Genomic DNA, 129,035 nt, shown 5'->3' on the forward strand with positions numbered 1-129,035 from the left:
ATCCATAATAAACCCCAGGAAGAGTAGCTGCTGCCTTGGCAGGAACTAATGGGGATCCATAATAAACCCCAGGAAGAGTAGCTGCTGCCTTGGCAGGAACTAATGGGGATCCATAATAAACCCCAGGAAGAGTAGCTGCTGCCTTGGCAGGAACTAATGGGGATCCATAATAAACCCCAGGAAGAGTAGCTGCTGCCTTGGCAGGAACTAATGGGGATCCATAATAAACCCCAGGAAGAGTAGCTGCTGCCTTGGCAGGAACTAATGGGGATCCATAATAAACCCCAGGAAGAGTAGCTGCTGCCTTGGCAGGAACTAATGGGGAGCCATAATAAACCCCAGGAAGAGTAGCTGCTGCCTTGGCAGGAACTAATGGGGATCCATAATAAACCCCAGGAAGAGTAGCTGCTGCCTTGGCAGGAGCTAATGGGGATCCATAATAAACCCCAGGAAGAGTAGCTGCTGCCTTGGCAGGAACTAATGGGGATCCATAATAAACCCCAGGAAGAGTAGCTGCTGCCTTGGCAGGAACTAATGGAGATCCATAATAAACCCCAGGAAGAGTAGCTGCTGCCTTGGCAGGGACTAATGGGGATCCATAATAAACCCCAGGAAGAGTAGCTGCTGCCTTGGCAGGAACTAATGGAGATCCATAATAAATACAATACAAACTACCAGTCTGGTTAAATAGCTAAGGGATAACACAGGAGTGAATGACAGACAAGTCACTGTGTGGAGGGAGGGAGGGAGGGAGGGAGGGAGGAAGGAGTGTGGTCCCTACCATCGTTGGCTGACTTCGTGATGAGCTGACCACAGTCCATAACCCTAACATCAGCATATGGCCTGCTGGCTCCATCCGTCTTCAGACCCTCAATCCTCTTGATCACCTCAAAGCCTGAGATGACCAGGCCAAACACCACATGGACCCTGCAGGGGGGAGGAGTCAGAGGGGTGGAGAGGCTAATGACCACAGTACCACAGAGACCCTGACAATAACAGGGAGAGGTTAGGGCCAACCAGTGGAGGCTTGTCCAGGGAGGAAGATTTGATATGTACTGCCAGTAAACCTTATCTTGAGCTGTAAGGTAGTGAGACTAGACGTACCCATCGAGATGAGGTGCTGTCTTGGTGGTTCTGTTGGAGGGTTCCAGTCCAGCATGGCCCGGGCAGAGTTATGGAAAACAGTGAGGAGGAGGAAGAGAATGAGAGAACAGATCACAGCAACCAAACAGGTAGCAACCATGACCATTATTACATTATTAATGACCAATTATACTGGGCTTAAAGGAAGAGCTATAGTGGTTGAGGTATTCTGTTATGAGGTGAGGACAGGTGTGTTGAGGTATTCTGTTATGAGGTGAGGACAGGTGTGTGTTGAGGTATTCTGGAGCCATGAACAACAGAACCTTTTATAACAACATAGTCCAAACTGCACTGTCATTTTCATGCTATACCATCATGACCAAATGTCAAATGACTCACTGTGCTCAATGTAGACAATACATGTTCGCACTACAATAAATATCTAATCTAGATGATGTTGAAATGACTGCTGGCTCTGTTGTGTTGCTGCCCTGGTGCTTAGAAGATAGGCTGTGTTCATAGTGTACATTAAGTTATGGCCCTAGAAAATCCCTTTTATTTCTTTGCCTGATTCCATCTAGTTTTTTCCCAAATTCTGTTTTCTTCGTTTCGTTTTTCCAGGTTAACGTTTTTCAATAGAAAAATAACCAAATTGGATGTTAAGTCCATAACCATGCTTAAACCACATCAGGAGACCACTTTTGAGGTCTGGGAATAATCCTTTAACTCAACTGCGCACCAGCCAGAGTAAAAAAAAAAAAAGGCCACTGGATTGATGCAAATAGGCATGATATCATTCTGCCAAATAGGCAGAGGTTACGTTGTAGTTAACATTTAATTGAGAAGGTTTTTGGGAAAGCCTTTCCATCTACCAGAAGACGGTTGTCATTAAATTAGCATAATCGCTAACGGCTACACAAAGTGGTAGACGAACACGCACATAGACATTCCTGTGCTGTTGACTCTTCAAAAAGTTGAAGGTCAATATGAATCACTGATGCATTTTCTTCATGTTTTATAATAATCTGGAGTAAATTAATGATTTTGCTAATAAGTTCAATATATTTAGTTGATGCATTTTTTTGAATATTGTTGGAAATTCCGTCTGGATTCCGTGATTGCATCCACATTCTCCACAGTGTGGATTTGATAGTTTAGTAAGTTTAAAACAGACTACTGAATGAGAGATAGAAAGACAGACAGACAGTCAGGAGAGGAGAGAAACAGAAACACAACCCTGGAGACACATTACCTTGGAAGAGCACGATGACTTTCTGAAAAATTTTACACAAAAATGGCAAGAGAAACATTGTAACTTATTTGTGGGCAAAATAAGGAATCCATGTTTGTTTATTTCTGTGCATTGAAGCACATCGACTGACTGAAGGGGAGAAAGAAGGGTTGTAAAATTCACACAACATTATGTTATTCTGCAGTGCTTAGCCCTGACATAATACATAGACAGGCAGGCCTCTATTCTGCAGTGCTTAGCCCTGACATAATACATAGACAGGCCTCTATTCTGCAGTGCTTAGGCCTGACATAATACATAGACAGGCAGGCCTCTATTCTGCAGTGCTTAGCCCTGACATAATACATAGACAGGCAGGCCTCTATTCTGCAGTGCTTAGGCCTGACATAATACATAGACAGGCAGGCCTCTATTCTGCAGTGCTTAGGCCTGACATAATACATAGACAGGCCTCTATTCTGCAGTGCTTAGCCCTGACATAATACATAGACAGGCAGGCCTCTATTCTGCAGTGCTTAGGCCTGACATAATACATAGACAGGCAGGCCTCTATTCTGCAGTGCTTAGGCCTGACATAATACATAGACAGGCATCAGATAAACAGCTAAACAAATTAGCTGAACCTGAAATGAACCTCAGCTACAGAGGGACTGACCATCTCATGTGGAAACCTGTCAACCAGAAAGCTTAGCCTGTATAAACCAGACACTTTTCTGAGATTGAGGAGTTTAAAGACTATATATGAGATGCCTTAAGTTATTAAATGTTATGACACCTTTATGAATTTCTACTCACATGAAGAACTGGGACCCGTTGGTGTGTTTGCCGCGGTTGGCCATGGACAGCAGGAAAGCTCTGTCGTGTTTGAGAATAAAGTTCTCGTCTGTTTGAGAGAGAGAGAGACATGGACAATCTGTGAGATTCACACCTCTCACTGTTTATGGTGGAGGTGGTGAGAGGGGGAGAGAGAGAGAGGGATAGAGAGAGGGGTAGAGGAAGGGATAGAGAGAGGGGTAGAGGAAGAGAGTGAGGGATGGGGAGGGAGCGAGGGATGGGGGAGGGAGCGAGGGATGGAGAGAGAGGGGGAGGGAGCAAAAGAGGGAGGAATAGAGGGAAAAGGAGAGAGAGAGGGGGATGGAGAGAGAGAGAGGGATAGAGCGAGAGATAGAGAGAGAGATCACCTGTTCTCCCAGTATAGGACTGACAGATTCAGTCAATAACCTGAGATAGAATAGAGCTTCTAATAACGTGATCAATAAAACAATCATCCCTCACCTCCAGACGGCTACATCCCTCACCTTCAGACTGCTATATCCCTCACCTTCAGACGGCTACATCCCTCACCTCCAGACGGCTACATCCCTCACCTTCAGACGGCTACATCCCTCACCTTCAGACGGCTACATCCCTCACCTTCAGACTGCTATATCCCTCACCTTCAGACAGGTACATCCCTCACCTTCAGACGGCTACATCCCTCACCTTCAGACTGCTATATCCCTCACCTTCAGACGGCTACATCCCTCACCTTCAGACGGCTACATCCCTCACCTTCAGACGGCTACATCCCTCACCTTCAGACTGCTATATCCCTCACCTTCAGACGGCTACATCCCTCACCTTCAGACTGCTATATCCCTCACCTTCAGACGGCTACATCCCTCACCTTCAGACTGCTATATCCCTCACCTTCAGACTGCTATATCCCTCACCTTCAGACGGCTACATCCCTCACCTTCAGACTGCTATATCCCTCACCTTCAGACGGCTACATCCCTCACCTCCAGACGGCTACATCCCTCACCTTCAGACTGCTATATCCCTCACCTTCAGACGGCTACATCCCTCACCTCCAGACGGCTACATCCCTCACCTTCAGACGGCTACATCCCTCACCTTCAGACGGCTACACCCCTCACCTTCAGACGGCTACACCCCTCACCTTTTCACAATCTGAGTTACCAAATCTTTGTTAACAGATAACACCCCCCTACCACCGCTCTGCTCACCACCCTGTGCTGCTCAACACCCTCCCTGGAAAAGATATTAACAGGGACACGGCTTGAGTGGCTACAGCTAACAGGAATTGAAAGGTAGTGTAGGAACCCCTGAAGACTGCCACCAACTGGCTGGCTGACTGGCTAGCTCAGGGGTTCCCAAACCGTTTCCGCTGGACCAGAAAAACTCAGACCAAGTTTTTAAAAAGTAGTTATAAAAACATTTATATTCTCATCAACATGTGATAAGCTCTTTTGACACATTTTAAGTAAATTACTAGAAAAAAGCAATTTATTAATGGACAACACATTTTGTTGAAAATAATTCAAATTCATTGTATTAGCCTATAGCTATCATTGATAGGGCTATAGTAATTATTGCTATACACTAGCGGTCAAAGGTTTTAGAACACCTACTCTTTAAGGGTTTTTCTTTATTTTTTAAACTATTTTCTACATTGTAGAATAATAGTGAAGACATCAAAACTATGATATAACATATGGAATCATGTAGTAACCAAAACAGTGCTAAATAGCCACCCTTTGCCTTGATGACAGCTTTGCACACTTGACATTCTCTCAACCAGCTTCACCTGGAATGCTTTTCCAACAGTCTTGATGTGCCATCCTGGATCAGCTGCACTACCTGAGCCACTTGTGTGGGTTGTAGACTCAGTCTCATGCTACCACTAGAGTGAAAGCACCGCCAGCATTCAAAAGTGACCAAAACATCAGCCAGGAAGCATAGGAACTGAGAAGTGGACTGTGGTCACCACCTGCAGAACCACTTCTTTATTGGGGGTGTCTTGCTAATTGCCTATAATTTCCACCTGTTGTCTATTCCATTTGCACAACAGCATGTGACATTTATTGTCAATCAGTGTTGCTTCCTAAGTGGACAGTTTGATTTCACAGAAGTGTGATTGACTTGGAGTTACATTGTGTTGTTTAAGTGTTCCCTTTATTTTTTTGAGCAGTGTATATTCACATACATATATGGTTTACGACGAGTCAGACCGCAGAGTGAAGGAAAAGCAGCCAACAAGTGCTCAGCATATGTGGGAACTCCTTCAAGACCATTGGAAAAGCATTCATGGTGAAGCTGGTTGAGAGAATGCCAAGAGTGTGCAAAGCTGTTATCAAGGCAAAGGGTGGCTATTTCAAGAATCTCAAATATATTTTGATTTGTTTAACACTTTTTTGGTTACTAGATGATTCCATATGTGTTATTTCATACACTGCTCAAAAAAATAAAAGGGAACACTTAAACAACACAATGTAACTCCAAGTCAATCACACTTCTGTGAAATCAAACTGTCCACTTAGGAAGCAACACTGATTGACAATACATTTCACATGCTGTTGTGCAAATGGAATAGACAACAGGTGGAAATTATAGGCAATTAGCAAGACACCCCCAATAAAGGACTGGTTTTGCAGGTGGTGACCACAGACCACTTCTCAGTTCCTATGCTTCCTGGCTGATGTTTTGGTCACTTTTGAATGCTGGCGGTGCTTTCACTCTAGTGGTAGCATGAGATTGAGTCTACAACCCACACAAGTGGCTCAGGTAGTGCAGCTCATCCAGGATGGCACATCAATGCGAGCTGTGGCAAGAAGGTTTGCTGTGTCTGTCAGCGTAGTGTCCAGAGCATGGAGGCGCTACCAGGAGACAGGCCAGTACATCAGGAGACGTGGAAGAGGCCGTAGGAGGGCAACAACCCAGCAGCAGGACTGCTACCTCCGCCTTTGTGCAAGGAGGAGCAGGAGGAGCACTGCCAGAGCCCTGCAAAATGACCTCCAGCAGGCCACAAATGTGCATGTGTCTGCTCAAACGGTCAGAAACAGACTCCATGAGGGTGGTATGAGGGCCCGACGTCCACAGGTGGGGGTTGTGCTTACAGCCCAACACCGTGCAGGACGTTTGGCATTTGCCAGAGAACACCAAGATTGGCAAATTCACCGCTGGCGCCCTGTGCTCTTCACAGATGAAAGCAGGTTCACACTGAGCACGTGACAGACGTGACAGAGTCTGGAGACGCCGTGGAGAACGTTCTGCTGCCTGCAACATCCTCCAGCATGACCGGTTTGGCGGTGGGTCAGTCATGGTGTGGGGTGGCATTTCTTTGGGGGGCCGCACAGCCCTCCATGTGCTCGCCAGAGGTAGCCTGACTGCCATTAGGTACCGAGATGAGATCCTCAGACCCCTTGTGAGACCATATGCTGGTGCGGTTGGCCCTGGGTTCCTCCTAATGCAAGACAATGCTAGACCTCATGTGACTGGAGTGTGTCAGCAGTTCCTGCAAGAGGAAGGCATTGATGCTATGGACTGGCCCTCCCGTTCCCCAGACCTGAATCCAATTGAGCACATCTGGGACATCATGTCTCGCTCCATCCACCAACACCACGTTGCACCACAGACTGTCCAGGAGTTGGCGGATGCTTTAGTCCAGGTCTGGGAGGAGATCCCTCAGGAGACCATCCGCCACCTCATCAGGAGCATGCCCAGGCGTTGTAGGGAGGTCATACAGGCACGTGGAGGCCACACACACTACTGAGCCTCATTTTGACTTGTTTTAAGGACATTACATCAAAGTTGGATCAGCCTGTAGTGTGGTTTTCCACTTTAATTTTGAGGGTGACTCCAAATCCAGACCTCCATGGGTTGATAAATTTGATTTCCATTGATAATTTGTGTGATTTTGTTGTCAGCACATTCAACTATGTAAAGAAAAAAGTATTTAATAAGATTATTTCATTCATTCAGATCTAGGATGTTATTTTAGTGTTCCCTTTATTTTTTTGAGCAGTGTAGTTTTGATGTCTTCACTATTATTCTACAATGTAGAACATTTTAAAAATAAAGAACAACCCTTGAATGAGCAGGTGTCCTACCTTTTGACTGGTACTGTAATATATATATATATATATATATATATATATATATATATATATATATATATATATATATATATATATATATATATATATATATATATATATATATATATATATATATATATATATATATATATAAATAAATCTTCTCTCCAAATCAAATCCCGCAACCCACCTGGACCCTCGTTGGGGGTTTGGGAACCACTGGGATAGCTGGCCGACTTACTGACAGACTGATTGATTGGCTGATTGGCTGATTGGCTGGCCGACTTACTGACAGACTGATTGATTGGCTGATTGGCTGATTGGCTGGCCGACTTACTGACAGACTGGGTGACTGATTGATTGGCTGATTGGCTGGCCGACTTACTGACAGACTGGGTGACTGATTGATTGGCTGATTGGCTGGCCGACTTACTGACAGACTGGGTGACTGATTGATTGGCTGATTGGCTGGCCGACTTACTGACAGACTGGGTGACTGATTGATTGGCTGATTGGCTGGCCGACTTACTGACAGACTGGGTGACTGATTGATTGGCTGATTGGCTGGCCGACTTACTGACAGACTGGGTGACTGATTGATTGGCTGGCTGACTGACCGAACTAGGCAGACATCTTGTATTGAGCTGGGGGAGGTGGAGTGGTACAGGTTGACATCGTGTTACTAGGCAGACATCTTGTATTGAGCTGGGGGAGGTGGAGTGGTACAGGTTGACATTGTGTTACTAGGCAGACATCTTGTATTGAGCTGGGGGAGGTGGAGTGGTACAGGTTGACATTGTGTTACTAGGCAGACATCTTGTATTGAGCTGGGGGAGGTGGAGTGGTACAGGTTGACATTGTGTTACTAGACAGTCTCTTACCTTCTCATTTTGCAAAAGACCACACTCTATAAATAAAAGAATATGTTGAACATTTTAGGCAGGAAGATTGGAGCTTTATATAAAGAAAATAGATTAGCGTCTCCATGCTGAATCACAAAGCCCACTACTAGCTACGTTGACTAGATGGAAGGCAGTACAACATAGAGTATAAAACTGGTAGCCATGTTGTCTATCTGTCTGGACATGCAACTAGAGGCATGCAGTAGTAGTCTCTAAGATGGAGGTGCACAGCAGCATATTATGTTTAGATATGAATTAAAAAGGGACATTATGGTATTATCAGATAATAGATCATACTCCTTACCTTCAAAGTAGCCTCCATATATGGATTCACCTCCTCTTCCATTGCCTGCCAGGAGCACAGGTGAAAGAGTCAGTAATGCTTCCAACATGACACAACAGTAAGAATGTATGATATCACTAGGGCATCAGTTTGATTATATATACACACACAAATACATTCAGTACCAGTCAAAAGGTTGGACACCTACTCATTCAAGGGTTGTTCTTTATTTTTTTTAAATGTTCTATATTGTAGAATAATAGTGACATCGAAACTATGAAATAACACATATGGAATCATCTAGTAACCAAAAAAAGTGTTAAACAAATCAAAATATATTTTATATTTGAGATTCTTCAAAGTAGCCACCCTTTGCCTTGACAGCTTTGCACACTCTTGACATTCTCTCAACCAGCTTCATGAGGTAGTCACCTGGAAAGCATTTCAATTAACAGGTGTGCCTTGTTAAAAGTTAATTTGTGGAATTTCTTTCCTTCTTAATGCGTTTGAGCCAATCAGTTGTGTTGTGACAAGGTAGGGGTGGTATACAGATGATAGCCCTATTTGGTAAAATACCAAGTCCATATTATGGCAAGAACAGCTCAAATAAGCAAAGAGAAACAACAGTCCATCATTACTTTAAGACATGAACGACAGTCAATACGGAACATTTCAAGAATTTTTAAAGTTTCTTCCAGTGCAGTCGCAAAAACCATCAAACGCTATGATGAACCTGGCTCTCATGAGGACCGCCACGGGAATGGAAGACCCAGAGTTACCTCTGCTGCAAAGGATAAGTTCATTAGAGTTACCAGCCTCAGAAATTGCAGCCCAAATAAATGCTTCACAGAGTTCAAGTAACAGACACATCTCAACATGAACTGTTCAGAGGAGACTGTGTGAATCAGGCCTTCATGGTCAAATTGCTGCAAAGAAACCACTTTTTAACCAGCATGGCTACCACAGCATTCTGCAGCGATACACCACCCCATCTGGTTTGGGCTTAGTGGGACTATAATTTGTTTTTCAACAGGACAATGACCCAACACACCTCCAGGCTGTGTAAGGGCTATTTGACCATGAGGGAGAGTGATAGAGTGCTGCATCAGATGACCTGGCCTCCACAATCACCCGACCTCAACCCAATTGAGATGGTTTGGGATGAGTTGGACCGCAGAGTGAAGGAAAAGCAGCCAACAAGTGCTCAGCAAATGTGGGAACTCCTTCAAGACTGTTGGAAAAGCATTCCAGGTGAAGCTGGTTGAGAGAATGCCAAGAGTGTGCAAAGCTGTCATCAAGGCAAAGGGTGGCTATTTGAAGAATCTCAAATATAAAATATATTTTGATTTGTTTAACACTTTTTTGGTTACTACATGATTCCATGTGTTATTTCATAGTTTTGATGTCTTCACTATTATTCTACAATGTAGAAAATAGTAAAAATAAAGAACAGCCCTTGAATGAGTAGGTGTCCAAACTTTTGACTGGTAGTGTGTGTGTGTGTATATATATATATATATATATATTAGATAGTGTAGGTTTACCCTCTGTGAAGTCTCCTCCCTGTATCATGAAGTTCTTTACAACTCTGTGAAACGTGGAGCCTTTAAAACACAGCTTTTTCCCTGTGCTTTTCCCAGTTCCTCTCTCACCTGCAAAACAGAGTTACAGAATAAACTAAATTAGAACGTTTCAAGTTGTACATACAGCATACACATGGTAGACACCGTCCTGCTTCCTGGCAGGTTCCTTCTCCACATACACATGGTAGACACCGTCCAACTAAATGCTTCCTGGCAGGTTCCTTCTCCACATACACATGGTAGACACCGTCCAACTAAATGCTTCCTGGCAGGTTCCTTCTCCACATACACATGGTAGACACCGTCCAACTAAATGCTTCCTGGCAGGTTCCTTCTCCACATACACATGGTAGACACCGTCCAACTAAATGCTTCCTGGCAGGTTCCTTCTCCACATACACATGTTAGACACCGTCCAACTAAATGCTTCCTGGCAGGTTCCTTCTCCACATACACATGGTAGACACCGTCCAACTAAATGCTTCCTGGCAGGTTCCTTCTCCACATACACATGGTAGACACCGTCCAACTAAATGCTTCCTGGCAGGTTCCTTCTCCACATACACATGGTAGACACCGTCCAACTAAATGCTTCCTGGCAGGTTCCTTCTCCACATACACATGGTAGACACCGTCCAACTAAATGCTTCCTGGCAGGTTCCTTCTCCACATACACATGGTAGACACCGTCCAACTAAATGCTTCCTGGCAGGTTCCTTCTCCACATACACATGGTAGACACCGTCCAACTAAATGCTTCCTGGCAGGTTCCTTCTCCACATACACATGGTAGACACCGTCCAACTAAATGCTTCCTGGCAGGTTCCTTCTCCACATACACATGGTAGACACCGTCCAACTAAATGCTTCCTGGCAGGTTCCTTCTCCACAATTCAACAACAATAAGAAATAATACAATAGAAGAATAGGAACATAAAGTAAATGGATCAGTAGAACAGAATAAACATTAGCATCAGTATAATACAGGAAGGAACAACTTATACTCCAATATTTACAGGTGTTTTGGGGAAGGAGGGATGGGGACAGGGTATAAACTGAGGGGAAGGGGGGATGGGGACAGGGTATAAACTGAGGGGAAGGGGGGATGGGGACAGGGTATAAACTGAGGGGAAGGGAGGATGGGGACAGGGTATAAACTGAGGGGAAGGGGGGATGGGGACAGGGTATAATCTGAGGGGAAGGGGGGATGGGGACAGGGTATAAACTGAGGGGAAGGGGGGATGGGGACAGGGTATAAACTGAGGGGAAGGGGGATGGGGACAGGGTATAAACTGAGGGGAAGGAGGGATGGGGACAGGGTATAAACTGAGGGGAAGGGGGATGGGGACAGGGTATAAACTGAGGGGAAGGGGGGATGGGGACAGGGTATAAACTGAGGGGAAGGGGGATGGGGACAAGTTTAAATTGTGCAGTATTTAGCAATCATAATAAGAGTCAGGTAGCAGCAGTTGAGAGGTGTGTGTAGCATAACTGTATATGTGTGTAGCATGAATGTGTGTGTGTGGATCAAGGTTATTATATTAAACTAAAACGGAAACTAAAAACAAAAACTAACCACGAAAAAATGTTTTAGTAAACTGAAATAAAACAATCTTAAAACCCTAACCATTATCTTAAAACCCTAACCATTATCTTAAAAACCCTAACCATTATCTTAAAACCCCTAACCATTATCTTAAAACCCTAACCATTAGCTTTGACTCCAAAACTAACTCAAATAAAAACCATCATGAATTACGTTACGTTTTAGTTGCTTTTCCTATCAACTTTGGGGAAAATCAAATTGTTTTTTTAATGAGGTTAAAGTTTTTTTTCCTAATAGGGTTTTCAAGCCTCAATCTGGGGGGTCACATTGAAATTGACTTTAATTTAAAAGGTAGACTCAGCAAGATTACGTTTCCACGAGCAGCACCGCAGATATTGGTCATGTTCCTCTGCTCAGACGTTGCTGACTGGATCTTACAACGTTTGGATAGGTATCAGCTAACCACAACATATTGGTCATGTTCCTCTGCTCAGACGTTGCTGACTGGATCTTACAACGTCTGGATAGGTATCAGCTAACCACAACATATTGGTCATGTTCCTCTGCTCAGACGTTGCTGACTGGATCTTACAACGTCTGGATAGGTATCAGCTAACCACAACATATTGTATAGCAGTCTGGTGCAGGACTGCACAGTCGATGACATGGCACGCAACGTCTGAGTAGGGCAACGCGACCATGTGGTTAGCTGATACATAAAATACCTATCCAGGTGTTGTACGATCTGGTAGGCGTCAGCAACGTCTGAGTAGGGGAATGCGACCATGATGTGGTTAGCTGATACATAAAATACCTATCCAGGTGTTGTACGATCTGGTAGGCGTCAGCAACGTCTGAGTAGGGCAACGCAACCATGTGGTTAGCTGATACATAAAATACCTATCCAGGTGTTGTACGATCTGGTAGGCGTCAGCAACGTCTGAGTAGCAACGTCCATGATGTGGTTAGCTGATACATAAAATACCTATCCAGGTGTTGTACGATCTGGTAGGCGTCAGCAACGTCTGAGCAGTGGAACACAAGACTCTCACACAGTATCTTCACATGTGAACGGGGGCGCTTCATGCTGTTACATGGTAGCTATGGGACCAAAACAGCAGAGAAGTTAGTACCTCCCCCGAACAGTTATGTCTGTGACTGTGTACATTGGCCTGGCCAGTTACCGTAACCTCAAATTCCAAGACCGTCACAGACCTACACCATACAGATGGATTTACCTGTAGTACGTGACCGTCACAGACCTACACCATACAGATGGATTTACCTGTAGTACGTGACCGTCACAGACCTACACCATACAGATGGATTTACCTGTAGTACGTGACCGTCACAGACCTACACCATACAGATGGATTTACCTGTAGTCCGTGACCGTCACAGACCTACACCATACAGATGGATTTACCTGTAGTACGTGACCGTCACAGACCTACACCATACAGATGGATTTACCTGTAGTACGTGACCGTCACAGACCTACACCATACAGGTGGATTTACCTGTAGTACGTGACCGTCACAGACCTACACCATACAGATGGATTTACCTGTAGTACGTGACCGTCACAGACCTACACCATACAGATGGATTTACCTGTAGTACGTGACCGTCACAGACCTACACCATACAGATGGATTTACCTGTAGTACGTGACCGTCACAGACCTACACCATACAGGTGGATTTACCTGTAGTACGTGACCGTCACAGACCTACACCATACAGGTGGATTTACCTGTAGTACGTGACCGTCACAGACCTACACCATACAGGTGGATTTACCTGTAGTACGTGACCGTCACAGACCTACACCATACAGATGGATTTACCTGTAGTACGTGACCGTCACAGACCTACACCATACAGGTGGATTTACCTGTAGTACGTGACCGTCACAGACCTACACCATACAGATGGATTTACCTGTAGTACGTGACCGTCACAGACCTACACCATACAGATGGATTTACCTGTAGTCCGTGACCGTCACAGACCTACACCATACAGATGGATTTACCTGTAGTACGTGACCGTCACAGACCTACACCATACAGATGGATTTACCTGTAGTACGTGACCGTCACAGACCTACACCATACAGGTGGATTTACCTGTAGTACGTGACCGTCACAGACCTACACCATACAGATGGATTTACCTGTAGTACGTGACCGTCACAGACCTACACCATACAGGTGGATTTACCTGTAGTACGTGATAGTCTGTAGTTCTTGCCACATGCATCGCAAGTCGGAGTTTTCTAACATCAATTCAAGTTTGAGTGTGTATTGTCTTTTTGCATCCGTAATGGCTGAGGAGCTCGTACCTTCTTGCCTTGTACGCGTTGCGCACTACCGAGTCATTGGGGTTTGTCCTGCCGACATTTAATGCTGCAGTACAGGCTCTCAGAATGGTACGGATATCTCCGTTCATCCAGGGTTTTTGGTTGGGGCATGTCCGGATTGTTATTGTGGGTACAACATCAACACATTTCCTAATGAAGCCTGTGACTGACAATGTATATTCCTCAATGTTGTTGGATGACTCCTGGGTGGATGAATCTTTGAACATATGCCTTGGTGTTAGCGTCAGGCGGTATGTACACAGCTGTGGTAATAAGCAGGGGTTGGAACTGAAATTCAATACCCAAAAATGTCTGCAGCATTGAAGGTCCCCAAGAACACAGTGGACTCCATCATTCTTCAATAGAAGAAGTTTAGAACCACCAAGACTCTTCCTAGAGCTGTCCGCCCGGCCAAACTGAGCAATCGGGGGAGAAGGGCCTTGGTCAGGGAGGTAACCAAGAACCAGATGGTCACTCTGACAGAGCTCCAGAGTTCCTCTGTGGAGATGGGAAAACCTTCCTGAAGGACAACCATCTCTGCAACACTCCACCAAGCAGGCCTTTATGGCCAGATGGAAGCCACTCCTCAGTAAAAGGCCCATGACAGCCCGCTTGGAGTAAAAGGCACCTAAAGACTCTCAGACCATGAGAAACAAGATTCTCTGGTCTGATGAAACCAAGATTTAACTATTTGAATGCCAAGCGTCACGTCTGGAGGAAACCTGGCACCATCCCTACGGTGAAGCACGGTGGTTGCAGCATCATGATGTGGGAATGTTTTTCAGCTGCAGGGACTGGGAGACTAGTCAGGATCGAGGGAAAGATGAACGGAGCAAAGTACAGCGAGATCCTTGATGAAAACCTGCTCCAGAGCGCTCAGGACCTCAGACTGGGGTGAAGGTTCACCTTCCAACAGGACAACGACCCTAAGCACACATCCAAGACAACGCAGGATTGGCTTCGGGTCAAGTCTCTGAATGTCCTTGAGTGGCCCAGCCAGAGCCCGGAATTGAACCCGATAGAACATCTCTGGAGAGACCTGAAAATAGCTGTGCAGCGACGCTCCCCATCCAACCTGACAGAGCTTGAGAGGATCTGCAGAGAAGAATGGGAGAAACTCCCTAAATACAGGTGTGCCAAGCTTGTAGCGTCATACCCAAGAAGACTCGAGGCTGTAATCACTGCCAAAAGGTGCTTCAACAAAGTACTGAGTAAAGGGTCTGAATACTTATGTAAAAGTGTAATTTCAACAAAAAAATAGTTAATAAATGTATATAAATAAATTGATATACACCAGTTTTTTAATCAGTTTTAGAATAAGGCTGTAACGTAACAAAACGTAGAAAAAGTCAAGGGGTCTGAATACTTTCCCAATACACTGTATATATATATATATATATATATCGTGAATCACCCATAAGTTTGAAAAAAATAAGAGATGATTTTTAGACCATATCGCCCAGACGTAATCGCCCAACATCAGTGCCCGACCTCACTAAGGCTTGTGACTGAATGGAAGCAAGTCCCCTGTGGCAATGTTACAACATCTAGAAGAAATCCTTCCCTTAAGAGTGGAGGCTGTTATAGCAGCAAAGGGGGGAGGCTGTTATAGCAGCAAAGAGTGGAGGCTGTTATAGCAGCAAAGGGGGGAGGCTGTTATAGCAGCAAAGGGGGGAGGCTGTTATAGCAGCAAAGGGGGGAGGCTGTTATAGCAGCAAAGGGGGGAGGCTGTTATAGCAGCAAAGGGGGGAGGCTGTTATAGCAGCAAAGGGGGGACCAACTTCATATTAATGCCCATGATTTTGGAATGAGATGATCGGCGAGCAGGTGTCCACATACTTTTGGCCATGTGTACATTCCTTGCCAAATCATGACAGCTTTATCACAAATTCAAAATGGCTGGTTGATTAAAGTAGGTAAAATGTGTTCCAACCACGAGCGGCAGTTTTGGAATAATAAATGTTGCTCGTCAATTTTAGGCTTTTTTGCAAACTGCTATAGTTTATATAGTTATTATATAGTTATTTATAATATAGTTTATTATATTGGATTACCATTTAGAATAGGTTACAACCTCCCCTAAACCTAGACAGGCTCCAACACCCCCGTCCCCCTCCCCTAAACCTAGACAGGCTCCAACCCCCCCGTCCCCCTCCCCTAGACAGGCTCCAACACCCCCGTCCCCCTCCCCTAGACAGGCTCCAACACCCCCGTCCCCCTCCCCTAGACAGGCTCCAACCCCCCCGTCCCCCTCCACTAGACAGGCTCCAACACCCCCGTCCCCCTCCCCTAACCCTAGACAGGCTCCAACCCCCCCGTCCCCCTCCCTAACCCTAGACAGGCTCCAACACCCCCGTCCCCCTCCCCTAACCCTAGACAGGCTCCAACACCCCCGTCCCCCTCCCTAGACAGGCTCCAACCCCCCCGTCCCCCTCCCCTAGACAGGCTCCAACACCCCCGTCCCCCTCCCCTAACCCTAGACAGGCTCCAACACCCCCGTCCCCCTCCCCTAGACAGGCTCCAACAACCCCGCCCCCCTCCCCTAGACAGGCTCCAACACCCCCGTCCCCCTCCCCTAACCCTAGACAGGCTCCAACACCCCCGTCCCCCTCCCTAGACAGGCTCCAACACCCCCGTCCCCCTCCCCTAAACCTAGACAGGCTCCAACCCCCCGTCCCCCTCCCCTAGACAGGCTCCAACACCCCCGTCCCCCTCCCCTAGACAGGCTCCAACCCCCCCGTCCCCCTCCCTAACCCTAGACAGGCTCCAACCCCCCCGTCCCCCTCCCTAACCCTAGACAGGCTCCAACCCCCCCGTCCCCCTCCCTAACCCTAGACAGGCTCCAACCCCCCCGTCCCCCTCCCCTAAACCTAGACAGGCTCCAACCCCCCCGTCCCCCTCCCCTAGACAGGCTCCAACCCCCCCGTCCCCCTCCCCTAAACCTAGACAGGCTCCAACCCCCCCGTCCCCCTCCCCTAGACAGGCTCCAACACCCCCGTCCCCCTCCCCTAACCCTAGACAGGCTCCAACCCACCCGTCCCCCTCCCTAACCCTAGACAGGCTCCAACCCCCCCGTCCCCCTCCCTAACCCTAGACAGGCTCCAACCCCCCCCGTCCCCCTCCCCTAAACCTAGACAGGCTCCAACCCCCCCGTCCCCCTCCCCTAGACAGGCTCCAACCCCCCCGCCCCCCTCCCCTAAACCTAGACAGGCTCCAACACCCCCGTCCCCCTCCCCCTCCCCTAGACAGGCTCCAACACCCCCGTCCCCCTCCCCTAGACAGGCTCCAACCCCCCCGTCCCCCTCCCCTAGACAGGCTCCAACCCCCCCGCCCCCCTCCCCTAAACCTAGACAGGCTCCAACACCCCCGTCCCCCTCCCCCTCCCCTAGACAGGCTCCAACACCCCCGTCCCCCTCCCCTAGACAGGCTCCAACACCCCCGTCCCCCTCCCCCTCCCCTAGACAGGCTCCAACACCCCCGTCCCCCTCCCCCTCCCCTAGACAGGCTCCAACACCCCCGTCCCCCTCCCCTAGACAGGCTCCAACACCCCCGTCCCCCTCCCCTAGACAGGCTCCAACACCCCCGTCCCCCTCCCCTAGACAGGCTCCAACACCCCCGTCCCCCTCCCCTAGACAGGCTCCAACACCCCCGTCCCCCTCCCCTAGACAGGCTCCAACACCCCCGTCCCCCTCCCCTAAACCTAGACAGGCTCCAACACCCCCGTCCCCCTCCCCCTCCCCTAGACAGGCTCCAACACCCCCGTCCCCCTCCCCTAAACCTAGACAGGCTCCAACACCCCCGTCCCCCTCCCCTAGACAGGCTCCAACACCCCCGCCCCCCTCCCCTAGACAGGCTCCAACACCCCCGTCCCCCTCCCCTAGACAGGCTCCAACACCCCCGTCCCCCTCCCCTAGACAGGCTCCAACACCCCCGTCCCCCTCCCCTAAACCTAGACAGGCTCCAACACCCCCGTCCCCCTCCCCTAAACCTAGACAGGCTCCAACACCCCCGCCCCCCTCCCCTAGACAGGCTCCAACACCCCCGTCCCCCTCCCCTAAACCTAGACAGGCTCCAACCCCCCCGTCCCCCTCCCCTAGACAGGCTCCAACACCCCCGTCCCCCTCCCCTAGACAGGCTCCAACAACCCCGTCCCCCTCCCCTAGACAGGCTCCAACACCCCCGTCCCCCTCCCCTAGACAGGCTCCAACACCCCCGTCCCCCTCCCCTAACCCTAGACAGGCTCCAACACCCCCGTCCCCCTCCCCTAGACAGGCTCCAACACCCCCGTCCCCCTCCCCTAAACCTAGACAGGCTCCAACACCCCCGTCCCCCTCCCCTAGACAGGCTCCAACCCCCCCGTCCCCCTCCCCTAACCCTAGACAGGCTCCAACACCCCCGTCCCCCTCCCCTAGACAGGCTCCAACACCCCCGTCCCCCTCCCCTAAACCTAGACAGGCTCCAACACCCCCGTCCCCCTCCCCTAGACAGGCTCCAACCCCCCCGTCCCCCGTCCCCCTCCCCTAGACAGGCTCCAACACCCCCGTCCCCCTCCCCTAAACCTAGACAGGCTCCAACCCCCCCCAAACATGATCAGGATCTGTTAGTGGTCGTATGATCAGGATCTGTTAGTGGTCGTATGATCAGGATCTGTTAGTGGTCGTATGATCAGGATCTGTTAGTGGTCGTATGATCAGGATCTGTTAGTGGTCGTTTTGTGAATATTGCACAGAGGGGGTACGACAACACTGTTTTTCGTTTAGGGATTTTTTTCTTAACATGAACATTTACTTTTTGTTTAAACGTTCACACCACTACTGTACATGCCATGCCTGGTACATAAGTGAAACATACATCATACACGTAACTGCGTGTTTCGGGTGAAGGCATACCAGTCCATCTCAGATAGGGACAGACTTTCACCAGATCATGCAGCTGGAGAGATGTCTTCATGGTATTGAAGGTCATGTCTAACTGGATCTTCATTATAGACTGGGTATATTTTTGTTAGATTTAAAAAATAATAATAATCCCAGGGACATTTCATATAACATCTCAAACATGGAGGACAAGATAGACTTAATGTAATATTCTCTGTGGGGGGTACACAGAGACAGGATGAAACATCAAGACCTGCTGTGTCCGGTCAATACTCACCAGTGCACAAACTGAGGAAGTTTTTGCTAGTCTTGGGACAGACATCGGAGAACAGTTGATAGACTATGCGTCCAACTGAAACAGACAGAACAATGTTAGGCCTGACTGAGGAATCAATCTGAAACATATCCTGGGCTGACAGGTCTCTCTGGCCAATGAATATTTCTAATGGCAGTATGGCACCTGACCAATCATGTCAACACCGCAGTGTTCACTAGGGCTGGGACGATCCCAGTATCACAAGATTTTTCCATGGCAAAAATGAATACACAAAACAGCTAAATGGTCCTTTAAAAACCTGCTGTAAGTAAAATATTGTATACTATAGCTTGTAAAATAAATACATTTGACTGTGGATGACAACATGATGTTTGTTTCTAACATTGGGTCTGCTTTCGTAAAGAAGTTCAATCCGCTTCGAGTTTTGTTTTCTTACTATGATACTAATGATTATGGTCCCGGCCCTAGGTATCACTGGCATTCAAAACATCTAGGACCATTTATACCCATCAGTATTATTCTGATCTCAACACCTTGTACCATATCTCAACACCTTGGACCATGGATCATATCTCAACACCTTGGACCATATCTCAACACCTTGGACCATGGATCATATCTCAACACCTTGGACCATATCTCAATACCTTGGACCATATCTCAACACCTTGGACCATATCTCAACACCTTGGACCAGGGATCATATCTCCACACCTTGGACCATGGATCATATCTCAACACCTTGGACCATATCTCAATACCTTGGACCATATCTCAACACCTTGGACGATATCTCAACACCTTGGACCATATCTCAACACCCTGGACAATATCTCAACACCCTGGACCATATCTCAACACCCTGGACCATATCTCAACACCCTGGACCATATCTCAACACCCTGGACCATATCTCAACACCCTGGACCATATCTCAACACCCTGGACCATATCTCAACACCCTGGACCATATTTCAACACCCTGGACCATATTTCAACACCCTGGACCATATCTCAACACCCTGGACCATATCTCAACACCTTGGACCATGAATCGTATCTCAACCACTTGGACCGGGGATCATATCTCCACACCTTGGACCATGGATTATATCTCCACCACTTGGAGCAGGGATCATATCTCAACACCTTGAACCATGGATCATATCTCAACACCTTGGACCATGGACCATATCTCAACACCTTGGACCATAGCTCAACACCCTGGACCATATCTCAACACCCTGGACCATATCTCAACACCATGGATCATATCTCAACACCTAGGACCTTGGACCATGGATAATAAATATCTCAACACCTTGGACCATGGAACATATCTCAACACCTTGGACCATGGAACATATCTCAACACCTTGAACCATGGATCATATCTCAACACCATGGACCATGGATCATATCTCAACACCTTGGACAATAAATATCTCAACACCTTGGACCATATCTCAACACCTTGGACCATGGATCATATCTCAACACCTTGGACCATGGATCATATCTCAACACCTTGGACCATGGATAATAAATATCTCAACACCTTGGACCATGGATAATAAATATCTCAACACCTTCGACCATATCTCAACACCTTGGACCATGGATCATATCTCAACACCTTGGACCATGGATCATAGCTCAACACCTTGGACCATATCTCAACACCTTGGATCATATCTCCACACCATGGACCATATCTCCACACCTTGGACCATATCTCAACACCTTGGATCATGGATTATATCTCAACCACTTGGACCATGGATCATATCTCAACACATTGGACCATGGATCATATCTCAACACATTGGACCATATCTCAACACCTTGGACAATATCTCAACACCTTGGACCATATCGCAACACCTTGGACCATATCTCAACACCTTGGACCATATCGCAACACCTTGGACCATATCGCAACACCTTGGACCATATCGCAACACCTTGGACCATATCTCAACACCCTGGACCATATCTCAACACCTTGGACCATGGATCGTATCTCAACCACTTGGACCAGGGATCATATCTCCACACCTTGGACCATGGATTATATCTCAACCACTTGGACCAGGGATCATATCTCAACCACTTGGACCATGGATCATATTTCAACACCTTGAACCATGGACCATATCTCAACACCTTGGACCATATCTCAACACCCTGGACCATATCTCAACACCCTGGACCATATCTCAACACCCTGGACCATATCTCAACAGCCTGGACCATATCTCAACACCCTGGACCATATCTCAACACCTTGGACCATGGATCGTATCTCAACCACTTGGACCATGGATCATATCTCAACACCTTGGACCATATCTCAACACCTTGGACCATGGATCATATCTCAACACCTAGGACCATGGATCATATCTCAACACCTTGGACCATATCTCAACACCCTGGACCAATTCTCAACACCCTGGACCATATTTCAACACCCTGGACCATATCTCCACACCTTGGACCATGGATCATATCTCCACACCTTGGACCATATCTCAACACCCTGGACAATATCTCAACACCCTGGACCATATCTCAACACCCTGGACCATATCTCAACACCCTGGACCATATCTCAACACCCTGGACCATATCTCAACACCCTGGACCATATATCAACACCCTGGACCATATTTCAACACCCTGGACCATATTTCAACACCCTGGACCATATCTCAACACCCTGGACCATATCTCAACACCCTGGACCATATCTCAACACCTTGGACCATGAATCGTATCTCAACCACTTGGACCGGGGATCATATCTCCACACCTTGGACCATGGATTATATCTCCACCACTTGGACCAGGGATCATATCTCAACACCTTGAACCATGGATCATATCTCAACACCTTGGACCATGGACCATATCTCAACACCTTGGACCATAGCTCAACACCCTGGACCATATCTCAACACCCTGGACCATATCTCAACACCATGGATCATATCTCAACACCTAGGACCTTGGACCATGGATAATAAATATCTCAACACCTTGGACCATGGAACATATCTCAACACCTTGGACCATGGAACATATCTCAACACCTTGAACCATGGATCATATCTCAACACCATGGACCATGGATCATATCTCAACACCTTGGACAATAAATATCTCAACACCTTGGACCATATCTCAACACCTTGGACCATGGATCATATCTCAACACCTTGGACCATGGATCATATCTCAACACCTTGGACCATGGATAATAAATATCTCAACACCTTGGACCATGGATAATAAATATCTCAACACCTTCGACCATGGATCATATCTCAACACCTTGGACCATGGATCATAGCTCAACACCTTGGACCATATCTCAACACCTTGGATCATATCTCCACACCATGGACCATATCTCAACACCTTGGACCATATCTCAACACCTTGGATCATGGATTATATCTCAACCACTTGGACCATGGATCATATCGCAACACATTGGACCATGGATCATATCTCAACACATTGGACCATATCTCAACACCTTGGACAATATCTCAACACCTTGGACCATATCGCAACACCTTGGACCATATCTCAACACCTTGGACCATATCGCAACACCTTGGACCATATCGCAACACCTTGGACCATATCGCAACACCTTGGACCATATCTCAACACCCTGGACCATATCTCAACACCTTGGACCATGGATCGTATCTCAACCACTTGGACCAGGGATCATATCTCCACACCTTGGACCATGGATTATATCTCAACCACTTGGACCAGGGATCATATCTCAACCACTTGGACCATGGATCATATTTCAACACCTTGAACCATGGACCATATCTCAACACCTTGGACCATATCTCAACACCCTGGACCATATCTCAACACCCTGGACCATATCTCAACACCCTGGACCATATCTCAACAGCCTGGACCATATCTCAACACCCTGGACCATATCTCAACACCCTGGACCATATCTCAACACCCTGGAACATATTTCAACACCCTGGACCATATTTCAACACCCTGGACCATATCTCAACACCTTGGACCATGGATCGTATCTCAACCACTTGGACCATGGATCATATCTCAACACCTTGGACCATATCTCAACACCTTGGACCATGGATCATATCTCAACACCTAGGACCATGGATCATATCTCAACACCTTGGACCATATCTCAACACCCTGGACCATATCTCAACACCCTGGACCATATTTCAACACCCTGGACCATATCTCCACACCTTGGACCATGGATCATATCTCAACACCTTGGACCATATCTCAATACCTTGGACCATATCTCAACACCTTGGACCATGGATCATATCTCCACACCTTGGACCATATCTCAACACCCTGGACAATATCTCAACACCCTGGACAATATCTCAACACCCTGGACCATATCTCAACACCCTGGACCATATCTCAACACCCTGGACCATATCTCAACACCCTGGACCATATTTCAACACCCTGGACCATATTTCAACACCCTGGACCATATTTCAACACACTGGACCATATTTCAACACCCTGGACCATATCTCAACACCTTGGACCATGAATCGTATCTCAACCACTTGGACCGGGGATCATATCTCCACACCTTGGACCATGGATTATATCTCCACCACTTGGACCAGGGATCATATCTCAACACCTTGAACCATGGATTATATCTCAACACCTTGGACCATGGACCATATCTCAACACCTTGGACCATAGCTCAACACCCTGGACCATATCTCAACACCCTGGACCATATCTCAACACCATGGATCATATCTCAACACCTAGGACCTTGGACCATGAATAATAAATATCTCAACACCTTGGACCATGGAACATATCTCAACACCTTGGACCATGGAACATATCTCAACACCTTGAACCATGGATCATATCTCAACACCATGGACCATATCTCAACACCTTGGACAATAAATATCTCAACACCTTGGACCATATCTCAACACCTTGGACCATGGATCATATCTCAACACCTTGGACCATGGATCATATCTCAACACCTTGGACCATGGATAATAAATATCTCAACACCTTGGACCATGGATAATAAATATCTCAACACCTTCGACCATATCTCAACACCTTGAACCATGGATCATATCTCAACACCTTGGACCATGGATCATAGCTCAACACCTTGGACCATATCTCAACACCTTGGACCATATCTCAACACCTTGGATCATGGATTATATCTCAACCACTTGGACCATGGATCATATCTCAACACATTGGACCATATCTCAACACCTTGGACAATATCTCAACACCTTGGACCATATCGCAACACCTTGGACCATATCTCAACACCTTGGACCATATCTCAACACCTTGGACCATATCGCAACACCTTGGACCATATCGCAACACCTTGGACCATATCGCAACACCTTGGACCATATCTCAACACCCTGGACCATATCTCAACACATTGGACCATGGATCGTATCTCAACCACTTGGACCAGGGATCATATCTCCACACCTTGGACCATGGATTATATCTCAACCACTTGGACCAGGGATCATATCTCAACCACTTGGACCATGGATCATATCTCAACACCTTGAACCATGGACCATATCTCAACACCTTGGACCATATCTCAACACCCTGGACCATATCTCAACACCCTGGACCATATCTCAACACCCTGGACCATATCTCAACACCCTGGACCATATCTCAACACCCTGGACCATATCTCAACAGCCTGGACCATATCTCAACACCCTGGACCATATCTCAACACCCTGGACCATATCTCAACACCCTGGAACATATTTCAACACCCTGGACCATATTTCAACACCCTGGACCATATCTCAACACCTTGGACCATGGATCGTATCTCAACCACTTGGACCATGGATCATATCTCAACACCTTGGACCATGGATCATATCTCAACACCTAGGACCATGGATCATATCTCAACACCTTGGACCATATCTCAACACCCTGGACCATATCTCAACACCCTGGACCATATTTCAACACCCTGGACCATATTTCAACACCCTGGACCATATCTCAACACCTTGGACCATGGATCGTATCTCAACCACTTGGACCATGGATCATATCTCAACACCTTGGACCATATCTCAACACCTTGGACCATGGATCATATCTCAACACCTTGGACCATGGATCATATCTCAACACCTAGGACCATGGATCATATCTCAACACCTAGGACCATGGATCATATCTCAACACCTTGGACCATATCTCAACACCTTGGACCATGGATAATATCTCACCCACTTGGACCATATCTAAACACATTGGACCATGGATCACATCTCAACACCTAGGACCATGGATCATATCTCAACACCTTGGACAATAAATATCTCAACACCTTGGACCATATCTCAACACCTTGGACCATGGATCATATCTCAACACCTTGGACCATGGATAATAAATATCTCAACACCTTGGACCATGGATAATAAATATCTCAACACCTTCAACCATATCTCAACACCTTGGACCATGGATCATATCTCAACACCTTGGACCATGGATCATAGCTCAACACCTTGGACCATGAATCATATCTCCACACCATGGATCATATCTCCACACCATGGACCATATCTCAACACCTTGGATCATGGATTATATCTCAACCACTTGGACCATGGATTATATCTCAACCACTTGGACCATGGATCATATCTCAACACCTTGGACCATATCTCAACACCTTGGACCATATCTCAACACCCTGGACCATATCTCAACACCCTGGACCATATCTCAACACCCTGGACCATATCTCAACACCCTGGACCATATCTCAACACCCTGGACCATATCTCAACACCCTGGACCATATCTCAACACCCTGGACCATATCTCAACACCTTGGACCATGGACCGTATCTCAACCACTTGGACCATGGATCATATCTCAACACCTTGGACCATGGATCATATCTCAACACCTAGGACCATATCTCAACACCTAGGACCATGGACCATATCTCAACACCTTAGACCATGGATAATAAATATCTCAACACCTTGGACCATGGATCATATCTCAACACCTTGGACCATGGATCATATCTCAACACCTTGGACCATGGATCATATCTCAACACCTTGGACCATGGATCATATCTCAACACCTTGGACCATGGATCATATCTCAACACCTTGGACCATGGATCATATCTCAACACCTTGGACCATATCTCAACACCTTGGACCATGGATAATAAATATCTCAACACCTTGGACCATATCTCAACACCTTGGAACATGGATAATATCTCACCCACTTGGACCATATCTCAACACATTAGACCATATCTCAACACCTAGGACCATGGACCATATCTCAACACCTTAGACCATGGATAATAAATATCTCAACACCTTGGACCATGGATAATAAATATCTCAACACCTTGGACCATGGATAATAAATATCTCAACACCTTGGACCATGGATCATAAATATCTCAACACCTTGGACCATGGATCATATCTCAACACCTTGGACCATGGATCATATCTCAACACCTTGAACCATGGATCATATCTCAAAACCTAGGACCATATCTCAACACCTTGGACCATGGATAATAAATATCTCAACACCTTGGACCATATCTCAACACCTTGGACCATGGATCATATCTCAACACCTTGGACCATATCTCAACACCTAGGACCATATCTCAACACCTTGGACCATGGATAATATCTCAACACCTTGGACCATGGAACATATCTCAACACCTTGGACCATGGATCATATCTCAACACCTTGGACCATGGATCATATCTCAACACCTTGGACCATGGATCATATCTCAACACCTTGGACCATGGATCAACACCTAGGACCATGGACCATATCTCAACACCTTGGACCATGGATAATAAATATATCAACACCTTGGACCATGGAACATATCTCAACACCTTGCACCATGGATCATATCTCAACACCTTGAACCATGGATAATAAATATCTCAACACCTTGGACCATGGATAATATCTCACCCACTTGGACCATATCTCAACACATTGGACTATGGATCATATCTCAACACCTAGGACCATGGATCATATCTCAACACCTTGGACCATGGAACATATCTCAACACCTTGCACCATGGATCATATCTCAACACCTTGAACCATGGATAATAAATATCTCAACACCTTGGACCATGGATAATATCTCACCCACTTGGACCATATCTCAACACATTGGACTATGGATCATATCTCAACACCTAGGACCATGGATCATATCTCAACACCTTGGACCATGGATCATATCTCAACACCTTGCACCATGGATCATATCTCAACACCTTGACCCATGGATCATATCTCAACACCTTGGACCATGGATAATATCTCACCCACTTGGACCATATCTCAACACCTTGGACCATGGATCATATCTCAACACCTTGGACCATGGATCATATCTCAACACCTTGGACCATGGATCATATCTCAACACCTTGGACCATGGATCATATCTCAACACCTTGGACCATATCTCAACACCTAGGACCATGGATAATAAATATCTCAACACCTTGGACCATGGAACATATCTCCACACCTTGGACCATGGATTATATCTCAACCACTTGGACCATATCTCAACACCTTGAACAATGGATCATATCTCCACACCTTGGACCATATCTCAACACCTTGGACCAGGGATCATACCTCCACACCTTAGACCATGGATCATATCTCAACACCTTGGACCATATCTCAACACCTTGGACCAGGGATCATATCTCCACACCTTGGACCATGGATTATATCTCAACCACTTAGACCAGGGATCATATCTCAACACCCTGGACCATATCTCAACACCCTGGACCATATCTCAACACCCTGGACCATATCTCAACACCCTGGACCATATCTCAACACCCTGGACCATATCTCAACACCTTGGACCATGGATCATATCTCAACACCAAGGACCATGGATCATATCTCAACACCTTGGACCATGGATAATAAATATCTCAACACCTTGGACCATGGATAATATCTCACCCACTTGGACCATGGATCATATCTCAACACCTAGGACCATGGATCATATCTCAACACCTTGGACCATGGATAATAAATATCTCAACACCTTGGACCATATCTCAACACCTTGGACCATGGATCATATCTTAACCACTTGGACCATGGATCATATCTCAACACCTAGGACCATGGATCATATCTCAACACCTTGGACCATGGATAATAAATATCTCAACACCTTGGACCATATCTCAACACCTTGGACCATGGATCATATCTTAACCACTTGGACCATGGATCATATCTCAACACCTAGGACCATGGATCATATCTCAACACCTTGGACCATGGATAATAAATATCTCAACACCTTGGACCATATCTCAACACCTTGGACCATGGATCATATCTTAACCACTTGGACCATGGATCATGTTCATGTCAACAGCTGCCTAGCATGCTCCCCTATGGAAACAGCCACCATGGTGCTACTGTAGGCAGTAGGTTGTACAGTATTCTACAGTAAAACGGTAAATTGGACAGCATCCAATCTGGAGCACAATAAAACTATTACTGTTGATATCAGCAGTCTAGCTCTGGCTTTATGATTTATATCCTGTTGTGTTTCTAATAACTCAGATCACCCTCAGTGGGTGGCAGGTAGCTTAGTGGTGAAGAGCGTTGGGCCAGTAACCGAAAGATTGTTGGTTGGAATCCCAGAGCCGACTAGGTGAGAAATCTGGTCTCAGCTTTGAATAGTGCAACAAGCCTAGCCAAGGTTACATGTAAAACGTGAATGAGAATGACAGAGCAGAGCAGCATAGTCCTGTCCCAGTGTTATCTAACTGTCTGGCAGTGAGCCATCACCGGGTGGTTGTTGATGAGACTTACCTGGTTCTCTGTTGATCTCCACATCAAAGTAGCACTGGGGACGCTCCTTCACCCCCATCCTGACCACAGAGCAGACTTGGACACCTGCAGAGAAGAGCGAGAGAAGGGGGGAGCGAGAGGGAGAGAGATGGGGGGGGAGAGAGAGCTTTCAGTAAGGGGAAATGCCTTCGATTTGCCTCTCTCTGACAGACAAGCACAGTCCCTCTCTCCTATCTTATCTAGCCTCCTGCTGGGTCTCTGGGTTGGTATGTCATAGCCTCCTGCTGGGTCTCTGGGTTGGTATGTCATAGCCTCCTGCTGAGTCTCTGGGTTGGTATGTCATAGCCTCCTGCTGAGTCTCTGGGTTGGTATGTCAGCCTCCTGCTGAGTCTCTGGGTTGGTATGTCATAGCCTCCTGCTGAGTCTCTGGGTTGGTATGTCATAGCCTCCTGCTGGGTCTCTGGGTTGGTATGTTACAGCCTCCTGCTGGGTCTCTGGGTTGGTATGTCATAGCCTCCTGCTGGGTCTCTGGGTTGGTATGTCATAGCCTCCTGCTGGGTCTCTGGGTTGGTATGTCATAGCCTCCTGCTGGGTCTCTGGGTTGGTATGCCATAGCCTCCTGCTGGGTCTCTGGGTTGGTATGCCATAGCCTCCTGCTGGGTCTCTGGGTTGGTATGCCATAGCCTCCTGCTGGGTCTCTGGGTTGGTATGTCATAGCCTCCTGCTGGGTCTCTGGGTTGGTATGTCATAGCCTCCTGCTGGGTCTCTGGGTTGGTATGTTACAGCCTCCTGCTGGGTCTCTGGGTTGGTATGCCATAGCCTCCTGCTGAGTCTCTGGGTTGGTATGCCATAGCCTCCTGCTGGGTCTCTGGGTTGGTATGTTACAGCCTCCTGCTGGGTCTCTGGGTTGGTATGTCAGCCTCCTGCTGGGTCTCTGGGTTGGTATGTCAGCCTCCTGCTGGGTCTCTGGGTTGGTATGTCAGCCTCCTGCTGGGTCTCTGGGTTGGTATGCCATAGCCTCCTGCTGAGTCTCTGGGTTGGTATGTCAGCCTCCTGCTGGGTCTCTGGGTTGGTATGTCTCTGGGTATGACCAGAGAAACCAGACAACAGAGAGACCAGACAGAAGCTATGGGGGCCTTCAGTGTGTTGGGACCTCCGGCTGCGTTCTCTAGTGAGAGGATGAACACCTTTAACCTTTAACCTGACCCTCCTCTCCAGGCACCAGAGGCTGCTGTACTGCAAGAGAGGCCCTCTTCCAAGCAACATGCTAGTTGGAGCATTCAAGGTATGGTATGAGTGTGACAATCTTTAGAAGAGAAAATGTTAGGCCAGTGTTGCCCAACCCTTTTTCCTGTTGAACTACCACTATGTTGGCTCCTTTAACGTTGTACATCTTTCTGCTATTTCAGGTGTTGGACCAGCTGACGGCAATGACAAAGCTGGCCTCTCAGTTTGATGAGTGGGGGCAGTCTACCCCTGCCTTAGCCAGCTGGCAGCAATCACACTGACTATACCAGTGTCTTCTGTTAATTGTGAGAGGGACTTCTCTGCAATGAAATGAGTAAGAACATTTAAATGTGAAAGTAGATCCTCTTTGACCATCTCCCTTCTCTTATTATTATCTCTGTTACTGCAGGTCAGAACAGACTGCAGGGAGTTGGGACTCTGGAGCAGCAGAAACGCCTTCTCTGGAGTGATGAATCACGCTTCACATTCGTACATTTTAGTAATTTAGCAGATGCTCTTATCCAGAGTGACTTACAGTTAGTGCATTCATCTTAAGATAGCTAGGTGGGACAACCACATATCACAGGCATAGAAAGTACATTTTTCTTCAATAACGTAGCTGTCAGTAATCAGAGCTAGACGGGGGGGGGGTCAAGTGTAAGTGATGGTTAAGTGGTCTTTTTTATTTCCATTTATATTGGGGGGGGAGCACACCTCCCTGTTCTAATTGCCTTGCCCCTTGATCCTGGTTGATGTGTCAATAGTCTCCCGAGTGGCGCAGTGGTGTAAGGCCCTGCATCGCAGTGCTAGCTGTGCCACTAGAGATCCTGGTTCGAATCCAGACTCTGTCGTAGCCGGCCGCGACCAGGAGACCCATGGGGCGGCGCACAATTAGCCAGCATCGTCCAGGGTAGGGAATGGCCGGCAGGGATGTAGCTCAGTTGGTAGAGCATGGCGTTTGCAACGCCAGGGTTGTGGGTTCAATTCCCACGGGGGGCCAGTATGAAAATGTAGCTATAGAATGAAGCACACCATCTGGCAGTCCGACTGACAAATCTAGGTTTGGCGGACGCCAGGAGAACACTACCTATCCAATGCATAATGCCAACTGTAAAGTTTGGTGGAGGAAGAATAATGGTCTGGGGCAGTTTTTCATGGTTCGGGCTAGGCCCCTTAGTTCCAGTGAAGGGACATTTTTACGTTGCAGCATACAATGACATTCTAGACAATTCTGTGCTTCCAACTTTGTGGCAGAGCCCTGACCTCAATCCCATCGAACACCTTTGGGATGAATTGGAACGCCGACTGCGAGCCAGGCCTAATCGCCCAACATCAGTGCCCGACCTCACTAATGCTCTTGCGGCTAAATGGAAGCAAGTCCTCTCAGTAATGTTCCAACATCTAGTGGAAAGCCTTCCCAGAAGAGTGGAGGCTGTTATAGCAGCAAAGTGGGGGACCAACTCCATATTAATGCCCCTGATTTTGGAATGAGATGTTCGACGAGCAGATGTCCACATACTTTTGGCTAAGTAGTGTAGCTCGACATAGGCTCAGAGGCGGCTCGTCCATAAGGCTAGGGGAAGCTAAGCTTTCCCTAAGTGAATGGAATTGCCTAATTAGCCTACTCCTGTCTATACAGAAATAAATTCAATCATTCAAAATAGGCTACTAAAGCATGATTTGGCCCCAGAGCATCATTAGCTTCCCCTAGCCTTAACAAAAACATATGTTTTGGATTGTTTTCCATTAGCTTCCCCTAGCCTTAACAAAAACATATGTTTTGGATTGTTTTCCATTAGCTTCCCCTAGCCTTAACAAAAACATATGTTTTGGATTGTTTTCCATTAGCTTCCCCTAGCCTTAACAAAAACATATGTTTTGGATTGTTTTCCATTAGCTTCCCCTAGCCTTAACAAAAACATATGTTTTGGATTGTTTTCCATTAGCTTCCCCTAGCCTTAACAAAAACATATGTTTTGGATTGTTTTCCATTAGCTTCCCCTAGCCTTAACAAAAACATATGTTTTGGATTGTTTTCCATTAGCTTCCCCTAGCCTTAACAAAAACATATGTTTTGGATTGTTTTCCATTAGCTTCCCCTAGCCTTAACAAAAACATATGTTTTGGATTGTTTTAAATCGCATTGCCTACAGTCGGAAGGAAAGGCAGCGCACAATTTCGCACGAGTTGCGACTGTCAGTGAAAAGTATAGAGGCCCAGCTAGGCATATCGCAATATTTCAAAATTCAAATCGCGGGAAAGAATGGTTTGGAAAGCAAATAGCTATTGCTGTAAAGAGAAGACAATGAAAATACTAATGTCTTTTAGTTATCAAAATGCTCAACTTAATTGAACGAACAACAGTTGGGCTATAGCCTGTCTTAATGGCATCAGCGTAGAGCATCGGCCAGATCCCCGCTGAGTACACACTGGGATATTCACTCTTTATCATTGTTGGGTCAGTGTCACTTAAAAGTTAGTTTTTGGACAGTAATTTCCTCCTCCAGTTTATATGGATGTCATATTCTATTTGTCTCTCCTCTTCTCGTAAACCTATTATGTGGACAACATCATTTTTATTGATCTGTTTGTCAGTGTCAGAGTAGGCTACCCTGTAATTTGGCCTATTAAAAAAGATCCTGCTAATGTCTCCAGTCATATAAAGTCTAGTAGAATTGCATGAAATGTGTTTTTTCCCGTGCAAAGAAAGAAACGTATCTGATATAGCCAATAGCCAGGCCTCTAAGCTACATGAGCTCAGACATGCATTGAACGGTCTTTTTTGCAAACAGTGATTGAGTTACATTATTAGCCTAAAATGATGACTATCCAATCTACTCCTCACATTCCGAATAGTAGGCTCTCTTACATAAATCTGCAAATGCGATGATGCATGGACTACTTTATTATAAAGGTGCATTTTTATGGTGAAAATGTGCTTCCCCAAACTTGAAACTCACACACTGCCTATGCATAGGCTAGTGATTTAGCCAACAAGACAAGTAACAAATGGCAAAGGAAAATTAAATGTGGGGGACCCCCACTGCAGGGACCGATGACTGATGAAGACAGCTTGTCTGTCGAAACGTTGGTTGTTAGGTTATTAAATTATTGCATCTGCGCTCCTAGAGTGTCCTTTTCTTTTTCAAGTGTTCTACTCCGTTAGCCAGCACCTCGCCTAAATATTATTTTTTGTATTTTTTTGTGTGTGATCCAATTGATATTTTAGTCATTTAGCAGACGCTCTTATCCAGAGCGACTTACAATTAGTGAGTGCATATATTTTTCATACTGGCCCCCCGTGGGAACCCTGGCGATGCAAGCGCCATGCTCTACCAACTGAGCTACAGGGGGGGAAATAAATAGGTGCGTGTTTCTTTCGCCTCCAACTGACCAGACAGACTGAACACAAAGCCAGCTTGGCTGTTTAGCTCACATTTTGTGACATGCTTGACTGGGACACAGTGACAACACCCCACCCAAAATACATGACCCACATGATGAGGACCCACAAAGTATTTAACTAGTCCATAGCCTATTGAATGTGTGCTAGATTGGTAGCTTAGACACTTTGCCAAGTTACAGGACACCAAATGCCCTTTTTGAACTGGACAAATGTTTTTGATCACATTGTCATTGTTGACCCGAGCCCAATAATGGACTAACGTTACTCCTTATAGTCCAAGGACCTTACATGTTCTGTTTAGAGGCGAATTGGCTCCGGCAGCCAAAAACTTAATCTAAACATAAATTGATTCTAAATTGCGGTCAGGAACACCACTTTCATATTGCATCAAAAATAATTTCCCAAATGCAAAATACACACTTACTGTACACGGTTTTAACATTTGCAGCCGACAGTATTTCAGTGACAACGCATTTGTGGTATCCATCTTCCGTTTCCACACAGGTGTTCGGAGATGCAGAACGCTAATTACCACAGGTAGTCACCACAGGTAGTCAACGGTTCCCGTGTGGGAACCCTTACCCTATAAAAAGCTGTAGTAATTTAACCTTATTTTTATTATTATTACTCGCTGATATTAAAAGACACGTTCCTTATGTTTCCAAACCGTACCGCAAGCGATGCGGGTTAACGTCAAGATTTAGAGCAAGCGTCGGGCCACTCAACTAAACTCCACCGCCGGAAAATACTATCGTCAATAGGCGCTAAAGGTAGTTAGCATCTATTAATGAGCTGTTGACCTAGTAGCTATGATGTATTTTCTACTTTCACTTTCACTTAGGATATTGTCTGTAGCTTCTGCTAAGTATACTTTCACTTAGGATATTGTCTGTAGCTTCTGCTAAGTATACTTTCACTTAGGATATTGTCTGTAGCTTCTGCTAAGTATACTTTCACTTAGGATATTGTCTGTAGCTTCTGCTAAGTATACTTTCACTTAGGATATTGTCTGTAGCTTCTGCTATGTTTGCATGGTTCATTTGTGTTGGGGTGTGAACACATAGCATGCTGCTAAATGGAGATATCCGCCGTGACATGATGTACAATGTTTCCTTCGCTGTTGTTGACTGACCTGGTTCTGACTCCATGGCGTTCCTCCCAGTTTGTTACCTAACTAGCAAAATAATACATATGATACGAATGTTTTATCAAGCTGGTTTATACGCCAACTAGCTAGAGAAAGACACCCGTAGGCTACTAGTACACGTTCATTAGCTAACTAACAAGCTAGCTATCTCAATTTAAAACGTTAGTTAGCAAACTAGCTAGCTAACCTTGCGATTTCCAGGCCGTTTGGTGAGCTAAAATAATAATAATATGCCATTTAGCAGACGCTTTTATCCAAAGCGACTTACAGTCATGCGTGCATACATTTTTTTTTTTTGTGTGTATGGGTGGTCCCGGGGATCGAACCCACTACCTTGGCGTTACAAGCGCCGTGCTCTACCAGCTGAGCTACAGAGGACCACAACATCGGTTGTTTATCGATTCCCAGAGATTTACTACATGCCACCGTTAATAAAATATAACACAATATAGTTTAGAATAAGCAACATACGTAGGACTTACCTACCTGTGATCTGCGCACCGTAGCTGAGCGCTGTATGAATGTAATGGCCGAGTTGGAGAGGTTCAACCCCGCAGTGTATCATGGGAGAGGTTCAACCCCGCAGTGTATCATGGGAGAGGATCAACACCGCAGTGTATCATGGGAGAGGATCAACACCGCAGTGTATCATGGGAGAGGATCAACCCCGCAGTGTCTCATGGGTGAACTGTTTAACTGATCTACAAATAATGAGTTCTTTATGATGCAAGGTGATTTGTAGATCAGTCAATCGGCAGTCGCCTGTGTCATGTTAAAAGGTCAAATCGGTTCGGTGCCTTCGGACAGCGACTTTATGGTTGAATGCAGCTAAAAGGTGATGAACTTCACTTTCGAGTTCGTTAGTGATGGGCCTTTCGAGTCTTTTCTGTGAGCCGCTCATTTGGTTCCTTTCACATTAAAGAGCCGGCTCATTTGGTTCCTTTCACATTAAAGAGCCGGCTCATTTGGTTCCTTTCACATTAAAGAGCCGGCTCATTTGGTTCCTTTCACATTAAAGAGCCGGCTCATTTGGTTCCTTTCACATTAAAGAGCCGGCTCATTTGGTTCCTTTCACATTAAAGAGCCGGCTCATTTGGTTCCTTTCACATTAAAGAGCCGGCTCATTTTGCTCCCAAACGGCTATTCGTTCAAAATGCTTCAATATCGAACTAGAACCAGGAACAAAATTGCAAATATCCAATGTTAAGCACAGAAGGTAGGCTACCATTATGTCAGATCGTGAAATGCGCGTTCAAATACATTTACCTGGCCAAATTAATATTCAATAATAATACAAAAACGCACCCAAAAAAAATAATCAGCGTGGACCAGATTGAGGCGCTCTCCACCATTTATACGTATTTTGTAACTTATCTGCAGAAAAACGTTCTCAGCTACAAAAAAATAAAATAAAAATACTAGCAGTATGCAAATCAGGGTGCCAAATGAACGGCTCTTTCACCGATGCGATTCGGTTACCGACGTTCACCAAAAAGATCTGTTTATAAAGAGCCGTTCGTTCGCGAACGACCCATCACTACATCCCGTCGGAACACAACTCTTCAGAGTACAAAATAACAAATCAATCAAAGCAGCTGCTAACTTCTCACTTGCTGTTTGGAGATTCAGCTCTGTGTTTGGCAGATGACAACACGAACAACTAGCTACAGTAGGCCCATCTAACTTTGGAAAGGCATTAATACTATAACATTTATGGGCATTTTGTACTGCTGAGATAAACATGCCTGACAAAGATGCTCAGCTGTCTGAAATTATTCAGCACAATGACAAGGCATGAAGCAGCTTTGTTTGATGTGTCTAAACTATATTGCAATAAGGTAGTCACAGATATCATGTTTTGGATGAATATAAAATGTTAATATCCTCAGCTGTGAGGCATGAAAGAAAAAGAAATCGGCCTCAGTAACAATTATTTGAATAATTAAATTTATGTTTTGTGCACAAAGGTGATGACTAAAGTGTCTTATTAGCAATTTTCAAAATCTGATTAAATCTATGTGGTTGTCTATGGAAATTGTCTTTCTGGGCAGGGCATCAGTTAAACTGCAGTACCAAAGCAAAACTGTAGGATCAGTGGAAACCTTGCTTCTCGACAGGAACCCTGGCCCCTGATTTATAAACACTAGATTACTATTTGTGGTCGCTGTCTTCAAGCCACAGCACCTCCATCTTGCCACTCTCACCATTGTAAAAAATATTTTGGAAGCTCCAGAAATGCATTTATTAATGTCTACTCTATTATAGACACCTTAATGCATACTTTTAAATTATATTATGTGCGATAAACATACAAATAAAATACATGAAAACATTTTCCTTAAAGTATAATTGTTTTGAGATTACTAATGTTACTGCCCCACTACAACAACAAAAAAATACTTAAATACATGTAATTTTGTCCTTGAAACATTTAATTGAAATACTGTAGAATTCCATTAATTCCTATGGAGGACTGCTCCTACTGGGGAGGGCCAATACGGCCAATATGTGGCTTCAAAGCCTCTCAATGGCCAATACATAGCATCAGCAATCCAGGGTTTATATACTGTCAGTGGTGGAAAAAGTACCCAATTGTCATACTTGAGAAGAAGTATAGATACAGGAAAATGGCGAAATTCACACACTTATTAAGAGAACACGTGGTCATCCCTACTACCTATGGTCTGGCGGACTCACTAAACACAAATGCATATTTTGTAAATAATGTCTGAGTGTTGGAGTGTGACCCTGGCTATCCGTAAATTTTAAAAACAAGAAATGGTGCCGTCTGCTTTGCTTAATATAATATAATTTGATTTATACTTTTACTTCTACTTTTGATACTTACGTTTATTTGAGCAATTACATTTACTTTTGATATTTAAGTATATTTAAAACCAAATACTTTTAGACTTTTATTCAAGTAGTATTTTACTGGGTGACTTTCACTTTTACAAGTAAAAGTACTTTGGGTTGTCAGGGAAAATATATGGAGTAAAAAGTACAATATTTTCTTTAGGAATGTAGTGAAGTAAAAGTAAAAGTTGTCAAATATAAATTGTAAAGTACAGATACCCATAAAACTACTTTTAATTTAATTTAATTTTTTATTTCACCTTTATTTAACCAGGTAAGCCAGTTGAGAACAAGTTCTCATTTACAACTGCGACCTGGCCAAGATAAAGCAAAGCAGTGCGATAAAAACAACAACAACACAGAGTTACATATGGGGTAAACAAAACAAAGTCAAAAATACAACAGAAAATATATATACAGTGTGTGCAAATGTAGTAAGTTATGGAGGTAAGGCAATAAATAGGCCATAGTGCAAAATAATTACAATTTAGTATTAACACTGGAGTGATAGATGATGTGCAAATAGAGATACTGGGGTGCAAATGAGCAAAATAAATAACAATATGGGGATGAGGTAGTTGGGTGGGCTAATTACAGATGGGCTGTGTACAGGTGCAGTGATCGGTAAGGTGCTCTGACAACTGATGCTTAAAGTTAGTGAGGGAGATAAGTGTCTCCAGCTTCAGAGATTTTTGCAGTTCGTTCCAGTCATTTGCAGCAGAGAACTGGAAGGAATGGCGGCCAAAGGAGGTGTTGGCTTTGGGGATGACCAGTGAGATATACCTGCTGGAACGCATACTACGGGTGGGTGTTGCTATATTGACCAATGATCTAAGATAAGGCGGGGATTTGCCTAGAAGTGATTTATAGATGACCTGGAGCCAGTGGGTTTGGCGACGAATATGTAGTGAGGGCCAGCCAACGAGAGCGTACAGGTCACAATGGTGGGTAGTATATGGGGCTTTGGTGACAAAACGGATGGCACTGTGATAGACTACATCCAATTTGCTGAGTAGAGTGTTGGAAGCTATTTTGTAAACGACATTGCCGAAGTCAAGGATCGGTAGGATAGTCAGTTTTACGAGGGCAGCATGAGTGAAGGAGGCTTTGTTGTGAAATCGGAAGCCGATTCTAGATTTAACTTTGGATTGGAGATGCTTAATGTGAGTCTGGAAGGAGAGTTTACAGTCTAACCAGACACCTAGGTATTTGTGGTTGTCCACATACTCTAGGTCAGACCCGTCAAGAGTGGTGATTCTAGTCGGGTGGGCGGGTGCCAGCAGCGTTCGATTGAAGAGCATGCATTTAGTTTTACTAGCGTTTAAGAGCAGTTGGAGGCCACGGAAGGAGTGTTGTATGGCATTGAAGCTCATTTGGAGGTTTGTTAACACAGCGTCCAGTAAGGGCCAGATGTATAAAAAATGGTGTCATCTGCATAGAGGTGGATCTGAGAGTCACCAGCAGCAAGAGTGACATCATTGATATACACAGAGAATAGAGTCGGCCCGAGAATTGAACCCTTTGGCACCCCCATAGAGACTGCCAGAGGTCCAGACAACAGGCCCTCTGATTTGACACATTGAACTCTGAGAAGTAGTTGGTGAACCAGGCGAGGCAGTCATTTGAGAAACCAAGGCTATTTAGTCTGCCAATAAGAATGCGGTGATTGTCAGAGTCAAAAGCCTTGGCCAGGTCGATGAAGACGGCTGCACAGTACTGTCTTTTATCGATCGCGGTTATTATATCATTTAGGACCTTGAGCGTGGCTGAGGTGCACCCATGACCAGCTCGGAAACCAGATTGCATAGCGGAGAAGGTACGGTGGGATTCGAAATGGTTGGTGATCGGTTTGTTAACTTGGCTTTCAAATACTTTTGAATGGCAGGGCAGGATGGATATAGGTCTGTAACAGTTTGGATCTAGAGTGTAACCCCCTTTGAAGAGGGGGATGACCGCGGAAGCTTTCCAATCTCTGGGGATCTCAGACGATACGAAAGAGAGGTTGAACAGGCTAGTAATAGGGGTTGCGACAATTTCGGCTGCTAATTTTAGTAAGAAAGGGTCCAGATTGTCTAGCCCAGCTGATTTGTAGGGGTCCAGATTTAGCAGCTCTTTCAGTACATCATCTATCTGAATTTGGGTGAAGGAGAAGCGGGGGGGGGGGGGGGGGGGGGGGGGGGGGGGGGGGCATGGGCAAGTTGCAGCGAAGGGTGCAGAGCTGGTGGCCGGGGGTAGGGGTATCCAGGTGGAAAGCATGGCCAGCCGTAGCAAAATGCTTGTTGAAATTCTCGATTATCGTAGATTTATCGGTGGTGACAGTGTTTCCTAGCCTCAGTGCAGTGGGCAGCTGGGAGGAGGTGTTCTTATTCTCCATGGACTTTACAGTGTCCTAAAACTTTTTGGAGTTAGTGCTACAGGATGCACATTTCTGTTTGAAAAAGCTAGCCTTTGCTTTCCTAACTGATTGTGTATATTGGTTCCTGACTTCCCTGAAAAGTTGCATATCGCGGGGGTTGTTCGATGCTAATGCAGTACGCCACAGGATGTTTTTGTGCTGGTCAAGGGCAGTCAAGTCTGGGGTGAACCAGGGGCTATATCTGTTCTTAGTTCTGAATTTTTTGAATGGGGCATGCTTATTTAAGATGGAGAGGAAAGCACTTTTGAAGAACATCCAGGCATCCTCTTCTGACGGAATGAGGTCAATATTCATCCAGGATACCCAGGCCAGGTCAATTAGAAAGTCCTGCTTGCTGAAGTGTTTTAGGGAGCGTTTGACAGTGATGAGTGGTGGTCGTTTGACCGTGGACCCATTACGGACGCAGGCAATGAGGCAGTGATCGCTGAGATCCTGGTTGAAGACCGCGGAGGTATATTTAGAGGGTAAATTAGTCAGGATATCATCTATGAGGTTGCCCATGTTTATGGATTTAGGGTTGTACCTGGTAGGTTCCTTGATAATTTGTGTGAGATTGAGGGCATCTAGTTTAGATTGTAGGACGGCCGGGGTGTTAAGCATATCCCAGTTTAGGTCACCAAGCAGTACGAACTCTGAGGATAGATGGGGGGGCAAGCAATTCACATATGGTGTCCAGGGCACAACTGGGGGCTGAGGGGGGTCTGTAGCAAGTGGCAACAGTGAGAGACTTATTTCTGGAAAGGTGGATTCTTAGAAGTAGAAGCTCAAACTGTTTGGGCACAGACCTGGATAGTACGATAGAGCTCTGCAGGCTATCTCTACAGTAGATTGCAACCCCACCCCCGGAGACGGAAAATGTTGTAGTTGGGGATGGACATTTCTGAATTTTTGGTGGCCTTCCTAAGCCAGGATTCAGACACTGCTAGAACACCACTGTATACTGTATCATTGATATAAACATTGAAGCATTGAGTTTATAAAAGAAGAGAAGTAGCTGCAGCCAGAGTATGGGTGAGTGGGAAATAGTGGGCGTGTGAAAAGGGGTGGGTGTATCGAAAGTGCTCTAGCAGTCAAACAAGGAAATGGTTCCAATCGTTTTTCCACCATTCATTTTTCCCATAGGGGATGTTAGAAACACAAAATAAAAGCTGTGTTTCGTGTAGGCTTACCCTGGCGTGACATTCAATATATTCACCTGTATTTACCCCCCAAAAATGAAACGCTAATTAGCTGCTAATGTGCCTATCATACTACAAATGCCATGATGATCTGGACGAGACTGCCGAATCAAGGCAAAGGTCATCTCTGGATGAACTATCTAATGTTAGCTAAATTTAGTAATTAATAAATTGACTAAATGTCTTTAAATTGATAATTCTGTGAACTGTCTTGTGCATGTTTTAAATTGACACAATACCTGTTAGCAAAGGTGTCAGCTAGAGATGACCTGCAGGGTTTTATGGGTATTAAAGGTGTCAGCTAGAGATGACGTGCAGGGTTTTATGGGTATTAAAGGTGTCAGCTAGAGATGACGTGCAGGGTTTTATGGGTATTAAAGGTGTCAGCTAGAGATGACGTGCAGGGTTTTATGGGTATTAAAGGTGTCAGCTAGAGATGACGTGCAGGGTTTTATGGGTATTAAAGGTGTCAGCTAGAGATGACGTGCAGGGTTTTATGGGTATTAAAGGTGTCAGCTAGAGATGACGTGCAGGGTTTTATGGGTATTAAAGGTGTCAGCTAGAGATGACGTGCAGGGTTTTATGGGTATTAAAGGTGTCAGCTAGAGATGACCTGCAGGGTTTTATGGGTATTAAAGGTGTCAGCTAGAGATGACGTGCAGGGTTTTATGGGTATTAAAGGTGTCAGCTAGAGATGACGTGCAGGGTTTTATGGGTATTAAAGGTGTCAGCTAGAGATGACGTGCAGGGTTTTATGGGTATTAAAGGTGTCAGCTAGAGATGACCTGCAGGGTTTTATGGGTATTAAAGGTGTCAGCTAGAGATGACCTGCAGGGTTTTATGGGTATTAAAGGTGTCAGCTAGAGATGACCTGCAGGGTTTTATGGGTATTAAAGGTGTCAGCTAGAGATGACCTGCAGGGTTTTATGGGTATTAAAGGTGTCAGCTAGAGATGACGTGCAGGGTTTTATGGGTATTAAAGGTGTCAGCTAGAGATGACCTGCAGGGTTTTATGGGTATTAAAGGTGTCAGCTAGAGATGACGTGCAGGGTTTTATGGGTATTAAAGGTGTCAGCTAGAGATGACGTGCAGGGTTTTATGGGTATTAAAGGTGTCAGCTAGAGATGACGTGCAGGGTTTTATGGGTATTAAAGGTGTCAGCTAGAGATGACCTGCAGGGTTTTATGGGTATTAAAGGTGTCAGCTAGAGATGACGTGCAGGGTTTTATGGGTATTAAAGGTGTCAGCTAGAGATGACGTGCAGGGTTTTATGGGTATTAAAGGTGTCAGCTAGAGATGACCTGCAGGGTTTTATGGGTATTAAAGGTGTCAGCTAGAGATGACGTGCAGGGTTTTATGGGTATTAAAGGTGTCAGCTAGAGATGACGTGCAGGGTTTTATGGGTATTAAAGGTGTCAGCTAGAGATGACCTGCAGGGTTTTATGGGTATTAAAGGTGTCAGCTAGAGATGACCTGCAGGGTTTTATGGGTATTAAAGGTGTCAGCTAGAGATGACCTGCAGGGTTTTATGGGTATTAAAGGTGTCAGCTAGAGATGACGTGCAGGGTTTTATGGGTATTAAAGGTGTCAGCTAGAGATGACCTGCAGGGTTTTATGGGTATTAAAGGTGTCAGCTAGAGATGACCTGCAGGGTTTTATGGGTATTAAAGGTGTCAGCTAGAGATGACCTGCAGGGTTTTATGGGTATTAAAGGTGTCAGCTAGAGATGACATGCAGGGTTTTATGGGTATTAAAGGTGTCAGCTAGAGATGACGTGCAGGGTTTTATGGGTATTAAAGGTGTCAGCTAGAGATGACCTGCAGGGTTTTATGGGTATTAAAGGTGTCAGCTAGAGATGACGTGCAGGGTTTTATGGGTATTAAAGGTGTCAGCTAGAGATGACGTGCAGGGTTTTATGGGTATTAAAGGTGTCAGCTAGAGATGACCTGCAGGGTTTTATGGGTATTAAAGGTGTCAGCTAGAGATGACCTGCAGGGTTTTATGGGTATTAAAGGTGTCAGCTAGAGATGACGTGCAGGGTTTTATGGGTATTAAAGGTGTCAGCTAGAGATGACCTGCAGGGTTTTATGGGTATTAAAGGTGTCAGCTAGAGATGACCTGCAGGGTTTTATGGGTATTAAAGGTGTCAGCTAGAGATGACGTGCAGGGTTTTATGGGTATTAAAGGTGTCAGCTAGAGATGACCTGCAGGGTTTTATGGGTATTAAAGGTGTCAGCTAGAGATGACGTGCAGGGTTTTATGGGTATTATGTATATATGAAGTTGAAGTCGGAAGTTTACATACACCTTAGCCAAATACATTTAAACTCAGTTTTTCACAATTCCTGACATTTAATCCTAGTAAGAATTCCCTGTCTTAGGTCAGTTAGCGTCACCACTTTATTTTAAGAATGTGAAATGTCAGAATAATCGTAGAAAGAATTATTTATTTAAGCTTTTATTTCTTTCATCACATTCCCAGTGTGTCAAAAGTTTACATACACTCAATTAGTATTTGGTAGCATTGCGTTTAAATTGTTTAACTTGGGTCAAACGTTTCAGGTAGCCTTCCACAAGCTTCCCACAATAAGTCGGGTGAATTTTGGCCCATTCCTCCTGACAGAGCTGGTGTAACTGAGTCAGGTTTGTAGGCCTCCTTGCTCGCACACGCTTTTTCAGTTCTGCCCACACATTTTCTATAGGATTGAGGTCAGGGCTTTGTGATGGCCACTCCAATACCTTGACTTTGTTGTCCTTAAGCCATTTGCCACAACTTTGGAAGTATGCTTGGGGTCATTGTCCATTTGGAAGACCCATTTGCGACCAAGCTTTAACTTCCTGACTGATGTCTTGAGATGTTTCTTCAATATATCCACCTAATACACACTGCACCCCGTCAGTCATCTAGGAAATACACACTGCACCCCGTCAGTCATCTAGGAAATACACTGCACCCCGTCAGTCATCTAGGAAATACACACTGCACCCCGTCAGTCATCTAGGAAATACACACTGCACCCCGTCAGTCATCTAGGAAATACACACTGCACCCCGTCAGTCATCTAGGAAATACACACTGCACCCCGTCAGTCATCTAGGAAATACACACTGCACCCCGTCAGTCATCTAGGAAATACACACTGCACCCCGTCAGTCATCTAGGAAATACACACTGCACCCCGTCAGTCATCTAGGAAATACACACTGCACCCCGTCAGTCATCTAGGAAATACACTGCACCCCGTCAGTCATCTAGGAAATACACTGCACCCCGTCAGTCATCTAGGAAATACACACTGCACCCCGTCAGTCATCTAGGAAATACACACTGCACCCCGTCAGTCATCTAGGAAATACACTGCACCCCGTCAGTCATCTAGGAAATACACACTGCACCCCGTCAGTCATCTAGGAAATACACTGCACCCCGTCAGTCATCTAGGAAATACACACTGCACCCCGTCAGTCATCTAGGAAATACACACTGCACCCTGTCAGTCATCTAGGAAATACACACTGCACCCCGTCAGTCATCTAGGAAATACACACTGCACCCCGTCAGTCATCTAGGAAATACACACTGCACCCCGTCAGTCATCTAGGAAATACACACTGCACCCCGTCAGTCATCTAGGAAATACACACTGCACCCCGTCAGTCATCTAGGAAATACACTGCACCCCGTCAGTCATCTAGGAAATACACACTGCACCCCGTCAGTCATCTAGGAAATACACACTGCACCCCGTCAGTCATCTAGGAAATACACACTGCACCCCGTCAGTCATCTAGGAAATACACACTGCACCCCGTCAGTCATCTAGGAAATACACACTGCACCCCGTCAGTCATCTAGGAAATACACACTGCACCCCGTCAGTCATCTAGGAAATACACACTGCACCCCGTCAGTCATCTAGGAAATACACACTGCACCCCGTCAGTCATCTAGGAAATACACACTGCACCCCGTCAGTCATCTAGGAAATACACACTGCACCCCGTCAGTCATCTAGGAAATACACACTGCACCCCGTCAGTCATCTAGGAAATACACACTGCACCCCGTCAGTCATCTAGGAAATACACACTGCACCCCGTCAGTCATCTAGGAAAAACACACTGCACCCCGTCAGTCATCTAGGAAATACACACTGCACCCCGTCAGTCATCTAGGAAATACACTGCACCCCGTCAGTCATCTAGGAAATACACACTGCACCCCGTCAGTCATCTAGGAAATACACACTGCACCCCGTCAGTCATCTAGGAAATACACACTGCACCCCGTCAGTCATCTAGGAAATACACACTGCACCCCGTCAGTCATCTAGGAAATACACTGCACCCCGTCAGTCATCTAGGAAATACACTGCACCCCGTCAGTCATCTAGGAAATACACTGCACCCCGTCAGTCATCTAGGAAATACACACTGCACCCCGTCAGTCATCTAGGAAATACACTGCACCCCGTCAGTCATCTAGGAAATACACACTGCACCCCGTCAGTCATCTAGGAAATACACACTGCACCCCGTCAGTCATCTAGGAAATACACACTGCACCCCGTCAGTCATCTAGGAAATACACACTGCACCCCGTCAGTCATCTAGGAAATACACTGCACCGCGTCAGTCATCTAGGAAATACACTGGCCTTTGTGCAAACTGGAAAACGCATATCCTGAGGCCGCATTTATTGTACCTGGGGACTTTAATAAAGGAGATCTGAGGAAAACGCTACTGAAGTTCTATCAACACATCTCCTGTGCTACTCCCCCTTCCGGGATGGCTACAAGGCCCTCCCCCACCCTCGCTTCGGCAAATCAGATCATGCCTAGGGCTGTTGCGATGCCCATATTACCACCACACCCGCAGTCATAACTGCAGTAAAATTCCACGTGACCATTGAGTCACGGAAATCTCCTTTTATGCCCTCTGGACAACCAAACTTGCTAACGACCATCAGGTCCTAATGGCCTGGTACTCAGGGCTCGATTGTCCCTCAACACTCTGACATCAATGCAATCAAAAGTCAAACATTTATCAAAACAGTAGGACTATCGTACTTTTAAAACTCACCTCACTGTGAAGATCAATTTGAAGAAAGTTCAACAGCAGGTTGAAACAGTGTAAAACATGGTCAACAAAATGGACAGCGCTTTCTAAGGTGATGATTCATTCAAAATCCCCATAAACCTATGACTAAACTATATGTGTATCAGCTCAAGGCCGAAAACCCCCCAAATTAAAATATTGATTGTGCCGTTACACAATACCCAGCCTATCACATATTACACATGGCAGAAAAACAACTAAACTGATTGAAGAGGTCTTTGGTACATCATTGGTCTAGCCTATACGCCAAAATTAAACATATTCTAGTAATCACCTTTGTTTGTGGACTGTGTTATTATACATACTGGATGGACTGGTTACCTTATGATACGCTCCAAAATGTCTATGCATGAGTCTGGGAGAGAACGTATAGCCCTAGGTGATGCTGTTGGTTCATGGATTGTGCAGGGCTGCTTACAGTTAGCACATTTTTATTTGATTTTGAATAGCCTAGTAATAGAGGTCGAGACAGCAGGTGCGGTAGAGAGAGAAAGAGAGAGAGAGTCGTAAACAGCAGGTCTGGGACAAGGTAGCACGTCCGGTGAACAGGTCAGGGTTCCATAGCCGCAGGCAGAAGAGTGGAAACTGGAGCAGCAGCACGACCAGGTGGACTGGGGACAGCCAGGAGTCATCAGGCCAGGTAGTCCTGAGGCATGGTCCTAGGGCTCAGGTCCTCCGGGATGGGAGGGAGAGAGGGAGAGAATTAGAGGGAGCATACTTAAATTCACACAGGACACCAGATAAGACAGGAGAATTACACCAGATACAGTGGGGGAAAAAAGTATTTAGTCAGCCACCAATTGTGCAAGTTCTCCCACTTAAAAATATGAGAGAGGCCTGTAATTTTCATCATAGGTACACGTCAACTATGACAGACAAATTGCGGAAAAAAAATCCTGAAAATCACATTGTAGTATTTTTAATGAATTTATTTGCAAATTATGGTGGAAAATAAGTATTTGGTCACCTACAAACAAGCAAGATTTCTGGCTCTCACAGACCTGTAACTTTTTCTTTAAGAGGCTCCTCTGTCCTCCACTCGATACCTGTATTAATGGCACCTGTTTGAACTTGTTATCAGTATAAATGACACCTGTCCACAACCTCAAACAGTCACACTCCAAACTCCACTATGGCCAAGACCAAAGAGCTGTCAAAGGACACCAGAAACAAAATTGTAGACCTGCACCAGGCTGTGAAGACTGAATCTGCAATAGGTAAGCAGCTTGGTTTGAAGAAATCAACTGTGGGAGCAATTATTAGGAAATGGAAGACATACAAGACCACTGATAATCTCCCTCGATCTGGGGCTCCACGCAAGATCTCACCCCGTGGGGTCAAAATGATCACAAGAACGGTGAGCAAAAATCCCAGAACCACACGGGGGGACCTAGTGAATGACCTGCAGAGAGCTGGGACCAAAGTAACAAAGCCTACCATCAGTAACACACTACGCCGCCAGGGACTCAAATCCTGCAGAGCCAGACGTGTCCCCCTGCTTAAGCCAGTACATGTCCAGGCCCGTCTGAAGTTTGCTAGAGTGCATTTGGATGATACAGAAGAGGATTGGGAGAATGTCATATGGTCAGATGAAACCAAAATAGAACTTTTTGGTAAAAACTCAACACGTCGTGTTTGGAGGACAAAGAATGCTGAGTTGCATCCAAAGAACACCATACCTACTGTGAAGCATGGGGGTGGAAACATCATGCTTTGGGGCTGTTTTTCTGCAAAGGGACCAGGACGACTGATCCGTGTAAAGGAAAGAATGAATGGGGCCATGTATCGTGAGATTTTGAGTGAAAACCTCCTTCCATCAGCAAGGGCATTGAAGATGAAACGTGGCTGGGTCTTTCAGCATGACAATGATCCCAAACACACCGCCCGGGCAACGAAGGAGTGGCTTCGTAAGAAGCATTTCAAGGTCCTGGAGTGGCCTAGCCAGTCTCCAGATCTCAACCCCATAGAAAATCTTTGGAGGGAGTTGAAAGTCCGTGTTGCCCAGCGACAGCCCCAAAACATCACTGCTGTAGAGGAGATCTGCATGGAGGAATGGACCAAAATACCAGCAACAGTGTGTGAAAACCTTGTGAAGACTTACAGAAAACGTTTGACCTGTGTCATTGCCAACAAAGGGTATATAACAAAGTATTGAGAAACTTTTGTTATTGACCAAATACTTATTTTCCACCATAATTTGCAAATAAATTCATAAAAAATCCTACAATGTGATTTTCTGGAATTCTTTTCCTCATTTTGTCTGTCATAGTTGACGTGTACCTATGATGAAAATTACTGGCCTCTCTCATCTTTTTAAGTGGGAGAACTTGCACAATTGGTGGCTGACTAAATACTTTTTCCCCCACTGTATAACCAACTGACCCTTGCCCCCCGGCACAGACTATTGCAACATAGATACTGGAGGCGGGGGGGGGGGGTCGGGGGACACTGTGGCCCTGTCCGACGATACCCCCGGACAGGGCCAACCAGGTAGGATATAACCCCACCCACTTTGCCAAAGCACAGCCCCCACACCACCAGAGGGATGTCAACAGACCACCAACCTACTACCCTGAGACAAGGCTGAGTATAGCCCACCAACCTACTACCCTGAGTCAAGGCTGAGTATAGCCCACCAACCTACTACCCTGAGACAAGGCTGAGTATAGCCCACCAACCTACTACCCTGAGTCAAGGCTGAGTATAGCCCACCAACCTACTACCCTGAGACAAGGCTGAGTATAGCCCACCAACCTACTACCCTGAGACAAGGCTGAGTATAGCCCACCAACCTACTACCCTGAGACAAGGCTGAGTATAGCCCACCAACTTACTACCCTGAGACAAGGCTGAGTCTAGCCCACCAACCTACTACCCTGAGTCAAGGCTGAGTATAGCCCACCAACCTACTACCCTGAGACAAGGCTGAGTATAGCCCACCAACCTACTACCCTGAGACAAGGCTGAGTATAGCCCACCAACCTACTACCCTGAGACAAGGCTGAGTATAGCCCACCAACCTACTACCCTGAGACAAGGCTGAGTATAGCCCACCAACCTACTACCCTGAGACAAGGCTGAGTATAGCCCACCAACCTACTACCCTGAGACAAGGCTGAGTATAGCCCACCAACCTACTACCCTGAGACAAGGCTGAGTATAGCCCACCAACCTACTACCCTGAGACAAGGCTGAGTATAGCCCACCAACCTACTACCCTGAGACAAGGCTGAGTATAGCCCACCAACCTACTACCCTGAGACAAGGCTGAGTATAGCCCACCAACCTACTACCCTGAGACAAGGCTGAGTATAGCCCACCAACCTACTACCCTGAGACAAGGCTGAGTATAGCCCACCAACCTACTACCCTGAGACAAGGCTGAGTATAGCCCACCAACCTACTACCCTGAGACAAGGCTGAGTATAGCCCACCAACCTACTACCCTGAGACAAGGCTGAGTATAGCCCACCAACCTACTACCCTGAGACAAGGCTGAGTATAGCCCACCAACCTACTACCCTGAGACAAGGCTGAGTATAGCCCACCAACCTACTACCCTGAGACAAGGCTGAGTATAGCCCACCAACCTACTACCCTGAGACAAGGCTGAGTATAGCCCACCAACCTACTACCCTGAGACAAGGCTGAGTATAGCCCACCAACCTACTACCCTGAGACAAGGCTGAGTATAGCCCACCAACCTACTACCCTGAGACAAGGCTGAGTATAGCCCACCAACCTACTACCCTGAGACAAGGCTGAGTATAGCCCACCAACCTACTACCCTGAGACAAGGCTGAGTATAGCCCACCAACCTACTACACTGAGACAAGGCTGAGTATAGCCCACAAAGATCTCCTCCACCGCATGACCCTGAGGGGGTGCAAAACCAGACAGGAAGATCACGTCTGTGACTCCACCCACTCAAGTGATGCACCCCTCCTAGGGACGGCATGGAAGACCCCTCCTAGGGACGGCATGGAAGACCCCTCCTAGGGACGGCATGGAAGACCCCTCCTAGGGACGGCATGGAAGACCCCTCCTAGGGACGGCATGGAAGAGCACCAGTAAGCCAGTAACGCACCCCTCCTAGGGACGGCATGGAAAGGACCAGTAAGCCAGTGACTCAGCCCCCGTAATAGGGTCAGAGACAGAGAATCCCAATGGAGAGAGGGGAGCCGGCCAGGCAGAGACAGCAAGGGCGGTTCGTCGCTCCAGTGCCTTTCCGTTCACCTTCGCACCCCTGTGCCAGACTACACTCAATCATAGGACCTACTGAAGAGATGAGTCTTCAGTAAAGACTTAAAGGTCAAGACAGAGTCTGCGTCTCTCACATGGATAGGCAGACCAATCCATAAAAATTGAGCTCTATAGGAGAAAGCCCTGCCTCCAGCTGTTTGCTTAGAAATTCTAGGGACAATAAGGAGGCCTGCGTCTTGTGACCGTAGCGTACGTGTAGGTATGTACGGCAGGACCAAATCAGAGAGATGGGTAGGAGCAAGCCCATGTAATGCTTTGTAGGTTAGCAGTAAAACCTTGAAATCAGCCCTAGCCTGAACACATTATCTTTCACTATACAGAATCTCACCACCGTGCGTTTCCATCTCTCCTCGCTCTCCTTTATTCCTTTCTCGACCGTGCAGATAGAGGGGCTGTCAACAGTTCAGTGAAGTATGTTCCTTTGCGAAAACATGCTACTATCAATGTTCCCGAACAGATTTAACTTGGTTTCCCAAACTAAGCACTGGGTAGCTGCAGGAACAGGGTTGGAGAGCCCATGGCATACAGAGTACTGGGTAGCTGGAGGAACAGGGTTGGAGAGCCCATGGCATACAGAGTACTGGGTAGCTGGAGGAACAGGGTTGGAGAGCCCATGGCATACAGAGTACTGGGTAGCTGGAGGAACAGGGTTGGAGAGCCCATGGCATACAGAGTACTGGGTAGCTACAGGAACAGGGTTGGAGAGCCCACGGCATACAGAGTACTGGGTAGCTGCAGGAACAGGGTTGGAGAGCCCATGGCATACAGAGTACTGGGTAGCTGGAGGAACAGGGTTGGAGAGCCCATGGTATACAGAGTACTGGGTAGCTACAGGAACAGGGTTGGAGAGCCCACGGCATACAGAGTACTGGGTAGCTGGAGGAACAGGGTTGGAGAGCCCATGGCATACAGAGTACTGGGTAGCTGGAGGAACAGGGTTGGAGAGCCCATGGTATACAGAGTACTGGGTAGCTGCAGGAACAGGGTTGGAGAGCCCATGGTATACAGTTTGGGTGGAATATCACCTGTCGGGCAAAACAAAACAAAACACTGGTTGATGCAGTAGCGACCCGTCATTCAGGGCAGGTGGGGCAGAGCCCTACTCGTTTAGCTAAAATAATAAAATAAAATATACACATATACATACATATATATACATATATATATATACATACACACACACACACACACATATATACAGTGGGGGAAAAAAGTATTTAGTTAGCCACCAATTGTGCAAGTTCTCCCAATTAAAAAGATGAGAGGCCTGTAATTTTCATCATAGGTGCACGTCAACTATGACAGACAAAATGGGGGAAAACAAATCCAGAATATCACATTGTAAGATTTTTAATGAATTTATTTGCAAATTATGGTGGAAAATAAGTATTTGGTCAATAACAAACTTTCTCAATACTTTGTTATATACCCTTTGTTGGCAATGACACAGGTCAAACGTTTTCTGTAAGTCTTCACAAGGTTTTCACACACTTGCTGGTATTTTGGCCCATTCCTCCATGCAGATCTCCTCTAGAGCAGTGATGTTTTGGGGCTGTCGCTGGGCAACACGGACTTTCAACTCCCTCCAAAGATTTTATATGGGGTTGAGATTTGGAGACTGGCTAGGCCACTCCAGGACCTTGAAATGCTTCTTACGAAGCCACTCCTTCGTTGCCCGGGCGGTGTGTTTGGGATCATTGTCATGCTGAAAGACCCAGCCACATTTCATCTTCAATGCCCTTGCTGATGGAAGGAGGTTTTCACTCAAAATCTCACGATACATGGCCCCATTCATTCTTTCCTTTACACGGATCAGTCGTCCTGGTCCCTTTGCAGAAAAACAGCCCCAAAGCATGATGTTTCCACCCCCATGCTTCACAGTAGGTATGATGTTCTTTGGATGCAACTCAGCATTCTTTGTCCTCCAAACACGACGAGTTGAGTTTTTACCAAAAAGTTCTATTTTGGTTTCATCTGACCATATGACATTCTCCCAATCCTCTTCTGTATCATCCAAATGCACTCTAGCAAACTTCAGACGGGCCTGGACATGTACTGGCTTAAGCAGGGGGACACGTCTGGCACTGCAGGATTTGAGTCCCTGGCGGCGTAGTGTGTTACTGATGGTAGGCTTTGTTACTTTGGTCCCAGCTCTCTGCAGGTCATTCACTAGGTCCCCCCGTGTGGTTCTGGGATTTTTGCTCACCGTTCTTGTGATCATTTTGACCCCACAGGGTGAGATCTTGCGTGGAGCCCCAGATCGAGGGAGATTATCAGTGGTCTTGTATGTCTTCCATTTCCTAATAATTGCTCCCACAGTTGATTTCTTCAAACCAAGCTGCTTACCTATTGCAGATTCAGTCTTCCCAGCCTGGTGCAGGTCTACAATTTTGTTTCTGGTGTCCTTTGACAGCTCTTTGGTCTTGGCCATAGTGGAGTTTGGAGTGTGACTGTTTGAGGTTGTGGACAGGTGTCTTTTATACTGATAACAAGTTCAAACAGGTGCCATTAATACAGGTAACGAGTGGAGGACAGAGGAGCCTCTTAAAGAAGAAGTTACAGGTCTGTGAGAGCCAGAAATCTTGCTTGTTTGTAGGTGACCAAATACTTATTTTCCACCATAATTTGCTAATAAATTCATTAAAAATCCTACAATGTGATTTTCTGGTATTTTTTTCCTCAATTTGTCTGTCATAGTTGACGTGTACCTATTATGAAAATTACAGGCTTCTCTCATCTTTTTAAGTGGGAGAACTTGCACAATTGGTGGCTAACTAAATACATTTTTTCTCCACTGTACTACCCACCACGTTGACCTGTACGCTCTTGTTCGCTGGTCCTCACTACATATGTCGCCAAACCCACTGGCTCCAGGCCCTCTATAAATCAATGCTAGGCAAATCCCTGCCTTATCTTAGCTCATTGGTCACCATAGCAACACCCACCTGTAGTATGCGTTCCAGCAGGTATATCTCACTGGTCATCCCCAAAGCCAACACCTCCTTTGGCCGCCATTCCTTCCAGTTCTCTGCTGCCAATGACTGGAACGAACTGCAAAAATCTCTGAAGCTGGAGACACTTATCTCCCTCACTAACTTTAAGCATCAGTTGTCAGAGCACCTTACCGATCACTGCACCTGTACACAGCCCATCTGTAATTAGCCCACCCAACTACCTCATCCACATATTGTTATTTATTTTGCTCATTTGTACCCCAGTATCTCTATTTGCACATCATCTCTTGCACATCTATCATTCCAGTGTTAATAATTGTAATTATTTTGCACTATAGCCTATTTATTGCCTTACCTCCATAACTTACTACATTCGCACACACTGTATATATATTTTCTGTTGTATTTTTTTGACTTTATATTTTGTTTTACCCCATATATAACTCTGTGTTGTTGTTTTTAATCGCACTGCTTTGCTTTATCTTGGCCAGGTCGCAGTTGTAAATGAACTTGTTCTCAACTGGCTTCCTGGATAAATAAAGGGGAAATAAAATAAATAAAATAAAAATTCTGTAGTGGTGAGGCAGCCAGCGGAAAATACGGAGCGTGGGGTTGGTAATGTTCTTTAGTTGCGCCGTGATTGGCTCAGTGTTGTCACTTATGGGGACACCACATCACCGCATAATCTACGGGGAGAGCTTGAAAATTCAAGCCCCTTGGGTACTGCCATAGAGTTACATTAGAAGTGCCCATTCAAGAAGGCTCAAGGTCATTACATCAAATCACGTTATATCTACCGTAGCTTTGATTGGACTGATCATGTCAACATCATACTTTCAAAATCTTAGCTAGCTGTCATCATCATGAATCAAGTCGACAATCTACTGCCAAATCCTTTTCAATCCTTGTCATTTGAAGACAAATTATGAAGAGTAATTCAAGATAAAATGTATCGTTGCTCATCGGCCATTGGACATAAACATTACACAACAAGTTGGAAATCGCAAGTACAACAATGAGTGGTTTGGAAGGAATCAGTGGCTAACTGCAAGCATTCCAAAGCAATCACTAGCCTGCTATTCAGTGGAGAGGGTGTGTGGTCCAAGTCTGTGTTTAAGCTTGGAAAGGAAACCCTTAAACCCAAACATTCAACATTGGCCATGCTGTCAATCCAGCATGACTTCTGCCGCGTTCAGAACAACTGGAAACTCGGAACTGGGAAATCTCAGACTTCAGTGAGTTCTGGGAACTCTGACTGGGAAAAACGTTTTGAGCGGTCATCCAACTCGGAATTCCAAGTCGGGAACTCGTGCCTCTTTCTAGAGCTCTGACCTGAAGATCACTGACGTCATCATGATTCGATTGATTTTTTCAGAGTTCCCAGTTGTCTGGAAAGCACCATAAATCCAGGGAATGCCAGACTTTGATGACAATTTGCCCACGAAGGACCGCCGCGCCACCTTCCTGTTCAAGTGAGCACAGAACTAGGTGAGTCCAGAAATGTATTGTATTCTGCTGCATAAATGATGTAATATGCCAGGGAGATATGTATACTGTAGCTAAGAAAGTAATACTAAGTGTATGTTGTGTAGTAAGCTGTTAATAGCCCATGTGCCTCACCCTAATAATTTGGTCCCTTTCCCCCTCATAACTTAGCCTACTGTTCTGACTTGGTGGTGCACATGTAGCCTATAGCTTGTTTTAGAGAAATGTAATTGAATATTGTAAGAGCTTTCAATCTCTACACTGTAAGAACGGCCCATGTTCTGAATTGTCTCTGTACATTTCAAAAGTGCTGAACTAATAGTTATATTGACTACGTCCGTCCTAGCTCGCTCATGAATGTCTTCATCGAAATTACGGATTGCCTCTTATCCGCTCGTCGTCCCCTTATGCCATAGTTTGTACATCTCAATTGTCAGTAGAAACCACATTTGTTTAAGCAAGTCAGCCATATCAGTTGGTTTTTAAAAGGCAGTAAATGAGGCTGAATGAAGTGTTTCGCTGCCAGATGCCAGGTGTAGCAGTGGTAAGGTGTTGGGACTCTGCTGTTTGGACAGTGTTATGTAACTAACAGTTTATGGGACTGATGTCATCAAGGCAAAGGGTGGCTATTTGAAGAATCTTAAATATATTTTGATTTGTTTAACACTTTTTTGGTTATTACATTATTCCATGTGTTATTTCATAGTTTTGATGTCTTCACTATTATTCTACAATGTAAAAAAAAAAAGTAAAAATAAAGAAAAACCCTTGAATGAGTAGGTGTGTCTAAACTATTGACTGGTAGTGTATATCTCTCTCATTGGTTAGGACAGGTCTGTCTGTATGAAAGGGTTAGGACAGGTCTGTCTGTATGAAAGGGTTAGGACAGGTCTATCTGTTTGGGCTCCCGAGTGGCGCAGCGGTCTAAGGCACTGCATCTCAGTGCTTGAGGCGTCACTACAGACCCCCTTGTTCGTAACTGACTTGACTAGTTAAATAAAATTAAAATGAATGGACCCAGTGGAGAGTTCTCTTCATCTTGACCAAACATTGGTCAAGACTGTGCGCTAATGTGTTTAGATAAGGAAAACAACTTGTAGGTACCATTCTATTGTATAACGGGGTGGAAAGTCATCCAGATTCTCTCTCCGGTGTGTGTGTGGGACCCTCTTAACCAAGTGCAGCACCTAGCTTCTATTAAATATATACTTTAGTGTCCTTAGACCCAGAGTGTGGAGTTCCTTCCATCTCCTAACAGTACAGATCTTTTAATATCTCTGGCTGGCTCCCTAAAACACAGGACACCAGTCACATGGGGCATTCTAATATTTAATACATTCATTTCAAAAGGAAAACAACTTAACAAAACAAAGAACCAGACACAGCTCATATTGCTAGTGGCTGAATAACTACTGTACCTTATTAACTGTACTGAAATCCTGCTTCCTGATTGGATGAACAGTCCTACGGTACTAGAGATCTGGGGACAGCAGCTGCAGAACCACCGTTGGCCCAGTAGGGGAGTTCTTATAGCGTGACCATAGAGATAGAGGACTCTTCTCTGCCATTATACCGTCTGTGACAGCACAGGCAGTGCTGTTGAGGCCATCTCCATTTTAAATAAGTACCATTTCTCCCCACTCAGTTGACTACTTTAAAATGGTGGAAGCCCTCAATGGCAATGTCCATGCTAAAATGGGTTTTATCCATGAGGAGTCCTCTATCTCTATGAGTGTGACAAACAGGAAGGGCCCAGTGGGGGAGCTCTTACAGTGTGACACACAGGAAGGCAGGGTGTCTTCCTCATGGAGTCTTCTCAGCCAGGGCAGCCTCCTCTTTCTCCATCTTCGCCTCCTGCCTCCATCTTGCCTTCTTCTCCATGTTCTGACTTGTTAGCGACTCATGTCTGCCGGCAGCCTGGGGAACACACGCGATTGGTCAGTCGATCTTTCTCACACACACAAACACACCTGGGGCAGCGAAACGATTGGCGGGATTCAATCCCAGGCGCATTACAGCGCAGCGCGCTGGACAGCAGACGTCATTTATGCTTAAGCCGACATGCGCAGCGTTTTCCTGTGAATGATCTCCTGCTTTTAAAAGGCTGTTGGCTGTCCAGTGTATTTCTAATTTTTTTTTAAATTATGGATCCCCATTAGTAAAATTAAAGGCAATTACACATTTTAAAAACATTACAATACATTCATAACAGATTTCACAACATATTAAGTGTGTGCCCTCAGGCCTCTACTCTACTACCACATATCTATAACACAACATCCATGTGTACATGTATTGCGTATGTTATCGTGTGTGTGTGTCTGTTTGTGTTGCTTCACAGTCCCCGCTGTTCCGTAATGTGTATTTTTTAAATCCAATTTTACTTCTTGCAGGAGTTACTTGATGTGGAATAGAGTTCCATGTAGTCATGGCTCTATGTAGTACTGTGTGCCTCCCATAGTCTGTTCTGGACTTGGGGACTGTGAAGAGACCTCTGGTGGCATGTCTTTTGGGTAATGCATGGGTGTCGGTTCATTCAACATGTCAATATCTCTCACAAATACAAGTAGTGAGAAAGTCTCCCTCTCCTCCACTTTGAGCCAGGAGAGATTGACATGCATATTATTAATGTTAGCTCTCTGTGTACATCCAAGGGCCAGCCGTGCTGCCCTGTTCTGAGCCAATTGCAATTTTCCTAAGTCCCTCTTTGTGGCACCTGACCACATGACTGTACAGTAGTCCAGCTGGGACAAAACTAGGGCCTGCCTTGTTGATAGTGTTGTTAAGACTGCCAAGCTGCGCTTTATTATGGACAGACTTCTCCCCATCTTAGCTACTGTTGTATCAACATGTTTTGACCATGACAGTTTACAATCCAGGGTTCCTCCAAGCAGTTTAGTCTCCTCAACTTGCTCAATTTCCACATTATTTATTACAAGATTTAGTTGAGGTTTAGTGTTGAGTGAATGATTTGTACCAAATACAATGCTTTTAGTTTTTGAAATGTTTAGGACTAACTTATTCATTGCCACCCATTCTGAAACTAACTGCAGCTCTTTGTTAAGTGTTGCAGTCATTTCAGTTGCTGTAGTAGCTGACGTGTATAGTGTTGCGTCAGTCGCATACATAGAAACACTGGCTTTACTCAAGTGGCGCAGTGGTCTAAGGCTGTGCCACTAGAGATCCTGGTTTGAATCCAGACTCTGTCGTAGCCGGCCGCGACCGGGAGACCCATGGGGCGGCGCACAATTGGCCCAGCGTCGTCCAGGGTAGGGGAGGGAATGGCCGGCAGGGATGTAGCTCAGTTGGTAGAGCATGGCGTTTGCAACGCCAGGGTTGTGGGTTCGATTGCCACGGGGGGCCAGTATGAAAAATAAAAAAATAATATATGCACTCACTAACTGTAAGTCGCTCTGAATAAGAGCGTCTGCTAAATGACTAAAATGTAGTAAAGATTGAAAAAAGTAAGGGGCCTAGACAGCTGCCCTGGGGAATTCCTGATTCTACCTGGTTTATGTTGGAGAGGCTTTCATTAAAGAACACCCTCTGTGTTCTGTTAGACAGGTAACTCTTTATCCACATTATAGCAGGGGGTGTAAAGCCATAACACATACTTTTTTCCAGCAGCAGACTATTATCGATAATGTCAAAAGCTGCACTGAAGTCTAACAAAACAGCCCCCACAATGTTTTTATCATCAATTTCTCTCAGCCAATCATCAGTCATTTGTGTAAGTGCTGTGCTTGTTGAATGTCCTTCCCTATAAGCATGCTGAAAGTTTGTCGTCAATTTGATTACTGTAAAATAGCATTGTATCTGGTCAAACACAATTTTTTCCAAATGTTTACTAAGAGTTGGTAACAGGCTGATTGGTCGGCTATTTGAGCCAGTAAACGGGGCTTTAATAATATTCTTAGGTAGCGGAATGACTTTTGCTTCCCTCCAAGCCTGGGGGCACACACTTTCTAGTAGGCTTACATTGAAGATATGGTAAATTGGAGTGGCAATATCGTCTGCTATTATCCTCAGTAATTTTCCATCCACGTTGTCAGATCCCAGTGGCTTGTCATTGTTGATAGACAACAATTTGTTCACCTATTCCACACTCACTTTACGGAACTCAAAATTACAATGCTTGTCTTTCATAATTTGATCAGATATATTTGGATGTGTAGTGTCACTGTTTGTTGCTGGCATGTCATGCCTAAATTTGCTAATCTTGTCAATGAAAAAAATCATTAAAGAAGTTGGCAATATCAGTTGGTTTTGTGATGAAGAGCCATCTGATTCAATGAATGATGGAGTGGAGTTTGCCTTCTTACCCAAAATTTCATTTAAGGTGCTCAAAGCTTTTTACTATCATTCTTTATGTCATTTATCTTGGTTTCATAGTGTAGTTTCTTCTTTTTATTCAGTTTAGTCACATGATTTCTCAATTTGCAGTACAGTTGTAGAACACGTCTTGGATTGAATCCCGGGCTATATGTGTGGTGGGACTTCCTATGGGTTAAGGAAGGATCACATGATTCCATCCAGGTCATCAGGAGGGATCAGCCAATTAATTATACTGCTTGCAAACATTCCATAACTCCAGGGGGCAGTAAATCACCAACCTTGGCTTTATACCAGTTCAGACAACACCCTCCAGGGGGCAGTAAATCACCAACCTTGGCTTTATACCAGTTCAGACAACACCCTCCAGGTGGCAGTATGCACCCTTTCAGTTTGTTTACCAACTCATAGAAGTAGTAGAAGAAAAAATTGACTACTTCAAAATAGAGCACTGCCTGTGCTCTCACAGACCCCATAATGGGACAGATATAACATTACATCAGTGTCCCCCTCACCCTCTTCTATAGGATGACGGTGAACAGACAGGCTGCAATGATACTCACCCTCTTCCCCAGGATGACAGTGAACAGACAGGCTGCGATGGTGGCAATCATCATCCCGTAACACGCTTTCACTCTCACCTTGTTCCTGGCTGCATCTAGCATCTCAAACCTGCAACACACACAATATAGACATGGTGACAGAGTTCATCAGGAAGTGTAGAGGGGATGTTGTTCCCACTGTGACTTAAAACCTACCCAAACCAAAAACCGTGGATAGATGACAGCATTTGCTCAAAACTGAAAAGCGCGAACCACCACATTTAACCACCGCGACTAGAAATATGGTTGAATACAAACAGTGCAGTCATAAGGTAAGGTAACGTAAGGCAATTAAACAGGCAAAACTTCAGTACAGAGACAAAGTGGAGTCACAATTCAACGGCTCAGAAACCTGCCACGTCGCGGAAACCGACGTCTTGCTCCCGGACAAGCTAAACACCTTCTTCGCCCGCTTTGAGGATAAGACAGTGCCACCGACTCGGCCCGCTCCCAAGGACTGTGGGCTCTCGTTCTCTGACGTGAGTAAGACATTTAAGCGTGTTAACCCTCACGAGGCTGCCGGTCTAGACGGTATCCCTAGCCGCGTCCTCAGAGCATGGGGAGACCAACTGGCTGGAGTCTTTACAGACATATTCAATCTCTCCCTATCCCAGTCTGCTGTAGACACTTGCTTAAAGATGGCCACCATTGTTCCTGTACCCAAGAAAGCAAAGGTAACTGAACTAAATGTCTAAATCGCCCCATAGCACTCACTTCTGTCATCATGAGGTGCTTTGACAGGCTAGTTAAGGATCATATCACCTCTACCTTACCTGTCACCCTAGACCCACTTCAATTTGCATACCGCCCCAAAAGATCCACAGACGATGCAATCACCATCACACTGCACAATCCCATCTGGACAAGATGAATACCTATGTAAGAATGCTGTTCATTGACTATAGCTTAGCATTCAACACCACATTACCTTCCAAGCTCATCACTAAGCTCAGGGCCCTGGGTCTGAACCCCGCCCTGTGCAACTGGATCCTGGACTTCCTGACGGGCCGCCCCCAGGTGGTGAAGGTAGGAAACAACACCTCCACTTCGCTGATCCTCAACACTGGGGCCCTACAAGGGTGCGTGCTCAGCCCCCTCCTGTACTCCCTGTTCAACCATGACTGCGTGGCCAAGCACGCCTCCAACTCAATCATCAAGTTTGCAGACGACACAACAATAGTAGGTCCTCTGTAGCTCAGCTGGTAGAGCACGGCGCTTGTAACGCCAAGGTAGTGGGTTCGATCCCCGGGACCACCCATACACAAAAAAAAAAAAAAAAAAATGTATGCACGCATGACTGTAAGTCGCTTTGGATAAAAGCGTCTGCTAAATGGCATATTATTATTATTATTATTATTATTATTATTATTATATTATAGTAGGACTGATTACCAACAATGATGAGACCGCCTACAGGGAGGAGGCGAAGGCCCTGGCAGAGTGGTGCCAGGCAAATAACTCAACGTGATCAAGACAAAGGAGATGATCGTGGACTTCAGGAATCAGAAGAGGGTGCACCCCCCCTATCCACATCGACGGGACCGCAGTGGAGAAGGTGGAAAGCTTCAAGTTCCTCGGCGTACACATCACTAATGATGTGAAATGGTCCACCCACACAGACAGTGTGGTGAAGAAGGCGCAACAGAGCCTCTTCAACCTCAGGAGGCTGAAGAAATTTGGCTTGGCCCGTAAGACCCTCAAACTTTTCCAGATGCACAATTGAGAGCATCCTGTCGGGCTGTATCACCGCCTGGTACGGCAACTGCACCGCCCGCAACTGCAGGGCTCTCCAGAGGGTGGTACGGTCTGCCGAACGCATTACCGGGGGCAAACTACCCGCCCTCCAAGACACCTACAGCACCCGATTTCACAGGAAGGCCCAAAAGATCATCAAGGACATCAACCACCCGAGCCACTGCCTGTTCACCCCGCTATCATCCAGAAGGCAAGGTCAGTACAGGTGCATCAAAGCTGAAAAACAGCTTCTATCTCAAGGTCATCAGACTGTTAAATAGCCATCACTAGCCAACTACCACCCGGTTACATCTCAAGGTCATCAGACTGTTAAATAGTCATCACTAGCCGGCTATCACCCGGTTACTCAACCCTGCACCTTAGAGGCTGCTGCCCTATATACACAGACATGGAATCACTGGCCACTTTAATGTTTACATACCGTTTTACTCATTTCATATGTACATACTGTATTCTAAGTCAATGCCACTCAGACATTGCTCGTCCTAATATTTATACATTTCTTAATTCCATTCTTTTACTTTTAGATTTGTGTATTGTTTGATATTACTGCACTGTTAGAGCTATGAACACAAGCATTTCGCTACACCCACAATAACATCTGCTAAATTTGTGTATGTGACCAATAAAATTTGATTTCATTTATATACAAAAGTATGTGGACACCACTTCAAATTAGTGGCTTCAGCTATTTCAGCCACACCAGTTGCTGACAGGTGTATAAAATCGAGCACACAGCCATGCAATCTCCATAGACAAACATTGGCCTTACGGAAGAGCTCAGTGACTTTTAACGTGGCACAGTCATAGGATGCCACCTTTCCAACAAGTCAGTTCGTCACATTTCTGCCCTTCTAGAGCTGCCCCGGTCAACTGTAAGTGCTGTTATTGTGAAGTGGAAATGTCTAGGAGCAACAGCGGCTCAGCCGTGAAGTGGTAGGCCACACAAGCTGACAGAACGGGACCGCTGAAGTGCGTAGCGCGTCTGTCCTCGGTTGCAACACTCAATACAGAGTTCCAAACTGCCTCTGGAAGCAACGGCAGCACAAAAACGGTTCGTTGGGAGCTTCATGAAATGGGTTTCCATAGCTGAGCAGCCGCACACAAGCTTGACTGACCTGCACAGAGCCCTAACCTCAACCCCATAGGGATAAATTGGAACGCCGACTGCGAGCCAGGCCTAATCACCTAACATCAGTGCCAGACCTCACTAATGCTCGTGGCTGAATGGAAGCAAGTCCTCTCAGTAATGTTCCAACATCTAGTGGAAAGCCTTCCCAGAAGAGTGGAGGCTGTTATAGCAGCAAAGTGGGGGACCAATTCCATATTAATGCCCATGATTTTGGACTGAGATGTTCGACGAGCAGGTGTCCACATACTTTTGGTGTAGCATCTCAAACAGGCAACACACACAACATAGCATCTCAAACTGGCAACACACACAACATAGCATCTCAAACAGGCAACATATCATAATCAGGCAGAACATTTCAAAACTCCAGACGCGTTTTCCTGATGGAGTGACCATGTCAAAGAGGGACCCTAGTGGGGTGATTGGGTGTATAGGACCAGAGGCAGAGAGGGGTGTGGATAGGACCAGAGGCAGAGAGGGGTGTGTACAGGACCAGAGGCAGAGAGGGGTGTGTATAGGACCAGAGGCAGAGAGGGGTGTGTGTACAGGACCAGAGGCAGAGAGGGGTGTGTGTACAGGACCAGAGGCAGAGAGGGGTGTGTATAGGACCAGAGGCAGAGAGGGGTGTGTATAGGACCAGAGAAGGAGAGGGGTGTGTACAGGACCAGAGGCAGAGAGGGGTGTGTACAGGACCAGAGGCAGAGAGGGGTGTGTACAGGACCAGAGGCAGAGAGGGGTGTGTACAGGACCAGAGGCAGAGAGGGGTGTGTATAGGACCAGAGGCAGAGAGGGGTGTGTATAGGACCAGAGGCAGAGAGGGGTGTGGATAGGACCAGAGGCAGAGAGGGGTGTGGATAGGACCAGAGGCAGAGAGGGGTGTGGATAGGACCAGAGGCAGAGAGGGGTGTGTACAGGACCAGAGGCAGAGAGGGTTGTGTACAGGACCAGAGGCAGAGAGGGGTGTGTACAGGACCAGAGGCAGAGAGGGGTGTGTATAGGACCAGAGGCAGAGAGGGGTGTGGATAGGACCAGAGGCAGAGAGGGGTGTGGATAGGACCAGAGGCAGAGAGGGGTGTGTACAGGACCAGAGGCAGAGAGGGGTGTGTACAGGACCAGAGGCAGAGAGGGGTGTGTATAGGACCAGAGGCAGAGAGGGGTGTGTATAGGACCAGAGGCAGAGAGGGGTGTGTACAGGACCAGAGGCAGAGAGGGGTGTGGATAGGACCAGAGGCAGAGAGGGGTGTGTATAGGACCAGAGGCAGAGAGGGGTGTGTACAGGACCAGAGGCAGAGAGGGGTGTGGATAGGACCAGAGGCAGAGAGGGGTGTGTACAGGACCAGAGGCAGAGAGGGGTGTGTACAGGACCAGAGGCAGAGAGGGGTGTGTACAGGACCAGAGGCAGAGAGGGATGTGTATAGGACCAGAGGCAGAGAGGGATGTGTATAGGACCAGAGGCAGAGAGGGGTGTGTACAGGACCAGAGGCAGAGAGGGGTGTGTATAGGACCAGAGGCAGAGAGGGGTGTGTACAGGACCAGAGGCAGAGAGGGGTGTGTATAGGACCAGAGGCAGAGAGGGGTGTGTACAGGACCAGAGGCAGAGAGGGGTGTGTACAGGACCAGAGGCAGAGAGGGGTGTGTATAGGACCAGAGGCAGAGAGGGGTGTGCATAGGACCAGAGGCAGAGAGGGGTGTGCATAGGACCAGAGGCAGAGAGGGGTGTGTACAGGACCAGAGGCAGAGAGGGGTGTGGATAGGACCAGAGGCAGAGAGGGGTGTGTACAGGACCAGAGGCAGAGAGGGGTGTGGATAGGACCAGAGGCAGAGAGGGGTGTGTACAGGACCAGAGGCAGAGAGGGGTGTGTACAGGACCAGAGGCAGAGAGGGGTGTGTACAGGACCAGAGGCAGAGAGGGGTGTGTACAGGACCAGAGGCAGAGAGGGATGTGTATAGGACCAGAGGCAGAGAGGGGTGTGTACAGGACCAGAGGCAGAGAGGGGTGTGTATAGGACCAGAGGCAGAGAGGGGTGTGTACAGGACCAGAGGCAGAGAGGGGTGTGTATAGGACCAGAGGCAGAGAGGGGTGTGTACAGGACCAGAGGCAGAGAGGGGTGTGTACAGGACCAGAGGCAGAGAGGGGTGTGTACAGGACCAGAGGCAGAGAGAGGTGTGTGTGGGGGTGTGGGGGGGGGGGGGGGTGTTTGTACGTGACAGTGTGCAGATCATTTCGCAGATGTCAGGAACCCAAACCACAGCAATTACCTCAAACAACCTGCTACAGACACAGACCTCAAAAATAACCTGCTACAGACACAGACCTCAAAAATAACCTGCTACAGACACAGACCTCAAACATAACCTGCTACAGACACAGACCTGAAAGAGAGAGACAAAGCGGAACAGAGGCAAATAGACCTCATTTGAACTACAGTGTTAAGACCCAATCAGGGGCGGGTGTGTTGGGAGGTCTGGTTGTAAACAGGAAGTGTCCACTTACGACACTAGCTCTGGGATCTGGTCGGGGGTCTTGAAGCGTCCAGACCAGACTAGGATCCTCTGGTCCATGGGAGAGGGCCTGTAGCCGGGGAGTTTAAAGGCTGGACGGGGAGCTGGGCACAAAGGAGACACAACAATCAATGCACATAGACGAGGTCACGAAAACCATTCTCGTGACTCAAATGGGGGAGAAGTCCACGTATTGTGATTCTGGATGGCCAGATAGCTAGCAATAATAGAAAGAAACTGCCATGTGGGGAATCTAGGTGGCTCGTTTCAGCTAGTTTTATCTTGTTCTTGATACCATGTCATGTTTTGAGGTGTTTTGACTGATGTCTATGCTAATATGGCTCAAATTAGCTAGCTGTCCAACAACCTTAATGATGCATGAGAGACAACAAGTGCTCATTGTGCAAATGTATTTATGTTTCAATAAACATTGGAGAAGAAATTTAGTTTACGTGCTGTCAACAATCTATGCTAACCCCGTCTGTTTTGCCCCATAGTTGTGCACGTGTCGGTTTTGTTGCTGAACAACCAACCCGTCTATAGCAGCAGTTCGGTTGTTCATCATGAATTCAGCATAGCAAGTTTGTATGAAGGTCTGGTTCTTAAATGGGTAAATAGTTGAATCCATTCTCCGGAAACCTTGTCCGAACCAGAACGGCCCATAGCCTCCTGTCCCATCTCCTGTTTCTGTAGTGAGGCAGCTGGATGTACTGTTCAGTATCCCTCCTGGACAGGAATATCGTTTATTGTATAGAGACTGTTAATTCCACATTCCTGACCCAAGACTCAGATTTAGGAATCTTTTAAATTTCACACGCTCCGGCCGTTAGCGTCGACCTCCATGGGTGACATCCCTTCCTGCTCATCCTCAGGAGAGTGAACTTTCCCCCAGTTTCTATGGCAACTAAATATCAGGCACCCTGTGGCTAAGACTAGACTGAGATCAGATGATTAATGAGATATTATTACTGAGATTAGACTGAAGCGTTGGCTCAGTGGTTTACTAACAGATACCTACAGTACAAAGCTGATGTTGCCATGACTACCTGTGCTATCTTTTGGATCAGTTTGAAGGAACCTCTTACACCACATAAGTATTTGTTTTGTACTGTGGGTCCACTGGGAACAAAAATACTCTCTGGAATGACTTCCTGACTGAGCACATAGTGACATGGATTAGACCGGGTCGGAGTCTGGAGAACATGGATTAGACCGGGTCGGAGTCTGGAGAACATGGATTAGACAGGGTCGGAGTCTGGAGAACATGGATTAGACAGGGTCGGAGTCTGGAGAACAGACAGACAGACAGGGTCAGGGGCTGGAGGACAGACAGACAGATAGGGTCAGGGGCTGGAGGACAGACAGACAGACAGGGTCGGAGTCTGGAGAACAGACGGACAGACAGGGTCAGGGGCTGGAGAACAGACAGACAGACAGACAGGGTCAGGGGCTGGAGAACAGACAGACAGACAGACAGACAGACAGGGTCAGGGGCTGGAGAACAGGATTAGACAGGGTCGGAGTCTGGAGAACAGACAGACAGACAGACAGGGTCAGGGGCTGGAGGACAGACAGACGGACAGACAGGGTCAGGGGCTGGAGAACAGACAGACAGACAGACAGACAGGGTCGGAGTCTGGAGAACAGACAGACAGGGTCAGGGGCTGGAGAACAGGATTGGACAGGGTCAGGATAATTAAATCAGCTTAACTCATCCGTCACCAGGGAATCAGGTGTGTGTTTGTGTTCCTACCATGTGCTGGGACTGCAGGTGCTGCGGGCGGAGGCTCTGGGTTTCCTGTCTGAGGTTTACTGCACATCCACCTCTGTCCCCCCAGCTCAGCAAGAGCTCTGCTCCGACCCACCATCTGTCCCACCTGTCTGTACCATTGACCTGTGAGAGAGAACACCACATCAGTCAGTCAGACCTTTAACCGCTTCAATGAGAACAGTCTAAGCCTCCAGAGTGGCGCAGCGGTCTAAGACACTGTATCGCAGTGCTTGAGGCGTCACTACAGACCCGGGTTTGATCCCAGAATGTGTCACAACCGGGAGTCCCATATGGCGGCGCACAATTGGCCCAGTGTCGTCTGGGTTAGGGGAGGGTTTGGCCGGGGGGGCTTTCCTTGGCTCATCGCGCTCTAGCGACTCCTTGTGGCAGGCCAGGCGCTTGCAGGCTGACTTCGGTCGTCAGTTGAACAGTGTTTCCTCCGACACGTCGGTGCAGCTGGCTTCCGGGTTAAGCGGGCGGGTGTTAAGAAGCATGGTTTGGCGGATCATGTTTCGGAGGACGCATGACTCGACTTTAGCCTCTCCAGAAACCGTTGGGGAGTTGCAGCGATGAGACAAGATCGTAATTGGATCACAATTGGATATCACGAAATTGGGGAGAAAAGGCGGTAAAACACAACAAAGAAAATACCATGCTATGAGCTGAACACTGGCTCACACAACGACCACGCCTGATTACATTTTACTTTATGACTTTACTTTGTGATATCCATATTGGTAGTTACAATCTTGTTTCATCGCTGCAACTCCCCTATGGAGTCGGGAGAGGCGAAGGTTGAGAGCTACGCGTCCTCCGAAACACCACCCTGCCAAGCCGCACTGCTCGCTTAACCCAGAAGCGCACTGCTCGCTTAACCCAGAAGCACCAATGTGTCGGAGGAAACACTGTTGAACTGACGACCAAAATCAGCCTGCAGGCACCCAGCCCGCCACAAGGAGTCACTAGAGCATGATGAGACAAAAACATCCCAGCCGGCCCTCTACTTACCACGGACGACGATGTGCCAATTGTGCACCACCACATGGGTCTCCTGGTCACGGCAGGCTGTGACACAGCCTGGGATCGAACCAGAGGGTGTAGTGGTGCCTTAGACCGCTGCGGCACTCGGGAGGCCCTGATTACATATTTAAACATTTCAAAATCAGGTATATGCTAAACAACCATTTTCAGGTCTTGCCATACATTTTCAAGTAGATTTAAGTTAGGGCTGTCCGACTAAAAACAATCTTGGTCAACCGAGAGTAGTCTGTTCTTTCGACCAATCAACATTTGAAAAGGTGTATTTTTCCATATATAGACAAACCCTACACGGGTTTAAAAAAGATCTACTATACGCACTGAGCTTGTCTGATGCTTTAACCCATTCAAACTATTGTAATGGTTTAACAACAAATTCTCTCTCGCTCTCTACACTTCACTGCTTATATAAAGGAATAATGGACGGTTGAAATAAGGGTGAAGAGCTATATTAAGTTTCCACATTTTGTTGTGAAACAGCCTAAATAAAAAATTGATTGTGTCACTGGCCTACACCAAGTACCCCATATTGTCAAAGTGGAATAGGGCTGTCCAAAAAAAATTGGCCAACCGAAAGTATGTTCTTTCGACCAATCGATTGCGTAACTAGGTGTGCGTCCTTACTCAAATGTATTTTTTAAAGCCCTTTTTACATCAGCAGATGTCACAAAGTGCTATACAGAAACCCAGCCTAAAACCCCAAACAGCAAGCAATGCAGATGTAGAAGCACGGTGGCTAGGAAAAACTCCCTAGAAAGGCAGGAACCTAGGAAGAAACCTAGAGAGGAACCAGGCTCTGAGGGGTGGCCAGTCCTCTTCTGGCTGTGCTGGGTGGAGATTATAACAGTACATGTCCATTAAGGCCAGATTTTTCTCCAAGACGTTCAAACATTCATAGATGACCAAATAATAATCAGTGTGCCTTTCTGTTCACCTTCGCACCCCTGGGCCAGAACACAGTCGACCATGGAACCTACAGTAAAGACTTAAAGGTCGAGACAGAGTCTGCGTCTCTCACATAGATAGGCAGACCAATCCATAAAAATGGAGCTCTATAGGAGAAAGCCCTGCCGCCAGCTGTTTGCTTAGAAGTTCTAGGGACAATAAGGAGGCCTGCGTCTTGTGACCGTAGCGTACGTGTAGGTACAGTTGAAGTCGGAAGTTTACATACACCTTTGCCAAATACATTTAAACTCAGGTTTTCACAATGTGACTTTTAATCCTAGTAAAGATTCCCTGTCTTAGGTCAGTTAGCATCACCACTTTATTTTAAGAATGTGAAACATCAGAATAATCGTAGAAAGAATGATTTATTTCAGCTTTTATTCATTTCATCACATTCCCAGTGGGTCAGAAGTTTACATACACTCAATTAGTATTTGGTAGCATTGCCTTTAAATTGTTTAACTTGTAATACCAACATGTTTCAAGCAGACCACCATAGTCCCCATGCCCAAGAACACTAAGGTAACCTGCTTAAATGACTACCGACCCGTAGCACTGACGTCTGTAGCCATGAAGTGCTTTGAAAGGCTGGTCATGGCTCACATCAACACCATCATCCCAGAAACCCTAGACCCCTCCAATTTAAATATCGCCCCAACAGATCCACAGATGATGCAATCTCTATTGCACTCCACACTGCCCTTTCCCACCTGGACAAGAGGAACAACTATGTGAGAATGCTATTCATTGACTACAGCTCAGCGTTCAACACCATAGTGCCCTCAAAGCTCATCACTAAGCTAAGGACCCTGGGAGTAAACACTTCCCTCTGCAACTGGATCCTGGGCTTCCTGACGGGCCGCCCCCAGGTGGTAAGGGTAGGTAACAACACATCTGCCATGCTAATCCTCAAAAGGGGGCCCCTCAGGGGTGCGTGCTCAGTCCCCTCCTGTACTCCCTGTTCACCCATGACTGCATGGCCAGGCACGACTCCAACACCATCATTAAGTTTGCCGATGACGCAACAGTGGTAGGCCTGAATACCGACAACGATGAGACAGCCTATAGGGAGGAGGTCAGAGACCTGGCCGTGTGATACCAGGATAACAACCTCTCCCTCAATGTGACCATGACAAAGGAGCTGATTGTGGACTACAGAAAAATAAAAAAATTAAATAAAAAAAGTAGGGCCGAGCACTACAGCCCCCATTCTCATCGACGGGGCTGTAGTGGAACAGGTTGAGAGCTTCAAGTTCCTTGGTGTTCACATCACCAACAAACTATCATGGTCCAAACACACCAAGACAGTCGTGAAGAGGGCATAACAAAACCTATTCCCCATCAGGAGACTGAAAAGATTTGGCATGGGTCCTCAGATCCTCAAAAAGTTATACAAATGCACCATCGAGAGCATCCTGACTGGTTGCATCACCGCCTGGTATGGCAACTGCTCGGCCTCCGACCGCAAGGCACTACAGAGGGTAGTGCGTACGGCCCAGTACATCACTGGGGCCAAGCTTCCTGCCATCCAGGACCTCTATACCAGGCGGTGTCAGAGGAAGGCTCTAAACATTGTCAGACTCGAGCCACCCTAGTCATAGACTGTTCTCTCTGCTACCACACGGCAAGCGGTACCGGAGCGCCAAGTCTAGGTCCAAAAGGCTTCTTAACAGCTTCTACCCCCAAGCCATAAGACTCCTGAACAGCTAATCATGGCTACCCAGACTATTTGCATTGTCCACCCCACCCCCTCTTTTTACACTGCTGCTACTCTGTTTATTATCTATGCATAGTCACTTTAACTCTACCCACATGTACATATTACCGAAATTATCTCGACTAACCGGTGCCCCAGCACATTGACTGTACCGGTACCCCCTGTATATAGCCTCCCTACTGTTATTTTATTGCTGCTATTTAATCTTATCTATTTTTTACTTAACACTTTTCTTAAAACTGCATTGTTGGTTAAGAGTTTGTAAGTAAGCATTTCACTAAGGTCTACACCTGTTGTATTCGGCGCATGTGGTAAAGACAATTTGATTTGAGTGGCCTAGTTACCGTTTTGACTTAAATCTGCTTGGAAATCTATGGCAAGACCTAAAAATGGTTGTCTAGCAATGATCCACAAACAATTTGACAGAGTTTGAAGAATTTTGCAAAGAATAATGAGCAACTGTTGCACAATCCTGGTGTGGAACGTTCTAGAGACTCACCCAGAAAGACTCTCAGCTGTAACTCCGACAAAGATGATTCAAACATGTATTGACTCATGGGGTTTAATACTTATCTAAAAATTTTACAAATGTTAGAATTTTTCTTCCACTTTGACAGAGTATTTTGTGTAGATCGTTGACAAATTACAATTAAATCCATTTTTATCTCACTTTGTAACAATTTGGAAAAAGTGAAGGGGTGTGAATACTTTCTGAAGGCACTTTAAAGATATATATATATATATACACATATACATACACACACAAATGTTGGAATCACTTTATGTGAAGACTAAAGGGTGTGCAACTTGGCTCCTTATGTAAGGGATAAACGCCAACATTCTGTACATTAACTTGGAAATAATGGACGACGCAGCGTCATTTTCTCAAAGTAATGTACAGACGGAGGCATTTATCCCGCTTATACCACAGTTGCCAAAGAAAACAATATGAAAGCACACATTTAACGGTAGGAACACGTATTTCCGCTGATATTTTCATTTTTATAAGCAAATACATACTTTCTCATTTTCTGGCATATTATTGTGTCATGATTGCAAGGTGTCCCGATATCTGGTTTTAATGTCCATTATAGAATGCCCTTCCAGCCAATCAGAAATGACTATTCAACAATGCTGTGGTATAAATAAGGAATAATGGACAGTTGAGATCATGTTGCTAGGTCACGTGGTTGAAGAGCTATAGAAATTGTTACGTTTCAAATATTTATATAGAATTGTGTAAGTGCTTTATGGGAAAACCAAAGTGTACGATGTGTTTCCCTACCCTGTGAACAATCCAAAGTTGGTTTGAGGTGCCTAGGTCATATGATCAAGGAGCTATTGAAATTAGTCAAAAACGATACTAACAAATTAAGGTAAAAGAAATCCATACATTTTTTCAGGAAACCAAAAGGGTGTGTGATGTGTCCCTACCATTTCAACATTTTAAAGTTTGTTTTGTCTGTCAGTCACATGGTTAAGGAGCTATTGCATTTTAAATATAAGAAACATTTAAAAATCATTTTATGAAAAAAAAAGGGTGTGCAACATACTGAGGTTGCTAAGTCACATGGTTGAAGAGCTGACATTTTTTAAGTTTCAATTATTTATAATTTTGTAAGTACTTTATGGTAAAACGAAAAGGTGTGCAGCATGTGTCCCTTCCTTCTGAACAGTTTAAAGTTTGTTTGAATTTTCTCGGTGATGTGGTCAAAGTTATTTAACATTTGAATGTTGTAATCATGCACTTTGTTGACGGTACCTAACTAGCTGCATTAGACTGTGGGCTAGGCTGCCTACTCCATTGCCGTGTGATTATGAACATCAAGTCGGAGTCGGGAAAATAAGACCTGTGCAATGTTGTACACCATTTTTCCGAAACGGAATACTGTACTTCCAATCGTTCGCGAGCTATTGAAGTTTGAAGCTCCGAATGTCTGGCTAATATCGAAACTCAAACCAACTACCAACCAAACCAAACCAACTACCAACCAAACCAACTAACACGGTTCTAGACCGTCTGTTGTACGTGATTGTTGTCCCACAATGTTCTTCAACCATAGATATAGAAGGGTTCAAACTGTCCAAGACAACACCGACATGCAATACTCACATATGGGCGTGCCAATGGCATTGTAGGATCTGATGAAGTTCATGTTAAAAGGTTTTAAATAAGATGCGACGTTATTATGCCATGAAAGCGTAACAAAAATGTTCGTCGACTGTTCCCTTCAGCTGTTGAAAGTCACGCAGCACAATACACGTACGATCCAAAATATATATCTGCGACCCGTCACTAGTTACCACAACCACAAAGTCACAATTACGTCTAAACGTCGCTTATTTCTACAATGTATCGCCTTAAAATCTGATGTGAAACCTAACCACACTGCTAAAAGTATGCCTAACCTAGACATAAAAGCTAATTTTAGTTTTCATAAATTTTTACGATATAGCCCATTTCTACTTTGTGGCTGTGGTAATTAGTGACATACGCGTTGCAGGGAAGTAAGAAGGACCCTACATGAGCGCAGGGTGCCTTACTATCGCCTGCTCAATAAATCATGTTACACAAAGTTATTTATTACAGAAATGTTATTTTAAAAAATTCAGTGTCTATTCAGTGTCTTTGATGGTACTTCAGACAGAGCTCACTCCGGTAAATCAGTACCTGTACTGTACATTGTCATGGGACATGAATGAGGCTTTTGTTGGTGGAACCATAAGGAGAGGAAGTACAAACCAACGACGCTAGACAGAGAGGAATATGCTTAAGCAAAAGGCAGTTTATTAAACAACAGAGATAGCTGGTACTGCTCAAGCTACATGCATGGACCCATTCAGTTGCCTCTTATGGAGACAGTTGAAAAGGGATAAAAAACAGAGTTTACAGCATTACTTTATACAATGCAACACAAAGGAAGGGGTCCTTCTTCTAGTCCCTTGATTGGTTCCCGAGGCGTAGGAGGCGGGTCTGCTCTGTCCAGAGTAGAAGCCCCTTTGGTGCACGGCAGAGTCCTCTGCCCTTGGCACCCGACCAGTAGAAAGAAGTGCAGTTTGTGTGTGTGCGTAACTCGTGAGGCATGAGGATGAGTGTGCGTATGCATGGAGATGTGTGTGTGAATGTGTGTATGTTCTCAAAGGAAAGACTCGTGGGGAGCAACCAGATTGTGGCCTGTGGCGTGGGTGTTGTCCTTGAGAAGATATTGGCTCTGTCCATTGTTCTTGCATAGGAACAGCATTGATTGAAAACAAGCTCCTAACATTAAAATGGGTCATATTTACTACGACACTTTCACAATTAAATTCCATGTTTATTCGGCGAATCTTTGGTGCAAAAGTATGAACGGAAATCAACTTTATCATATCGTAATATTGAATGTTAATTATCAGTTTGTTATTTCAGTAAATATCGTTTTTATCATTTGGAAGCGCTTATTATAGGCGTCTAGTGAGTCTTTGTGTTTCTGTTGGTCAGAGGGAGAAGACGCTCAAAGTTAAACAAATGGGGGAAAGGTCTGTGAATTGCTCTCAAGAAAAGGGCACCATTGAATGGAGTGATTACTGGGGTAGCAATAAATGTAAAAGCTGACCAACTGAAGGGGAAGATTCCCGGTGTGTGATGCTCGTCGTTTGGTGCGACGCAGACAGGGTGGCGTGACGGGAGAAATAGAAGAGTCATTGTCTGTTGAAGTTGAGTCGTTGCCTGACAAAGTAAAGTTAGGATATATAAGTTATCCTGTTCGAGCTTATGTGCCGAAAACATTATGATGTTACAGGTGTCAAACTTATGGGCAAGTGGCAGCAGTGTGTAGGAGGGAGGTTCCTAGGTGTGAGAAGTGTGCAGAAGGGCATGAGACAAAATAATGTGTAGCATTGGGGAAAGTAGTGGTATGTGCTAATTGTAGGGGTGCCCATGGGGCTGGGGATCAGAAATGTCCCGTGCGAGAGAAGCAGGTTGAGGTTTCCAGGATTAGAGTAGTGAAGAAGTTGTCATATGCTGAGGCAGGGAAGAAAGTAGAGGAAGATGGGTCAAGGGGGGGGGGGGGGGGGGGGGGGGTAGTAGATCTGTACCAGTACAGAGGGATAGGCCAACAAGTGATATATGTTTCAGTAAGATTGGGTTTTTAGCGTTTATAGCAATGGTTATACTGCAGGGATGGAACGTAAGTCTAAGAAAATTGAGGTAGTGGTGGCAGCTGCAGAGAGGTATTTGGGTGTGCGAGACTTGACATCAGAAGAGTTACAGGGAGTGTTAATCAGCTTGAGGGCATGAGGTAGGAATGAATATATTTAAATAGTGGAGTAGGGTGGTGTTAATTATTAATAATATTTTTGAATTTGTAAGTGTAGTGTTAGATGGTAGGGTATTTCTTTATTTTATTTTTCAAGCAAAATATAAGGGAGTTGTACTCCAGTCTAGTAGGGGGCGGTAATGCACCAAATTGGATGCCAACCGCCGTTAAACCTCATCGAATAAGAATAATTATTTTCAGGCATTCTGGCTGGGCACATATTTCTTGTGTTGAGCATGGAGGACCCGTGGGAGGACCTTATAAACCACTATGGCGGCGCCCGACGGAACTTTAAACTGTGAGGACTTTTCAATGTTTCAGGTAATACTGGCGTCAGCTTTTTGTATTCAATGAAGAGCATTTTAGTATGACATTCACGACAACCGATAAACACTGATAATTGTCAAGCTCTGTGTCGTGATCGGATTGAATGAATGACCCCTGCTGGTATGGACCTAGCTCTCAAAGTTGTAGAACCCTGTATTATCGGCATATTCAACAGTATTTAAGAAATATATTATCTTCAACAGTGTTATCCTGTGATCAAGCCGTCAATGTTATGTGATTATTGGTGTCGTAAAAATGTTAGCTAACCGTTTAGCAATTAGCATGTTTGACATTTCAGTGGATATACTACTATTATCAGCTTTTTGAGAAGCGGTTTAGCAAAAAATATACATCCCGTATAAGTATATGGTCCCAATTTTATTGAAAACCTTACAATTTTGTTCAATTACAAGATAACGTTGTCCGTTTAATTCTGTAAAAAAAAAGAGACACCGACCTCTTCTCCGAAGTGTTTACTATAATATAATAATAATAATATGCCATTTAGCAGACGCGTTTATCCAAAGCGACTTAGTCATGTGCGCATACATTTTTACGTATGGGTGGTCCTGGGGATCGAACCCACTACCTTGGCGTTACAAGCGCCGTGCTCTACCAGCTGAGCTACAGAGGACCACAACATTTAGCAGACACTTTACTTACCGTCATCCGTGCTTACATTTTACGTGGGCGGCCTCGGGGTCCGAACCCACTACCATGGCGCTACAAACGCCATGCTCTACCCCACTGAGCCACATAGGACTACGTCTACTATACTGAATAAAAATATAGACGCAACAATTTAAAGATTTTACTGAGTTACAGTTCATATGAGGAAATCAGTCAATTGAAATAAATTCATTAGGCCCTAATCTATGGATTTCACATGACTGGGCAGGAGTGCATCCATGGGTGGCCTGGGAGGGCATATCGCTATTTCCAGTTGTCTTAGCTCTCTCTAATAACACCAGTGACTGCTTTATGCCTCTCTCCCATGTCAATGATGCCTTGCCTATTGCTGTTTGGGTTAGTTCTTATTATACAATTTCACTGTAGAACCCCTAGTCCCTCTCAAACTGCCTCAAATAGTTCCTTTGTTCCACCCCCCATACACGCCGAGACCGGCCCAATCGGTGCCTCCAGTGACGCTATCTCTTTCATTGTTACCCAACGCTTAGGGTTACCTGAACTCTACTCATATCCTTCCATATCCTTTTCTGTACCTAATGCCCTGAATCTTTTCTACAACGCCCGGAGAACTGCCCCCTTTATTCTATGTACCCAACGCACTAGAAGACCAGTTCTTAAAGCCTTTAGTCGTATCCTTATTCTAGTCCTCCTCTGTTCCTCTGGTGATGTAGAGGCTAACCCAGGCCCTGCAGCCCCCAGTATCACTCCTACTCCCCAGGAGCTATCATTTGTTGACTTCTGTAACCGTAAAAGTCTTGGTTTTCTGCACGTAAATATCAGAAGCCTCCTTCCTAAGTTTGAGTTATTCACTGCGTTAGCACACTCCGCCAACCCTGATGTTCTAGCAGTGTCTGAATCCTGGCTTAGGAAGGCCACCAAAAATTCTGAAATTTCCATCCCCAACTATAACATTTTCCGTCTAGATAGAACTGCCAAAGGGGGTGGAGTTGCAATCTACTGTAGAGATAGCCTGCAGAGCTCTATCATACTATCCAGGTCTGTGCCCAAACAGTTTGAGCTTCTACTTCTAAAAATCCACCTTTCCAGAAATAAATCTCTCACTGTTGCCGCTTGCTACAGACCCCCCTCAGCCCCCAGCTGTGCCCTGGACACCATATGTGAATTGATTGCCCCCCATCTATCCTCAGAGTTCGTACTGCTTGGTGACCTAAATTGGGATATGCTTAACACCCCGGCCATCCTACAATCTAAACTAGATGCCCTCAATCTCACACAAATTATCAACGAACCTACCAGGTACAACCCTAAATCCGTAAACATGGGTACCCTCATAGATATCATCCTGACTAACTTACCCTCTAAATACACCTCCGCTGTCTTCAACCAGGATCTCAGCGATCACTGCCTTATTGCCTGCGTCCGTAACGGGTCCGCGGTCAAACGACCACCCCTCATCACTGTCAAACGCTCCCAAAAACACTTCAGCGAGCAGGCCTTCCTAATTGACCTGGCCCAGGTATCCTGGATGGATATAGATCTCATTCCGTCAGTAGAGGATGCCTGGTTGTTCTTTAAAAGTAATTTCCTCTCAATCTTAAATAAACATGCCCCATTCAAAAAATACAGAACTAAGAACAGATATAGCCCCTGGTTCTCCTCAGACTTGACTGCCCTTGACCAGCACAAAAACATCCTGTGGCGTACTGCATTAGCATCAAATAGCCCCCGCGATATGCAACTTTTCAGGGAAGTTAGGAACCAATATACACAAGCAGTTAGGAAAGCAAAGGCTAACTTTTTCAAACAGAAATTTGCATCCTGTAGCACTAACTCCAAAAAGTTTTGGGACACTGTAAAGTCCATGGAAAATAAGAGCACTTCCTCCCAGCTGCCCACTGCACTGAGGCTAGGAAACACTATCACCACCGATAAATCTACAATAATCGAGAATTTCAACAAGCATTTTGCTACGGCTGGCCATGCTTTCCACCTGGCTACCACTACCCCGGCCACCAGCTCTGCACCCTCCGCTGCAACTTGCCCATGCCCCCCCCGCTTCTCCTTCACACAAATCCAGACAGCTGATGTTCTGAAAGAGCTGCAAAATCTGGACCCCTACAAATCATCTGGGCTAGACAATCTGGAACCTTTCTTTCTAAAACTAGCCGCCGAAATTGTCGCAACCCCTATTACTAGCCTGTTCAACCTCTCTTTCGTAACGTCTGAGATCCCCAGAGATTGGAAAGCTGCCGCGGTCATCCCCCTCTTCAAAGGGGGTGACACTCTAGATCCAAACTGTTACAGACCCATATCCATCCTGCCCTGCCTTTCAAAAGTTTTTGAAAGCCAAGTCAACAAACAGATCACCGACCATTTCGAATCCCACCGTACCTTCTCCGCTATGCAATCCGGTTTCCGAGCTGGTCATGGGTGCACTTCAGCCACGCTCAAGGTCCTAAACGATATTATAACCGCGATCGATAATAGACAGTACTGTGCAGCCGTCTTCATCGACCTGGCCAAAGCTTTCGACTCTGTCAACCACCGCATTCTTATTGGCAGACTAAATAGCCTTGGTTTCTCAAATGACTGCCTCGCCTGGTTCACCAACTACTTCTCAGATAGAGTTCAATGTGTCAAATCGGAGGGCCTGTTGTCTGGACCTATGGCAGTCTCTATGGGGGTGCCACAGGGTTCAATTCTTGGGCCGACTCTTTTCTCTGTGTATATCAATGACGTCGCTCTTGCTGCTGTTGACTCTCAGATCCACCTCTACGCAGACGACACCATTTTGTATACATCTGGCCCTTCATTGGACACTGTGTTAACAAACCTCCAAACGAGCTTCAATGCCATACAACACTCCTTCAGTAGCCTCCAACTGCTCTTAAACACTAGTAAAACTAAATGCATGCTCTTCAACCGAACGCTGCTTGCACCCGCCCACCCGACTAGAATCACTACTCTCGACGGGTCTGACCTAGAGTATGTGGACAACTACAAATATCTAGGTGTCTGGTTAGACTGTAAACTCTCCTTCCAGACTCACATTAAGAATCTCCAATCCAAAGTTAAATCTAGAATCGGTTTCCTATTTCGCAACAAAGCCTCCTTCACTCATGCTGCCAAACATGCCCTCGTAAAACTGACTATCCTACCGATCCTTGACTTCGGCGATGTCATTTACAAAATAGCCTCCAACACTCTACTCAGCAAATTGGATGTAGTCTATCACAGTGCCATCCGTTTTGTCTCCAAAGCCCCATATAATACCCACCACTGTGACCTGTACGCTCTTGTTGGCTGGTCCTCACTACATATTCGTCACCAAACCCACTGGCTCCAGGCCATCTATAAATCACTGCTAGGCAAATCCCCGCCTTATCTTAGCTCATTGGTCACCATAGCAGCACCCACCCGTAGTCTGCGCTCCAGCAGGTATATCTCACTGGTCATCCCCAAAGCCAACACCTCCTTTGGCCGCAATTCCTTCCAGTTCTCTGCTGCCAATGACTGGAACGAAATGCAAAAATCTCTGAAGCTGGAGACACTTATCTCCCTCACTAACTTTAAGCATCAGTTGTCAGAGCACCTTACCGATCACTGCACCTGTACACAGCCCATCTGAAATTAGCCCGCCCAACTACCTCATCCCTATATTGTTATTTATTTTGCTCATTTGTACCCCAGTATCTCTATTTGCACATCATCTCTTGCACATCTATCATTCCAGTGTTAATACTAATTGTAATTATTTTGCACTATAGCCTATTTATTGCCTTACCTCCATAACTTGCTACATTTGCACACACTGTATATATATGTATTTCTGTTGTATTTTTGACTTTGTTTTGTTTTACCACATATGTAACTCTGTGTTGTTGTTTTTATCGCACTGCTTTGCTTTATCTTGGCCAGGTCGCAGTTGTAAATGAGAACTTGTTCTCAACTGGTTTACCTGGTTAAATAAAGGTGAAAAAAAAAATATATATTATATGCCCAGCCAATCAGAATGGGTTTTTCCCCACAAAAGGGCTTAATTACAGACAGAAATAGTCCTCAGTTTCATCCGCTGTCCGGGTGGCTGGTCTCAGACGATCCCGCAGGTGAAGAAGCCGGATGTGGAGGTCCTGGGCTGGCGTGGTTACACGTCTGAGGTTTTTAGTCCGGTTGGATGTACTGCCAAATTCTCTAAAACAATGGAGGCGGCTTATGCTAAAATAAATAACATTCAATTCTCTGGCAACAGCTCTGGTGGACATTCCTGCAGTCAGCATGCCAATTGCAAATTCCCTCAACTTGGCATTGTGTTGTGTGACAAAACTGCACATATATATTTTTGGGATATTTTATTTCAGTTCATGAGACATTGGACCAACAGTTTACATGTTGCGTTTATATTTTTGTTAAGTATAGATAACTGACTAGTTGGCTAGCCTTTGGGCCTGTCAACTTTTCATTGCTTAGCCCGGTGCGCCCTCCTGTGGACTCTTAAAAATGGTTCTTCACCAACATCTTTTTCAGTGTTGCAACCAAATAATGTCTCATTTATTTTACAGGTTAATCTTATGTTTTGAGAAAATAGATAACAGTTTAATGCAAAAATATAAATAAGTATGAATAATTTACATCAAATGAACCTAATTTCAATGATGTGCATTGACATAAACAATGAAACACTGTGTTGGAGTTTGTGTTGCAGAGATGCACTTGGAAAGTAAAGGAAGAAATACACAAGATGTGTTGAATAAATATAGATATTAGATTTTAGACATGTAATATATTTTTTCTAATAAATACTTGCATATGAAAACAAGCCAAACAAACAATTAAATGTCGACCTCCATCCCTATATTGTCCCACGTCGACCTCCATCCCTATATTGTCCCACGTCGACCTCCATCCCTATATTGTCCCACGTCGACCTCCATCCCTATATTGTCCCACGTCGACCTCATCCCTATATTGTCCCACGTCGACCTCCATCCCTATATTGTCCCACGTCGACCTCCATCCCTATATTGTCCAACGTCGACCTCCATCCCTATATTGTCCCACGTCGACCTCCATCCCTATATTGTCCCACGTCGACCTCCATCCCTATATTGTCCCACGTCGACCTCCATCCCTATATTGTCCCACGTCGACCTCCATCCCTATATTGTCCCACGTCGACCTCCATCCCTATATTGTCCCACGTCGACCTCCATCCCTATATTGTCCCACGTCGACCTCCATCCCTATATTGTCCCACGTCGACCTCCATCCCTATATTGTCCCATGTCGACCTCCATCCCTGTATTGTCCCACGTCGACCTCCATCCCTATATTGTCCCACGTCGACCTCCATCCCTATATTGTCCCACGTCGACCTCATCCCTATATTGTCCCACGTCGACCTCCATCCCTATATTGTCCCACGTCGACCTCATCCCTATATTGTCCCACGTCGACCTCCATCCCTATATTGTCCCACGTCGACCTCCATCCCTATATTGTCCCACGTCGACCTCCATCCCTATATTGTCCCACGTCGACCTCCATCCCTATATTGTCCCACGTCGACCTCCATCCCTATATTGTCCCACGTCGACCTCCATCCCTATATTGTCCCACGTCGACCTCCATCCCTATATTGTCCCACGTCGACCTCCATCCCTATATTGTCCCACGTCGACCTCCATCCCTATATTGTCCCACGTCGACCTCCATCCCTATATTGTCCCACGTCGACCTCCATCCCTATATTGTCCCACGTCGACCTCCATCCCTATATTGTCCCACGTCGACCTCATCCCTATATTGTCCCACGTCGACCTCCATCCCTATATTGTCCCACGTCGACCTCCATCCCTATATTGTCCCACGTCGACCTCCATCCCTTTATTGTCCCACGTCGACCTCCATCCCTATATTGTCCCACGTCGACCTCATCCCTATATTGTCCCACGTCGACCTCCATCCCTATATTGTCCCACGTCGACCTCCATCCCTATATTGTCCCACGTCGACCTCCATCCCTATATTGTCCCACGTCGACCTCATCCCTATATTGTCCCACGTCGACCTCCATCCCTATATTGTCCCACGTCGACCTCCATCCCCATATTGTCCCACGTCGACCTCCATCCCCATATTGTCCCACGTCGACCTCCATCCCCATATTGTCCAACGTCGACCTCCATCCCCATATTGTCCCACGTCGACCTCCATCCCCATATTGTCCCACGTCGACCTCCATCCCTATATTGTCCAACGTCGACCTCCATCCCTATATTGTCCCACGTCGACCTCATCCCTATATTGTCCCACGTCGACCTCCATCCCTATATTGTCCCACGTCGACCTCCATCCCTATATTGTCCCACGTCGACCTCCATCCCTATATTGTCCCACGTCGACCTCCATCCCTATATTGTCCCATGTCGACCTCCATCCCTATATTGTCCCACGTCGACCTCATCCCTATATTGTCCCACGTCGACCTCCATCCCTATATTGTCCCACGTCGACCTCCATCCCTATATTGTCCAACGTCGACCTCCATCCCTATATTGTCCCACGTCGACCTCCATCCCTATATTGTCCCACGTCGACCTCCATCCCTATATTGTCCCACGTCGACCTCCATCCCTATATTGTCCCACGTCGACCTCCATCCCTATATTGTCCCACGTCGACCTCCATCCCCATATTGTCCAACGTCGACCTCCATCCCCATATTGTCCAACGTCGACCTCCATCCCCATATTGTCCCACGTCGACCTCCATCCCTATATTGTCCCACGTCGACCTCCATCCCTATATTGTCCCACGTCGACCTCCATCCCTATATTGTCCCACGTCGACCTCCATCCCTATATTGTCCCACGTCGACCTCCATCCCCATATTGTCCCACGTCGACCTCCATCCCCATATTGTCCAACGTCGACCTCCATCCCCATATTGTCCCACGTCGACCTCCATCCCCATATTGTCCCACGTCGACCTCCATCCCTATATTGTCCCACGTCGACCTCCATCCCTATATTGTCCCACGTCGACCTCCATCCCTATATTGTCCCACGTCGACCTCCATCCCCATATTGTCCCACGTCGACCTCCATCCCCATATTGTCCCACGTCGACCTCCATCCCCATATTGTCCAACGTCGACCTCCATCCCCATATTGTCCCACGTCGACCTCCATCCCCATATTGTCCCACGTCGACCTCCATCCCCATATTGTCCCACGTCGACCTCCATCCCCATATTGTCCCACGTCGACCTCCATCCCTATATTGTCCCACGTCGACCTCCATCCCTATATTGTCCCACGTCGACCTCCATCCCTATATTGTCCCACGTCGACCTCCATCCCTATATTGTCCCACGTCGACCTCCATCCCTATATTGTCCCACGTCGACCTCCATCCCTATATTGTCCCACGTCGACCTCATCCCTATATTGTCCCACGTCGACCTCCATCCCTATATTGTCCCACGTCGACCTCCATCCCTATATTGTCCAACGTCGACCTCCATCCCTATATTGTCCCACGTCGACCTCCATCCCTATATTGTCCCACGTCGACCTCCATCCCTATATTGTCCCACGTCGACCTCCATCCCTATATTGTCCCACGTCGACCTCCATCCCTATATTGTCCCACGTCGACCTCCATCCCTATATTGTCCCACGTCGACCTCCATCCCTATATTGTCCCACGTCGACCTCCATCCCTATATTGTCCCACGTCGACCTCCATCCCTATATTGTCCCACGTCGACCTCCATCCCCATATTGTCCAACGTCGACCTCCATCCCCATATTGTCCCACGTCGACCTCCATCCCCATATTGTCCCACGTCGACCTCCATCCCTATATTGTCCCACGTCGACCTCCATCCCTATATTGTCCCACGTCGACCTCCATCCCTATATTGTCCCACGTCGACCTCCATCCCTATATTGTCCCACGTCGACCTCCATCCCCATATTGTCCCACGTCGACCTCCATCCCCATATTGTCCAACGTCGACCTCCATCCCCATATTGTCCCACGTCGACCTCCATCCCCATATTGTCCCACGTCGACCTCCATCCCTATATTGTCCCACGTCGACCTCCATCCCTATATTGTCCCACGTCGACCTCCATCCCTATATTGTCCCACGTCGACCTCCATCCCTATATTGTCCCACGTCGACCTCCATCCCCATATTGTCCCACGTCGACCTCCATCCCCATATTGTCCAACGTCGACCTCCATCCCCATATTGTCCCACGTCGACCTCCATCCCCATATTGTCCCACGTCGACCTCCATCCCTATATTGTCCAACGTCGACCTCCATCCCTATATTGTCCCACGTCGACCTCCATCCCTATATTGTCCCACGTCGACCTCCATCCCTATATTGTCCCACGTCGACCTCCATCCCTATATTGTCCCACGTCGACCTCCATCCCTATATTGTCCCACGTCGACCTCCATCCCTATATTGTCCCACGTCGACCTCATCCCTATATTGTCCCACGTCGACCTCCATCCCTATATTGTCCCACGTCGACCTCCATCCCTATATTGTCCAACGTCGACCTCCATCCCTATATTGTCCCACGTCGACCTCCATCCCTATATTGTCCCACGTCGACCTCCATCCCTATATTGTCCCACGTCGACCTCCATCCCTATATTGTCCCACGTCGACCTCCATCCCTATATTGTCCCACGTCGACCTCCATCCCTATATTGTCCCACGTCGACCTCCATCCCTATATTGTCCCACGTCGACCTCCATCCCCATATTGTCCAACGTCGACCTCCATCCCCATATTGTCCCACGTCGACCTCCATCCCCATATTTTCCCACGTCGACCTCCATCCCTATATTGTCCCACGTCGACCTCCATCCCTATATTGTCCCACGTCGACCTCCATCCCTATATTGTCCCACGTCGACCTCCATCCCTATATTGTCCCACGTCGACCTCCATCCCTATATTGTCCCACGTCGACCTCCATCCCCATATTGTCCCACGTCGACCTCCATCCCCATATTGTCCCACGTCGACCTCCATCCCTATATTGTCCCACGTCGACCTCCATCCCTATATTGTCCCACGTCGACCTCCATCCCTATATTGTCCCACGTCGACCTCCATCCCTATATTGTCCCACGTCGACCTCCATCCCTATATTGTCCAACGTCGACCTCCATCCCCATATTGTCCCACGTCGACCTCCATCCCCATATTGTCCCACGTCGACCTCCATCCCCATATTGTCCAACGTCGACCTCCATCCCTATATTGTCCCACGTCGACCTCCATCCCTATATTGTCCCACGTCGACCTCCATCCCTATATTGTCCCACGTCGACCTCATCCCTATATTGTCCCACGTCGACCTCCATCCCTATATTGTCCCACGTCGACCTCCATCCCTATATTGTCCAACGTCGACCTCCATCCCTATATTGTCCCACGTCGACCTCCATCCCTATATTGTCCCACGTCGACCTCCATCCCTATATTGTCCCACGTCGACCTCCATCCCTATATTGTCCCACGTCGACCTCCATCCCTATATTGTCCCACGTCGACCTCCATCCCTATATTGTCCAACGTCGACCTCCATCCCTATATTGTCCCACGTCGACCTCCATCCCTATATTGTCCCACGTCGACCTCCATCCCTATATTGTCCAACGTCGACCTCCATCCCTATATTGTCCCACGTCGACCTCCATCCCTATATTGTCCCAGAAATCACAACACAAATCCAGCTCAACCACCACCTCTGGATCCCACAGCACACACCTGCAGTGGAACCAGTGCTGGCAGAAGTCACAGCACACCCATGGCACCTCGGACTCACACTCCTGAGGGGAGTTTGCAGGCGGATCATGCTCCCCACAGCGAGCACAGCAGGTGGTGTCTTTTATTTGAAAAACAAACAAACAATCAAATTGATTAATATGGTTTGCAAATGTAGAAGTACTACAGCAACAATAGTAACTTATACAACAGAGAGGAAAACAAACTGATTCTGAAGTACCTGAGGGTGGTGCCATGGGTGGTGTGACAGAGGTGGCCGGTGGAGCTTTTCTCTTCATTTTCTGTGCTGTGTGTTTTGCGCCCTGGTGATCCAGCATCTTGTGCTTGTTCTGGTCGCAACGAAACCCAGACTCATCGCAGTTATAGATTTGGCTGGGTTTCTTCCTCAATCCTCTCTCCTCCAAGTTTTTCTCATAAGAAGCAAAGAAGGCTCACTCAGCTCTCCCCCTGTCCAGGGTGTCCGTCCTCATCATGCTCAGGTTCGCTCTCCCCCTGTCCAGGGTGTCCGGCCTCATCATGCTCAGGTTCGCTCTCCCCCTGTCCAGGGTGTCCGGCCTCATCATGCTCAGGTTCGCTCTCCCCCTGTCCAGGGTGTCCGGCCTCATCATGCTCAGGTTCGCTCTCCCCCTGTCCAGGGTGTCCGGCCTCATCATGCTCAGGTTCGCTCTCCCCCTGTCCAGTGTGTCCGGCCTCATCATGCTCAGGTTCGCTCTCCCCCTGTCCAGGGTGTCCGGCCTCATCAGGCTCAGGTTCGCTCTCCCCCTGTCCAGGGTGTCCGGCCTCATCAGGCTCAGGTTCGCTCTCCCCCTGTCCAGGGTGTCCGGCCTCATCAGGCTCAGGTTCGCTCTCCCCCTGTCCAGGGTGTCCGGCCTCATCAGGCTCAGGTTCGCTCTCCCCCTGTCCAGGGTGTCCGGCCTCATCAGGCTCAGGTTCGCTCTCCCCCTGTCCAGGGTGTCCGGCCTCATCAGGCTCAGGTTCGCTCTCCCCCTGTCCAGGGTGTCCGGCCTCATCAGGCTCAGGTTCGCTCTCCCCCTGTCCAGGGTGTCCGGCCTCATCAGGCTCAGGTTCGCTCTCCCCCTGTCCAGGGTGTCCGGCCTCATCAGGCTCAGGTTCGCTCTCCCCCTGTCCAGGGTGTCCGGCCTCATCAGGCTCAGGTTCGCTCTCCCCCTGTCCAGGGTGTCCGGCCTCATCAGGCTCAGGTTCGCTCTCCCCCTGTCCAGGGTGTCCGGCCTCATCAGGCTCAGGTTCGCTCTCCCCCTGTCCAGGGTGTCCGGCCTCATCAGGCTCAGGTTCGCTCTCCCCCTGTCCAGGGTGTCCGGCCTCATCATGCTCAGGTTCGCTCTCCCCCTGTCCAGGGTGTCCGGCCTCATCATGCTCAGGTTCGCTCTCCCCCTGTCCAGGGTGTCCGGCCTCATCATGCTCAGGTTCGCTCTCCCCCTGTCCAGGGTGTCCGGCCTCATCATGCTCAGGTTCGCTCTCCCCCTGTCCAGGGTGTCCGGCCTCATCAGGCTCAGGTTCGCTCTCCCCCTGTCCAGGGTGTCCGGCCTCATCAGGCTCAGGTTCGCTCTCCCCCTGTCCAGGGTGTCCGGCCTCATCAGGCTCAGGTTCGCTCTCCCCCTGTCCAGGGTGTCCGGCCTCATCAGGCTCAGGTTCGCTCTCCCCCTGTCCAGGGTGTCCGGCCTCATCAGGCTCAGGTTCGCTCTCCCCCTGTCCAGGGTGTCCGGCCTCATCAGGCTCAGGTTCGCTCTCCCCCTGTCCAGGGTGTCCGGCCTCATCAGGCTCAGGTTCGCTCTCCCCCTGTCCAGGGTGTCCGGCCTCATCAGGCTCAGGTTCGCTCTCCCCCTGTCCAGGGTGTCCGGCCTCATCATGCTCAGGTTCGCTCTCCCCCTGTCCAGGGTGTCCGGCCTCATCATGCTCAGGTTCGCTCTCCCCCTGTCCAGGGTGTCCGGCCTCATCATGCTCAGGTTCTTGTGCTTCCTGAACATTTCCCACCACCTCTTCCCCAGTGGTGGAATTGTCTACCCTTGGTGCCGAAACATAGAATCCACCCAGGATGAAAATGTTTATTTTGGCATCACCATGCACAAATACCACAGGAGGCTGGTGAGGGGAGAACGGCTCATAATAATGGCTGAAATGGAGTGAATGGAATGGCACCAAACACATGGAAACAATGTGCATTCAGAAAGTATTCAGACCCCATGACTTTTTCCACATTTTGTTACGTTACAGCCTTGTTCTAAAATGGATGAAATTGTTTTTTCCCCTCATCAATCTACACACAATACCCCATAATGACAAAGCAAAAACAGGTTTTTAGAAATGTTTGCAAATAAATAAATAAATAAAAAACTGAAATATCACATTTACATAAGTATTCAGACCCTTTACTCAGTACTTTGTTGAAGCACCTTTGGCAGCGATTACAGCCACAAGTCTTCTTGGGTATGACGCTACAAGCTTGGCACACCTGTTTTTGGGGAATTTCTCCCATTGTTCTCTGTAGATCCTCTCAAGCTCTGTCAGGTTGGATGGGGAGCGTCGCTGCACAGCTATTTTCAGGTCTCTCCAGAGATGTTCGTTTGGGTTCAAGTCCAGGCCACTCAAGCAAATTCAGAGACTTGTCCTGAAGCCACTCCTCCGTTGTCTTGGCTGTGTGCTTAGGATTGTTGTCCTGATGGAAGGTGAACCTTTGCCCCAGTCTGAGGTCCTGAGCGCTCTGGAGCAGGTTTTCATCAAGGATCTCTCTGTACTTTGCTCCATTAATCTTTCCCTCGATCCTGACTAGTCTCCCAGTCCCTGCCGCTGAAAAACATCCCCACAGCATGATGCTGCCACCACCATGCTTCACCGTAGGGATGGTGCCAGGTTTCCTCCAGACGTGATGCTTGGCATTCAGGCCAAAGAGTTCAATCTTGGTTTCATCAGACTAGAGAATCTTGTTTCTCATGGTCTGAGAGTCCTTGAGGTGCCTTTTGGCAAACTCCAAGCGGGCTGTCATGTGCCTTTTACTGAGGAGTTGCTTCCGTCTGGCCACTCTACCATAAAGGCCTGATTGGTGGAGTGCTGCAGAGATGGTTGTCCTTCTGGAAGGTTCTCCCATCTCCAGAGAAACTCTGGAGCTCTGTCAGAGTGACCATCAGGTTCTTGGTCACCTCCCTGACCAAGGCTCTTCTCCCCTGATTGTTCAGTTTGGCCGGGTGGCCAGCTCTAGGAAGAGTCTTGGTGGTTCCAAAATTCTTCCATTTAAGAATGATGGAGGCCACTGTGTTCTTGGGGACCTTCAATGCTGCAGACATTTTTTGGTACCCTTCCCCAGATCTGTGCCTTGACACAATCCTGTCTCGGAGCTCTACGGACAATTCCTTCGACCTCATGGCTTGGTTTTTGCTCTGACATGCACTGTCAGCTGTGTGGGACCTTATATAGACAGGTATGTGCCTTTCCAAATAATGTCCAATCAATTGAATTTACCACAGGTGGACCCGTGCTAAGGTCTATTCAACGCTGGTCTGACCAATCAGAATCCATGCTTCAAGATTGTTTTGATCACGAGGACTGGGATATGTTCCCGGTTGCCTCTGAGAATAACATTGATGTAACATGGACACAGTGACGGAGTTCATCAGGAAGTGTATAGGGGATGTTGTTCCCACGGTGACTATTAAAACATATCTATACCAAAAAACGTGGGTAGAAAGCACCAACCACCACATTTAACCAGGGCAAAGTGACTGGGAATATGGCAGAATAGAAACAGTGTAATCATTCCCTCCGTAAGGCAAACAAACAGGCAAAACGTCAGTACAGAGACAAAGTTACAATTCAACGGCTCAGACACGAGACGAATGTGGCAGGGTCTACAGACAATCACGGATTACAAAGGGAAAACCATTCACGTTGCGGACACTGATGTCTTGCTCACGGACAAGCTAAACACAGTGCCACCGACGCGTCCCGCTCCCAAGGACTGTGGGCTCTTGTTCTCCGTGGTCGACGTGAGTAAGACATTGAAGCGTGTTAACCTTCGCAAGGCTGCCGGTCCAGACGGTATCCCTAGCCGCGTCCTCAGAGCATGGGGAGACCAGCTGGCTGGAGTGTTTACGGACATATTCAATCTCTCCCTATCCCAGTCTGCTGTTCCCACTTGAACTTCCTGACGGGCCACTCCCAGGTGGTGAAGGTAGGAAACAACATCTCCACTACACTGATCCTCAACACAGGGGCCCCACAAGGGTGCATGCGCAGCCCCCTCCTGTACTCCCTGTTCACCCATGACTGCGTGGCCAAGCACGCCTCCAACTCAATCATCAACTTTGCAGACGACACAACAGTAGTAGGCTTGATTACCAACAACAATGAGACCGCCTACAGGAAGGAGGTGAGGGCTCTGGGAGTGTGGTGCCAGGAAAATGACCTCTCCCTCAACGTCAACAAAACAAAGGAGCTGATTGTGGACTTCAGGAGACAACAAAGAGAGCGACATCGATGGGACTGCAGTGAAGGTGAAAAGCTTCAAGTTCCTCGGCGTACATTTCACTGACAAACTGAAATGGTCCACCCACACAGACATTGTGGTGAAGAAGGCGCAACAGCGTCTCTTCAACCTCAGGATGCTGAATACATTTGGCTTGGCCCCTAAGACCCTCACAAACTTACTCAACCTTAGAGGCTGCTGCCCTATGTACATAGACATGGAATCACTGGTCACTTTAATAATGGAACACTGGTCACTTTAATAATGTTTACATACTGCTTTACTCATTTCATATGTATACACTGTGCTCTACTGCATTTTAGTCAATGCCACTCAGACATTGCTCGTCCTAATATTTATATATTTCGTAATTCCATTATTTTACTTTGAGATTTGTGTGTATTGTTGTGAATTGTTAGATACTACTGCACTGTTGGAGCTAGGAACACAAGCATTTCGCTACACCCACAATAACATCTGCTAAATATGTATATGTGACCAATACGATTTGATTTGACAATCAAGTTGTAGAAACATCTCAAGGATGATCAATGGAAACAGGATACACCTGAGCTCAATTTTGAGTCTCATAGCAAAGGGTCTGAATACCTATATAAATACCGGTAAGTGTATTTCTGTATTTTATTTTTAATACATTTGCAAACATTTCTAAAAACCTGTTTTCGCTTTTTCATCATGGGGTATTGTGTGTAGATTGATTCAATAATATTTAAAATATTTTTATTTTTTTTATTTCACCTTTATTTAACCAGGTAAGCCAGTTGAGAACAGGTTCTCATTTACAACTGCGACCTGGCCAAGACAAAGCAAAGTAGTGCAACAAAAACAACACAGAGTTACATATGGGGTAAAAAAAATAAAAATAAAAAGTCAGAAATACAACAGAAAATATATATACAGTGTGTGCAAATGTAGCAAGTTATGGAGGTAAGGCAATAAATAGGCTATAGTGCAGAATAATTACAATAGTATTAACACTGGAATGCTAGATGTGCAAGAGATTATGTGCAAATAGAGATACTGGGGTGCAAAAGAGCAAATTAAATAACAATATAGGGATGAGGTAGTTGGGTGGGCTAATAATAAGGCTGTAACGTAACAAAATGTGGAAAAAGTAAAGTGGTCTGAATACTTTCTGAATGCACTGTATATGATACCATTCCACCTATTCCGCTCCAGCATTTTCCACAAGCCCGTCCTCCCCAATTAAGGCACCACCAACATCCTGTGACATATCCACATTTACATCACACACCTTGAGAACAGTCAGTCCAGCATTCTACATACATAAACACATAGAACACCAAATACATTTTGTTGGCATATTTCATCAGCCTCTGTCTGGTGAAGGGGAACCCATGGTTGGCGCAGTAGATACAGAATTTTCATCCTCTGGTGCAAGCAATGTGGGTGGTCCACTGCGACAACCATGGGTCACCCGGCCCCTCAGCCTGTCCGCCAGGGTCTGCCGAGGTACACCATGCACCTTGTTAGATAAGAATAGAAAACTGTTATTAGCAGTTGAAATATACATACTTGTGGTAATCTCCTAGAAACAAAAAACATCCCTGCCCTGCAGTCCTCCATGGCTTGGAACATGTCCACCTGACTAACTTTGGCAGCCTGGTAGATAGCCATCCCTGCCCCGCAAAACGCCCCCATCCAATTTTGATACAGTAAAGCTCGACAACATTCAAATCAAATTGTATTTGTCAAATGTGCCGAATACAACAGGTGTAGACCTTACCGTGAAAGGCTTACTGACAAGCCCTTAACCAACAATGCAGTTTAAAGAAAAATAAGAGTTAAGAAAACAAATATTTTGCAGATAGTCCGGGTAGCCATGATTAGCTGTTCAGGAGTCTTATGGCTTGGGGGTTGAAGCTGTTCAGAAGCCTTTTGGACCTAGACTTGGCGCTCCGGTACCGCTTGTCGTGCGGTAACAGAGAGAACAGTCTATGACTAGGGTGGATGGAGTCTTTGGCAATTTTTAGGGCCTTCCTCTGACACCGCCTGGTATAGAGGTCCTGGATGGCAGGAAGCTTGGCCCCAGTGATGTACTGGGCTGTACGCACTACCCTCTGTAGTGCCTTGCAGTCGGAGGCCAAGCAGTTGCCATACCAGTCGGTGATGCAACCAGTCAGGATGCTCTCGATGGTGCAGCTGTATAACTTTTTGAGGATCTGAGGACCCATGCCATAATTTTTCAGTCTCCTGATGGGGGAATTGTCCTGCACTCTTCACGACCGTCTTGGTGTGTTTGGACCATGATAGGATGTTGGTGATGTGGACACCAAGGAACTTGGTGTGTTTGGACCATGATAGGATGTTGGTGATGTGGACACCAAGGAACTTGGTGTGTTTGGACCATGATAGGATGTTGGTGATGTGGACACCAAGGAACTGGAAGCTCTCAACCTGCTCTGGGGGCGTGCTCGGCCCTCCTTTTCCTATAGTCCACAATCATCTCCTTTGTCTTGATCACGTTGAGGGAGAGGTTGTTATCCTGGCATCACACTTCCAGGACTCTGACCTCCTCCCTATAGGCTGTCTCATCGTTGTCGGTATTCAGGCCTACCACCGTTGTGTCGTCGGCAAACTTAATGATGGTGTTGGAGTCGTGCTTGGCCACGCTGTCATGGGTGAACAGGGAGTACAGGAGGGGACTACGCACGCACCCCTGAGGGGCCCCCGTGTTGAGAATCAGCATGGCAGTTGTGTTGTTGCCTACCCATACCACCTGGGCGGCCTGTCAGGAAGTCCAGGATCCAGTTGCAGAGGGAGGTGTTTAGTCCCAGGGTCCTTAGCTTAGTGATGGGCTTTGAGGGCGCTATGGTGTTGAACGCTGAGCTGTAGTCAATGAATCGCATTCTCACGTAGGTGTTCCTATTGTCCAGGTGGGAAAGGGCAGTGTTGAGTGCAGTAGAGATTGCGTCATCTATGGATCTGTTGGGGTGGTATGCAAATTGGAGTGGGTCTAGGGTTTCTGGGATGATGGTGTCGATGTGAGCCATGACCAGCTTTTCAAAGCACTTCATGGCTACAGACGTAAGTGCTACGGGTTGGTAGTCATTTAGGCAGGTTACCTTGGTGTTCTTGGGCACAGGGACTATGGTGGTCTGAAACATGTTGGTATTACAGACTCGGCCAGGGACAGGTTGAAAATGTCAGTGAAGACACTTGCCAGTTGGTCAGCGCATGCTCGGAGTACACGTCCTGGTAATCCGTCTGGCCCTGCGGCCTTGTGAATGTTGACCTGTTTAAAGGTCTTACTCACATCGGCTACGGCGAGCGTGATCACACAGTCGTCCGGAACAGCTGGTGCTCTCATGCATGCTTCAGTGTTGCTTGCCTCGAAGCGCGCATAGAAGTTATTTAGCTCGTCTGGTAGGCTTGTCAATGGGCAGCTCGCGGCTGTGCTTCCCTTTGTAGTCCGTAATAGTTTGCAAGCCCTGCCACATCTGACGAGCGTTGGAGCCGGTGTAATAGGATTCAATCTTAGTCCTGTATTGACTCTTTGCCTGTTTGATGGTTCGTCTGAGGGCATAGCGGGATTTCTTATAAGCGCCCGGGTTAGAGTCCCGCTCGTTGAAAGCTGCAGCTCTGCCCCTTAGCTCTGTGCAGATGTTGCCTGTAATCCATGGCTTCTGGTTGGGGTATGTACGTACGGTCACTGTGGGGACAACGTCATTGATGCACTTATTGATGAAGCCGGTGACTGATGTGGTATACTCCTCAATGCCATCAGTTGAGTCCAGGAACATATTCCAGTCTGTGCTAGCAAAACAGTCCTGTAGCTTAGCATCTGCTTCATCTGACCACTTCCTTATTGACCAAGTCACTGGTGCTTCCTGCTTTAGTTTTTGCTTGTAAGCAGGAATCAGGAGGATATAATTATGGTCAGATTTGCCAAATGGAGGGCGAGGGAGAGCTTTGTATGCGTCTCTGTGTGTGGAGTAACGGTGATCTAGAGTTTTTCTTTCCTCTTGTTGCACATTTAACACGCTGGTAGAAATTAGGTAAAACGGATTTAAGTTTCCCTGTATTAAAGTCCCCCAGACACTAGGAGCGCTGCCTCTAGATGAGCGTTTTCCTGTTTGCTTATGGCCTTATACAGCTCGTTGAGTGTGGTCTTGGTGCCAGCATCAGTTTGTGGTGGTAAATAGACAGCTACGAAAAATTCAGCTCTATTCGTGATATGTATTATCTAACACTTACAATTGCTTTCCTTTTTGGTTACTAAGCAGTTCTATCAACATTTAGCAACTAAGCTAGCAACATTAGCAAATCGGTTAGCTATATTTCAGAGGTTAAAAGTTGGATATTAAATGATCTGTCGCTAAAGTCAAATTTGACAATATACAGCATGTCCTACAAAATGTCTATATATTATTACTTTTTTTACTTCCATAAATTGTAATGACAATCGGTGGTCAGCTAGCTAGAAGGGTGTATTTCCAGTCCATTACATTTTTTAGCTCGAGGTGATTTAGCTTGGTGGCATCCTGCCTTCCCCCTACAGTTCTCAGCCATTAGCTTCGCCCACGACTGCCTCAAGTGAACTACAACCCGACGCTGTGTTTTAATGTTTAGAAAAGTCAATAATCATCGCTTGCGATACGGCTTTCGAAACATATCAACTTTCATCAGCAAGAAAGAATCTTTAGAATAAAAAAGATACACTTACTGTAGCAATTACTGATCTATACAGCTATGGGTGCCTCCATCCTAGAAACTACACTTCCGCTACACTTCCTGAGTTATGTTTACGCACAGGTGTTGGAGCATGCTAGATATCCAATTAGCACAGGCCTCTTGTCTACCGTCTGTTTTCCGTAAACAAGCGCCGTATCATGGGTGAACACCAACCATAACATGGAGATATGGCCGTGTGGGAACACCAACCATAACATGGAGATATGGCCGTGTGGGAACACCAACCATAACATGGAGATATGGCCGTGTGGGAACACCAACCATAACATGGAGATATGGCCGTGTGGGAACACCAACCATAACATGGAGATATGGCCGTGTGGGAACACCGACCGTAACATGGAGATATGGCCGTGTGGGAACACCAACCATAACATGGAGATATGGGAACACCAACCGTAACATGGAGATATGGCCGTGTGGGAACACCAACCATAACATGGAGATATGGCCGTGTGGGAACACCAACCGTAACATGGAGATATGGGAACACCAACCGTAACATGGAGATATGGCCGTGTGGGAACACCAACCATAACATGGAGATATGGCCGTGTGGGAACACCAACCGTAACATGGAGATATGGGAACACCAACCATAACATGGAGATATGGCCGTGTGGGAACACCAACCATAACATGGAGATATGGCCGTGTGGGAACACCAACCGTAACATGGAGATATGGGAACACTAACCATAACATGGAGATATGGGAACACCAACCATAACATGGAGATATGGGAACACCAACCATAACATGGAGATATGGCCGTGTGGGAACACCAACCATAACATGGAGATATGGCCGTGTGGGAACACCAACCATAACATGGAGATATGGCCGTGTGGGAACACCAACCGTAACATGGAGATATGGCCGTGTGGGAACACTAACCGTAACATGGAGATATGGCCGTGTGGGAACACCAACCATAACATGGAGATATGGCCGTGTGGGAACACCAACCATAACATGGAGATATGGCCGTGTGGGAACACCAACCGCAACATGGAGATATGGCCGTGTGGGAACACCAACCATAACATGGAGATATGGCCGTGTGGGAACACCAACCGTAACATGGAGATATGGCCGTGTGGGAACACCAACCGTAACATGGAGATATGGCCGTGTGGGAACACCAACCGTAACATGGAGATATGGCCGTGTGGGAACACCAACCATAACATGGAGATATGGCCGTGTGGGAACACCAACCATAACATGGAGATATGGCCGTGTGGGAACACCAACCGTAACATGGAGATATGGCCGTGTGGGAACACCAACCATAACATGGAGATATGGGAACACCAACCATAACATGGAGATATGGCCGTGTGGGAACACCAACCATAACATGGAGATATGGCCGTGTGGGAACACCAACCGTAACATGGAGATATGGCCGTGTGGGAACACCAACCATAACATGGAGATATGGCCGTGTGGGAACACCAACCGTAACATGGAGATATGGCCGTGTGGGAACACCAACCATAACATGGAGATATGGCCGTGTGGGAACACCAACCGTAACATGGAGATATGGCCGTGTGGGAACACCAACCATAACATGGAGATATGGCCGTGTGGGAACACCAACCGTAACATGGAGATATGGCCGTGTGGGAACACCAACCGTAACATGGAGATATGGCCGTGTGGGAACACCAACCGTAACATGGAGATATGGCCGTGTGGGAACACCAACCATAACATGGAGATATGGCCGTGTGGGAACACCAACCATAACATGGAGATATGGCCGTGTGGGAACACCAACCGTAACATGGAGATATGGCCGTGTGGGAACACCAACCGTAACATGGAGATATGGGAACACCAACCATAACATGGAGATATGGCCGTGTGGGAACACCAACCATAACATGGAGATATGGCCGTGTGGGAACACCAACCGTAACATGGAGATATGGCCGTGTGGGAACACTAACCATAACATGGAGATATGGCCGTGTGGGAACACCAACCATAACATGGAGATATGGCCGTGTGGGAACACCAACCATAACATGGAGATATGGCCGTGTGGGAACACCAACCATAACATGGAGATATGGCCGTGTGGGAACACCAACCATAACATGGAGATATGGCCGTGTGGGAACACCAACCGTAACATGGAGATATGGCCGTGTGGGAACACCAACCGTAACATGGAGATATGGGAACACCAACCATAACATGGAGATATGGCCGTGTGGGAACACCAACCATAACATGGAGATATGGCCGTGTGGGAACACCAACCGTAACATGGAGATATGGCCGTGTGGGAACACTAACCATAACATGGAGATATGGCCGTGTGGGAACACCAACCGTAACATGGAGATATGGGAACACCAACCATAACATGGAGATATGGCCGTGTGGGAACACCAACCATAACATGGAGATATGGCCGTGTGGGAACACCAACCGTAACATGGAGATATGGCCGTGTGGGAACACCAACCATAACATGGAGATATGGCCGTGTGGGAACACCAACCATAACATGGAGATATGGCCGTGTGGGAACACCAACCATAACATGGAGATATGGCCGTGTGGGAACACCAACCATAACATGGAGATATGGGAACACCGACCGTAACATGGAGATATGGCCGTGTGGGAACACCAACCATAACATGGAGATATGGCCGTGTGGGAACACCAACCGTAACATGGAGATATGGCCGTGTGGGAACACCAACCGTAACATGGAGATATGGCCGTGTGGGAACACCAACCATAACATGGAGATATGGGAACACTAACCATAACATGGAGATATGGCCGTGTGGGAACACCAACCATAACATGGAGATATGGCCGTGTGGGAACACCAACCATAACATGGAGATATGGCCGTGTGGGAACACCAACCATAACATGGAGATATGGCCGTGTGGGAACACCAACCGTAACATGGAGATATGGGAACACCAACCGTAACATGGAGATATGGGAACACCAACCGTAACATGGAGATATGGGAACACCAACCGTAACATGGAGATATGGCCGTGTGGGAACACCAACCATAACATGGAGATATGGCCGTGTGGGAACACCAACCATAACATGGAGATATGGCCGTGTGGGAACACCAACCATAACATGGAGATATGGGAACACCAACCATAACATGGAGATATGGCCGTGTGGGAACACCAACCGTAACATGGAGATATGGGAACACCAACCATAACATGGAGATATTGCCGTGTGGGAACACCAACCATAACATGGAGATATGGCCGTGTGGGAACACCAACCATAACATGGAGATATGGCCGTGTGGGAACACCAACCATAACATGGAGATATGGCCGTGTGGGAACACCAACCGTAACATGGAGATATGGGAACACCAACCGTAACATGGAGATATGGGAACACCAACCGTAACATGGAGATATGGGAACACCAACCGTAACATGGAGATATGGCCGTGTGGGAACACCAACCATAACATGGAGATATGGCCGTGTGGGAACACCAACCATAACATGGAGATATGGCCGTGTGGGAACACCAACCATAACATGGAGATATGGGAACACCAACCATAACATGGAGATATGGCCGTGTGGGAACACCAACTGTAACATGGAGATATGGGAACACCAACCATAACATGGAGATATGGCCGTGTGGGAACACCAACCATAACATGGAGATATGGCCGTGTGGGAACACCAACCGTAACATGGAGATATGGGAACACCAACCATAACATGGAGATATGGCCGTGTGGGAACACCAACCGTAACATGGAGATATGGCCGTGTGGGAACACCAACCGTAACATGGAGATATGGCCGTGTGGGAACACCAACCATAACATGGAGATATGGGAACACTAACCATAACATGGAGATATGGCCGTGTGGGAACACCAACCATAACATGGAGATATGGCCGTGTGGGAACACCAACCATAACATGGAGATATGGCCGTGTGGGAACACCAACCATAACATGGAGATATGGCCGTGTGGGAACACCAACCATAACATGGAGATATGGCCGTGTGGGAACACCAACCATAACATGGAGATATGGCCGTGTGGGAACACCAACCATAACATGGAGATATGGCCGTGTGGGAACACCAACCATAACATGGAGATATGGCCGTGTGGGAACACCAACCATAACATGGTGTGTATCAATTTAACCTTTTTGTTTTTTGAAAAGTATTTTTTGCTGATATGAAAGATAAGGTTCATATGCTTCCAATATGATACCGCAAGCAACGCGTGTTAATGTTCAGATTGAGCGTCAGGGATCTTAACCAAACTCCACGCTACACAAGACGCCTTTGTCCAATGACTCTTATGTGTAATGTAGTGGAACTGAGAGTCATGATCAAGGGCTAGCATGGACATTTCAGGATTGGGTTCAATGTGAAGAATTTGGACATGGCTGTAACCAAGTTCCATCCACAGTTTCTATGCGAGTAAAGTCATACTATATAAAAAAATTTATCACAACAGCTGTGAAGGAAACAGGAAGTTTCGGTACAATTTAATATTTATGAACAAATATTGATATAATAACCATTATCACATTGACGTAAACTTGGAGTCATGCGATGATATGGTGTGTGGTCCTCCCACTAGGACTCTGGGAAACTATGCAATAAGTTATGATGAACTTCACAGGGGGGTGAAAATGCACGTTGACGAGCTTGATGCTGCTTTCCAATCAATATGGAGTGTCTTAATCTGGTGACATGATGATCGATGGTTGACTGCCGTTTGACAAATACAAATATTCTGTCTCATATCCATAATAATCTCATCATGTAGACTAGCCTGCTGACACTGTATCTGCCTGCTGTTGGCTAGAGCAGTGGTTCCCTACCAGTGGTACTGAAGAACAACGCAATCTGCTTTATCTTCTAAGGCACAAGTTGACTGCAGGTAATAACTTAAGTAGCTACAAATATTCACATTGAATGAATACGTTTTGATGATATTGGAAAAACCATCCTGTGGGTATACACGGTATACCACCCAACCCTAACGGGGTACGTGAGGAGACTCATGAGACCCTAGGCTTACTGGTAAAATGCACATGAGGGGATACTTCAGGGGTACTCTGGGCAGAGCAACATTCAGTTGGTGGTATAGTAACTGAAAAAGGTTGGGAACCACTGGGTTAGAGTGCACGTGCCAAGACCAGATTTGGCACATTTGCCATTTTAATGCTGCAGTTTTTGTGACAAAACTATCGGTAGAGTTGAAAATGCGTTGGAAACACATTGAACTTTAGATTTTTATTCGGTACATGAAAGCTTCAGCAAAAAAATACCTTTTGTGTACACTACGTCATCACCACACTGAAGTCCGTTTGGTGGGAACACACCACTGGTGGGAAAATGCGCATATTTTCTTTATGCAGACCTTTGAATATTCGCATAAAAAATCTATTGCCTATTGGCTGGAAACCAGCTAATGACACCAAATTCACTCTGCATCTTCCCTAGCCTGAAGACCCGACGTTGAATTGCATTCACAACGTCTACAAGCCAGAATGTTGAAGAAAATGATATTTTAACGTACTTTACCTGTCTGTGTGGTTGGTCCTTTTGCAGGTAGGAATATATCCACAGGAAAGTATAATTACATCAACTTTTCAAAGCGCTGATAGTGTGTTCAGATTTCTATCACCTGAAGCATGGGCACAAGATGAAAAGGCATACTTGATGAGCTGGTGAAGAACAGGAACACAAGATGAAAAGCATACTTGATGAGCTGGTGCACGTGTTTACATGGTTGTTCCCATGCTTCAGGTGATAGAAATCTGAACACACTACCAGCGCTTTGAAAAGTTGATGTAATTATACTTTCCTGTGGATATATTCCTACCTGCAAAAGGACCAACCACACGGACAACCCGTAAAGTAAGTGAAAATATCATTTTATTCAACATTCTGGCTTCTAAAACTTGAGAGGGAATTTTGCAAACCAATGTATGGGAATAATCTGACTGAACCAGATGGATGAACATCAGGTATCACAGTCTGATTGGCAGGCAACATCTTCACTATCACAGTCTGATTGGCAGGCAACATCTTCACTATCACAGTCTGATTGGCAGGCAACATCTTCACTATCACAGTCTGATTGGCAGGCAACATCTTCACTATCACAGTCTGATTGGCAGGCAACATCTTCACTATCACAGTCTGATTGGCAGGCAACATCTTCACTATCACAGTCTGATTGGCAGGCAGCATCTTCACTATCACAGTCTGATTGGCAGGCAACATCTTCACTATCACAGTCTGATTGGCAGGCAACATCTTCACTATCACAGTCTGATTGGCAGGCAACATCTTCACTATCACAGTCTGATTGGCAGGCAACATCTTCACTATCACAGTCTGATTGGCAGGCAACATCTTCACTATCACAGTCTGATTGGCAGGCAACATCTTCACTTGCTTTGAATGCTGAATGCACTCTGCTATTTTAGCCGTCGGTTAGATTGTGCAACGTGCATAACAGAATGGTCAGGTGACACCCTATTATTTACGCATAGCTAGCTAGATATGTAGCCTAATGTCTGTTTATGTCAGTTAGCTGTGATTTCTACACATTAATTCATGCTTTTAAAGAAGAGAGAGCGCAGCACTGTGTTTGAGCTAGCTAGGGTCAATGGATGTTTCACACCCCAGATGTAATTAGGGCATGACAACCTGTTGCTTGGGGTCTAAGCAGGGGCGGACTGGGCTCCAAAATCGGCCCTGGCATTTCTAAAACACATGCTCATTTTTTTAAATCTTGAGGCCCCCACAATGGCAATTTTTGTTCCTTGAAGCCCACATTTTTTGCCAGATAATTATAATTTTGCACCAAAAAAAAAAAACAAGTTAGGCAGGCCAACTGAGCTAAAGATGGACCAGCCCATCTGGCATTTGCCCGAAATACCAGATGGCCAGTCCGCCCCTGGGTCTATGGACAGTGTCTCTGCCTCAGTTGGCCTCTCAGAAGATCTGCACTGTTCTGTATTGTCAGTAACTATCTGTCTGTCTGTCTGTCCCTCCCTAACCCCCAGGAGGTTCTGAAGGTGATGCGTAACATAGATGACCGTATCGTCCATTCTCTCAACACCACCGTGCCGACTGTCTCCTTCTCAGGCAGAGTGGACGCCTCCCAGACATGCAGACAGCTCTATGAGTCTGTGAGTCACACAGTATACCTTTAACCTCTCCTCTCCTCCACACAGTATACCTTTAACCTCTCCTCTCCTCTACACAGTATACCTTTAACCTCTCCTCTCCTCTACACAGTATACCTTTAACCTCTCCTCTCCTCTACACAGTATACCTTTAACCTCTCCTCTCCTCTACACAGTATACAGTGGGGAAAAAAAGTATTTAGTCAGCCACCAATTGTGCAAGTTCTCCCACTTAAAAAGATGAGAGAGGCCTGTAATTTTCATCATAGGTACACGTCAACTATGACAGACAAATTGAGAAAATAAATTCCAGAAAATCACATAGTAGGATTTTTTATGAATTTATTTGCAAATTATGGTGGAAAATAAGTATTTGGTCACCTACAAACAAGCAAGATTTCTGGCTCTCACAGACCTGTAACTCCTTCTTTAAGAGGCTCCTCTGTCCTCCACTCGTTACCTGTATTAATGGCACCTGTTTGAACTTATCAGTATAAAAGACACCTGTCCACAACCTCAAACAGTCACACTCCAAACTCCACTATGGCCAAGACTAAAGAGCTGTCAAAGGACACCAGAAACAAAATTGTAGACCTGCACCAGGCTGGGAAGAGACTGAATCTGCAATAGGTAAGCAGCTTGGTTTGAAGAAATCAACTGTGGGAGCAATTATTAGGAAATGGAAGACATACAAGACCACTGATAATCTCCCTCGATCTGGGGCTCCACGCAAGATCTCACCCCGTGGGGTCAAAATGATCACAAGAATCCCAGAACCACACGGGGGGACCTAATGAATGACCTGCAGAGAGCTGGGACCAAAGTAACAAAGCCTACCATCAGTAACACACTACTCCGCCAGGGACTCAAATCCTGCAGTGCCAGACGTGTCCCCCTGCTTAAGCCAGTACATGTCCAGGCCCGTCTGAAGTTTGCTAGAGTGCATTTGGATGATCCAGAAGAGGATTGGGAGAATGTCATATGGTCAGATGAAACCAAAATAGAACTTTTTGGTAAAAACTCAACTCGTCGTGTTTGGAGGACAAAGAATGCTGAGTTGCATCCAAAGAACACCATACCTACTGTGAAGCATGGGGGTGGAAACATCATGCTTTGGGGCTGTTTTTCTGCAAAGGGACCAGGACGACTGATCCGTGTAAAGGAAAGAATGAATGGGGCCATGTATCGTGAGATTTTGAGTGAAAACCTCCTTCCATCAGCAAGGGCATTGAAGATGAAACGTGGCTGGGTCTTTCAGCATGACAATGATCCCAAACACACCGCCCGGGCAACGAAGGAGTGGCTTCATAAGAAGCATTTCTAGGTCCTGGAGTGGCCTAGCCAGTCTCCAGATCTCAACACCATAGAAAATCTTTGGAGGGAGTTGAAAGTCCGTGTTGCCCAGCGATAGCCCCAAAACATCACTGCTCTAGAGGAGATCTGCATGGAGGAATGGGCCAAAATACCAGCAACAGTGTGTGAAAACCTTGTGAAGACTTACAGAAAACGTTTGACCTGTGTCATTGCCAACAAAGGGTATATAACAAAGTATTGAGAAACTTTTGTTATTGACCAAATACTTATTTTCCACCATAATTTGCAAATAAATTCATTAAAAATCCTACAATGTGATTTTCTGGATTTTTTTATTTTATTTTGTCTGTCATAGTTGACGTGTACCTATGATGAAAATGACAGGCCTCTCTCATCTTTTTAAGTGGGAGAACTTGCACAATTGGTGGCTGACTAAATACTTTTTTCCCCCACTGTAGATAAGATCTTACTACCATGGAAAGGAAAATACCTGTCAATTTGTGGAAAAATCACCCTGATTAACTCTTTAGTATTATCCCAGTTTACTTATTTGCTTATGGTCTTGCCTACGCCTAGCGAACAGTTTTTTAAATTATATGAGAAAAAAATATTCAATTTTATTTGGAACGGCAAGCCAGACAAAATTAAAAGGGCATATTTATATAATGATTATGAATTCGGAGGACAGAATTTATTAAATGTTAAAGCATTAGACCGATCACTAAAAGCTTCAGTCATACAAAAGTTATACTTAAATCCGAACTGGTTCTCAAGCAAATTAGTAAGATTGTCTCACCCAATGTTCAAGAAAGGCCTTTTTCCCTTTATTCAGATTACAACAACTCACTTTCAGTTATTTGAAAAGGAAATCATCGCCCAAATATCACTATTTCTAAAACAAGCCATAGAAAGTTGGTTGCAATTTCAATTTAATCCTCCAGAAACGACAGAACAAATAATGAAACAAATATTGTGGTTAAATTCAAATATACTAATTGACAAAAAACCTTTATTTTTTGACAGAATGTTTAAAAAAGGTATAGTCTTCGTAAATGATATCATCGGTAGGACTGGTGGAGTTATGTCGCACATGCAGCTAACAAAAACATATGGAAATGTCTGCTCTACCCAAAATTACAACCAAATAATTGCAGCCTTACCGCAAAAGTGGAAGAGGAAAGTGGAAGGGGGAGAAAGTAAGGAACTTGTCTGTCGGCCTTGCATTAAAGAACATAATTGGTTAAGGAAAACTGTGATAAATAAAAAAGTATATCAGTTTCACTTAAGGACCAAAGGATTGACAGCCGTCCCATATAGATTGTAAAATAGTTGGGAAGAGATCTTTGACGTACCGATCCCATGGCATAGTGTTTATGAACTGACACGCAAAACAACACCGAATTCAAAAATTAGAATCTTTCAATTTAAATTATTATATAAAATTCTTGCTACCAATAGGATGTTATTGATATGGGGGATACAATCTTCCCAGCTCTGCAGATTTTGCTGTGAAGAGACATTTGTTTTGGTTCTGTCCATTTGTAGCTTGTCTTTGGTCACAGGTCCAGGAATGGCTAAAGGATTGCAATATTTACCTGGAGCTAACCCTGCAGAAAGCACTACTGGGTGAGCTGAAAAGTCATAGTTAATCGATCAATAATATAATAATACTTTTAGCAAAAATGTTTATTTTTAATTCACAATCTGTAGAAGCAATGAGAATAGAAAGGTTCAGAACTTTTGTAAAACATCCCAGTACAGTTGAAATATAAATGGCAAATAGAAATCCAATATGGATGGTGTTAAGAGATAGATGGGAGGTGTTGAATGGAGTTGAAGGATGGGACTAATAACAACTAACAACAACTAATAACAACAAGATAACTAATGTAAAGCATACTGTGTCCATAATAAGTATATAGGTTGTATGTTGGGAGCTTTTGGGAAAGAGCACAGTTAGAAAGATATGGCATATAGAAGCAAACCGGATGGACATCAGGAAAATGATCAGAGAGGTTGAGAGTAGAAGTAGTTCAGGAGCAAAACAAATATATATATATATATATATATATATATATATATATATATATATATATATATATATATATATATATATATATATATATATATATATATATATATATATATATATATATATATATATATATATATATATATATAAATATATAAATAATAGAATTATTGTAAAATTGACTGTGTCCATAAGGTGTAGATAGTAAGTATAGGCTGGAAGTAGAGGCCTGGGCATTGTTGTTCACTAATTTACCCCAAGTAGGGAAAGGGTTAGGGTTAGGGTTGAAAAGTAATAAAGGGGAGTATATATATAAAAAACATGGGGGATTGGAAGTGATGCTGACAATTACATTGATAGAAGATACAATCTATCTGCAATATTAAGCTGATCCCCCCCCCCCCCCCCCCCAAAAAAAAACAAAAAAACAATCGGAAAGGGGATTCATCAAAGAAAATGACTTTACTCCAGTCCTCAGCAGTATGGTGTCCAGGGCACAGCTGGGGGCTGATGCGGGCTGGGCACAACGCATGCACAAGTGCACTTTCCATTTTCCTTCGGTATTTATTTAGCAAACGTGATAATACCTCACTTCCGACAGACACAAAACGTATTTACATAAATGTTGCAGCAGCCTAGGCTAACCTAATCATTAGCTATCTGACATGCTGTAGCCTATGATGATATCTGACATGCTGTAGCCTATGATGATATCTGACATGCTGTAGCCTATGATGATATCTGACATGCTGTAGCCTATGATGATATCTGACATGCTGTAGCCTGTGATGATATCTGACATGCTGTAGCCTATGATGATATCTGACATGCTGTAGCCTGTGATGATATCTGACATGCTGTAGCCTGTGATGATATCTGACATGCTGTAGCCTGTGATGATATCTGACATGCTGTAGCCTGTGATGATATCTGACATGCTGTAGCCTGTGATGATATCTGACATGCTGTAGCCTGTGATGATATCTGACATGCTGTAGCCTGTGATGATATCTGACATGCTGTAGCCTGTGATGATATCTGACATGCTGTAGCCTGTGATGATATCTGACATGCTGTAGCCTGTGATGATATCTGACATGCTGTAGCCTGTGATGATATCTGACATGCTGTAGCCTGTGATGATATCTGACATGCTGTAGGCTACTAACAACAACAGCAGCTGTATACAGCCTATACACCCTGTCCATCAGGGTAAACATATTGGTCATGTATTTATAGTCCATTTGTTTGTGTTAGGAGAAAATGTGATAGAATTTGGTTTATATTCCATCTTGGGCTGGCTAGGCTGCCTTGACCTTTTCAATACAAAATGATTAACTGGAATGAATCAATCAACACAATAGTGATGACATAGACAGAGTAACATTTGTATTAGGCCTACAGTTCCATTGGTCTGCATGATGTGAGTTCTGTTGGCATACAGTTCCATTGGTCTGCATGATGTGAGTTCTGTTGGCATACAGTTCCATTGGTCTGCATGATGTGAGTTCTGTTGGCATACAGTTCCATTGGTCTGCATGATGTGAGTTCTGTTGGCATACAGTTCCATTGGTCTGCATGATGTGAGTTCTGTTGGCATACAGTTCCATTGGTCTGCATGATGTGAGTTCTGTTGGCATACAGTTCCATAGGTCTGCATGATGTGAGTTCTGTTGGCATACAGTTCCATAGGTCTGCATGATGTGAGTTCTGTTGTCGATCAGTTGTTGTCTGGGTAGAGGAAACCCCCGTTAGTCGAGTCTCTAAATATCATTCATATGAACATGTACAAGGTTGTTGCAGTTTGACAGGGCTTTCATCCTCCCCAGGGCCAGGAGTTTTTCCAGGAGTAAAAAAAACACGTAACCTGATTAGAAAACTGGTGCCATCATAGACCATATTAAACCTTTTTAAAACGGATAAATCACTGTCATGTCCTATAGGGTCAGGTACCACCTCTGATATAAATACAGAACCAGAAGGTTACCAGCCTGGGACCTGTGGTGCCACCTCTGATATAAATACAGAACCAGAAGGTTACCAGCCTGGGACCTGTGGTACCACCTCTGATATAAATACAGAACCAGAAGGTTACCAGCCTGGGACCTGTGGTGCCACCTCTGATATAAATACAGAACCAGAAGGTTACCACTTGGTTTACCCTGGCCAGAGTGGACAGGGCTCATTGGCCGTAGCAGCTGTGGTTGTCTTCAGTTGATCACACTGAAACATCATTTTGTTGTATGTCTGCTGCAGCAACATCTGTGTGTAGAGTTGTTGCTTGTGTCTGTTGGGAGTGAGGTGTTATCTCTAAATAAATACCTGAGGTAAGGTGTTATCTCTAAATAAATACCTGAGGTAAGGTGTTATCTCTAAATAAATACCTGAGGTAAGGTGTTATCTCTAAATAAATACCTGAGGTAAGGTGTTATCTCTAAATAAATACCTGAGGTAAGGTGTTATCTCTAAATAAATACCTGAGGTAAGGTGTTATCTCTAAATAAATACCTGAGGTAAGGTGTTATCTCTAAATAAATACCTGAGGTAAGTGGAGAGCGCGCTTTGCTAGACAAGGTGCGTTGTGGCTGGCCCGCGCCACCTGTGATTTCCGTGAATCTGATTGGTCAACACACACACAAACACTGCAGCACTCCAATAAATAATGCGCAAGTTGACAAATCAATCTCAAAAAACAGTATTGTCTTTGAATGATTTTGCATAAATATTTTCATTAAGTTAAATCAGAAGTGCTGATTTGAAAAGTGCTGGGGCAAATGCTAGCTAGCAGATTGTAACGGGCTAATGAGATGCTCCAATGTGATAGGTACTGTTTGGCGTAGCACAGAATGTTCGACCAACCTTAATTTGGCGATACTATCTAAGTTCTCGATTCGGCCAAACATGTATTTTCTAAAGTGTCCGTGTCCAGTTGCAGGTGGTTCGTTTTGAATTTAGAAAATGCTCTGTTATTAAAATAAATATTTGTTTCGCTCCATGAAGTAATCCAACGATGTGTACGCCGCCATCTTGTCAATTTCAAATCTTCTCTCATTGATCGAGACAGATGAGTGTCATCATGACATGCGCCACTTCAGGGTGGACCAGCCTGTCTCGATCAATGAGAGAAGATTTGAAATTGACAAAATGGTGGCGTACACATTGTTGGATTACTTCATGGAGCAAAAAAACATTTATTTTATTAACAGAGCATTTTCTAAATTCAAACGACCAACCTGCAACTGGACACAGACATTGTAGAAGATACTGTACGTTTGGCTGAATTCGAAAACGAAGATAGTATCGCCAAGTTAAGGTTGGTGGAACATTCTGTGCTACGCCGAACAGTACCAATCACATTCTCTATGCTACGCCGAACAGTACCAATCACATTCTCTATGCTACGCCGAACAGTACCAATCACATTCTCTATGCTACGCCGAACAGTGCCAATCACATTCTCTATGCTACGCCGAACAGTGGCAATCACATTCTCTATGCTACGCCGAACAGTACCAATCACATTCTCTATGCTACGCCGAACAGTACCAATCACATTCTCTATGCTACGCCGAACAGTGCCAATCACATTCTCTATGCTACGCCAAACAGTACCAATCACATTCTCTATGCTACGCCGAACAGTACCAATCACATTCTCTATGCTACGCCGAACAGTACCAATCACATTCTCTATGCTACGCCGAACAGTACCAATCACATTCTCTATGCTACGCCGAACAGTACCAATCACATTCTCTATGCTACGCCAAACAGTACCAATCACATTCTCTATGCTACGCCAAACAGTACCAATCACATTCTCTATGCTACGCCAAACAGTACCAATCACATTCTCTATGCTACGCCAAACAGTGGCAATCACATTCTCTATGCTACGCGGAACAGTGCCAATCACATTCTCTATGCTACGCGGAACAGTGCCAATCACATTCTCTATGCTACGCCAAACAGTACCAATCACATTCTCTATGCTACGCCGAACAGTGCCAATCACATTGGAGCATCACATTTAGCCTATTACAATCTGCTAGCTAGGGCAAATGCCAACTCGCAAAACATTTTCCGTGGCCCTGCTTGAGTATATACATTCAAACCGTTTATAAATTAAGTGGAATCACCAGGTTAAAGACTGGCTCAGTAATCCTGTGGTATTGTTTGTTGTGTATGTGTGGTGTTTGTGGTGTTGTGTTTGGTGTTGTGTATGTGTTTATGGTGTATGTGTTGTGTTTGTGGTGTTGTGTTTGTGGTGTTGTGTATGGTTTGTGTTTGTGGTGTTTTGTATGTGTTGTGTTTGTGGTGTATGTGTTGTGTTTGTGGTGTTGTGTATGTGTTTGTGGTGTATGTGTTGTGTTTGTGGTGTTTTGTATGTGTTGTGTTTGTGGTGTATGTGTTGTGTTTGTGGTGTATGTGTTGTGTTTGTGGTGTATGTGTTGTGGTGTTGTGTATGTGTTTGTGGTGTATGTGTTGTGTTTGTGGTGTTGTGTATGTGTTTGTGGTGTATGTGTTGTTTGTGGTGTTGTGTATGTGTTGTTTGTGGTGTTGTGTATGTGTTGTATGTGTTATGTATGTGTTTGTGGTGTTGTGTATGTGTTATGTATGTGTTTGTGGTGTTGTGTATGTGTTGTGTTTGTGGTGTTGTGTTTGATGTGGTGTTGCAGCTGATGGAGGCCCACCTGAGCAGAGACCGAGCCATTAAGACGTGTATAGGCCAGACCTCTGAGGTGGTGGGCCAGCTGAGAGAGCAGAGGGCCAAGGACGGAGACAACATGACAACCATCAAACTACTCAGGAAGGAACAGACCAAGGTAATACATTACCTATACTACACTATGATCCACACCACACTGCACCAAGGTAATACATTACCTATACTACACTATGATCCACACCACACTGCACCAAGGTAATACATTACCTATACTACACTATGATATACACCACACTGCACCAAGGTAATACATTACCTATACTACACTATGATATACACCACACTGCACCAAGGTAATACATTACCTATACTACACTATGATCCACACCAGACTGCACCAAGGTAATACATTACCTATACTACACTATGATCCACACCACACTGCACCAAGGTAATACATTACCTATACTACACTATGATCCACACCACACTGCACCAAGGTAATACATTACCTATACTACACTATGATATACACCACACTGCACCAAGGTAATACATTACCTATACTACACTATGATATACACCACACTGCACCAAGGTAATACATTACCTATACTACACTATGATCCACACCAGACTGCACCAAGGTAATACATTACCTATACTACACTATGATCCACACCACACTGCACCAAGGTAATACATTACATATACTACACTATGATCCACACCACACTGCACCAAGGTAATACATTATCTATACTACACTATGATCCACACCACACTGCACCAAGGTAATACATTACCTATACTACACTATGATATACACCACACTGCACCAAGGTAATACATTACCTATACTACACTATGATACACACCACACTGCACCAAGGTAATACATTACCTATACTACACTATGATATACACCACACTGCACCAAGGTAATACATTACCTATACTACACTATGATATACACCACACTGCACCAAGGTAATACATTACCTATACTACACTATGATCCACACCACACTGCACCAAGGTAATACATTACCTATACTACACTATGATCCACACCACACTGCACCAAGGTAATACATTACCTATACTACACTATGATATACACCACACTGCACCAAGGTAATACATTACCTATACTACACTATGATATACACCACACTGCACCAAGGTAATACATTACCTATACTACACTATGATCCACACCAGACTGCACCAAGGTAATACATTACCTATACTACACTATGATCCACACTGCACCAAGGTAATACATTACCTATACTACACTATGATCCACACCACACTGCACCAAGGTAATACATTATCTATACTACACTATGATCCACACCACACTGCACCAAGGTAATACATTACCTATACTACACTATGATATACACCACACTGCACCAAGGTAATACATTACCTATACTACACTATGATACACACCACACTGCACCAAGGTAATACATTACCTATACTACACTATGATCCACACCACACCACACCACACCAAGGTAATACATTACCTATACTACACTATGATCCACACCACACCAAGGTAATACATTACCTATACTACACTATGATCCACACCACACTGCACCAAGGTAATACATTACCTATACTACACTATGATCCACACCACACTGCACCAAGGTAATACATTACCTATACTACACTATGATCCACACCACACTGCACCAAGGTAATACATTACCTATACTACACTATGATCCACACCACACTGCACCAAGGTAATACATTACCTATACTACACTATGATATACACCACACTGCACCAAGGTAATACATTACCTATACTACACTATGATCCACACCACACTGCACCAAGGTAATACATTATCTATACTACACTATGATCCACACCACACTGCACCAAGGTAATACATTATCTATACTACACTATGATCCACACCACACTGCACCAAGGTAATACATTACCTATACTACACTATGATCCACACCACACTGCACCAAGGTAATACATTACCTATACTACACTATGATCCACACCACACTGCACCAAGGTAATACATTACCTATACTACACTATGATCCACACCACACTACACCAAGGTAATACATTACCTATACTACACTATGATATACACCACACTGCACCAAGGTAATACATTACCTATACTACACTATGATCCACACCACACTGCACCAAGGTAATACATTACCTATACTACACTATGATCCACACCACACTGCACCAAGGTAATACATTACCTATACTACACTATGATATATAGACCACACTGCACCAAGGTAATACATTACCTATACTACACTATGATACACACCACACTGCACCAAGGTAATACATTACCTATACTACACTATGATCCACACCACACTGCACCAAGGTAATACATTATCTATACTACACTATGATCCACACCACACTGCACCAAGGTAATACATTATCTATACTACACTATGATCCACACCACACTGCACCAAGGTAATACATTATCTATACTACGCTATGATCCACACCACACTGCACCAAGGTAATACATTATCTATACTACACTATGATCCACACCACACTGCACCAAGGTAATACATTATCTATACTACACTATGATCCACACCACACTGCACCAAGGTAATACATTACCTATACTACACTATGATCCACACCACACTGCACCAAGGTAATACATTATCTATACTACACTATGATCCACACCACACTGCACCAAGGTAATACATTATCTATACTACACTATGATCCACACCACACTGCACCAAGGTAATACATTACCTATACTACACTATGATTAGGGCTGTTACGTATTACCGCCACACCAATGTTGCGCAATTTTTCTATAGGCTATGCAATTGCCTGAGAAAACAGAGTGATGGCCTCTATTAAAAAGAGGAGGATCCCATCAGCTTTCTATAGGCTAGGCCTACTATATTTATTTCTAAACTTTCCTAATATTAAGCACATTGCTTCGCTTTACAACAGGAGTATAGCCTACCTGGCTGGCATGAAAATAAACCACGGGGAAAAGCGTCCTCCATTCGCTATTTAAGTGCATAGATAACATGTATTTTTCCCCCTGCCCCTGTTTCGAGACAGGTGCATGATACATTTTTTTAATGCTAGTGGTTGTATTAATTTGGGATCTATCGCATCCCACAACTGACAACGAACTATGTTTGGAATATTTATTTCTCTCACAGAATAGAATTAGGTCAACTTTTGTACTATGGGGGATAGTAGATTGACATAGGCTAGTGCTTTTTCTGTTCATTAGGCCGACTCATCTTGTTGGCTGATGAAAAGTGAATGTGGACAGTTCTTCCAATATCTTCAATATGCGCCTTGGAATTGGATAAGGACTCGCGCAGTTGGGTCCCGGATGTATCTGTCTTCACATGTAGCCTGTGAAAAAGACCCGATCACATGACGGAGAGCCGTGTAAGTGCGCCCAGCCAGGAGAAGGGAATTATAATTATTATATTCAGCCCAAGGGCACAACGGCCACTGGCCGCAAAAGGCATGGATTTTTTTATGGGGCATTACGGCCACACAAAGGGGATGCCGCCGGGAAATTCGAGGCATTATCAAGTGCTTGTCAAATTGTGAATGAGAGACTAATGAAGTGTGTACAGCCTGCGCAAAAAACAAAGCAGAGCTCATGCGACTTTTTTCAAATCATCATTAGTCTCATCATGCAGCCTTAGAATGTATTCAAAACATACAGTGCATTCGGAAAGTGTTCAGACCCCTTGACTTTTCCAAATATTTTTACGTTACAGCCTTATTCTAAAATTGATTAAATAAATAAACATCTTTAGCAATCTACACACAATACCCCATAATGACAAAGTGAAAACAGGTTTGTAGACATTTTTGCAAATGTAAAACATTTACATAACATTTTGGTCATTTAGCAGACGCTCTTATCCAGTTAGTGAGTGCATACATTATATATTTTTACATACTGGCCCCCCGTGGGAATCGAACCCACAACCCTGGCGTTGCAAACGCCATGCTCTACCAACATCCCTGCCGGCCATTCCCTCCCCTACCCTGGACGACGCTGGGCCAATTGTGCGCCGCCCCATGGGTCTCCCGGTCGCGGCCGGCTACGACAGAGCCTGGATTCGAACCAGGATCTCTAGTGGCACAGCTAGCACTGCGTTGCAGTGCCTTAGACCACTGCGCCACTCGGGAGGACATTATAAAATAGTTATAATACAGAAATACCTTATTTACAAGTAGTAAGTACAAGTATTCAGACACTTTGCTATGAGATTCTAAATGTATCTCAGGTGCATCCTGTTTCCATTGATCACCCTTGAGAGGTTTCTACAACTTGATTGGAGTCCACCTGTGGTAAATTCAATTGATTGGACATGATTTGTAAAGGCACACACCTGTCTATATAAGGTCTCACAGTTGTTGAGAATGGCGCCGGAGAAGATGGCTGCCATTTTACAGCCCTCTAACCATTTGTACTATTATGTGTGTTTTTTCGCGTTATTTGTAATTTATAATGTACATAATGTTTCTGCCACCGTCTCTTATGACCAAAAAGAGCTTCTGGATATCAGGACAGCAATTACTCACCTCGTATTGGACGAAGATTTGTTCTTCAACGAGTCGGACGCAAAGTATATTCTACAGACACCCGACCAGGCCCAAATCCCCGTCATTCGCATGAGAAAGAGACAGAGATATCGTGGATGAAGATTGGGGCGCTTTGTAAGGATCCGACAGCAAGCGAGTAAACTGCCTCTACCATCAATCCTATTAGCCAATCTTCAATCATTTGAAAATAAATTAGATGAACTACGATTACGGTTATCCTACCAACGGGATATTAAAAACTGTAATATCTTATGTTTCACAAGTCGTGGCTGAACGACGACATGGACAACATACAGCTGGCGGGATATACTCTACATCGGCAGGATAGTACGGCAGCCTCTGGTAAGACAAGGGGTGGCGGTCTGTGTATATTTGTAAACAACAGCTGGTGCACAAAATCAAATACTAAGGAAGTCTCGAGGTTTTTGCTCGCCTGAGGTAGAGTATCTTATGATAAGCTGTAGACCACACTATTTACCAAGAAAGTTTTCATCTATATTTTTCATAGCTGTCTATTTACCACCACAAACTAATGCTGGCATTAAGATTGCACTCAACGAGCTGTATAAGGCCATAAGTAAACAGGAAAACGCTCATCCAGAGGCAGCGCTCCTAGTGGCCGGGGACTTTAATGCAGGGAAACTTAAATCCGTTCTACCTAATTTCTACCAGCATGTTAAATGTGCAACCAGAGGAAAAAAAACTCTAGACCACCTTTACTCCACACACAGAGACGCATACAAAGCTCTCCCTCGCCCTCCATTTGGCAAATCTGACCATAACTCTATCCTCCTGATTCCTGCTTATAAGCAAAAACTAAAGCAGGAAGCACCAGTGACTCGGTTAATAAAAAAGTGGTCAGATGACGCAGATGCTAAGCTACAGGACTGTTTTGCTAGCACAGACTGGAACATGTTCCGGGATTCTTCAGACAGCATTGAGGAGTACACCACATCAGTCACTGGCTTCATCAATAAGTGCATCGATGACGTCGTCCCCACAGTGACCGTACGTACATACCCCAACCAGAAGTCATGATTACAGGCAACATCCGCACTGAGCTAAAGGGTAGAGCTGCCGCTTTCAAGGAGCGGGACTCTAACCCGGACGCTTATAAGAAATCCCGCTATGCCCTCCGACGAAACATCAAACAGGCAAAGAGTCAATACAGGACTAAGATTGAATCGTACTACACCGGCTCCGACGCTCGTCGGATGTGGCAGGGCTTGCAAACTATTACAGACTACAAAGAGAAGCACAGCCGTGAGCTGCCCAGTGACACAAGACTTCCAGACGAGCTAAACCACTTCTATGCTCGCTTCGAGGCAAGCAACACTGAAGCATGCATGGGAGCACCAGCTGTTCCAGATGACTATGTGATCACGCTCTCCGTAGCCGATGTGAGTAAGACTTTTAAGCAGGTCAACATTCACAAGGCCGCAGGGCCAGATGGATTACCAGGACGTGTACTCTGAGCATGTGCTGACCAACTGGCAAGTGTCTTCACTGACATTTTCAACATGACCCTGACTGAGTCTGTAATACCAACATGTTTCAAGCATACCACCATAGTCCCCGTGCCCAAGGACACTAAGATAACCTGCCTAAATGACTACTGACCCGTAGCACTGACGTCTGTAGCCATGAAGTGCTTTGAAAGGCTGGTCATGGCTCACATCCACACCCTTATCACAGAAACCCTAGACCCGCTCCAATTTGCATACCGCCCCAACAGATCCACAGATGATGCAATCTCTATTGTACTCCACACTGCCCTTTCCCACCTGGACAAGAGGAACACCTACGTGAGAATGCTATTCATTAACTACAGCTCAGCATTCAACACCATAGTGCCCTCAAAGCTCATCACTAAGCTAAGGACCCTGGGAGTAAACACCTCCCTCTGCAACTGGATCCTGGACTTCCTGACGGGCCGCCCCCAGGTGGAAAGGGTAGGTAACAACACATCTGCCACACTGATCCTCAACACGGGCGCCCCTCAGGGGTGCGTGCTCAGTCCCCTGCTGTACTCCCTGTTCACCCATGACTGCATGGCCAGGAACGACTCCAACACCATCATTACGTTTGCACCGTGTGGTGCCAGGATAACAACCTCTCCCTCAATGTGACCAAGACAAAGGAGATGATTGTGGACTACAGGAAAAAAAAAGAGGACTGAGCACGCCCCCATTCTCATCGACTGGGCTGTAGTGGAACAGGTTGAGCGCTTCAAGTTTCTTGGTGTCTACATCACCAACGAACTATCATGGTCCAAACATACCAAGACAGTCGTGAAGAGTTATACAGCTGCACCATCGAGAGCATCCTGACTGGCACTACAGAGGGTAGTGCGTACGGCCCAGTACATCACTGGGGCAAAGCTTCCTGCCATCCAGGACCTCTATACCAGGCGGTGTCAGAGGAAGGCCCTCAAAATTGTCAAAGACTCCAGCCACCCTAGTCATAGACTGTTCTCTCTGCTACCGCACGGCAAGCGGTACCGGAGTGCCAAGTCTAGGTCCAAAAGGCTTCTCAACAGCTTCTACCCCCAAGCCATAAGACTCCTGAACAGCTAATCATGGCTACCCTGACTATTTGCACTGCCCCCCCACCCCATCTTTTTACGCTGCTGCTACTCTGTTCATTATTTATGCATAGTCACTTTAACTCTACCCACATGTACATATTACCTCAACTCCCTCAACTAGCCGGTGCCCCCGCACATTGACTCTGCACCGGTACCCCCCTGTATATATAGCCTCCCTACTGTTATTTTATTTTACTTTTGCTCTTTTTTTCTCAACACATTTTTGTTGTTTTATTTTATTTTACTTTTTTATTTAAAAATAAATGCATTGTTGGTTAATGGCTGTAAGTAAGCATTTCACAGTAATGTCTACACCTGTTGTATTCGGCGCATGTGGCAAATTTGATTTGATTTGAGTACACGGTAGCATGAGGCTTCACAAAGGTTATACATGTCCATAAACATGGCTATAAACCTAGCCAGACAGTATGAACAGAATAATATATATCTTAAACGAGACATGTGGCACACAGCGCAAATGAGCTAGCATGGCTGGCTAACATCTTGGCTAGCAGGCCAGAAATGGCATGACGCACATAGGAAAGGAAAATACCTTGTAAACGTTATAAACATGGTAAATAACTTAGGCCTAACCCTTACCCTTAACAACAATGAAGTACTGACCTAAAGAAGCAATAACAATACTTACACTTTGATGCACTAAAACACAGGTTAAATACGATGCACTAAAACACAGGTCAAATACGATGCTCTAGAACACAGGTCAAATACGATGCACTAAAACACAGGTCAAATACGATGCACTAAAACACATGTCAAATACCTTGCACTAAAACACAGGTCAAATACGATGCACTAAAACACAGGTCAAATACGATGCACTAGAACACAGGTCAAATACGATGCACTAGAACACAGGTCAAATACGATGCTCTAGAACACAGGTCAAATACGATGCACTAAAACACAGGTCAAATACAGATCTTGAGAAACAGTCAGTCCATTCTGACCGCGATCTCACTCTGACGGCAGCAGTGGGGTTCAGTGAAGCGCACAGGGAATGGCGAACTGTGATTGGCTGATACAAGTGAGGTGATTTGTAGGTACCACCAATGAGGAAAAAGGCGTGTTGGGCAAGTACAACAAACTACCAGTTCAGGGTTGCTAAAACTGCCTGTTTAACCCTAACAAAGAGGCCTGTTTAATGTTGAACTGCTAACTAAGAGCTGCATTTCTAACAGTAATCCTCCATAGTCTCCAGGTTTCTGTTGGTGGCAGTATTTGACTGGATTAGAAGCAGTGTTCAGTGTTAACTTCTTGTAGTGATATGAGTGTTTTGTCTTTTCTCCTCCAGTTAAAACTCATGCGATCAGAGCTGAATGTTGAAGAGGTTGTTAATGACAGGAGTCTGAAGGTAAGAACATCACTCTGACCTCTCACCTCATGACCTGTTTGACCTCTCACCTCATGGCCTCTCACCTCATGGCCTCTGACCTCTCACTTCATGGCCTGTCTGACCTCTCACTTCATGGCCTGTCTGACCTCTCACTTCATGGCCTGTCTGACCTCTCACTTCATGGCCTGTTTGACCTCTCACTTCATGGCCTGTTTGACCTCTCGAGCACACTCACACACAGATATATGTACTTCAATGACCCTCTCCTGTGCTGTTCCTTCCTCAGGTGTTCAGTGAACGGTGCCGGACCCACTACACCCCTCCTACGGTCAAGTGACTGTCTGAGCTGCTCTGGTGAGAATAGCTGCAGGTTCAGACGGTTGCATCAGGACCAGAACCAGACCGAGCCATCCATGGACTTGACCTGAGGGACCCCTGCCCTCCAGCCAACCACACTGTTATCACCCATGGAGACCGCTGCATTGCGTTGCCTCACAACAAGGCCACCTCTGTCAAGCAATCTGCTCTGTTTATTTTCATGATTGTAGTTTTATTTTAATTTTTTTAAACAATGAAGTGTTTTCCAATGGCCCTCTGGTGTCTCTGACTTCTCCCCCCCCCCCCCCCCCCCCCCAGGGCTGAGGGGTAACTTACAACCAACTAATTGCAGCATTACAAGTGGAAAGGGGGAGAAGGTAAGGAACTTGTCTGTCAGCCGCATTAAAAACCAAAATTGGCTAAAGATAATTGTGATAAATAAAAAAATAAACCAGTTTCATTGTTTTTTAATGCCAGCTGCTCCAAACAGGTGTTGGATGTACTGACTCCATGGCACATGGTTTATGAACTGATACACAAAACGACGCCGGATTCAACACTGTTTTTCAATTGAAATGATTTTACAAAATTCTTGCAACCAATAGAATGTTATATACTGTATATGGGGGATACAACCATCCCAGCTCTGCAGATTTTGCTGCAAAGAGACCGAATCACTAGATCATTTGTTTTGGTACTGCCCATATGTAGCTTCTTTTTGGTTGCAGGTTCAGGAATGGATGGACATTTTCAACATTTATTTGGAGCTAACTCTGCAAATAGCACTGCTGGGTGATTTGAAAATTCAGAGTCAATTGATCAATAATATAATAATACTCTTAGCAAAGGTGTTTATCTTTAATTTACAATCTGTAGAAACTATGAGAATAGAAAGGTTCAGTCTGTAGAAACTATGAGGATAGAAAGGGTCAGAACTTTTGTGAAACACAGCACAGTGGAAAAATATGGCAGCTAAAAATGTAAACTGGATGGTGTTCAGAGATGGGAGGGGTTGAGTGGAGCTGAACGCTGGGACTAAAAACAATTTAACTATTGTAAAATATACTGTGTCTGTGAAATGTATGTAGTATGTATAAACTGGAAATAGAAGCCTAAGTAGTGTGGTCCATTAGTTTACTCCAATTAGGGGAGGGGTTGTAGGGTTAGGGGAAAAGAATAAAGGAAATTATATTTCGAAAATATATTTAAAATAATATATTTACTAAAATATATATACACTACCGTTAAAGTTTGGGGTCACTTAGGAATGTCCTTGTTCTTGAAAATTTTAATGGAATATCTACATAGGCGTACAGAGGCCCATTATCAGCAACCATCAGTCCTGTGTTCCAATGGCACGTTGTGTTTGCTAATCCAAGTTTATCATTTTAAATGGCTAATTGATCATTAGAAAACCCTTTTGCAATTATGTTAGCACAGCTGAAAACTGTTGTGCTGATTAAAGAAGCAATAAAATTGGCCTTCTTGAGACTAGTTTAGTATCTGGAGCATCAGCAATTGTGGGTTCGATTACAGGCTCAAAATGGCCAGAAACAAATAACTTTCTTGTCAGTCCATGTTTGTTCTGAGAAATGAAGGCTATTCCATGCGAGAAATTGCCAAGAAACTGAAGATCTCATACAATGCTGTGTAGTACTCCCTTCACAGAACAGCGCAAACTGGCTCTAACCAGAATAGAAAGAGGAGTGGGAGGCCCCGGTGCACAACTGAGCAAGAGGACAAATACATTCGTGTCTAGTTTGAGAAACAGACGCCTCACAGGTCCTCAACTGGCAGCTTCATTAAATAGTACCCGCAAAACACCAGTCTCAACGTCAACAGTGAAGAGGCGACTCCGGGATGCTGACCTAGGCAGAGTTGCAAAGAAAAAGGCATATCTCAGACTGGCCAATAAAATAAAATATTAAGATGGGCAAAAGAACACAGACACTGGACAGAGGAAGATTGGAAAAAAAGTGTTATGGACAGACTAATCAAAGTTTGAGGTGTTTGGATCACAAAGAAGAACATTTGTGAGACGCAGACCAAATGAAAAGATGCTGGAGGAGTGCTTGATGCCGTCTGTCAAGCATGGTGGAGGCAATGTGATGGTCTGGGGGTGCTTTGGTGGTGGTAAAGTGGGAGATTTGTACAGGGTAAAAGGGGTCTTAAAGAAGGAAGGCTATCATACCATTTTGCAACGCCATGCCATACCCTGTGGACGGCGCTTGATTGGAGCCAATTTCCTCCTACAACAGGACAATGACCCAAAGCACAGCTCAAAACTAGGCAATAACTATTTAGGGAAAAAGCAGTCAAGCTGGTATTCTGTCTATAATGGAGTGGCCAGCACAGTCACCGGATCTCAACCCTGTTGAGCTGTTGTGGGAGCAGCTTGACCGTATGGTACGTAAGAAGTGCCCATCAAGCCAATCCAATTTGTGGGAGGTGCTTCAGGAAGCACGGGGTGAAATCTCTTCAGATTACCTCAACAAATTGACAACTAGAATGCCAAAGGTCTGCAAGGCTGTAATTGCTGCAAATGGAGGATTCTTTGACGAAAGCAAAGTTTGAAGGACACAATTATTATTTCAATTAAAAATCATTATTTCTAACCTTGTTAATGAATACATTTCCTATTCATTTTGCTATATTTCCTATTCAAACTCATTTCATGTATGTTTTCATGGAAAACATTTACATTTTAGTCATTTAGCAGACGCTCTTATCCAGAGCGACTTACAGTTAGTGAGTGCATACATTTGTATACTGGCCCCCCGTGGGAATCGAACCCACAACCCTGCCGTTGCAAGCGCCATGCTCTACCATCTGAGCTACAGGACATTTCTAAGTGACCCCAAGCTTTTGAACGGTAGTGTAGTTCCTACGTTAGGAGAATACCTCATGATAAGCTGCAGACTATTTACCAAGAGAGTTTTCATATGTGTTTCGTAGTAGGGCCGGGATGATACCAGTATTGCAATATTTTTTCCATGGCTTTGGTCCTTTAAAAACCTGCTGTATGTAAAACAGTGTGTGCTATAGCTTGGAATATAAATAAATGTGAGTCTGGATGACAACATAATGATGTTTGTTTCCAACATCAGGGCTGTTTTCCTAAAGAAGTTAAATCCACTTCGTGTTTTGTTTCCTTGTCACGATACTAACGAGTATTCGCGATACTGGTATCGTCCCGGACCTATTTTGTAGCTATTTACCACCACAAACCGATGCTGGCACTAAGGCTCTCACTCAACAACCTGTATAGGGCCATAAGCAAACAAGACAATGCACATCCAGAGGTGGCGCTCCTAGTGGCTGGTGATTTTAATACAGGGAAACTGAAATCCATTTTAACTCATTTTTACCAGCATGTCACCTGTGCAACAAAACTCTAGATCACCTTTACGCCAAAGACAGAGACGCATGCAAAGCTCTCCTGTCTCTGGCAAATCTGACCATGACTCTATCCTTCTGATTCCTGCTTACAAGCATAAACTCAAACAGAAAGTTCCAGTGGCACGCTCAATACGGAAGTAGTCCGATGAAGCGAATGCTAAACTACAGGACTGCTTTGCTAGCCCAGACTGGAATATGTTTCGGGATTCGTCCGATAACATTTTACCACATCAGTCACCGGCTTCATTAATAAGTGCATCGATGACATCATCCCCATAGTGACCATAAGTACACTGAACAAAAATATAAACGCAACATGTATTGGGTCCCATTTTTCATGAGCTGAAATAAAATATCCCAGAAAGTTTCCATACGCACAAAAACCTTATTTCTCTCAAATGTGCACAAATTTGTTTACATCCCTGTTAGTGAGCATTTCTCCTTTGCCCAGATAATCCATCCACCTGACAGGTGTGGCATATCAAGAAGCTGATTAAACAGCATGATCATTACACAGGTGCACCTTGTGCTGGGGACAATAAAAGGCCACTCTAAAATCTGCAGTTTTGTCACAACACAATGCTACAGATGTCTCAAGTTTTGAGGGAGCGTGTAATTGGCATGGTGACTGCAGGAATGTCCACCAGAGCTGTTGCCAGAGAATTGAATGTTAATTTCTCTACCATAAGCCACCTCCAACGTCATTTTAGAGAATTTGGCAGTACATCCAACTGGCCTCACAACCGCCGACCACGTGTAACCACTCCAGCCCAGGACCTCCACATCCGTCTTCTTCACCTGTGGGATTGTCTGAGGAGGGGGATGGGGGTGCTGAGGAGTATTTCTGTCTGTAATAAAGCCCTTTTGTGGGGAAAAACTCATTCTGATTGGCTGGGCCTGGCGCCCCAGTGGGTGGGCCAATGCCCTCCCAGGCCCACCCATGGCTCCGCCCCTGCCCAGTCATGTGAAATCCATAGATTAGGGCCTAATTTATTTATTTAAATTGACAGATTTCCTTCTATGAACTGTTGCATGTTGTGTTTATATTTTTGTTCAGTATAGAAATATTTCTAGGCCTAACTCATTAATAAATGGTCAGTAGGTTTCCACTTTCTTTAAAAGGTATACATTTGTCATTCTCATTGAAAGCAAGTCTAAGAAGTGGTAGAACTGTTCTATGTGCACTACTTCTATGCTTCCCATTCTTACGTTTTGTTTTTGCGGCTCCCACTTTCGGGTTTTGTACACCAGCTGAAAATACAATATTTTATGTTATGGAAAATATATTTCACAGCGGTTTATATGGTACAATGATTCTCTACACAATGACTGCTTGTTTTGTCACAAAAACTGAAATTAGGCAAACTATTAGAATTTTAGCAACCAGGCAATGGCGGAGCGATTTCTGCATATTACACCTTTGAAGGTATCTTTTCAGCAGTTATAAATGTTTGTAACTAATTTGTTAATGGTCAGTGGGATTGCCACTTTAAAATAAGGTATCATTTGAGCAGAAATAAATGTTGATAACTCAGTTATAAATGTTGATAACTCAGTTATAAATGTTGATAACTCAGTTATAAATGTTGATAACTCAGTTATAAATGTTGATAACTCAGTTATAAATGTTGATAACTCAGTTATAAATGTTGATAACTCAGTTATAAATGTTGATAGGTCTGTCACTTTAAAGTAAGGTATACGTCGCAGTTATACATGTGGGTAAATCATTTCTACAGTTCACTCAGAGCTTAGACAGTTATACATGTGGGTAAATCATTTCTACAGTTCACTCAGAGCTTAGACAGTTATACATGTGGGTAAATCATTTCTACAGTTCACTCAGAGCTTAGACAGTTATACATGTGGGTAAATCATTTCTACAGTTCACTCAGAGCTTAGACATACTTATAGGCAGTATTGGGTATTCATTGCTACATACATGAGAGAAGATTCAACACTTTGTTAAACATGTTTAGTCAATGACTGGTGGGTAGGAAGACCAAAACATTCAACGTTATGAGAGGATACCCCCTCCACTGTTTCACCAACCTAAGGTATTACGATTACCATTTCACACAAGAGTATTCACCATACTTGGACTATCACAGAGAAGTGGTAACTGTGTGTTGATATACTTTGGGAATCTGGTAAAGGGAAATTATGATTGAATAATGTCCTGGATGTAAATTTGTCTCCAATTATGTCATGATGTTCTAACTAACATACATAAGGGCATGATTGATGGGAAATTTCATAATGCAAATGGCCTGCCCCTTTCTAGACGTCCGCGGGTGCGCTACAAATAGGCCGACGGCCTCAGGTTGTGCGCCAAGGCCCGGTCTTCCAGGAAGTCACAAAATAACGTTTCCAGGACACTCTGTTTCCGAGATATAATTATTTATTTTTGTTATTATTATTTCTGCACCAGACAATTATGGCAAATGGACATTTCATCACCAAATGGACATGGCCGTTTCTCGTAGATGGAACAGACTTCAAAGACGAAACTCGGTGAGCAGAGGGGTGGCCACATGTACTTTTAGCCTAGAAAGAAGATGGCGACAAGGCCACAACGCTCTTTGAGTTAATGCACATTTTCTGGGATTAAAGGTCGAAAACGGTAATGCTGCGCTAATTTGTCACGGAATCAGCCGAGGCTGCCCCTCCTCCTTGCCCGGGCAGGCTTCGGCGTTCGTCGTCCCCGGAGTACTAGCTGCCACCGATCTATGTTTCGGTGTTTGTCTAGTTTGTCCTGATTGTTTTCACCTGTTTCCCATTATGTTACATTGTATTCTCTTTATAACCCCCTGTCTCTCATTGGTTATTGTGTGTGATTGTTTTCCGTGAGGTCGGCAGTGTTCTGGTGTATGCGTATTTTGTTCCTCCCTGTTTGGAGGTTTTGTTTGTATTTTGATTACTGTGCAAGTAAAGTTTGTCTGCCAGTAGCTCGGTGTCCTGCGCTTGACTTCGCTCACAGCATACACGTCGCCCTGACATAATTTGACCACTGCACGTCAAAGTATATAAACCTACGGTGTAAGGAAAAATAGAACCAGCCATTTATCTAGCCTGGATTACGAGAAATCTTACAACGTCCAATTCAAGATGCTAAACAAAATATGTTTTTTGTAGAAAAAAGTTATAGATCCAGTTGAGGCAGGTTTCGGAGCTCTACGTGATTTCTGTGATTTTCTGTATGAAGTTTGTCCATCTGCAATACGTTAGGTGCATTTTCATATTTCATATTGCAATTGGACAGACTCACACAGCCACGTGTACTTCAAGTATTATTTTGAGACCCAAAGAACCACCCCATCAGCCCAGGACACAGAGACAGCACCATAGAGACATGCTCTAGCCTGACAAGTGCTCACACTGCCCATCAGACCTCAGAGAAAAACTCACACACACAGCCAAGAGGGAGTGACACAGTGTGGGGCTTACAGACGCACCGAGCCTGCAAGAGTTACCGGCGGCAGAACCATCAAAGAACCGTCAGACCTAGAGCTCTGAAACGTTATAAACCTGTTCTAGAGCTTAAGTCGGTACTGCACAGTGAGTTATGCGGCTCTATGAGGTTCTCTGGCCGAGAAACAGCATCGTCCATTGGCCATATATTCAGTTAATTTTTAACATCATGATTTAGAAAAGTCCCAGAATAACAAGACTAGGTGCATTGAAACCGCCTCGGCACATAGAAACGGACCAGTTTCTGGCCAATAGCTCGTTCAGGGACCCCGTAGCAACCCCCGAAATAAGTGCATTTCCAGCACTAATTAAGGTCGCTGCTAGGCCTTCGAATTACATATCGAGCCGAAACTCGGGATTCAGGTTCGCCTCAGCTGAAATATGTGATAGTTGGCTTCTAAACGAGTTGGACAAAGTGAGTTTGGTGTCAGTATGTATCAGTTTGGTGTCAGTATGATATCTTAATGACTGATGGCTGACTGTCCAATTGCAGTGTAATATATTGGCATTGTCCATATGTTATATTGCAAATGGACATTGTCCATTACCCATATGTTTAAACAAGGAGTTACCATCACCAAATGGACAGGCTAAAATCATCACTGAACAGCAAACAAACGGCATCACTATAGTCAAAGTAGCCCCGGAATGAAGCCTGACTAGTAGTGATTTCAACATGCTTTTGACATATTACGAACTCTGGGTCATGCAGAGACACGCCGTTTTCGACTGGGGTCATCAGGGGGAGGTTGGGGTGGACAAGCCACAGAGTTATTCTAGCTGCGTGCGGCGGTTCATGTCGTTTGACATATCCGAGATTCTCTCTTAGGATAACATTGGTTTACAGGTTATGCTCTAACTCTGCTTCTGTGCATGCAATTTGCAAAGTTCCTGTTTCCACGTGTTCAGGGCCACCAGTAGCTCTACAGATATCAATATGAATAGAGTACATGGTCCCCTTCATATCCTAAACGGGAAGTATGAACTTTACCATCAACAAATGAACAGGCTGAAATCAACAAACGGACAGTCTAAAATCAACACTGAAAGGCAAACTAATGGCATCACTATAGTCTCTAGGCCGTTCCGAGTACAGCGAGGTGCCCCACTTGGCCGTAGCTCTCTCGGTCTGACCGCAGCAACTGTGCAAGAAGTAGGCTCGGAATGAAGCCTGACCTAAATTTAAGGTGCTTTTGGGCGACAGCGGCAGAACCGTTGAGTCTAGAAACACAATTCAACCACAGGAACATTCCTAAGGTCCTCCCGATCTGTGCAAGCCTACCCTTGACGATGTGGAATTAACTCTTAACAGTGAAAACAGGGTGTATTTCTTCTAACAGTTGACCTTGACCTTAAATTGGGTTCATAGTGGGTGTTTCGAAGGGTTAAAAAGGTCACATCTTTCCAAAATGTCATATTGTGATTAGGCAACCATCATGAACCTATAGATATTACAAAACCAGGTTTTAATCTGGGTTTATTTTGCCCTTTTTGGAAGACTTAGAAGTTCCCTCTAGGTAGTGGTATGTATCCATGTGTAGTCTGAATGTAATATATTTCCAGATTATACCTGGGGTGCATATAAAGAGCAACATGTGAAGAGCAGCTGTCTCTGATGTTTTTGGGGCAAGATATTGACATCCAGAAAGGTCTTAGGACAAGGCCCAAAATGAAGCCTGACCTTTAATACCTCTTGTTAGGATTTGGATGGGTCTTAGGACAAGGCCCAAAATGAAGCCTGACCTTTAATACCTCTTGTTAGGATTTGGATGGGTCTTAGGACAAGGCCCAAAATGAAGCCTGACCTTTAATACCTCTTGTTAGGATTTGGATGGGCCTAGTTTGCTTGAGAAGGCTAAGCGCATGGACGGCACTAATGGACCGAAGGTTGGAGTTAGGGTCCTCTCAGTCATAGAGATGAGGGTTGTTGGTGGGTTGTAGAGTAGTTTCCATAGGTTGTAGAAGGTGTAGGGGGTGCCCACATGGTGGGGCCCCTCAGTGTGCTGATGGGTGTTTGTAGATGCCTTGATAGTGTGTTAGAACACAGGAGGGTTGTAGCCTCAATGTATGTTGTTTGGGTTAGGGGTTAGGGTTAGGGTTAGGGGTTAGGGGTTAGGGTTAGGGTTCGCTCCCTCTGTGGCTAATGACAAAGGGGCCCTGCGGTTGCGTCCGCCCTTGTTTGTATAGCTTGTAGAGTTGGATGATTATTTAGTTGAGTTCATGTGGTAGGGCCATGGTGTTGGTGGTCCTGTGTTTTTGTCAGAGGCTCGGGCCGAGGTTGGTGTGGGGCCCAAGGCCATGGCAACCCTCGTTGTCCGACGTGGGTGGATAGCATTAAAGTGGAAGGGTCCATGGTCTATGGCAGCCCTTCGCAATCAACCCACGTCGGAGACGTGTAGAGGCCCGTGGTAGCGGCAGCCCCGTGTGTCTCGGTCCGAGCCAGAGACGTAGCAGGATCCATAGTGGTCCATGTTCAGCGTGGAGAGCGTTGAGGTGCTGGGAGACCTGCTCCGTGATGTCTTGTTGTAGAGTGGAGAGCGTTGAGGTGCTGGGAGACCTGCTCCGTGATGTCTTGTTGTAGAGTGGAGAGCGTTGAGGTGCTGGGAGACCTGCTCCGTGATGTCTTGTTGTAGAGTGGAGAGCGTTGAGGTGCTGGGAGACCTGCTCCGTGATGTCTTGTTGTAGAGCGGAGAGCGTTGAGGTGCTGGGAGACCTGCTCCGTGATGTCTTGTTGTAGAGCGGAGAGCGTTGAGGTGCTGGGAGACCTGCTCCGTGATGTCTTGTTGTAGAGCGGAGAGCGTTGAGGTGCTGGGAGACCTGCTCCGTGATGTCTTGTTGTAGAGC

General features: G+C 45.6%; 3 protein-coding genes across 5 annotated transcripts in view; 1 reads left to right on the forward strand and 2 right to left on the reverse strand.

Moving 5' to 3' along the window:
- Positions 1-35,339, reverse strand: part of nktr (natural killer cell triggering receptor) — a 73,347-nt gene extending 38,008 nt beyond the window's left edge. Inside the window, exons 1-10 of one of the 3 annotated variants that reach the window (XM_084200316.1) lie at positions 35,297-35,339; positions 29,052-29,135; positions 19,048-19,122; positions 9,945-10,052; positions 8,422-8,466; positions 8,097-8,122; positions 3,131-3,218; positions 2,336-2,353; positions 1,105-1,134; positions 782-927 (exon numbers count right to left, since the gene is read on the reverse strand). In XM_084200316.1, coding sequence (XP_084056442.1) covers positions 782-927; positions 1,105-1,134; positions 2,336-2,353; positions 3,131-3,174 — 238 coding nt within the window. In that variant the 5' untranslated portion in view covers positions 3,175-3,218; positions 8,097-8,122; positions 8,422-8,466; ... (2 more) ...; positions 29,052-29,135; positions 35,297-35,339. The remainder of the gene's footprint in view (positions 1-781; positions 928-1,104; positions 1,135-2,335; positions 2,354-3,130; positions 3,219-8,096; positions 8,123-8,421; positions 8,467-9,944; positions 10,053-19,047; positions 19,123-29,051; positions 29,136-35,296) is intronic. The other 2 variants (XM_084200314.1, XM_084200315.1) reach the window with 2 other exon arrangements.
- A 21,055-nt stretch (positions 35,340-56,394) lies between these two features.
- fam162a (family with sequence similarity 162 member A) lies at positions 56,395-73,366 on the reverse strand. The gene is made up of 5 exons (XM_084200318.1): positions 72,987-73,366; positions 67,156-67,296; positions 65,395-65,506; positions 59,975-60,083; positions 56,395-56,996 (listed from the first exon to the last, which is right to left on the reverse strand). The coding sequence occupies exons 1-5, from the start codon at positions 73,027-73,029 to the stop codon at positions 56,883-56,885; spliced, it is 519 nt and encodes a 172-aa protein (XP_084056444.1). The 5' UTR covers positions 73,030-73,366; the 3' UTR covers positions 56,395-56,882.
- A 2,042-nt stretch (positions 73,367-75,408) lies between these two features.
- mix23 (mitochondrial matrix import factor 23) lies at positions 75,409-119,776 on the forward strand. Its single transcript, XM_084200317.1, has 5 exons — positions 75,409-75,489; positions 102,271-102,396; positions 110,419-110,565; positions 118,962-119,021; positions 119,290-119,776. Exons 1-5 carry the CDS (start codon positions 75,439-75,441, stop codon positions 119,338-119,340), a joined length of 435 nt encoding a protein of 144 aa, XP_084056443.1. The 5' UTR covers positions 75,409-75,438; the 3' UTR covers positions 119,341-119,776.
- Positions 119,777-129,035: the final 9,259 nt, after the last annotated feature.

The sequence above is a fragment of the Coregonus lavaretus genome (assembly GCF_964263955.1).
Source record: "Coregonus lavaretus genome assembly, contig: HAP1_SCAFFOLD_257, whole genome shotgun sequence".
In the NCBI taxonomy this organism is placed as follows: domain Eukaryota; kingdom Metazoa; phylum Chordata; class Actinopteri; order Salmoniformes; family Salmonidae; genus Coregonus; species Coregonus lavaretus.

Bases quoted from the DNA above. Each gene is read 5' to 3' on its own strand.
- fam162a (XM_084200318.1), bottom strand. From the start codon at position 73,029: ATGAACTTCATCAGATCCTACAATGCCATTGGCACGCCCATAT. The intron at 67,297-72,986 runs GTGAGTATTGCA...TCTCTCTCACAG, and splicing joins TGCCATTGGCACGCCCATAT to GTCAATGGTACAGACAGGTG. The intron at 60,084-65,394 runs GTAAGTGGACAC...TGTGTGTTGCAG, and splicing joins CAGATCCCAGAGCTAGTGTC to GTTTGAGATGCTAGATGCAG.
- mix23 (XM_084200317.1), top strand. From the start codon at position 75,439: ATGGCGGCGCCCGACGGAACTTTAAACTGTGAGGACTTTTCAATGTTT. The intron at 102,397-110,418 runs GTGAGTCACACA...GTGGTGTTGCAG, and splicing joins GCAGACAGCTCTATGAGTCT to CTGATGGAGGCCCACCTGAG. The intron at 110,566-118,961 runs GTAATACATTAC...TTTCTCCTCCAG, and splicing joins TCAGGAAGGAACAGACCAAG to TTAAAACTCATGCGATCAGA.